The sequence below is a fragment of the Phyllobates terribilis genome, unplaced genomic scaffold, assembly GCF_046119375.1.
Source record: "Phyllobates terribilis strain yellow unplaced genomic scaffold, ASM4611937v1 Scaffold_7__3_contigs__length_470593459, whole genome shotgun sequence".
NCBI lineage: Eukaryota > Metazoa > Chordata > Amphibia > Anura > Dendrobatidae > Phyllobates > Phyllobates terribilis.
In genome coordinates this window covers 188,455,993-188,597,326 of record NW_027362767.1, presented here as the reverse complement: position 1 = coordinate 188,597,326, position 141,334 = coordinate 188,455,993, and the positions used below count along the sequence as shown (strand labels likewise).

Below are 141,334 nucleotides of genomic sequence, written 5' to 3'. Positions count from 1 at the left end.
ATGCTTACTGTCTGTCCCAGGGTGGACAGCTACCACACAGGGGTAGATACCTCCTTCTTCTCAGGTTGGTTGGGAGGGCTCAAGGGATTCCTCCAACAAGTTTGTCTAGTAATGGGAGGTCTACTAGTATTGGGCCTGGTGGTCCTGTGCTGCATAGTCCCCTTATACAGGAAAGCTATAACCAATGCTGTCCCAACCTCCGGGACCTTTCTGAATCAAGAGAAGATATGGAGAAATACACTCCTTTGAACAAGCCTGACCAGCCCCCCCATGACAAAGTCCAATTGAGAGATTTAGTTTAGGGACAGTTGGGAGAACTCCATGTGTCACCCAGGATAGGGCTCGATTGTCTGGGGGCGTCCCATAAGGGGGCAGCTTCTAAGATGATTGGGTGAAGAAATCCACCTCCCCTCTCCCCACACATGGACAGTCTCAAAGGCCCCGAAGCAAGGGAAAGCTTAGTGTTTAGGGGGGAATGTCGGGGTAAAAGAGAATATATATATTTTGTAACTTTTATACTTTTGTAACTTTTATACGCTTTTTTGCTAATGTACTAACCACCATTTTGTGTCTTATAACAATAAGCTTTCCTTGCTACGTATTACTTAAATCGAAACTTAAACTAAGACAGTTCCAGTGTTGCCAAGACTTATTTCAGAGAAACGAAACAAGATTATAAGCTGACGGCTGCAATATCTGCCCAGAGACTGAGATAAGGAGATGTGGACCAATCAGGAGTGGCCAGACACTGGACTTTCATGGCTTACCCCGCCCCGGACAACCCCTTTCCCCTCCCCATTATGTAGTGTATTTAGGTTTGTGTATGTAGGAATAAACACAGAACATTGCTGAGAACGTTGTCTGTAGTAATCTTTTGAGCGTGCTCTGAGTTTGAACCAGCTTGTTGTCTGACTCATTCTTTGAATGGTTGACCCATGCTCATAGCCTTAATTTGGAGTGACTGGAGGACGAGTGGAATGTCATCACGACCCTCACACTATCCCATGGTCCAAGTGGACATACGAACAGACTGCGGTTCCATGCCCCATGAAGTGAGCATTGTAAAGGACTTATTGCATGCGGTTATTTTAGGACAATATTTTCCATCACTCTGGGATTTGTAGGCTGAATCTGTAGCACCCGGTAGTCAGGTCTGTAACCAGGATTCAGCTAAGATAACCATGTCACGTAATGTAACTGGTGAATTTCCTTTCACTGTGCTGGCTGGTGATGAGGAAGCTTCTCCTGAAGCCATAATTCCTGACATTGAGGTGTCTAGGGAAAACTTTGGGACTGCCCAGCTCAGGGACTTAACACTAAAAGGTGCTCTGGAAAAAGTAACTGTGTTGAATGGTGTTCCCCAAGAGCTGGGGGGGGGGGGCGCAATAATCGGTTTCAATACTTTGCTATGAATAATGATTTTATAGAGTGACCAAAGTGAGGGGAGAGGTAATAGAGCAACCAACTACTTGTGCTTGGGCCCTACATTGTTTACATTTGGCTCATTTCCATGTGTTGGGTGGTCTTCTAGGAGCAGGCAAGACCCAGGAGCTGATCCTCTAGAAGTTTTACTGGCCCAAGTGTTATAGGGAAATACTGGATTATTTTCAGTCTTGTCCTGTATGCCAGTTGACCTCCTCACTTCCGCAGTTTGTTAGTCCCATTGTTAATTATTGAGGTCGCATTTGACCAGGTAGCCGTGGATCTGGTGGGTCCCCTGGTAAAGAGAGGACATCAGTAGATATTAATGGTGTTAGATTACATTACCCGGTACCCAGAGTTGGCACCTTTGAGAAACTCCTCTTCTAAATGTATTGCTCCAGAGTTATTTTATTTATTCTCTCGAACTGGCGTTCCCAATGAGATATTAACAGATAAGAGACACCATTCATGTTGAAAGTCATGAGGAAATTGTGTAAGACCTGTGATAAAGTCTCTCGCTCAGCTGCACTTGGAGGTAGATATAGGACACTGCCTCTTTAAATTACGTGGTTTATAATTAAATTCAGCATAATCCACGGCCAAGTGGAAACCATAAAACATTGCCTTCCTGGCATGATGGGGAAAAAAAGGAAGAAAAGAGGTACAAACAGTCCTTACTTCGGCAGAGGTCCGGCCACTCAGGGTTAGCAAACAGCATACGGTACAGCTTAGCACAAACAGAAGCTCCTCTTACTCAAAAGCTAGCTTCTACACACTACCCCCACTTGAGTGTAACGGCTGGCTATTTAAACCCCAGACCACTCCCTGGAGTGGAGATATGGTGGATGGCCTCCTGCCCTGCACTTAGCCATCCACCTATAAAACATGCCTTTGTAAACCTGGCTCCTTACCGTATCTGCACCTAATATGCAGGAGAAACTTCCATTTTTCACATCACTGAAGCTAATAGTCTCAGTGAAACGTATCTACCCTCCGACACTCTGCCAGTGACTGTCACATATCCCTTCCTCTTCTCAAAGCCGGGGGTTTTGGCACCTTCACTCCTTAGACAGGAAAGTCTGAACAGGGCATCTGCATTAGTATGTAGTTTCCCGGGCCTGTACTCCACCGAAAAACTGAAGTCCTGTGTGATGACCCGGGGTCTTCTGTGGGTGTAATGCTACTCAGACAACGCAGGGTGAGGGTAAAACAGCATGGCAGTACTTTATTGAATCACAAAGCGGACAATAGACACACAGAACAGTCCCAGCAAATACCCAAGATGGTACAACATTACACAGTCTCAACCTTCCGCTGACCCGCCTGGGATAGAACAGCTGTGACTTTGTAGACTTCCAGGGCCAACTACCTCAACCAGTGACCCCCCGCTTCTGGTGGGCCCCCACAGAGAGAAGGCAGCGGTTAGCTTAGGAAGCTAGCAGTCCATCAAGGTACAAGGCCAGGAGACCTGAGGGTCCTAACCTGGCCTCTCCGAGAGTTTCCATGGGGACAGGCGACCGGTGGGTCCCTCCTGGCAACTTCATATGTCTCCATGGGTTCTAGGCGACCGGTGGGTCCCTCCTAGCAACCCCAAAACAACATATCCATGGGGCCAGGTGACTTCTTCATCCTCTCCTGGACTCCCCAATATGTATACATGTATCTCTAATGCTTAATAGAGCAGATCCAAATCTTTCCAGTCAGGGCCGGTACCCTTAGGCTAGAATCATATAGAATTCAACATCTATGTCTCTTTGGTTAATGCCATGAAGGATGTTTCTCATTCTCCTGCTAAAGTCTTTCTGATTCTTAAGACTGAATCTTACAAAAAACACATGTTCCTTCTGCTTCTCTGTGCTCAGCCCCCTGAAAGGCAGAACTGCTATCACCCTCCTCCCTCCAAAGCTAAGTGTGCATATCACATGTCAGCGGTAAAGGTGCAGGGCTCACCTATCATTGTTCTAGCTAATCTATTTACATTGTTTGTATCACAGCGGCTCTTGTAAATATACATTGTTTCAGACTCAAAAAGCAGATAACAATCTGTGTTAATCAACTAAGGAAGAACAGAGATTAAAGAGTCAACATAAAAATAAAGGAATGCTGCTCTTGCCATCAGAAATTTCATCTGGCATAATTAAGATTTTACTCTGTATCATCACATCCTGGGGTTCCAGGAACCACCTGGTCACCCGGGCATTCATCCCCATCCATCTTAGGGGAGCATGGTCTGACACTAGCCTGAATTTGTAGCCTAATAAGTAGTATATAAGTGTGTCAACCGCCCAGTGGATGGCCAGGCACTTTTTCCACAATAGCATAGTTCTTTTCGCAGGCCGAGAGTTTTCTTCTCAGATACAGAATGGGATGTTCCTCCCCGTTCGCTTCTTGGGACAAGACGGCCCCTATGCCGACGTCTGAGGGGTCCGTCTGGACCACCACAAACTCTTTATAGAAGTCAGACGCTATCAAGACCGGCTGCTTACACAGGGCAAGCTTCAATTCTTGGAACTCCACCGCCATCGTCGTCTAAGTACCTCTAAGCAGATCAGTCAGGGGTGCCGCTATTGTGACGAACTTAAGGATAAATCGACGATAGTATCCCACGATTCCCAGAAATACCCGTACCTGTTTCTTGGAGGCTGGTTGTGGGCAATTCTGAATTGCTTCCACCTTGTTCACTTGCGGTTTTATTTCTCCCCTTCCAACAAAGTAGCCCAAGTACTTGGCCTATTCTCTTCCTATGGCGCATTACTTTGTGTTTATGGTAAACCCAGCATTTCTCAGCGCATTCAGTACTGTCTGGACCTTCTGTCGGTGACTTCCCCAATCTGGGCTGAAAATCACGATGTCTTCCAGGTAAGCGACAGCGTATTTCTTGTGGGAGGCTAGGATTCAGTCCATGGCCCGCTGAAAGGTAGCTGGGGCTCCCTGTAGACTGAACGGCATCCTGGTGTATTGAAAACAGCCGTCAGGTGTAGAGTAGACAGTCTTCTCCTTGGCATCCGGGGACAGGAGAATTTGCCAGTACCCCTTGGTTAGGTCCAGGGTAGTGATGTACCTGGCAGGCCCCATCCTTTCAATAAGTTCGACCCAGGGCACCAGATAGGCGTCAAATTTGGACACTTCATTTAGTTTCCTGTAATCGTTACAGAAATGCCATTCTCTGTCCGGCTTGGGCACAATAGGGCTGGACCAGGCGCTCTTAGACTCCTCGATGACACCCAGACTCAACAATCACCTCGCGGCATGCTGGTTCACCCATACACGGGGTTCCATCAAGATCTCATGCTCCACAACTTGCGTACATCTGGGCAACTCTGAGAACAGGTCTCGGTTTCTCTGCAACAGTTCTCGGCACTGTTGTTTTTGGGCCGGTGATAGTGTCTCTTTCACTGTGATGTTCTTGACCCTGGCTTCAGGATTGGCCTCCAGACACTCCCAGCCTCGTCCATCCTTCTCTACGACCTTCTTCAACATCGACTTCAAGGTCTTGTTGAATCTCTCTACCAGGCCGTCCCTCTGCGGATGGTATACAGACGTCCGGAGTTGTGTAATCTGGAGAGCCTTACACAACTCCCTCATCACCTTCGACATAAACAGAGTTCCCTGGTCCATCTGAATCTCCTTTGGCAGGCCCGTCTGGGAGAAAATATGCCCCAGCTCTCTGGCGATACTTCTGGCGGAGGAGTTTCTCAATGGTACCACCTCGGGATACCGAGTTGCATAGTCCAATACTACCAGGATGTATTGGTCCCCCCTGATGAACTTGACCATGGGCCTGACAAGGTCCATGGCAATCCGGTCAAATCGGACCTCTATAATAGGTAATGGTATTAGGGGGCTGCGGAAATGGGATATGGGAACCATCATCAATTCACAATTTCACAGCGACATTCAGGCCAGTAGAACCTCTGCAGGACCCGCTCCCGAGTTTCGTCTACCCTTATGAAAGTCACCAAACTCCGAGTCCAAGAGTCCTGCCACCAGTACCCCATTAATGGTTATGGGACATGACTGTGGCCCCTCACCAGGCTGATTGTCTACCCCGCCTGCAGTGTGGACTTTGTAGGAACAGCGGCATCCCAGGCTACAGTCCATAGGCTCAGAGGATAGGGGGCAGCAGGCAGCTACATGGCCAGGGCCATGACACCTCCAACAAATAATCTCTCCCGCAGGGACCTTGGGCATTACCTCCCCCGCCCCTTTGGACCTTGGATACCCCATCACCTTTTGGGCCTCCGCCCTGATTGGGAGCCTCAATAAGGAGTGGGCTGCTTTCCCAAGGAACCCTCGACCCCCTGATACCTCTCGACCAGTCCAACCAGTTTATCCGCATTCCGGGGATCAGTCTGTATCAGTCTTGGCAGGGAATGCACAAATCGATGAATCACCACTCGCTCTACCATCTGCGCCGGGGTAGAGGACTCCGGTTGCAGCCATTTTTGAACCAGGGCATGAAATTGACTCGCCCCTGGGCCATGGGGCACTCGGAACCGGGCTTCAGAGTGATTATGGGGGTAGTAGTGCCAACCCGATCCCGTGGCTCAGGGTGGTCAGACCAAATGCTGTGGCAGTCTATTTGTAGGGTTTTGAATGTCCGACTACGCCACCCGTGGATTGCGGTCAGGGATGACCGCTGCTGCAAGGCAGACTGCTGAGGCTGATGTTGGTTTGCAGCACAGGGATAGGATAACTCCCCACGGGAAGAATGTAGCCTAAGGGCAGTGTAATAGGATGCTGGGGGTGATGGTGCAGGCCGCAATAATGAGAGTTCAGAGTCTGCTTCAAACAGTCCAGGGTCTTTATTACAGGTAGTACTAATGACCCAACAGGAGTACAGGGTAGGAATGGGCCTGGGTATCTGAGAGCATTCGGGGAGCCCCACTAGTCAGGGTGAGTGTGTAGGCCTACCGTTCTCTCTATGCTCTTGCTGACTATCCCCCTTTTCGTGGTGTGATAGCCCACGTCCCTGAGCTGGCCATGTACTACGCCTGTATGGCTTGCGACTCGGGCCTTAGGTACCTGTTGCTTCTCCGTGCTGTACCGGTCCCTCTGTGTGGCGGAGCCTCCAGGCTTCTTAGGCCAAGGGACCTGAAATCCCTCGCGGGTTGGTTATCTGCTGCCGGGCTTGCAACCCTGACAGCCTCGGACCCCAGTGTCCGGTTGTGTAGTTCTCTCTCAGCCAGGACCGGCTCTCGTCGCATCTGTCCCTGGCTTGCTGTTCCTCCTCTGCCTCCCGGACTCCTCAGCTGCCGCTGACCTGTCCCTCTCTTCTGGGACCCTTCTGGATGCTTCAGAAGTGGGTCCTGCCCTCAGTTCCAGCTTTTATAGGGGCAGGCTGCTCCCCCTACTGGCCTGGGACAGGAGGTGCTGCATGCTAATGGTCCCTGACCAGGGAACCTCCCTCCTGCTCTCAGACACAGCCTTTAATTTTGTGGCACCCATGCCTGGGGTGACACAAAATCAGTTATGGCTAAGTGGTCTCCAGAGGCTGAGAGGGCATATCTGGATTTAAAACTGGTCCTCTGTAGGCAACCAGTGTTGGTAGCACTGATTTTTCCCAGAGCATTCATAGTCCAGGCAGATGTGTCGGATGTCAGGCTAGGGGGCTGTTATCTCCCTGGAGATCAACGGAGAGGAACAACCGAAAATCTAATTGAGTAAAAAGCTTTCCACATGCAAAACAAACTATTCAATTGTAGATAAAGAGTGCTTGGCCATCAAATGGGCATTGGATGCTTTGAGATATTACCTGTTGGGCTGAAAATTTAGCTGGTGTGAGATCATGCCCTGCTAAAGTGGATGCTGGAGAAAAAGCAAAACAATGCCTGGGTAACCTGCTGGTTTTTGGCTCTACATGATTTCAATTTTCATGTAGAGCATAGACCCGTTAAGGTACATGGAAATGTGGATGTGTGTCACCCTGGCCTGGATGCCACAAAGTGTAATAAAGCTGTGTCTGAGAGCAAGGGGGAGGTTCTCTAGTCAGGGGAACATTAGAATGCAGTACCTCCTGTCTCAGGCCAGTAGGGGGAGCTGGCTGCCCCTATAAAAGCTGGTACTGGGGGCAGGGTTAGAGAGAGCTGGACGACCTGTCTGAGGATTCAGGTCCCAGAGCAGAGAGGGACAGTTGTATTGCACCTAAGAGGAAGTGTGGCAGGAGGAGAGCCACAAGCCAGAGACAAGAGGCGAAGAGAGCCTGTCTTGGCAGAGAAAAGACTTAATTTACCAGACTTTGGTCTCTGAGGCTGGAAGGATTCCACATCCCCCAGCAGAGAACCAGTCCGCAGGGGACTGTACATTCCTTGGCCTAAGAAGCCTGAAGGCTCTGCCACAACAGAAGGGACCAGTAAAGCCGTACAAGGCTGAGAGCAGAAAGGAACCCACGTCGCAGGTCATACAGGCGAGAATACACGGAAAGCTCGGAAACGTGGGCTGTTACCCTATAACGAGGAGATAGCCAGAAGGAGCGCAGAAAGCACGGTAGGCCTACACCCTCACCCTGACCAGGGCCAATTTCCCCGTTGCTCTCAGACATCTAGGTCCCCTCCTAGCTGGGACTGTTTGTGGGTCAATTTACCTGTTCTAGTAAAGACCCTGGACTGCAACCTGTTGTCTGCGTGCTCCTTGCTCCTCCAGCACTATCAGCACTGGGACTCTCACTACCATCACTCCCAACATCCACTACACTGCCCTGGGGCTGCACTCTTCCCGTGGGGAGTCACACCATCCCAGCTGCATACATCATCAGCCCCAGCGGTCTGCCTTGCAGCGGCAGTTCCTAACGACCACAAATCCACGGGTGGCGTAGTCGGACATAATCATCAGCGCAAAACGGACTACCACTAGCCTGACCACCCTGAGCCACGGAACCGGGTTGCCACTACTACTCCCATCGTTCCCCTACTGCCCGGATCCGAGTGCCCCACGGCCCAGGGGGCGAGTCAGATGCTCTTTTGATGATACACTGTTTGTTGGCAGAATGTGCCCAGCTAACCTCCCTCCCGACTTTGGGTAGGGGGGTATGAAAGACAGCAGAAGGTAAGGTTGTGGATGACAGACATGTGGTAAAGAGAAGGTTTATTTGACTGGATTTCGGTCTGGGATGTAGCAGCAACTAAAAGAGTCTGGATGAAAAGGACTGGGCTTACAGGTCTAATAACAGTAGCTGGGTTAGCTCAGCAGAGTGGAGTTGTGCTGGAGCTGAACAGAGGTGTGTTTGGTGAACGCGTTTAATACTACTTGGACTAATTCTGCCTGGAATACCGAGGCAGCTACAATTATTTTGTTCATGGTACCTGAAGAAAAGACTATTTATGTTATGCATTTGTACTGAAGGAAGGCGGTTTTCATTTTAGAGCAATAAATGTTTGATGGACAATAAACCTTATGCTGTTTTGATACAAAAACCCTCTGACCGCTGTGACAAAGACACTGGCAAAGTGCTGGATGTTTAACTGAGGCTATTAGCTTCAGTTACTTGAAACCCAGAAGTTTAGCTCCAACACACTAAGTGTTGAGAGGGGTTAAGCAGCCATTTTAAGGGCTCGGTTTTTGAGAAGGACCATAGAGCTGGTGGGAGGTTGTTCTCCATATCTCCACCCCAGGGTGTGGTCTAGGGTTTAAATAGACGGCCTGCTGAGGCATTCAGTGTATCTGGAGAGGTTAGCTCCAGAGAGAGGAGCTTGTGGTAACCTGAACAATTGTGTGTTTTGCTAACCCTGTGCAGGCAGATCCCCACAGGCCTCTGGACTGTGCTAATTTTCTTTTGTTTACCCATTATGCCAAGAAAGGCCTGTTTGTTTTGATGGACTTTACAGTAGTTTATGCTGAGCTTTAATAAACCACTGAGAAATTTAAAGCAACAGCATTCCTGTGTCTACCTACAGTATAGACCAAAAGTTTGGACACACCTTCTCATTTAAAGATTTTTCTGTATTTTCATGACTTTGAAAATTGTACATTCACACTGAAGGCATCAAAACTATGAATTAACACATGTGGAATTATATACTTAACAAAAAAGTGTCAAACAACTGAAAATATGCCTTATATTATAGGTTTTTCAAAGTAGCCACCTTTTGCTTTGATGACTGCTTTGCACACTCTTGGCATTCTCTTGATGAGCTTTAAGAGGTAGTCACCGGAAATGGTCTTCCAACAATCTTGAAGGAGTTCCCAGAGATGCTTAGCACTTGTTGGCCCTTTTGCCTTCACTCTGCGGTCCAGCTCACCCCAAACCATCTATATTGGGTTCAGGTCTGGTGAATAGAAGCCAGGTCATCTGGCATAGCACCCCATCACTCCCCTTCTTGGTCAAATAGCCCTTACACAGCCTGGAGGTGTGTTTGGGGACATTGTCCTGTTGAAAAATAAATGATGGTCCAACTAAACGCAAACCGGATGGAATAGTATGCCGCTGCAAGATGCTGTGGTAGCCATGCTGGTTCAGTATGCCTTCAATTTTGAATAAATCCCCAACAGTGTCACCAGCAAAGCACCCCCACACCATCACACCTCCTCCTCCATGCTTCACGGTGGGAACCAGGCATGTAGAGTCCATCCGTTCACCTTTTCTGTGTCGCACAAAGACAAGGTGGTTGGAACCAAAGATCTCAAATTTGGACTTATCAGACCAAAGCACAGATTTCCACTGGTTTAATGTCCGTTCCTTGTGTTTTTTAGCCCAAACAAGTCTCTTCTGTTTGTTGCCTGTCCTTAGCAGTGGTTTCCAAGCAGCTATTTTACCATGAAGGCCTGCTGCACAAAGTCTCCTCTTAACAGTTGTTGTAAAGATGTGTCTGCTGCTAGAACTCTGTGTGGCATTGACCTGGTCTCTAATCTGAGCTGCTGTTAACCTGCGATTTCTGAGGCTGGTGACTCGGATAAACTTATCCTCAGAAGCAGAGGTGACTCTTGGTCTTCCTTTCCTGGGGCGGTCCTCATGTGAACCAGTTTCTTTGTAGCGCTTGATGATTTTTGCAACTTCACTTGGGGACACATTCAAAGTTTGCCCAATTTTTCGGACTGACTGACCTTCATTTCTTAAAGTAATGATGGCCACTCATTTTTCTTTACTTAGCTGCTTTTTTCTTGCCATAATACAAATTCTAACAGTCTATTCAGTAGGACTATCAGCTGTGTATCCACCTGACTTCTGCACAACACAACTGATGGTCCCAACCCCATTTATAAGGCAATAAATCCCACTTATTAAACCTGACAGGGCACACCTGTGAAGTGAAAACCATTTCCGGTGACTACCTCTTGAAGCTCATCAAGAGAATGCCAAGAGTGTTCAAAGCAGTCATCAAAGCAAAAGGTGGCTACTTTGAAGAACCTAGAATATAAGACATATTTTCAGCTGTTTCACACTTTTTTGTTAAGTATATAATTCCACATGTGTTAATTCATAGTTTTGATGCCTTCAGTGTGAATGTACAATTTTCAAAGTCATGAAAATACAGAAAAATCTTTAAATGAGAAGGCGTGTCCAAACTTTTGGTCTGTACTGTACGTGTGCAGCTGAGGGAGCTGATCTACCACATAACATATCCAAGCGGCTACCAGAGAGTTGAAACTCTACATCCCCCACCAACCAGGTGATGTACCGTTTTGTTGTGGCGCTTTCGTTATTTCCTCCCCTGCTTTCAGGAGCCACAATTCTTTTTTCCCATCCACATCGCTGTACGAGGTCTTGTTTTTTGCAGGACAAGTTGCAGTTTTGAATAACACCATTCATGTTACTATTCATTGTACTGGAAAAGAGGGGAAAACTTCCAAGTGCGGTGAATTTGTACCCAATAAATGCAATTCCCCAATTGTTTTTTTGGGGGGGGGTTTCGCCTTTACGGCGTTCATTGTCAAATGACCCAGCAACACGATTCTCCAGGTCAGGAGGATTACGATAGCGATACTAAACTTTTCTAGCTTTTTTTTTCTGATAATAAACTTGTTCTACTGTTTTTTTTTCCTCTTTTTCCGATTAAGCGATAGAAAAAAGAAATAGGAAAATCCTCAAAAGAAAAATTGTGTGTCGCCATTTTCCAAGACCTGCAATGTTTTCATTTCTGTGTCGGTGGAGTTATGTGAGGGGTTGTTTCTAGATGATGTTTTTATTGACCAGTTTTGGGGAGCCACAACACTCGGATCGCTTCTTATTGCATTGTTGCGACGACTGAACAAACGAAGCTCGAGAGTTTCGATTAATCTTTTCCCTTTGCAGCGTTTACCCATCGAGTATATTCATATTATATTTTGATAGGTCGGACACTTATGGAGGCAGCGATGCCATGTGTGTTTGTTGTTTTTAGTTTCTTGTGGTCCAGACTATGCAGCACAAATGACAGAAGTGGCTTTACCTTGTTGCGCTGCCTTGCTGTCACCCACGCCTGAGTGGTGGCCCCCGCTAGCTTAAGGATGCCAGGATCTCTCAGGATCATCAGTGTGGATGTTTTATAAAGGTCTATGTGAGATGTCACGTGTTGTACAGTTTGTACACATAATAAAAGTTCCATCTGATTTCCCCACAACCCCCATTTGAGTGCTGGATTCTTTCTATTCATATCACGGCAAACAAACAGCATTCTGCTATTGCATCGAGGCGTGGGGATGATCGGTGCGTGGCATGGTGCACGCTTCTCCCACGCACTTTGTTTAAAGGGTTAACAATGATGGACTTCAGCTCTGCTCGCTGCTGTTAGCTGATGTCTGCCAGGAATGATGATGGCTCAGCTCCTGCACCCGCACAACAAACACGACATCGAACGTAGCAGTATGCCCAATGTCAGAAAGGAGCTATAAAGCAGCGAGGTGTCACTTACTGGGATTATTGAGACGTTTGCCACAGGCCGCTCGCACTTCTTGCCCCTGAAACGAAGGAAAGCCACAAAACCACAAAGATGATCACAGCCTTGGTGACCAACTTAGAGACGGACATTACTGCGATGACGCAGCCATGTATGTTTATCAATCCATGGTAAAAAAAAGAAAAGGTCATAAATGATTTATTTTTACAAATCTTCCATTTGAAAGCTGGTAAGTAGCAGCCCATCATACGACTGAGCGAGACTTTCAGAACCACAAAGGTCTTACATCATCAATTGGAAAGTTATGATGTAGTAGAGTTCAATGGAGGATTCTTGCAGGATGTGCCAGAGATGAGGAAAGGTGACCTTAGGAAGGATTTCCTGGATATAAAAGCCCAGCGCACCAAGACACAGAGAGATTTGGCACCAGGCTGCAGAGTGGAGCGAATGCTTACCAAATACTGATAGTGGGGCCGGGGCCTTAGTGTGGTTCTTCTTTCTTTCTGTGATTCGGTCAGTATTTTTTCTCAGGAGTGGGAACCAAAACCAGGTGAGGAACAATCAGAGAAAAGGTATAATAGAAAGAAGTCACCAATTCTGCATTTATCACCCACTCCTGAGAAAAAATGCTGACCAAATACTGATCAAATACTGATAGTGGGGCCTTAGCAGCAAACACTCACACACACAGTTCCTAGCTTTTTCAGATTCTTTTCGAGCTCCTGTTGTGTCCTTGGTGCTGTGGTATCGGCGGGCACAGGAGAGCGGTTGTTTTATGTAAAGCCGGCCGTGACCCCGCTCCTGGGCTATGACCTCCCCGGGGCCGGCGGCCGTGACTCCGCTCCTGGGCTGTGACCTCCCCGGGGCCGGCGGCCGTGACCCCGCTCCTGGGCTGTGACCTCCCCGGGGCCAGCGGCCGTGACCCCGCTCCGGTACTCCACTCCTGGGCTGTGACCTCCCTGGGGCCGGCGGCCGTGACTCCGCTCCTGGGCTGTGACCTCCCCGGGGCCGGCGGCCGTGACCCCGCTCCGGTACTCCGCTCCTGGGCTGTGACCTCCCCGGGGTCGGCGGTCGTGATTCCGCTCCTGGGCTGTGACCTCCCCAGGGCCGGCGGCCGTGACCCCGCTCCGGTACTCCGCTCCTGGGCTGTGACCTCCCCGGGGTCGGCGGTCGTGACTCCGCTCCTGGGCTGTGACCTCCCCAGGGCCAGCGGCTGTCACGTCACCCCGTTATTATAGAGGAGCTGCAGGTGACTAGTGATGTGTCATTCGCGAACGGTTCGAGACAAAGAGCCGGCTCTTTGATGTGAAGGACGGGAGCCGGCTCACCATTGGGAGCTGAGCCACAGAGCCAGATTTTTTTTCCCTGCTTTAATTGCTTTTCAGCAGTTTAGCTTCTTCAGGCCTGACTGTGGACTGGGAGGAGTCGAGGAGGAGACTCAGAGCCCTGTTTACAAGCACATAATGCTTTGTGACTGGGCTCCACCCACATGAGCACAATTGAACACATCCATTTATTTTGATTGGCTGCTTACTGTAGTTACACTCTTGTTTGAAAAAACTTTTTTTTGATAACGCAAAATGGGGTCAAATATTCATGAGCGCCAACTAGAAAATAACCCTAAAAATAACGTTTGCTGCAATTAACTTAAAAATGTTAGTATATGCAAAATACTTTAACAAAGGGGACTATAAATTGGTTAATTGTAATATCAGGAACAATAACACACCAAAGCTGAAAGTCCTTAATAGGCCCTGTTCACCTAGGTTTCAGCTTTTGGGTATTGTTCCGGATACTGCAATTAACCCATTTATAGTCCCCCTTTTTTAAAGGACTTTGTATATGCTATCATACTTCTAAGTGACTTGCATTCATTTTTTTAGGTGTTTTCTAGTTGGGTCTAACTGCACCCAATATAAAACTTTTTGCTGCATATAGCAAAAAACTTTTAAAGCAGGCGAGAACTTCATTACAATATACTAGTAGGGCTGTCAAGAGAAATTGTTCCAGTTGGGGACCCTGAAGGTTCCTTTCACTGTGTGTGTATGTATCTGTATAGATTACTGAGTCAACTCCACATCATTTGCTGCCTTTAGATGGTTGTCCAAGACTTTTAACATTGGTCTAACCTTGGAATAGGTAATCAGTGGCTGGGATTGGGACACACAATACCCGTCCTGTCTCTGCTGCAGCCACAGCTGTTGGATTTTCCAGCACCGGCAGATGTCACAGCAGCGGCAGATGTCACAGCACAGGCAGATGTCACAGCAGCGGCAGATGTCACAGCACAGGCAGATGTCACAGCACAGGCAGATGTCACAGCACCGGCAGATGTAACAGCAGCGGCAGATGTCACAGCAGCGGCAGATGTTACAGCAGCGGCAGATGTCACAGCAGCGGCAGATGTCACAGCAACGGCAGATGTCACAGCAGCGGCAGATGTCACAGCACAGGCAGATGTCACAGCAGCGGCAGATGTCACAGCACCGGCAGATGTTACAGCAGCGGCAGATGTTACAGCAGCGGCAGATGTCACAGCAGCGGCAGATGTCACAGCACAGGCAGATGTCACAGCACCGGCAGATGTAACAGCAGCGGCAGATGTCACAGCACCGGCAGATGTCACAGCACCGGCATATGTCACAGCACAGGCAGATGTCACAGCACAGGCAGACGTCACAGCACCGGCAGATGTCACAGCACCGGCATATGTCACAGCACAGGCAGATGTCACAGCACAGGCAGACGTCACAGCACCGGCAGATGTCACAGCACAGGCAGACGTCACAGCAGCGGCAGATGTCACAGCTCCGGCAGATGTCACAGCACAGGCAGATGTAACAGCAGCGGCAGATGTCACAGAAGCGGCAGATGTCACAGCTCCGGCAGATGTCACAGCAGCGGCAGATGTCACAGCAACGGCAGATGTCACAGCAGCGGCAGATGTCACAGCTCCGGCAGATGTCACAGCAGAGGCAGATATCACAGCAGCTGCAGATGTCACAGCACCGGCAGATGTCACAGCAGCAGCAGATGTCACAGCAGCGGCAGATGTAACAGCAGCGGCAGATGTCACAGCAGCGGCAGATGTCACAGCACAGGCAGACGTCACAGCAGCGGCAGACGTCACAGCACAGGCAAGACGTCACAGCAGCGGCAGACGTCACAGCACCGGCAGATGTCACAGCAGCGGCAGATGTCACAGCACAGGCAGATGTCACAGCAGCGGCAGATGTCACAGCTCCGGCAGATGTCACAGCACAGGCAGATGTCACAGCAGCGGCAGATGTCACAGCACCGGCAGATGTAACAGCAGCGGCAGATGTCACAGCAGTGGAAGATGTCACAGCATTGGCAGATGTCACAGCAGCGGCAGATGTCACAGCTCCGGCAGATGTCACAGCAGCGGCAGATGTCACAGCAGCTGCAGATGTCACAGCACCGGCAGATGTCACAGCAGCGGCAGATGTCACAGCACCGGCAGATGTCATAGCAGCGGCAGATGTCACAGCACCGGCAGATGTAACAGCAGCGGCAGATGTCACAGCAGCGGCAGATGTCACAGCACCGGCAGATGTCACAGCATTGGCAGATGTCACAGCATTGGCAGATGTAACAGCAGCGGCAGATGTAACAGCAGCGGCAGATGTCACCGCAGCGGCAGATGTCACAGCACCGGCAGATGTCACAGCACCGGCAGATGTCGCAGCTCCGGCAGATGTCACAGCAGCTGCAGATGTCACAGCAGCGGCAGATGTCACAGCAGCGGCAGATGTCACAGCAACGGCAGATGTCACAGCAGCGGCAGATGTCACAGCAGCGGCAGATGTCACAGCACAGGCAGATGTCACAGCAGCGGCAGATGTCACAGCACCGGCAGATGTTACAGCAGCGGCAGATGTCACAGCAGCGGCAGATGTCACAGCACAGGCAGATGTCACAGCACCGGCAGATGTAACAGCAGCGGCAGATGTCACAGCACCGGCAGATGTCACAGCACCGGCATATGTCACAGCACAGGCAGATGTCACAGCACAGGCAGACGTCACAGCACCGGCAGATGTCACAGCACCGGCATATGTCACAGCACAGGCAGATGTCACAGCACAGGCAGACGTCACAGCACCGGCAGATGTCACAGCACAGGCAGACGTCACAGCAGCGGCAGATGTCACAGCTCCGGCAGATGTCACAGCACAGGCAGATGTAACAGCAGCGGCAGATGTCACAGAAGCGGCAGATGTCACAGCTCCGGCAGATGTCACAGCAGCGGCAGATGTCACAGCAACGGCAGATGTCACAGCAGCGGCAGATGTCACAGCTCCGGCAGATGTCACAGCAGAGGCAGATATCACAGCAGCTGCAGATGTCACAGCACCGGCAGATGTCACAGCAGCAGCAGATGTCACAGCAGCGGCAGATGTAACAGCAGCGGCAGATGTCACAGCAGCGGCAGATGTCACAGCACAGGCAGACGTCACAGCAGCGGCAGACGTCACAGCACAGGCAAGACGTCACAGCAGCGGCAGACGTCACAGCACCGGCAGATGTCACAGCAGCGGCAGATGTCACAGCAGCGGCAGATGTCACAGCACAGGCAGATGTCACAGCAGCGGCAGATGTCACAGCTCCGGCAGATGTCACAGCACAGGCAGATGTCACAGCAGCGGCAGATGTCACAGCACCGGCAGATGTAACAGCAGCGGCAGATGTCACAGCAGTGGAAGATGTCACAGCATTGGCAGATGTCACAGCAGCGGCAGATGTCACAGCTCCGGCAGATGTCACAGCAGCGGCAGATGTCACAGCAGCTGCAGATGTCACAGCACCGGCAGATGTCACAGCAGCGGCAGATGTCACAGCACCGGCAGATGTCATAGCAGCGGCAGATGTCACAGCACCGGCAGATGTAACAGCAGCGGCAGATGTCACAGCAGCGGCAGATGTCACAGCACCGGCAGATGTCACAGCATTGGCAGATGTCACAGCATTGGCAGATGTAACAGCAGCGGCAGATGTCACCGCAGCGGCAGATGTCACAGCACCGGCAGATGTCACAGCACCGGCAGATGTCGCAGCTCCGGCAGATGTCACAGCAGCTGCAGATGTCACAGCAGCGGCAGATGTCACAGCAGCTGCAGATGTCACAGCACCGGCAGATGTCACAGCACCGGCAGATGTCACAGCAGCGGTAGATGTCACAGCAGCGGCAGATGTCACAGCTCCCGCAGATGTTACAGCAGCGGCAGATGTCACAGCACCGGCAGATGTCACAGCAGCGGCCGATGTCACAGGTCCGGCAGATGTCACAGCAGCAGCAGATGTCACAGCACAGGCAGATGTCACAGCACCGGCAGATGTCACAGCAGCGGCCGATGTCACAGGTCCGGCAGATGTCACAGCAGCAGCAGATGTCACAGCACAGGCAGATGTCACAGCACCGGCAGAAGTCACAGTACCGGCAGATGTCACAGCACCGGCAGATGTCACAGCAGCGGCAGATGTCACAGCACAGGCAGATGTCACAGCAGCGGCAGATGTCACTGCAGCTGCAGATGTCACAGCACCGGCAGATGTCACAGTACCGGTAGATGTCACAGCAGCGGCAGATGTCACAGCAGCGGCAGATGTCACAGCTCCCGCAGATGTCACAGCAGCGGCAGATGTCACAGCACTGGCAGATGTCACAGCACCGGCAGATGTTACAGCACAGGCAGATGTCACAGCAGCGGCAGATGTCACAGCACCGGCAGATGTAACAGCAGCGGCAGATGTCACAGCTCCGGCAGATGTCACAGCAGCGGCAGATGTCACAGCAGTGGCAGATGTCACAGCACAGGCAGATGTCACAGCAGCGGCAGATGTCACAGCACCGGCAGATGTCACAGCAGCTGCAGATGTCACAGCACCGGCAGATGTCACAGCAGCGGCAGATGTCACAGCAGCTGCAGATGTCACAGCTCCGGCAGATGTCACAGCAGCGGCAGATGTCACTCCAGCGGCAGATGTAACAGAAGCGGCAGATGTCAATGCAGCGGCAGATGTCACAGCACCGGCAGATGTAACAGCAGCGGCAGATGTCACAGCTCCGGCAGATGTCACAGCAGCGGCAGATGTCACAGCAGTGGCAGATGTCACAGCACCGGCAGATGTCACAGCAGCGGCAGATGTCACAGCAGCTGCAGATGTCACAGCACCGGCAGATGTCACAGCAGCGGCAGATGTCACAGCACCGGCAGATGTCATAGCAGCGGCAGATGTCACAGCACCGGCAGATGTAACAGCAGCGGCAGATGTCACAGCAGCGGCAGATGTCACAGCATTGGCAGATGTCACAGCATTGGCAGATGTAACAGCAGCGGCAGATGTAACAGCAGCGGCAGATGTCACCGCAGCGGCAGATGTCACAGCACCGGCAGATGTCGCAGCACCGGCAGATGTCGCAGCTCCGGCAGATGTCACAGCAGCGGCAGATGTCACAGCAGCGGCAGATGTCACAGCAGCTGCAGATGTCACAGCACCGGCAGATGTCACAGCACCGGCAGATGTCACAGCAGCGGTAGATGTCACAGCAGCGGCAGATGTCACAGCTCCCGCAGATGTTACAGCAGCGGCAGATGTCACAGCACCGGCAGATGTCACAGCAGCGGCCGATGTCACAGGTCCGGCAGATGTCACAGCAGCAGCAGATGTCATAGCAGCTGCAGATGTCACAGCAGCGGCAGATGTCACAGCAGCTGCAGATGTCACAGCAGCGGCAGATATCACTGCAGCGGCAGATGTCACAGCAGCGGCAGATGTCACAGCAGCTGCAGATGTCACAGCAGCGGCAGATGTCACAGCAGCTGCAGATGTCACAGCAGCTGCAGATGTCACTGCAGCGGCAGATGTAACAGCAGCGGCAGATGTCACAGCAGCGGCAGATGTCACTGCAGCGGCAGATGTAACAGCAGCGGCAGATGTAACAGCAGCGGCAGATGTCACAGCACCGGCAGATGTCACTGCAGCGGCAGATGTCACAGCACCGGCAGATGTAACAGCAGCGGCAGATGTCACAGCTCCGGCAGATGTCACAGCAGCGGCAGATGTCACAGCACCGGCAGATGTCACTGCTGCTGTAGATGTCACAGCAGCGGCAGATGTCACAGCTCCCGCAGATGTCACAGCAGCGGCAGATGTCACAGCACCGGCAGATGTCACAGCACAGGCAGATGTCACAGCACCGGCAGAAGTCACAGTACCGGCAGATGTCACAGCACCGGCAGATGTCACAGCACAGGCAGATGTCACAGCACCGGCAGATGTCACAGCAGCGGCAGATGTCACAGCACAGGCAGATGTCACAGCAGCGGCAGATGTCACTGCAGCTGCAGATGTCACAGCACCGGCAGATGTCACAGTACCGGTAGATGTCACAGCAGCGGCAGATGTCACAGCAGCGGCAGATGTCACAGCTCCCGCAGATGTCACAGCAGCGGCAGATGTCACAGCACTGGCAGATGTCACAGCACCGGCAGATGTTACAGCACAGGCAGATGTCACAGCAGCGGCAGATGTCACAGCACCGGCAGATGTAACAGCAGCGGCAGATGTCACAGCTCCGGCAGATGTCACAGCAGCGGCAGATGTCACAGCAGTGGCAGATGTCACAGCACAGGCAGATGTCACAGCAGCGGCAGATGTCACAGCACCGGCAGATGTCACAGCAGCTGCAGATGTCACAGCACCGGCAGATGTCACAGCAGCGGCAGATGTCACAGCAGCTGCAGATGTCACAGCTCCGGCAGATGTCACAGCAGCGGCAGATGTCACTCCAGCGGCAGATGTAACAGCAGCGGCAGATGTCACTGCAGCGGCAGATGTCACAGCACCGGCAGATGTAACAGCAGCGGCAGATGTCACAGCTCCGGCAGATGTCACAGCAGCGGCAGATGTCACAGCAGTGGCAGATGTCACAGCACCGGCAGATGTCACTGCTGCTGTAGATGTCACAGCAGCGGCAGATGTCACAGCTCCCGCAGATGTCACAGCAGCGGCAGATGTCACAGCACAGGCAGATGTCACAGCAGCGGCAGATGTCACAGCACCGGCAGATGTCACAGCAGCGGCAGATGTCACAGCACCGGCAGATGTCACAGCACAGGCAGATGTCACAGCACCGGCAGATGTCACAGCAGCGGCAGATGTCACAGCTCCGGCAGATGTCACAGCTCCGGCAGATGTCACAGCACCGGCAGATGTCACAGCTCCGGCAGATGTCACAGCTCCGGCAGATGTCACAGCAGCGGCAGATGTCACAGCTCCGGCAGATGTCACAGCAGCGGCAGATGTCACAGCTCCGGCAGATGTCACTGCACAGGCAGATGTCACAGCACCGGCAGATGTCACAGCACCGGCAGATGTCACAGCACTGACGAATGTAGAAAAATCAGATACTAGAAAATAACACCAGTCAGCAATACCGACTAGGGGGGAGTTCCTGTTCACAGGAGCTTACAAGCTGAGAAAATGGCAATACTAAAAAGCTGTAATGCGTCACTAGACGCCTGTACAGGTGGAGAATAGGGCACAGGCTTCACAGTCACATGACTGGAGGGACAACCAACACTATCTGCAAGCAGAGCCGGACTGCCCATCACTACTGGTGACGTCACACCACTCCGCCTCACCAGCCGCACATCTGCTCCTCCCACAGGGGCGGGGCTTTGTCACGGAAGCAGCACGGTGATTGGCTGCGGCCGGCTCCGTGCAGTCTGCGCTGTGAGCGATGCTGCTGTGCCTGCTCCTCGGTGCGGCAGCTACGCTCTGTGCGCCCGCGGTGCTCGGCCTGGACAATGGGCTGGCCCGGACCCCACCGATGGGCTGGCTGCACTGGGAGCGGTTCCTGTGTGAGACGGACTGTGTGAACAATCCCACTGCCTGCATCAGGTGAGGGCGCGACCAGGAAGTCCGGTGTGTGCACGGTGCTGTAACTGTGACCGGTCACATGATCGCGGCACGCGCGACTACACAATCACATGAGAGAAGTCACAGCCTGCAACTGTCAGCGACTGACCTACTGGATAGCCACAAGGGGGCGCACACAATAACGGGGGCACAGCCACAAGGGGGCGCACACAATAATGGGGCACATCACACAGCCACAAGGGGGCGCACACAATAATGGGGGCACATCACACAGCCACAAGGGGGCGCACACAATAACGGGGGCACAGCCACAAGGGGGCGCACACAATAATGGGGCACATCACACAGCCACAAGGGGGTGCACACAATAATGGGGGCACATCACACAGCCACAAGGGGGCGCACACAATAACGGGGGCACATCACACAGCCACAAGGGGGCGCACACAATAATGGGGGCACATCACACAGCCACAAGGGGGCGCACACAATAATGGGGGCACATCACACAGCCACAAGGGGGCGCACACAATAATGGGGGCACATCACACAGCCACAAGGGGGCGCACACAATAACGGGGGCACATCACACAGCCACAAGGGAGCGCACACAATAACGGGGGCACATCACACAGCCACAAGGGGGCGCACACAATAATGGGGGGCACATCACACAGCCACAAGGGGGTGCACACAATAATGGGGGCACATCACACAGCCACAAGGGGGCGCACACAATAACGGGGGCACATCACACAGCCACAAGGGGGCGCACACAATAATGGGGGCACATCACACAGCCACAAGGGGGCGCACACAATAACGGGGGCACATCACACAGCCACAAGGGGGCGCACACAGTAATGGGGGCACATCACACAGCCACAAGGGGCGCACACAATAATGGGGGCACATCACACAGCCACAAGGGGGCGCGCACAATAATGGGGGCACATCACACCGCCACAAGGGGGCGCACACAATAATGGGGGCACATCACACCGCCACAAGGGGGCGCACACAATAACGGGGGCACATCACACAGCCACAAGGGGGCGCACACAATAATGGGGGCACATCACACAGCCACAAGGGGGCGCACACAATATTGGGGGCACATCACACAGCCACAAGGGGGCGCACACAATAATGGGGGCACAGCCACAAGGGGGCGCACACAATAACGGGGGCACATCACACAGCCACAAGGGGGCACACACAATAATGGGGGCACAGCCACAAGGGGGCGCACACAATAATGGGGGCACATCACACAGCCACAAGGGGGCGCACACAATAATGGGGGCACAGCCACAAGGGGGCGCACACAATAATGGGGGCACATCACACAGCCACAAGGGGGCGCACACAATAATGGGGGCACAGCCACAAGGGGGCGCACACAATAACGGGGGCACATCACACAGCCACAAGGGGGCACACACAATAATGGGGGCACAGCACACAGCCACAAGGGGGCGCACACAATAACGGGGGCACAGCACACAGCCACGGGGGGGCGCACACAATAATAGGGGCACATCACACAGCCACAAGGGGGCGCACACAATAATAGGGGCACATCACACAGCCACAAGGGGGCGCACACAATAATGGGGGCACAGCACACAGCCACAAGGGGGCGCACACAATAACGGGGGCACATCACACAGCCACAAGGGGGCGCACACAATAATGGGGGCACAGCCACAAGGGGGCACACACAATAATGGGGGCACATCACACAGCCACAAGGGTTTGCACACAATAATGGGGGCACATCACACAGGCACAAGGGGGCGCACACAATAATGGGGGCACATCACACAGGCACAAGGGGGCGCACACAATAATGGGGGCACAGCCACAAGGGGGCGCACACAATAATAGGGGCACATCACACAGCCACAAGGGGGCCCACACAATAATGGGCGCACATCACACAGCCACAAGGGGGCGCACTCAATAATGGGGGCACATCACACAGCCACAAGGGGGCGCACTCCATAATGGGGGCACAGCCACAAGGGGGCGCACACAATAATAGGGGCACATCACACAGCCACAAGGGGGGGCACATCACACAGCCACAAGGGGGCCCACACAATAATGGGGGCACATCACACAGGCACAGGGGGGCACGCACAAGAATGGGGGGCACATCACACAGCCACAAGGGGGCGCACACAGTAATGGGGGCACATCACACAGCCACAAGGGGGCGCACACAATAATGGGGGCACAGCCACAAGGAGGCGCACACAATAATAGGGGCACATCACACAGCCACAAGGGGGCGCACACAATAATGGGGGCACATCACAAAGCCACAAGGGGGCCCACACAATAATGGGGGCACATCACACAGGCACAGGGGGGCACGCACAATAATGGGGGGTATATCACACAGCCACAAGGGGGCGCACACAATAATGGGGGCACATCACACAGCCACAAGGGGGCGCACACAATAATGGGGGCACAGCCACAAGGGGGCGCACACAATAATGGGGGCACAGCCACAAGGGGGCGCACACAATAATGGGGGCACAGCCACAAGGGGGCGCACACAATAATAGGGGCACATCACACAGCCACAAGGGGGCGCACACAATAATGGGGGCACATCGCACATCACACAGCCACAAGGGGGCCCACACAATAATGGGGGCACATCACACAGCCACAGGGGGGCGCGCACAATAATGGGGGCACAGCCACAAGGGGGCGCACACAATAATAAGGGCACATCACACAGCCACGAGGGGGCGCACACAATAATGGGGGCACATCACACAGGCACAAGGGGGCGCACACAATAATGGGGGGCACATCACACAGCCACAAGGGGGCGCACACAATAATGGGGGCACATCACACAGCCACAAGGGGGCGCACACAATAATGGGGGCACAGCCACAAGGGGGCGCACACAATAATGGGGGCACATCACAAAGCCACAAGGGGGCGCACACAATAATGGGGGCACATCACACAGCCACAAGGGGGCCCACACAATAATGGGGGCACATCACACAGGCATAGGGGGGCACGCACAATAATGGGGGGCACATCACACAGCCACAAGGGGGCGCACACGATAATGGGGGCACAACACACAGCCACAAGGGGGCGCACACAATAGTGGGGGCACATCACACAGCCACAAGGGGGCGCACACAATAATGGGGGCACATCAAACTGCCACAGGGGGAGCACACAATAATGGGGGCACATCACACAGCCACAGGGGGGCGCAGACAATAATGGGGGCACATCACACAGCCACAAGGGGGCGCACACAATAATGGGGGTACATCACACAGCCACAGTGGGGCACGCACAATAATGGGGGGCACATCACACCGCCACAGGGGGGCGCACACAATAATAGGGGCACATCACACAGCCACAAGGGGGCGCACACAATAATGGGGGCACATCACACAGCCACAAGGGGGCGCACACAATAATGGGGGCACATCACACAGGCACAAGGGGGCGCACACAATAATGGGGGCACATCACACAGCCACAAGGGGGTGCACACAATAATGGGGGCACAGCCACAAGGGGGCGCACACAATAATAGGTGCACATCACACAGCCACAAGGGGGCGCACACAATAATGGGGGCACATCACACAGCCACAGGGGGGCGCACACAATAATGGGGGCACATCACACAGCCACAGGGGGGCGCACACAATAATGGGGGCACATCACACAGCCACAAGGGGGTGCACACAATAATGGGGGCACATCACACAGCCACAAGGGGGCGCACACAATAATGGGGGCACATCACACAGCCACAAGGGGCGCACACAATAATGGGGGCACATCACACAGCCACAAGGGGGCGCACACAATAATGGGGGTACAGCACACAGCCACAAGGGGGCGCACACAATAGTGGGGGCACAGCACACAGCCACAAGGGGGCACACACAATAACGGGGGCACAGCACACAGCCACAAGGGGGCACACACAATAACGAGGGCACATCACACAGCCACAAGGGGGCGCACACAATAACGGGAGCACATCACACAGCCACAAGGGGGCGCACACAATAACGGGGGCACATCACACAGCCACAAGGGGGCGCACACAATAATGGGGGCACATCACACAGCCACAAGGGGGCGCACACAATAATGGGGGCACAGCCACAAGGGGTCGCACACAATAATGGGGGCACATCACACAGCCACAAGGGGTCGCACACAATAATGGGGGCACATCACACAGCCACAAGGGGGCGCACACAATAATGGGGGCACATCACACAGCCACAAGGGGGCGCACACAATAATGGGGGCGCATCACACAGCAACAAGGGGGCGCACACAATAATGGGGGCACATCACACAGCCACAAGGGGTCGCACACAATAATGGGGGCACATCACACAGCCACAAGGGGTCGCACACAATAATGGGGGCACATCACACAGCCACAAGGGGGTGCACACAATAATGGGGGCACATCACACAGCCACAAGGGGGCGCACACAATAATGGGGGCACATCACACAGCAACAAGGGGGCGCGCACAATAATGAGGGCACATCACACAGGCACAGGGGGGCACGCACAATAATGGGGGGCACATGACACAGCCACAAGGGGCGCACACAATAATGGGGGCACATCACACAGCCCCAAGGGGGCGCACACAATAATGGGGGCACAGCCACAAGGGGTCGCACACAATAATGGGGGCACATCACACAGCCACAGGGGGGCGCACACAATAATGGGGGCGCATCACACAGCAACAAGGGGGCGCACACAATAATGGGGGCACATCACACAGCCACAAGGGGGCGCACACAATAATGGGGGCACATCACACAGGCACATGGGGGCACATCACACAGCCACAAGGGGGCGCACACAATAATGGGGGCACATCACACAGCCACAAGGGGGCGCACACAATAATGGGGGCACATCACACAGCCACAAGGGGGCGCACACAATAATGGTGGCACATCACACAGCCACAAGGGGGCGCACACAATAATGGGGGCACAGCCACAGTGGGGCACGCACAATAATGGGGGGCACATCACACCGCCACAGGGGGGCGCACACAATAATGGGGGCGCATCACACAGCAACAAGGGGGCGCACACAATAATGGGGGCACATCACACAGCCACAAGGGGGCGCACACAATAATGGGGGCACATCACACAGCCACAAGGGGGCGCACACAATAATGGGGGCACAGCCACAAGGGGTCGCACACATTAATGGGGGCACATCACACAGCCACAGGGGGGCGCACACAATAATGGGGGCGCATCACACAGCAACAAGGGGGCGCACACAATAATAGGGGCACATCACACAGCCACAAGGGGGCGCACACAATAATGGGGGCACATCACACAGCCACAAGGGGTCGCACACAATAATGGGGGCACATCACACAGCCACAAGGGGGCGCACACAATAATGGGGGCACATCACACAGCCACAAGGGGGTGCACACAATAATGGGGGCACATCACACAGCCACAAGGGGGCGCACACAGTAATGGGGGCACATCACACAGCAACAAGGGGGCGCACACAATAGTGGGGGCACATCACACAGGCACAGGGGGGCACGCACAATAATGGGGGGCACATGACACAGCCACAAGGGGGCGCACACAATAATGGGGGCACATCACACAGCCCCAAGGGGGCGCACACAATAATGGGGGCACAGCCACAAGGGGGCACACACAATAATGGGGGCACATCACACAGCCACAAGGGTTTGCACACAATAATGGGGGCAAATCACACAGGCACAAGGGGGCGCACACAATAATGGGGGCACATCACACAGGCACAAGGGGGCGCACACAATAATGGGGGCACAGCCACAAGGGGGCGCACACAATAATAGGGGCACATCACACAGCCACAAGGGGGCCCACACAATAATGGGCGCACATCACACAGCCACAAGGGGGCGCACTCAATAATGGGGGCACATCACACAGCCACAAGGGGGCGCACACCATAATGGGGGCACAGCCACAAGGGGGCGCACACAATAATAGGGGCATATCACACAGCCACAAGGGGGCCCACACAATAATGGGGGCACATCACACAGGCACAGGGGGGCACGCACAATAATGGGGGGCACATCACACAGCCACAAGGGGGCGCACACAGTAATGGGGGCACATCACACAGCCACAAGGGGGCGCACACAATAATGGGGGCACAGCCACAAGGAGGCGCACACAATAATAGGGGCCCATCACACAGCCACAAGGGGGCGCACACAATAATGGGGGCACATCACAAAGCCACAAGGGGGCCCTCACAATAATGGGGGCACATCACACAGGCACAGGGGGGCACGCACAATAATGGGGGGCACATCACACAGCCACAAGGGGGCGCACACAATAATGGGGGCACATCACACAGCCACAAGGGGGCGCACACAATAATGGGGGCACAGCCACAAGGGGGCGCACACAATAATAGGGGCACATCACACAGCCACAAGGGGGCGCACACAATAATGGGGGCACATCGCACATCACACAGCCACAAGGGGGCCCACACAATAATGGGGGCACATCACACAGCCACAGGGGGGCGCGCACAATAATGGAGGCACAGCCACAAGGGCTCGCACACAATAATAAGGGCACAATACACAGCCACAAGGGGGCGCACACAATAATGGGGGCACATCACACAGGCACAAGGGGGCGCACACAATAATGGGGGGCACATCACACAGCCACAAGAGGGCGCACACAATAATGGGGGCACATCACACAGCCACAAGGGGGCGCACACAATAATGGGGGCACAGCCACAAGGGGGCGCACACAATAATGGGGGCACATCACAAAGCCACAAGGGGGCGCACACAATAATGGGGGCACATCACACAGCCACAAGGGGGCCCACACAATAATGGGGGCACATCACACAGGCACAGGGGGGCACGCACAATAATGGGGGGCACATCACACAGGCACAGGGGGGCACGCACAATAATGGGGGGCACATCACACAGCCACAAGGGGGCGCACACGATAATGGGGGCACAACACACAGCCACAAGGGGGCGCACACAATAATGGGGGCGCATCACACAGCAACAAGGGGGCGCACACAATAATGGGGGCACATCACACAGCCACAAGGGGGCGCACACAATAATGGGGGCACATCACACAGGCACATGGGGGCACATCACACAGCCACAAGGGGGCGCACACAATAATGGGGGCACATCACACAGCCACAAGGGGGCGCACACAATAATGGGGGCACATCACACAGCCACAAGGGGGCGCACACCATAATGGTGGCACATCACACAGCCACAAGGGGGCGCACACAATAATGGGGGCACAGCCACAGTGGGGCACGCACAATAATGGGGGGCACATCACACCGCCACAGGGGGGCGCACACAATAATGGGGGCGCATCACACAGCAACAAGGGGGCGCACACAATAATGGGGGCACATCACACAGCCACAAGGGGGCGCACACAATAATGGGGGCACATCACACAGCCACAAGGGGGCGCACACAATAATGGGGGCACAGCCACAAGGGGTCGCACACATTAATGGGGGCACATCACACAGCCACAGGGGGCGCACACAATAATGGGGGCGCATCACACAGCAACAAGGGGGCGCACACAATAATAGGGGCACATCACACAGCCACAAGGGGGCGCACACAATAATGGGGGCACATCACACAGCCACAAGGGGTCGCACACAATAATGGGGGCACATCACACAGCCACAAGGGGGCGCACACAATAATGGGGGCACATCACACAGCCACAAGGGGGTGCACACAATAATGGGGGCACATCACACAGCCACAAGGGGGCGCACACAGTAATGGGGGCACATCACACAGCAACAAGGGGGCGCACACAATAGTGGGGGCACATCACACAGGCACAGGGGGGCACGCACAATAATGGGGGGCACATGACACAGCCACAAGGGGGCGCACACAATAATGGGGGCACATCACACAGCCCCAAGGGGGCGCACACAATAATGGGGGCACAGCCACAAGGGGGCACACACAATAATGGGGGCACATCACACAGCCACAAGGGTTTGCACACAATAATGGGGGCAAATCACACAGGCACAAGGGGGCGCACACAATAATGGGGGCACATCACACAGGCACAAGGGGGCGCACACAATAATGGGGGCACAGCCACAAGGGGGCGCACACAATAATAGGGGCACATCACACAGCCACAAGGGGGCCCACACAATAATGGGCGCACATCACACAGCCACAAGGGGGCGCACTCAATAATGGGGGCACATCACACAGCCACAAGGGGGCGCACACCATAATGGGGGCACAGCCACAAGGGGGCGCACACAATAATAGGGGCACATCACACAGCCACAAGGGGGCCCACACAATAATGGGGGCACATCACACAGGCACAGGGGGGCACGCACAATAATGGGGGGCACATCACACAGCCACAAGGGGGCGCACACAGTAATGGGGGCACATCACACAGCCACAAGGGGGCGCACACAATAATGGGGGCACAGCCACAAGGAGGCGCACACAATAATAGGGGCACATCACACAGCCACAAGGGGGCGCACACAATAATGGGGGCACATCACAAAGCCACAAGGGGGCCCTCACAATAATGGGGGCACATCACACAGGCACAGGGGGGCACGCACAATAATGGGGGGCACATCACACAGCCACAAGGGGGCGCACACAATAATGGGGGCACATCACACAGCCACAAGGGGGCGCACACAATAATGGGGGCACAGCCACAAGGGGGCGCACACAATAATAGGGGCACATCACACAGCCACAAGGGGGCGCACACAATAATGGGGGCACATCGCACATCACACAGCCACAAGGGGGCCCACACAATAATGGGGGCACATCACACAGCCACAGGGGGGCGCGCACAATAATGGAGGCACAGCCACAAGGGCTCGCACACAATAATAAGGGCACATCACACAGCCACAAGAGGGCGCACACAATAATGGGGGCACATCACACAGCCACAAGGGGGCGCACACAATAATGGGGGCACAGCCACAAGGGGGCGCACACAATAATGGGGGCACATCACAAAGCCACAAGGGGGCGCACACAATAATGGGGGCACATCACACAGCCACAAGGGGGCCCACACAATAATGGGGGCACATCACACAGGCACAGGGGGGCACGCACAATAATGGGGGGCACATCACACAGCCACAAGGGGGCGCACACGATAATGGGGGCACAACACACAGCCACAAGGGAGCGCACACAATAGTGGGGGCACATCACACAGCCACAAGGGGGCGCACACAATAATGGGGGCACATCACACAGCCACAGGGGGGCGCAGACAATAATGGGGGCACATCACACAGCCACAAGGGGGCGCACACAATAATGGGGGTACATCACACAGCCACAGTGGGGCACGCACAATAATGGGGGGCACATCACACCGCCACAGGGGGGCGCACACAATAATGGGGGCACATCACACAGCCACAAGGGGGTGCACACAATAATAGGGGCACATCACACAGCCACAAGGGGGCGCACACAATAATAGGGGCACATCACACAGCCACAAGGGGGCGCACACAATAATGGGGGCACATCACACAGCCACAAGGGGGCGCACACAATAATGGGGGCACATCACACAGGCACAAGGGGGCGCACACAATAATGGGGGCACATCACACAGCCACAAGGGGGTGCACATAATAATGGGGGCACAGCCACAAGGGGGCGCACACAATAATAGGGGCACATCACACAGCCACAAGGGGGCGCACACAATAATGGGGTCACAGCCACAAGGGGGGCGCACAGAATAATAGGGGCACATCACACAGCCACAAGGGGGCGCACACAATAATGTGGACACATCACACAGCCACAAGGGGGCGCACATAATAATTGGGGCACATCACACAGGCACAAGGGGGCCCACACAATAATGGGGGCACCTCACACAGCCACAAGGGGGCGCACACAATAATGGGGGCACATCATACAGGCACAAGGGGGCGCACACAATAATGGGGGCACATCATACAGGCACAGAGGGGCGCGCACAATAATGGGGGGGCACATCATACAGGCACAGGGGGGCGCGCACAATAATGGGGGGGCACATCACACAGCCACAAGGGGGCGCACACAATAATGGGGGCACATCACACAGCCACAAGGGGGCGCACACAATAATGGGGGCGCACACAATAATGGGGGCACATCACACAGCCACAAGGGAGCGCACAGAATAATGGGGGCACATCACACAGCCACAAGGGGGCCCACACAATAATGGGGGCACATCACACAGGCACAGGGGGCACGCACAATAATGGGGGGCACATCACACAGCCACAAGGAGGCGCACACAATAATGGGGGCACATCACACTGCCACAAGGGGGTGCACACAATAATAGGGGCATTTCACACAGCCACAAGGGGGCGCACACAATAATGGGGACAGATCACACATCCAAAAGGGGGCGCACACAATAATGGGGGCACAGCCCCAAAGGGGCGCACACAATAATAGGTGCACATCACACAGCCACAAGGGGGCGCACACAATAATGGAGGCACATCACACAGCCACAAGGGGGCCCACACAATAATGGGGGGCACATCACACAGCCACAAGGGGGCGCACACAATAATGGGGGCACATCACACAGCCACAAGGGGGCGCACACAATAATGGGGGCACAGCACACAGCCACAAGGGGGCGCACACAATAGTGGGGGCACAGCACACAGCCACAAGGGGGCGCACACAATAGTGGGGGCACATCACACAGCCACAAGGGGGCGCACACAATGGGGGTACATCACACAGCCACAGGGGGGCGCACACAATAATGGGGGCACATCACACAGCCACAGGGGGGCGCACACAATAATGGGGGCACATCACACAGCCACAAGGGGGTGCACACAATAATGGGGGCACATCACACAGCCACAAGGTTGCGCACACAATAATGGGGGCACATCACACAGCCACAAGGGGGCGCACACAATAATGGGGGCACATCATACAGGCACAAGGGGGCGCACACAATAATGGGGGCACATCATACAGGCACAAGGGGGCGCACACAATAATGGGGGCACATCATACAGGCACAGAGGGGCGCGCACAATAATGGGGGGGCACATCATACAGGCACAGGGGGGCGCGCACAATAATGGGGGGGCACATCACACAGCCACAAGGGGGCGCACACAATAATGGGGGCACATCACACAGCCACAAGGGGGCGCACACTAATGGGGGCACATCAAACAGCCACAAGGGGCGCACACAATAATTGGGGCACATCACACAGCCACAGGGGGGCGCACACAATAATGGGGGCACATCACACAGCCACAAGGGGACGCACACAATAATGGGGGTACATCACACAGCCACAGGGGGGCACGCACAATAATGGGGGGCACATCACACCGCCACAGTGGGGCGCACACAATAATAGGGGCACATCACACAGCCCCAAGGGGGCGCACACAATAATGGGGGCACATCACACAGCCACAAGGGAGCGCACAGAATAATGGGGGCACATCACACAGCCACAAGGGGGCCCACACAATAATGGGGGCACATCACACAGGCACAGGGGGCACGCACAATAATGGGGGGCACATCACACAGCCACAAGGAGGCGCACACAATAATGGGGGCACATCACACTGCCACAAGGGGGTGCACACAATAATAGGGGCATTTCACACAGCCACAAGGGGGCGCACACAATAATGGGGACAGATCACACATCCACAAGGGGGCGCACACAATAATGGGGGCACAGCCCCAAAGGGGCGCACACAATAATAGGTGCACATCACACAGCCACAAGGGGGCGCACACAATAATGGAGGCACATCACACAGCCACAAGGGGGCCCACACAATAATGGGGGGCACATCACACAGCCACAAGGGGGCGCACACAATAATGGGGGTACATCACACAGCCACAAGGGGGCGCACACAATAATGGGGGCACAGCACACAGCCACAAGGGGGCGCACACAATAGTGGGGGCACAGCACACAGCCACAAGGGGGCACACACAATAGTGGGGGCACATCACACAGGCACAAGGGGGCGCACACAATAATGGGGGGCACATCACACAGCCACAAGGGGGCGCACACAATAATGGGGGCACATCACACAGCCACAAGGGGGCGCACACAATAATGGGGGCACAGCCACAAGGGGGCGCACACAATAATGGGGGCACATCACAAAGCCACAAGGGGGCGCACACAATAATGGGGGCACATCACACAGCCACAAGGGGGCCCACACAATAATGGGGGCACATCACACAGGCACAGGGGGGCACGCACAATAATGGGGGGCACATCACACAGCCACAAGGGGGCGCACACGATAATGGGGGCACAACACACAGCCACAAGGGGGCGCACACAATAGTGGGGGCACATCACACAGCCACAAGGGGGCGCACACAATAATGGGGGCACATCAAACTGCCACAGGGGGAGCACACAATAATGGGGGCACATCACACAGCCACAGGGGGGCGCAGACAATAATGGGGGCACATCACACAGCCACAAGGGGGCGCACACAATAATGGGGGTACATCACACAGCCACAGTGGGGCACGCACAATAATGGGGGGCACATCACACCGCCACAGGGGGGCGCACACAATAATGGGGGCACATCACACAGCCACAAGGGGGTGCACACAATAATAGGGGCACATCACACAGCCACAAGGGGGCGCACACAATAATAGGGGCACATCACACAGCCACAAGGGGGCGCACACAATAATGGGGGCACATCACACAGCCACAAGGGGGCGCACACAATAATGGGGGCACATCACACAGGCACAAGGGGGCGCACACAATAATGGGGGCACATCACACAGCCACAAGGGGGTGCACACAATAATGGGGGCACAGCCACAAGGGGGCGCACACAATAATAGGGGCACATCACACAGCCACAAGGGGGCGCACACAATAATGGGGGCTCATCACACAGCCACAAGGGGGCGCACACAATAATGGGGTCACAGCCACAAGGGGGGCGCACAGAATAATAGGGGCACATCACACAGCCACAAGGGGGCGCACACAATAATGTGGACACATCACACAGCCACAAGGGGGCGCACATAATAATGGGGGCACATCACACAGGCACAAGGGGGCCCACACAATAATGGGGGCACCTCACACAGCCACAAGGGGGCGCACACAATAATGGGGGCACATCATACAGGCACAAGGGGGCGCACACAATAATGGGGGCACATCATACAGGCACAGAGGGGCGCGCACAATAATGGGGGGGCACATCATACAGGCACAGGGGGGCGCGCACAATAATGGGGGGGTACATCACACAGCCACAAGGGGGCGCACACAATAATGGGGGCACATCACACAGCCACAAGGGGGCGCACACAATAATGGGGGCGCACACAATAATGGGGGCACATCACACAGCCACAAGGGAGCGCACAGAATAATGGGGGCACATCACACAGCCACAAGGGGGCCCACACAATAATGGGGGCACATCACACAGGCACAGGGGGCACGCACAATAATGGGGGGCACATCACACAGCCACAAGGAGGCGCACACAATAATGGGGGCACATCACACTGCCACAAGGGGGTGCACACAATAATAGGGGCATTTCACACAGCCATAAGGGGGCGCACACAATAATGGGGACAGATCACACATCCAAAAGGGGGCGCACACAATAATGGGGGCACAGCCCCAAAGGGGCGCACACAATAATAGGTGCACATCACACAGCCACAAGGGGGCGCACACAATAATGGAGGCACATCACACAGCCACAAGGGGGCCCACACAATAATGGGGGGCACATCACACAGCCACAAGGGGGCGCACACAATAATGGGGGCACATCACACAGCCACAAGGGGGCGCACACAATAATGGGGGCACAGCACACAGCCACAAGGGGGCGCACACAATAGTGGGGGCACAGCACACAGCCACAAGGGGGCACACACAATAGTGGGGGCACATCACACAGCCACAAGGGGGCGCACACAATGGGGGTACATCACACAGCCACAGGGGGGCGCACACAATAATGGGGGCACATCACACAGCCACAGGGGGGCGCACACAATAATGGGGGCACATCACACAGCCACAAGGGGGTGCACACAATAATGGGGGCACATCACACAGCCACAAGGTTGCGCACACAATAATGGGGGCACATCACACAGCCACAAGGGGGCGCACACAATAATGGGGGCACATCATACAGGCACAAGGGGGCGCACACAATAATGGGGGCACATCATACAGGCACAAGGGGGCGCACACAATAATGGGGGCACATCATACAGGCACAGAGGGGCGCGCATAATAATGGGGGGGCACATCATACAGGCACAGGGGGGCGCGCACAATAATGGGGGGGCACATCACACAGCCACAAGGGGGCGCACACAATAATGGGGGCACATCACACAGCCACAAGGGGGCGCACACAATAATGGGGGCACATCAAACAGCCACAAGGGGCGCACACAATAATTGGGGCACATCACACAGCCACAGGGGGGCGCACACAATAATGGGGGCACATCACACAGCCACAAGGGGACGCACACAATAATGGGGGTACATCACACAGCCACAGGGGGGCACGCACAATAATGGGGGGCACATCACACCGCCACAGGGGGGCGCACACAATAATAGGGGCACATCACACAGCCCCAAGGGGGCGCACACAATAATGGGGGCACATCACACAGCCACAAGGGAGCGCACAGAATAATGGGGGCACATCACACAGCCACAAGGGGGCCCACACAATAATGGGGCCACATCACACAGGCACAGGGGGCACGCACAATAATGGGGGGCACATCACACAGCCACAAGGAGGCGCACACAATAATGGGGGCACATCACACTGCCACAAGGGGGTGCACACAATAATAGGGGCATTTCATACAGCCACAAGGGGGCGCACACAATAATGGGGACAGATCACACATCCACAAGGGGGCGCACACAATAATGGGGGCACAGCCCCAAAGGGGCGCACACAATAATAGGTGCACATCACACAGCCACAAGGGGGCGCACACAATAATGGAGGCACATCACACAGCCACAAGGGGGCCCACACAATAATGGGGGGCACATCACACAGCCACAAGGGGGCGCACACAATAATGGGGGTACATCACACAGCCACAAGGGGGCGCACACAATAATGGGGGCACAGCACACAGCCACAAGGGGGCGCACACAATAGTGGGGGCACAGCACACAGCCACAAGGGGGCACACACAATAGTGGGGGCACATCACACAGCCACAAGGGGGCGCACACAATGGGGGTACATCACACAGCCACAGGGGGGCGCACACAATAATGGGGGCACATCACACAGCCACAGGGGGGCGCACACAATAATGGGGACACATCACACAGCCACAAGGGGGTGCACACAATAATGGGGACACATCACACAGCCACAAGGTTGCGCACACAATAATGGGGGCACATCACACAGCCACAAGGGGGCGCACACAATAATGGGGGCACATCACACAGCCACAAGGGGGCGCACACAATAATGGGGGTACAGCACACAGCCACAAGGGGGCGCACACAATAGTGGGGGCACAGCAGACAGCCACAAGGGGGCACACACAATAGTGGGGGCACATCACACAGCCACAAGGGGGCGCACACAATGGGGGTACATCACACAGCCACAGGGGGGCGCATACAATAATGGGGGCACATCACACAGCCACAGGGGGGCACGCACAATAATGGGGGGCACATCACACAGCCACAAGGGGGCGCACACAATAATGGGGGCACATCACACAGCCACAAGGGGGGCGCACACAATGGGGGTACATCACACAGCCACAGGGGGGCGCACACAATAATGGGGGCACCTCACACAGCCACAAGGGGGCGCACACAATAATGGGGGGCACATAACACAGCCACAGGGGGGCGCACACAATAATAGTGGCACCTCACATAGCCACAAGGGGGCACACACAAAAATGGGGGCACATCACACAGCCACAGGGGGGCGCACACAATAATGGGGGCACATCACACAGGCACAAGGGGGCGCACACAATAATGGAGGCACCTCACACAGCCACAAGGGGGCGCACACGATAATGGGGGCACATCACATAGGCACAGGGGGGCGCACACGATAATGGGGGCACATCACATAGGCACAGGGGAGCACACACAATAATGGGGGGCACATCACACAGCCACAAGGGGGCGCACGCAATAATGGGGGCACATCACACAGCCACAAGGGGGCGCACACAATAATGGGTGGCACATCACACAGCCACAAGGGGGCGCACGCAATAATGGGGGCACATCACACAGGCACAGGGGGGCACGCACAATAATGGGGGCACATCACACAGCCACAAGGGGGCGCACACAATAATGGGGGGCACATCACACAGCCACAAGGGGGCGCACACAATAATGGGGGGCACATCACACAGCCACAAGGGGGCGCACACAATAATGGGGGGCACATCACACAGCCACAAGGGGGCGCACGCAATAATGGGGGCACATCACACAGGCACAGGGGGGCACGCACAATAATGGGGGCACATCACACAGCCACAAGGGGGCGCACACAATAATGAGGGGCACATCACACAGCCACAAGGGGGGCACGCACAATAATGGGGGCACAGGACACAGCCACAAGGGGGCGCACACAATAATGGGGGGCACATCCCACAGCCACAAGGGGGCGCACACAATAATGGGGGCACCTCACACAGCCACAAGGGGGCGCACACAATAATGGGGGCACATCACACAGCCACAAGGGGGTGCACACAATAATGATGGCACATCACACAGCCACAAGGGGGGCACGCACAATAATGGGGGCAAAACACACAGCCAAAGGGGGCGCACACAATAATGAGGGCACCTCACACAGGCACAGGGGGGCCCACACAATAATGAGGGCACCTCTCACAGCCACAAGGGGGCGCACACAATAATGGGGGCACATCACACAGCCACAAGGGGTCCCACACAATAATGGGGGCACATCACACAGCCACAAGGGGCGCACACAATAATGGGGGCACATCACACAGCTACAAGGGGGCGCACACAATAATGGGGCACATCACACAGCCACAAGGGGGCGCACACAATAATGGGGACACATCACACAGCCACAAGGGGGCGCACACAGTAATGGGGGCACATCACACAGGCACAGGGGGGCGCACACAATAATGGGGGCACATCACACAGCCACAAGGGGGCGCACACATTAATGGGGGCACATCACACAGCCACAAGGGGGCGCACACAATAATGGGGCACATCACACAGCCACAAGGGGGCGCACACAATAATGGGGGCACATCACACAGCCACAAGGGGTCCCACACAATAATGGGGGCACATCACACAGCCACAAGGGGCGCACACAATAATGGGGGCACATCACACAGCTACAAGGGGGCGCACACAATAATGGGGCACATCACACAGCCACAAGGGGGCGCACACAATAATGGGGACACATCACACAGCCACAAGGGGGCGCACACAATAATGGGGGCACATCACACAGGCACAGGGGGGCGCACACAATAATGGGGGCACATCACACAGCCACAAGGGGGCGCACACATTAATGGGGGCACATCACACAGCCACAAGGGGGCGCACACAATAATGGGGCACATCACACAGCCACAAGGGGGCGCACACAATAATGGGGGCACATCACACAGCCACAAGGGGGCGCACACAATAATGGGGGCACATCACACCGCCACAAGGGGGCGCACACAATAATGGGGGCACATCACACAGCCACAAGGGGGCGCACACAATAATGGGGGCACATCACACAGCCACAAGGGGGCGCACACAATAATGGGGGCACATCACACCGCCACAAGGGGGCACATCACACCGCCACAAGGGGGCGCACACAAAAATGGGGGCACATCACACAGCCACAAGGGGGCGCACACAATAATGGGGGCACATCACACAGCCACAAGGGGGCGCACACAATAATGCGGGCACATCACACAGCCACAAGGGGGCGCACACAATAATGGGGGCACATCACACAGCCACAAGGGGGCGCACACAATAATGGGGGCACATCACACAGGCACAAGGGGGCGCACACAATAATGGGGGCACATCACAGGCACAAGGGGGCGCACACAATAATGGGGGCACATCACTCAGCCACAAGGGGGCGCACACAATAATGGGGGCACATCACACAGCCACAAGTGGGCGCACACAATAATGGGGGCACATCACACAGCCACAAGGGGGCGCACACAATAATGGGGGCACATCACACAACCATAGGAGGCGCACACAATAATGGGGGCACATCACACAACCACAGGGGGCGCACACAATAATGGGGGCACATCACACAGCCACAAGGGGGCGCACACAATAATGGGGGCACATCACACAGCCACAAGGGGGCGCACACAATAATGGGGGCACATCACACAGGCACAGGGGGGCGCACACAATAATGGGGCACATCACACAGCCACAAGGGGGCGCACACAATAATGGGGGCACATCACACAGCCACAAGGGGTCCCACACAATAATGGGGGCACATCACACAGCCACAAGGGGCGCACACAATAATGGGGGCACATCACACAGCTACAAGGGGGCGCACACAATAATGGGGCACATCACACAGCCACAAGGGGGCGCACACAATAATGGGGACACATCACACAGCCACAAGGGGGCGCACACAATAATGGGGGCACATCACACAGGCACAGGGGGGCGCACACAATAATGGGGGCACATCACACAGCCACAAGGGGGCGCACACATTAATGGGGGCACATCACACAGCCACAAGGGGGCGCACACAATAATGGGGCACATCACACAGCCACATGGGGGCGCACACAATAATGGGGGCACATCACACAGCCACAAGGGGGCGCACACAATAATGGGGGCACATCACACCGCCACAAGGGGGCGCACACAATAATGGGGGCACATCACACAGCCACAAGGGGGCGCACACAATAATGGGGGCACATCACACAGCCACAAGGGGGCGCACACAATAATGGGTGCACATCACACCGCCACAAGGGGGCACATCACACCGCCACAAGGGGGCGCACACAAAAATGGGGGCACATCACACAGCCACAAGGGGGCGCACACAATAATGGGGGCACATCACACAGCCACAAGGGGGCGCACACAATAATGCGGGCACATCACACAGCCACAAGGGGGCGCACACAATAATGGGGGCACATCACACAGCCACAAGGGGGCGCACACAATAATGGGGGCACATCACACAGGCACAAGGGGGCGCACACAATAATGGGGGCACATCACAGGCACAAGGGGGCGCACACAATAATGGGGGCACATCACACAGCCACAAGGGGGCGCACACAATAATGGGGGCACATCACACAGCCACAAGGGGGCGCACACAATAATGGGGGCACATCACACAGCCACAAGGGGGCGCACACAATAATGGGGGCACATCACACAACCATAGGAGGCGCACACAATAATGGGGGCACATCACACAACCACAGGGGGCGCACACAATAATGGGGGCACATCACACAGCCACAAGGGGGCGCACACAATAATGGGGGCACATCACACAGGCACAGGGGGGCGCACACAATAATGGGGGCACATCACACAGGCACAGGGGGGCGCACACAATAATGGGGGCACATCACACAGCCACAAGGGGGCGCACACATTAATGGGGGCACATCACACAGCCACAAGGGGGCGCACACAATAATGGGGGCACATCACACAGCCACAAGGGGGTGCACACAATAATGAGGGCACATCACACAGCCACAATGGGGGCATGCACAATAATGGGGGCAAAACACACAGCCAAAGGGGGCGCACACAATAATGAGGGCACCTCACACAGGCACAGGGGGGCGCACACAATAATGAGGGCACCTCACACAGGCACAGGGGGGCGCACACAATAATAGGGGCACATCACACAGCCACAAGGGGCGCACACAATAATGGGGGCACATCACACAGCCACAAGGGGGCGCAGACAATCATGGGGGCCCCTCACAGCCACAAGGGGGCGCACACAATAATGGGGGCACATCACACAGCCACAAGGGATCCCACACAATAATGGGGGCACATCACACAGCCACAAGGGGCGCACACAATAATGGGGGCACATCACACAGCTACAAGGGGGAGCACACAATAATGGGGCACATCACACAGCCACAAGGGGGCGCACACAATAATGGGGGCACATCACACAGCCACAAGGTGGCGCACACAATAATGGGGGCACCTCACACAGCCACAAGGGGGCGCACACAATAATGGGGGCACATCACACAGCCACAAGGGGGTGCACACAATAATGAGGGCACATCACACAGCCACAAGGGGGGCACGCACAATAATGGGGGCAAAACACACAGCCACAGGGGGCGCACACAATAATGAGGGCACCTCACACAGGCACAGGGGGGCGCACACAATAATGAGGGCACCTCACACAGGCACAGGGGGGCACATCACACAGCCACAAGGGGCACACACAATAATGGGGGCACATCACACAGCCACAAGTGGGCGCACACAATCATGGGGGCCCCTCACAGCCACAAGGGGGCGCACACAATAATGGGGGCACATCACACAGCCACAAGGGGGTGCACACAATAATGAGGGCACATCACACAGCCACAAGGGGGGCACGCACAATAATGGGGGCAAAACACACAGCCAAAGGGGGCGCACACAATAATGAGGGCACCTCACACAGGCACAGGGGGGCCCACACAATAATGAGGGCACCTCTCACAGCCACAAGGGGGCGCACACAATAATGGGGGCACATCACACAGCCACAAGGGGTCCCACACAATAATGGGGGCACATCACACAGCCACAAGGGGCGCACACAATAATGGGGGCACATCACACAGCTACAAGGGGGCGCACACAATAATGGGGCACATCACACAGCCACAAGGGGGCGCACACAATAATGGGGACACATCACACAGCCACAAGGGGGCGCACACAGTAATGGGGGCACATCACACAGGCACAGGGGGGCGCACACAATAATGGGGGCACATCACACAGCCACAAGGGGGCGCACACATTAATGGGGGCACATCACACAGCTACAAGGGGGCGCACACAATAATGGGGCACATCACACAGCCACAAGGGGGCGCACACAATAATGGGGGCACATCACACAGCCACAAGGGGTCCCACACAATAATGGGGGCACATCACACAGCCACAAGGGGCGCACACAATAATGGGGGCACATCACACAGCTACAAGGGGGCGCACACAATAATGGGGCACATCACACAGCCACAAGGGGGCGCACACAATAATGGGGACACATCACACAGCCACAAGGGGGCGCACACAATAATGGGGGCACATCACACAGGCACAGGGGGGCGCACACAATAATGGGGGCACATCACACAGCCACAAGGGGGCGCACACATTAATGGGGGCACATCACACAGCCACAAGGGGGCGCACACAATAATGGGGCATATCACACAGCCACAAGGGGGCGCACACAATAATGGGGCACATCACACAGCCACAAGGGGGCGCACACAATAATGGGGGCACATCACACCGCCACAAGGGGGCGCACACAATAATGGGGGCACATCACACCGCCACAAGGGGGCGCACACAATAATGGGGGCACATCACACAGCCACAAGGGGGCGCACACAATAATGGGGGCATATCACACAGCCACAAGGGGGCGCACACAATAATGGGGGCACATCACACCGCCACAAGGGGGCGCACACAAAAATGGGGGCACATCACACAGCCACAAGGGGGCGCACACAATAATGGGGGCACATCACACAGCCACAAGGGGGCGCACACAATAATGCGGGCACATCACACAGCCACAAGGGGGCGCACACAATAATGGGGGCACATCACACAGCCACAAGGGGGCGCACACAATAATGGGGGCACATCACACAGCCACAAGGGGGCGCACACAATAATGGGGGCACATCACACAGGCACAAGGGGGCGCACACAATAATGGGGGCACATCACAGGCACAAGGGGGCGCACACAATAATGGGGGCACATCACACAGCCACAAGGGGGCGCACACAATAATGGGGGCACATCACACAGCCACAAGGGGGCGCACACAATAATGGGGGCACATCACACAGCCACAAGGGGGCGCACACAATAATGGGGGCACATCACACAACCATAGGAGGCGCACACAATAATGGGGGCACATCACACAACCACAGGGGGCGCACACAATAATGGGGGCACATCACACAGCCACAAGGGGGCGCACACAATAATGGGGGCACATCACACAGGCACAGGGGGGCGCACACAATAATGGGGGCACATCACACAGGCACAGGGGGGCGCACACAATAATGGGGGCACATCACACAGCCACAAGGGGGCGCACACATTAATGGGGGCACATCACACAGCCACAAGGGGGCGCACACAATAATGGGGGCACATCACACAGCCACAAGGGGGTGCACACAATAATGAGGGCACATCACACAGCCACAATGGGGGCACGCACAATAATGGGGGCAAAACACACAGCCAAAGGGGGCGCACACAATAATGAGGGCACCTCACACAGGCACAGGGGGGCGCACACAATAATGAGGGCACCTCACACAGGCACAGGGGGGCGCACACAATAATAGGGGCACATCACACAGCCACAAGGGGCGCACACAATAATGGGGGCACATCACACAGCCACAAGGGGGCGCAGACAATCATGGGGGCCCCTCACAGCCACAAGGGGGCGCACACAATAATGGGGGCACATCACACAGCCACAAGGGATCCCACACAATAATGGGGGCACATCACACAGCCACAAGGGGCGCACACAATAATGGGGGCACATCACACAGCTACAAGGGGGCGCACACAATAATGGGGCACATCACACAGCCACAAGGGGGCGCACACAATAATGGGGGCACATCACACAGCCACAAGGGGGCGCACACAATAATGGGGGCACATCACACCGCCACAAGGGGGCGCACACAATAATGGGGGCACATCACACAGCCACAAGGGGGCGCAGGCACATCACACAGCCACAAGGGGGCGCACACAATAATGGGGGCACATCACACCGCCACAAGGGGGCACATCACACCGCCACAAGGGGGCGCACACAATAATGGGGGCACATCACACAGCCACAAGGGGGCGCACACAATAATGGGGGCACATCACACAGCCACAAGGGGGCGCACACAATAATGGGGGCACATCACACAGCCACAAGGGGGCGCACACAATAATGGGGGCACATCACACAGCCACAAGGGGGCGCACACAATAATGGGGGCACATCACACAGGCACAAGGGGGCGCACACAATAATGGGGGCACATCACACAGGCACAAGGGGGCGCACACAATAATGGGGGCACATCACACAGCCACAAGGGGGCGCACACAATAATGGGGGCACATCACACAGCCACAAGGGGGCGCACACAATAATGGGGGCACATCACACAGCCACAAGGGGGCGCACACAATAATGGGGGCACATCACACAACCATAGGAGGCGCACACAATAATGGGGGCACATCACACAACCACAGGGGGCGCACACAATAATGGGGGCACATCACACAGCCACAAGGGGGCGCACACAATAATGGGGGCACATCACACAGGCACAGGGGGGCGCACACAATAATGGGGGCACATCACACAGGCACAGGGGGGCGCACACAATAATGGGGGCACATCACACAGCCACAAGGGGGCGCACACATTAATGGGGGCACATCACACAGCCACAAGGGGGCGCACACAATAATGGGGGCACATCACACAGCCACAAGGGGGCGCACACAATAATGGGGCACATCACACAGGCACAGGGGGGCGCACACAATAATGGGGGCACATCACACAGCCACAAGGGGGTGCACACAATAATGGGGGCACATCACACAACCACAAGGAGGCGCACACAATAATGGGGGCACATCACACAGCCACAAGGGGGCGCACACAATAATGGGGGCACATCACACAGCCACAAGGGGGCGCACACAATAATGGGGGCACATCACACAGGCACAAGGGAGCGCACACAATAATGGGGGCACATCACACAGCCACAAGGGGGCGCACACAATAATGGGGGCATATCACACAGCCACAAGGGGGCGCACACAATAATGGGGGCACATCACACAGGCACAGGGGGCGCACACAATAATGAGGGCACATCACACGGCCACAAGGGGGCGCACACAATAATGGGGGCACATCACACAGCCACAAGGGGGCGCACACAATAATGGGGGCACATCACACAGCCACAAGGGGGCGCACACAATAATGGGAGCACATCACACAACCATAGGGGGCGCACACAATAATGGGGGCACATCACACAGCCACAAGGGGGCGCACACAATAATGGGGGCACATCACACAGCCACAAGGGGCGCACACAATAATGGGAGCACATCACACAGCCACAAGGGGGCCCACACAATAATGGGGGCACATCACACAGCTACATGGGGGTGCACACAATAATGGGGGGCACATCACACAGCCACAGGGGGTGCACACAATAATGGGGGCACATCACACAGCAACAGGAGGTCGCACACAATAATGGGGGCGCATCACACAGGCACAGGTGGGCACATCACACAGCCATAGGGGGCCGAAACTCTTCAGACGTTCCTCTGTTGTGTGTCCTGGTTATAAGCTCTTCAGACCAGGGTTGTGGAGACGGTAAGCCAAACCTTCGTCTCCGATTCCTCAATTTTCACGACTCCGACTCCCTCATACACGGCTCATGTTTAAGTGATAAATTTACTGCTGCACAGATTCATCTCAGCTAAAAGTCCAGACCCTTAGATCAGGAATAGGACATTTCATAAACTGCATTGAACTACTGTACCCAATTTATAATATATTTTAGGAGTCGGAGTTGGTCCATTTTTAAACCGACTCCAACTCCATTAAAATTTGCTCCGACTCCACGACTCTGACTGCACAGCCCTGCTTCAGGCGTTCCTCTGTTGTATGTGTCGGGGTTATAAGCTCTTCAGGCGTTCCTCTGTTGTGTGTGTTTGGGTTATAAGCTCTTCAGGCGTTCCTCTGTTGTGTGTGTCGGGGTTATAAGCTCTTCAGGCGTTCCTCTGTTGTGTGTCGGGGTTATAAGCTCTTCAGGTGTTCCTCTGTTGTGTGTGTCGGGGTTATAAGCTCTTCAGGCGTTCCTCTGTTGTGTGTCGGGGTTATAAGCTCTTCAGGTGTTCCTCTGTTGTGTGTGTCGGGGTTATAAGCTCTTCAGGCGTACCTCTGTCGTGCGTGTCGGGGTTATAAGCTCTTCAGGCGTTCCTCTGTCGTGTGTGTCGGGGTTATAAGCTCTTCAGGCGTTCCTCTGTTGTGTGTGTCGGGGTTATAAGCTCTTCAGGCGTTCCTCTGTTGTGTGTGTTTGGGTTATAAACTCTTCAGACGTTCCTCTGTTGTGTGTGTCGGGGTTATAAGCTCTTCAGGCGTTCCTCTGTTGTGTGTGTCGGGGTTATAAGCTCTTTAGGCGTTCCTCTGTTGTGTGTGTTTGGGTTATAAGCTCTTCAGGCGTTCCTCTGTTGTGTGTGTCGGGGTTATAAGCTCATCAGGCGTTCCTCTGTTGTGTGTGTCGGGGTTATAAGCTCTTCAGGCGTTCCTCTGTTGTGTGTGTCGGGGTTATAAGCTCTTCAGGCGTTCCTCTGTCGTGTGTGTCGGGGTTATAAGCTCTTCAGGCGTTCCTCTGTTGTGTGTGTCGGGGTTATAAGCTCTTCAGGCGTTCCTCTGTTGTGTGTGTCGGGGTTATAAGCTCTTCAGGCGTTCCTCTGTCGTGTGTGTCGGGGTTATAAGCTCTTCAGGTGTTCCTCTGTTGTGTGTGTCGGGGTTATAAGCTCTTCAGGCGTTCCTCTGTTGTGTGTGTCGGGGTTATAAGCTCTTCAGGCGTTCCTCTGTCGTGTGTGTCCGGGTTATAAGCTCTTCAGGCGTTCCTCTGTCGTGTGTGTCCGGGTTATAAGCTCTTCAGGCGTTCCTCTGTTTTGTGTGTTTGGGTTATAAGCTCTTCAGGCGTTCCTCTGTTGTGTGTGTCGGGGTTATAAGCTCTTCAGGTGTTCCTCTGTTGTGTGTGTCGGGGTTATAAGCTCTTCAGGCGTTCCTCTGTTGTGTGTTTGGGTTATAAGCTCTTCAGGCGTTCCTCTGTTGTGTGTGTCGGGGTTATAAGCTCTTCAGGCGTTCCTCTGTCGTGTGTGTCCGGGTTATAAGCTCTTCAGGCGTTCCTCTGTCGTGTGTGTCCGGGTTATAAGCTCTTCAGGCGTTCCTCTGTTTTGTGTGTTTGGGTTATAAGCTCTTCAGGTGTTCCTCTGTTGTGTGTGTCGGTGTTATAAGCTCTTCAGGCGTTCCTCTGTTGTGTGTGTCGGGGTTATAAGCTCTTCAGGCGTTCCTCTGTTGTGTGTGTCGGGGTTATAAGCTCTTCAAGCGTTCCTCTGTTGTGTGTGTCGGGGTTATAAGCTCTTCAGGCGTTCCTCTGTTGTGTGTGTCGGGGTTATAAGCTCTTCAGGCGTTCCTCTGTTGTGTGTGTCGGGGTTATAAGCTCTTCAGGCGTTCCTCTGTTGTGTGTGTCGGGGTTATAAGCTCTTCAGGCGTTCCTCTGTCGTGTGTGTCCGGGTTATAAGCTCTTCAGGCGTTCCTCTGTCGTGTGTGTCCGGGTTATAAGCTCTTCAGGCGTTCCTCTGTTTTGTGTGTTTGGGTTATAAGCTCTTCAGGTGTTCCTCTGTTGTGTGTGTCGGGGTTATAAGCTCTTCAGACGTTCCTCTGTTGTGTGTGTCGGGGTTATAAGCTCTTCAGGCGTTCCTCTGTTGTGTGTGTCGGGGTTATAAGCTCTTCAGGCGTTCCTCTGTTGTGTGTGTCGGGGTTATAAGCTCTTCAGGCGTTCCTCTGTTGTGTGTGTCGGGGTTATAAGCTCTTCAGGCGTTCCTCTGTTGTGTGTGTCGGGGTTATAAGCTCTTCAGGCGTTCCTCTGTCGTGTGTGTCGGGGTTATAAGCTCTTCAGGCGTTCCTCTGTCGTGTGTGTCGGGGTTATAAGCTCTTCAGGCGTTCCTCTGTCGTGTGTGTCGGGGTTATAAGCTCTTCAGGCGTTCCTCTGTTGTGTGTGTCGGGGTTATAAGCTCTTCAGGTGTTCCTCTGTTGTGTGTGTCGGGGTTATAAGCTTTTCAGGCGTTCCTCTGTTGTGTGTGTCGGGGTTATAAGCTCTTCAGGTGTTCCTCTTTTGTGTGTGTCGGGGTTATAAGCTCTTCAGGCGTTCCTCTGTTGTGTGTTTGGGTTATAAGCTCTTCAGGCGTTCCTCTGTTGTGTGTGTCGGGGTTATAAGCTCTTCAGGCGTTCCTCTGTCGTGTGTGTCCGGGTTATAAGCTCTTCAGGCGTTCCTCTGTCGTGTGTGTCCGGGTTATAAGCTCTTCAGGCGTTCCTCTGTCTTGTCTGTCGGGGTTATAAGCTCTTCAGGCGTTCCTCTGTTGTGTGTGTCGGGGTTATAAGCTCTTCAGGCGTTCCTCTGTTGTGTGTGTGTCGGGGTTATAAGCTCTTCAGGCGTTCCTCTGTTGTGTGTGTCGGGGTTATAAGCTCTTCAGGCGTTCCTCTGTTGTGTGTGTCGGGGTTATAAGCTCTTCAGGCGTTCCTCTGTTGTGTGTGTCGGGGTTATAAGCTCTTCAGGCGTTCCTCTGTTGTGTGTGTCGGGGTTATAAGCTCTTCAGGCGTTCCTCTGTTGTGTGTGTCGGGGTTATAAGCTCTTCAGGCGTTCCTCTGTTGTGTGTGTCGGGGTTATAAGCTCTTCAGGCGTTCCTCTGTTGTGTGTGTCGGGGTTATAAGCTCTTCAGGCGTTCCTCTGTTGTGTGTGTCGGGGTTATAAGCTCTTCAGGCGTTCCTCTGTTGTGTGTGTCGGGGTTATAAGCTCTTCAGGCGTTCCTCTGTTGTGTGTGTCGGGGTTATAAGCTCTTCAGGCGTTCCTCTGTTGTGTGTGTCGGGGTTATAAGCTCTTCAGGCGTTCCTCTGTTGTGTGTGTCGGGGTTATAAGCTCTTCAGGCGTTCCTCTGTTGTGTGTGTCGGGGTTATAAGCTCTTCAGGCGTTCCTCTGTTGTGTGTGTCGGGGTTATAAGCTCTTCAGGCGTTCCTCTCTTGTGTGTTTGGGTTATAAGCTCTTCAGGTGTTCCTCTTTTGTGTGTGTCGGGGTTATAAGCTCTTCAGGCGTTCCTCTGTTGTGTGTTTGGGTTATAAGCTCTTCAGACGTTCCTCTGTTGTGTGTGTCGGGGTTATAAGCTCTTCAAGCGTTCCTCTGTTGTGTGTGTCGGGGTTATAAGCTCTTCAGGCGTTCCTCTGTTGTTTGTGTCGGGGTTATAAGCTCTTCAGGCGTTCCTCTGTTGTGTGTGTTTGGGTTATAAGCTCTTCAGGCGTTCCTCTGTTGTGTGTGTTTGGGTTATAAGCTCTTCAGGCGTTCCTCTGTTGTGTGTTTGGGTTATAAGCTCTTCAGGTGTTCCTCTTTTGTGTGTGTCGGGGTTATAAGCTCTTCAGGCGTTCCTCTGTTGTGTGTTTGGGTTATAAGCTCTTCAGACGTTCCTCTGTTGTGTGTGTCGGGGTTATAAGCTCTTCAAGCGTTCCTCTGTTGTGTGTGTCGGGGTTATAAGCTCTTCAGCCGTTCCTGTGTTGTGTGTTTGGGTTATAAGCTCTTCAGCCGTTCCTCTGTTGTGTGTCGGGGTTATAAGCTCTTCAGGCGTTCCTCTGTTGTGTGTCCGGGATATAAGCTCTTCAGGCTTTCCTGTGTTCTATGTGTCGGGGTTATAAGCACTTCAGGCGTTCCTCTGTTCTATGTGTCAGGGTTATAAGCTCTTCAGGCGTTCCTCTGTTGTATGTGTTGGGGTTATAAGCTCTTCAGGCGTTCCTCTGTTGTGTGTGTCGGGGTTATAAGCTCTTCAGGCGTTCCTCTGTTGTGTGTGTCGGGGTTATAAGCTCTTCAGGCGTTCCTCTGTTGTGTGTGTCGGGGTTATAAGCTCTTCAAGCGTTCCTCTGTTGTGTGTGTCGGGGTTATAAGCTCTTCAGGCGTTCCTCTGTTGTGTGTGTCGGGGTTATAAGCTCTTCAGGCGTTCCTCTGTTGTGTGTGTCGGGGTTATAAGCTCTTCAGGCGTTCCTCTGTTGTGTGTGTCGGGGTTATAAGCTCTTCAGGCGTTCCTCTGTCGTGTGTGTCCGGGTTATAAGCTCTTCAGGCGTTCCTCTGTCGTGTGTGTCCGGGTTATAAGCTCTTCAGGCGTTCCTCTGTTTTGTGTGTTTGGGTTATAAGCTCTTCAGGTGTTCCTCTGTTGTGTGTGTCGGGGTTATAAGCTCTTCAGACGTTCCTCTGTTGTGTGTGTCGGGGTTATAAGCTCTTCAGGCGTTCCTCTGTTGTGTGTGTCGGGGTTATAAGCTCTTCAGGCGTTCCTCTGTTGTGTGTGTCGGGGTTATAAGCTCTTCAGGCGTTCCTCTGTTGTGTGTGTCGGGGTTATAAGCTCTTCAGGCGTTCCTCTGTTGTGTGTGTCGGGGTTATAAGCTCTTCAGGCGTTCCTCTGTCGTGTGTGTCGGGGTTATAAGCTCTTCAGGCGTTCCTCTGTCGTGTGTGTCGGGGTTATAAGCTCTTCAGGCGTTCCTCTGTTGTGTGTGTCGGGGTTATAAGCTCTTCAGGCGTTCCTCTGTTGTGTGTGTCGGGGTTATAAGCTCTTCAGGCGTTCCTCTGTTGTGTGTGTCGGGGTTATAAGCTCTTCAGGTGTTCCTCTGTTGTGTGTGTCGGGGTTATAAGCTTTTCAGGCGTTCCTCTGTTGTGTGTGTCGGGGTTATAAGCTCTTCAGGTGTTCCTCTTTTGTGTGTGTCGGGGTTATAAGCTCTTCAGGCGTTCCTCTGTTGTGTGTTTGGGTTATAAGCTCTTCAGGCGTTCCTCTGTTGTGTGTGTCGGGGTTATAAGCTCTTCAGGCGTTCCTCTGTTGTGTGTGTCGGGGTTATAAGCTCTTCAGGCGTTCCTCTGTTGTGTGTGTCGGGGTTATAAGCTCTTCAGGCGTTCCTCTGTTGTGTGTGTCGGGGTTATAAGCTCTTCAGGCGTTCCTCTGTTGTGTGTGTCGGGGTTATAAGCTCTTCAGGCGTTCCTCTCTTGTGTGTTTGGGTTATAAGCTCTTCAGGTGTTCCTCTTTTGTGTGTGTCGGGGTTATAAGCTCTTCAGGCGTTCCTCTGTTGTGTGTTTGGGTTATAAGCTCTTCAGACGTTCCTCTGTTGTGTGTGTCCGGGTTATAAGCTCTTCAGGCGTTCCTCTGTCGTGTCTGTCGGGGTTATAAGCTCTTCAGGCGTTCCTCTGTTGTGTGTGTCGGGGTTATAAGCTCTTCAGGCGTTCCTCTGTTGTGTGTGTGTCGGGGTTATAAGCTCTTCAGGCGTTCCTCTGTTGTGTGTGTCGGGGTTATAAGCTCTTCAGGCGTTCCTCTGTTGTGTGTGTCGGGGTTATAAGCTCTTCAGGCGTTCCTCTGTTGTGTGTGTCGGGGTTATAAGCTCTTCAGGCGTTCCTCTGTTGTGTGTGTCGGGGTTATAAGCTCTTCAGGCGTTCCTCTGTTGTGTGTGTCGGGGTTATAAGCTCTTCAGGCGTTCCTCTGTTGTGTGTGTCGGGGTTATAAGCTCTTCAGGCGTTCCTCTGTTGTGTGTGTCGGGGTTATAAGCTCTTCAGGCGTTCCTCTGTTGTGTGTGTCGGGGTTATAAGCTCTTCAGGCGTTCCTCTGTTGTGTGTGTCGGGGTTATAAGCTCTTCAGGCGTTCCTCTGTTGTGTGTGTCGGGGTTATAAGCTCTTCAGGCGTTCCTCTGTTGTGTGTGTCGGGGTTATAAGCTCTTCAGGCGTTCCTCTGTTGTGTGTGTCGGGGTTATAAGCTCTTCAGGCGTTCCTCTGTTGTGTGTGTCGGGGTTATAAGCTCTTCAGGCGTTCCTCTGTTGTGTGTGTCGGGGTTATAAGCTCTTCAGGCGTTCCTCTCTTGTGTGTTTGGGTTATAAGCTCTTCAGGTGTTCCTCTTTTGTGTGTGTCGGGGTTATAAGCTCTTCAGGCGTTCCTCTGTTGTGTGTTTGGGTTATAAGCTCTTCAGACGTTCCTCTGTTGTGTGTGTCGGGGTTATAAGCTCTTCAAGCGTTCCTCTGTTGTGTGTGTCGGGGTTATAAGCTCTTCAGGCGTTCCTCTGTTGTTTGTGTCGGGGTTATAAGCTCTTCAGGCGTTCCTCTGTTGTGTGTGTTTGGGTTATAAGCTCTTCAGGCGTTCCTCTGTTGTGTGTGTTTGGGTTATAAGCTCTTCAGGCGTTCCTCTGTTGTGTGTTTGGGTTATAAGCTCTTCAGGTGTTCCTCTTTTGTGTGTGTCGGGGTTATAAGCTCTTCAGGCGTTCCTCTGTTGTGTGTTTGGGTTATAAGCTCTTCAGACGTTCCTCTGTTGTGTGTGTCGGGGTTATAAGCTCTTCAAGCGTTCCTCTGTTGTGTGTGTCGGGGTTATAAGCTCTTCAGCCGTTCCTGTGTTGTGTGTTTGGGTTATAAGCTCTTCAGCCGTTCCTCTGTTGTGTGTCGGGGTTATAAGCTCTTCAGGCGTTCCTCTGTTGTGTGTCCGGGATATAAGCTCTTCAGGCTTTCCTGTGTTCTATGTGTCGGGGTTATAAGCACTTCAGGCGTTCCTCTGTTCTATGTGTCAGGGTTATAAGCTCTTCAGGCGTTCCTCTGTTGTATGTGTTGGGGTTATAAGCTCTTCAGGCGTTCCTCTGTTGTTTGTGTTTGGGTTATAAGCTCTTCAGGCGTTCCTCTGTTGTGTGTGTTTGGGTTATAAGCTCTTCAGGCGTTCCTCTGTTGTGTGTGTCGGGGTTATAAGCTCTTCAGGCGTTCCTCTGTTGTGTGTGTCGGGGTTATAAGCTCTTCAGGCGTTCCTCTGTCGTGTGTGTCGGGGTTATAAGCTCTTCAGGCGTTCGTCAGTTGTGTGTGTCGGGGTTATAAGCTCTTCAGGCGTTCGTCAGTTGTGTGTGTCGGGGTTATAAGCTCTTCAGGCGTTCCTCTGTTGTGTGTGTCGGGCTTATAAGCTCTTCAGGCGTTCCTCTGTTGTGTGTGTCGGGGTTATAAGCTCTTCAGGCGTTCCAGTGTTGTGTGTGTCGGGGTTATAAGCTCTTCAGGCGTTCCTCTGTTGTGTGTGTCGGGGTTATAAGCTCTTCAGGCGTTCCTCTGTTGTGTGTGTCGGGGTTATAATCTCTTCAGGCGTTCCTCTGTTGTGTGTGTCGGGGTTATAAGCTCTTCAGGCGTTCCTCTGTTGTGTGTGTCGGGGTTATAAGCTCTTCAGGCTTTCCTCTGTTGTGTGTGTCGGGGTTATAAGCTCTTCAGGCGTTCCTCTGTTGTGTGTGTCGGGATTATAAGCTCTTCAGGCGTTCCTCTGTTGTGTGTGTCGGGGTTATAAGCTCTTCAGGCGTTCCTCTGTTGTGTGTGTCGGGGTTATAAGCTCTTCAGGCGTTCCTCTGTTTGTGCTGGGGTTATAAGCTGTTCAGGCGTTTCTCTGTTGTGTGTGTTTGGGTTATAAGCTCTTCAGGCGTTCCTCTGTTGTATGTGTCGGGGTTATAAGCTCTTCAGGCGTTCCTCTGTTGTGTGTGTCGGGGTTATTAGCTGTTCAGGCGTTTCTCTGTTGTGTGTGTCGGGGTTATAAGCTGTTCAGGCGTTTCTCTGTTGTGTGTGTTTGGGTTATAAGCTCTTCAGGCGTTCCTCTGTTGTATGTGTCGGGGTTATAAGCTCTTCAGGCGTTCCTCTGTTGTGTGTGTCGGGGTTATAAGCTCTTCAGACGTTCCTCTGTTGTGTGTGTTTGGGTTATAAGCTCTTCAGGCGTTCCTCTGTTGTGTGTGTCGGGGTTATAAGCTCTTCAGGCGTTCCTCTGTTGTGTGTGTCGGGGTTATAAGCTCTTCAGGCATTCCTCTGTTGTGTGTGTTTGGGTTATAAGCTCTTCAGGCGTTCCTCTGTTGTGTGTTTGGGTTATAAGCTCTTCAGGCGTTCCTCTGTTGTGTGTGTCGGGGTTATAAGCTCTTCAGGCGTTCCTCTGTTGTATGTGTCAGGGTTATAAGCTCTTCAGGCGTTCCTCTGTTGTGTGTGTTTGGGTTATAAGCTCTTCAGGCGTTCCTCTGTTGTGTGTTTGGGTTATAAGCTCTTCAGGTGTTCCTCTTTTGTGTGTGTCGGGGTTATAAGCTCTTCAGGCGTTCCTCTGTTGTGTGTTTTGGTTATAAGCTCTTCAGGCGTTCCTCTGTTGTGTGTGTCGGGGTTATAAGCTCTTCAGACGTTCCTCTGATGTGTGTGTCGGGGTTGTAAGCTCTTCAGGCGTTCCTCTGTTGTGTGTGTCGGGGTTATAAGCTCTTCAGGCGTTCCTCTGTTGTGTGTGTCGGGGTTATAAGCTCTTCAGGCGTTCCTCTGTTGTGTGTCCGGGATATAAGCTCTTCAGGCTTTCCTGTGTTGTGTGTTTGGGTTATAAGCTCTTCAGGCGTTCCTCTGTTGTGTGTGTCGGGGTTATAAGCTCTTCAGGCGTTCCTCTGCTGTGTGTGTCGGGGTTATAAGCTCTTCAGGCGTTCCTCTGTTGTGTGTCCGGGATATAAGCTCTTCAGGCTTTCCTGTGTTCTATGTGTCTGGGTTATAAGCACTTCAGGCGTTCCTCTGTTCTATGTGTCAGGGTTATAAGCTCTTCAGGCGTTCCTCTGTTGTATGTGTTGGGGTTATAAGCTCTTCAGGCGTTCCTCTGTTGTTTGTGTTTGGGTTATAAGCTCTTCAGGCGTTCCTCTGTTGTGTGTGTTTGGGTTATAAGCTCTTCAGGCGTTCCTCTGTTGTGTGTGTCGGGGTTATAAGCTCTTCAGGCGTTCCTGTGTTCTATGTGTCGGGGTTATAAGCTCTTCAGGCGTTCCTCTGTTGTGTGTGTCGGGGTTATAAGCTCTTCAGGCGTTCCTCTGTCGTGTGTGTCGGGGTTATAAGCTCTTCAGGCGTTCCTCTGTTGTGTGTGTCGGGGTTATAAGCTCTTCAGGCGTTCCTCTGTCGTGTGTGTCCGGGTTATAAGCTCTTCAGGCGTTCCTCTGTCGTGTGTGTCGGGGTTATAAGCTCTTCAGGCGTTCCTCTGTTGTGTGTGTCGGGGTTATAAGCTCTTCAGGCGTTCCTCTGTTGTGTGTGTCTGGGTTATAAGCTCTTCAGGTGTTCGTCTGTTGTGTGTGTCGGGGTTATAAGCTCTTCAGGCGTTCCTCTGTTGTGTGTGTCGGGGTTATAAGCTCTTCAGGCGTTCCTCTGTTGTGTGTGTCGGGGTTATAAGCTCTTCAGGCGTTCCTCTGTTGTGTGTTTGGGTTATAAGCTCTTCAGGCGTTCCTCTGTTGTGTGTGTCGGGGTTATAAGCTCTTCAGGCGTTCCTCTGTCGTGTGTGTCCGGGTTATAAGCTCTTCAGGCGTTCCTCTGTCGTGTGTGTCCGGGTTATAAGCTCTTCAGGCGTTCCTCTGTTTTGTGTGTTTGGGTTATAAGGTCTTCAGGTGTTCCTCTGTTGTGTGTGTCGGGGTTATAAGCTCTTCAGGCGTTCCTCTGTTGTGTGTGTCGGGGTTATAAGCTCTTCAGGCGTTCCTCTGTTGTGTGTGTCGGGGTTATAAGCTCTTCAGGCGTTCCTCTGTTGTGTGTGTCGGGGTTATAAGCTCTTCAGGCGTTCCTCTGTTGTGTGTGTCGGGGTTATAAGCTCTTCAGGCATAACTCTGTTGTGTGTGCTGGGGTTATAAGCTGTTCAGGCGTTTCTCTGTTGTGTGTGTTTGGGTTATAAGCTCTTCAGGCGTTCCTCTGTTGTATGTGTCGGGGTTATAAGCTCTAAAGGCGTTCCTCTGTTGTGTGTGTCGGGGTTATAAGCTCTTCAGACGTTCCTCTGTTGTGTGTGTTTGGGTTATAAGCTCTTCAGGCGTTCCTCTGTTGTGTGTGTCGGGGTTATAAGCTCTTCAGGCGTTCCTCTGTTGTGTGTGTCGGGGTTATAAGCTCTTCAGGCATTCCTCTGTTGTGTGTGTTTGGGTTATAAGCTCTTCAGGCGTTCCTCTGTTGTGTGTTTGGGTTATAAGCTCTTCAGGCGTTCCTCTGTTGTGTGTGTCGGGGTTATAAGCTCTTCAGGCGTTCCTCTGTTGTATGTGTCAGGGTTATAAGCTCTTCAGGCGTTCCTCTGTTGTGTGTGTTTGGGTTATAAGCTCTTCAGGCGTTCCTCTGTTGTGTGTTTGGGTTATAAGCTCTTCAGGTGTTCCTCTTTTGTGTGTGTCGGGGTTATAAGCTCTTCAGGCGTTCCTCTGTTGTGTGTTTTGGTTATAAGCTCTTCAGGCGTTCCTCTGTTGTGTGTGTCGGGGTTATAAGCTCTTCAGACGTTCCTCTGATGTGTGTGTCGGGGTTATAAGCTCTTCAGGCGTTCCTCTGTTGTGTGTGTCGGGGTTATAAGCTCTTCAGCCGTTCCTGTGTTGTGTGTTTGGGTTATAAGCTCTTCAGACGTTCCTCTGTTGTGTGTCGGGGTTATAAGCTCTTCAGGCGTTCCTCTGTTGTGTGTGTCGGGGTTATAAGCTCTTCAGGCGTTCCTCTGTTGTGTGTGTCGGGGTTATAAGCTCTTCAGGCGTTCCTCTGTTGTGTGTCCGGGATATAAGCTCTTCAGGCTTTCCTGTGTTGTGTGTTTGGGTTATAAGCTCTTCAGGCGTTCCTCTGTTGTGTGTGTCGGGGTTATAAGCTCTTCAGGCGTTCCTCTGCTGTGTGTGTCGGGGTTATAAGCTCTTCAGGCGTTCCTGTGTTCTATGTGTCGGGGTTATAAGCTCTTCAGGCGTTCCTCTGTTGTGTGTGTCGGGGTTATAAGCTCTTCAGGCGTTCCTCTGTCGTGTGTGTCGGGGTTATAAGCTCTTCAGGCGTTCCTCTGTTGTGTGTGTCGGGGTTATAAGCTCTTCAGGCGTTCCTCTGTCGTGTGTGTCGGGGTTATAAGCTCTTCAGGCGTTCCTCTGTTGTGTGTGTCGGGGTTATAAGCTCTTCAGGCGTTCCTCTGTTGTGTGTGTTTGGGTTATAAGCTCTTCAGGTGTTCGTCTGTTGTGTGTGTCGGGGTTCTAAGCTCTTCAGGCGTTCCTCTGTTGTGTGTGTCGGGGTTATAAGCTCTTCAGGCGTTCCTCTGTTGTGTGTGTCGGGGTTATAAGCTCTTCAGGCGTTCCTCTGTTGTGTGTTTGGGTTATAAGCTCTTCAGGCGTTCCTCTGTTGTGTGTGTCGGGGTTATAAGCTCTTCAGGCGTTCCTCTGTTGTGTGTGTCGGGGTTATAAGCTCTTCAGGCGTTCCTCTGTTGTGTGTGTCGGGGTTATAAGCTCTTCAGGCGTTCCTCTGTTGTGTGTGTCGGGGTTATAAGCTCTTCAGGCGTTCCTCTGTTGTGTGTGTCGGGGTTATAAGCTCTTCAGGCGTTCCTCTGTTGTGTGTGTCGGGGTTATAAGCTCTTCAGGCGTTCCTCTGTTGTATGTGTTTGGGTTATAAGCTCTTCAGGCGTTCCTCTGTTGTGTGTGTTTGGGTTATAAGCTCTTCAGGCGTTCCTCTGTTGTGTGTGTTTGGGTTATAAGCTCTTCAGGCGTTCCTCTGTTGTGTGTTTAGGTTATAAGCTCTTCAGGTGTTCCTCTTTTGTGTGTGTCGGGGTTATAAGCTCTTCAGGCGTTCCTCTGTTGTGTGTTTGGGTTATAAGCTCTTCAGACGTTCCTCTGTTGTGTGTGTCGGGGTTATAAGCTCTTCAGCCGTTCCTGTGTTGTGTGTTTGGGTTATAAGCTCTTCAGCCGTTCCTCTGTTGTGTGTCGGGGTTATAAGCTCTTCAGGCATTCCTCTGTTGTGTGTCCGGGATATAAGCTCTTCAGGCTTTCCTGTGTTCTATGTGTCGGGGTTATAAGCACTTCAGGCGTTCCTCTGTTCTATGTGTCAGGGTTATAAGCTCTTCAGGCGTTCCTCTGTTGTATGTGTTGGGGTTATAAGCTCTTCAGGCGTTCCTCTGTTGTTTGTGTTTGGGTTATAAGCTCTTCAGGCGTTCCTCTGTTGTGTGTGTTTGGGTTATAAGCTCTTCAGGCGTTCCTCTGTTGTGTGTGTCGGGGTTATAAGCTCTTCAGGCGTTCCTCTGTTGTATGTGTCGGGGTTATAAGCTCTTCAGGCGTTCCTCTGTTGTGTGTGTCGGGGTTATAAGCTCTTCAGGCGTTCCTCTGTTGTGTGTGTCGGGGTTATAAGCTCTTCAGGCGTTCCTCTGTTGTGTGTGTCGGGGTTATAAGCTCTTCAGGCGTTCCTCTGTCGTGTGTGTCGGGGTTATAAGCTCTTCAGGCGTTCGTCAGTTGTGTGTGTCGGGGTTATAAGCTCTTCAGGCGTTCGTCAGTTGTGTGTGTCGGGGTTATAAGCTCTTCAGGCGTTCCTCTGTTGTGTGTGTCGGGCTTATAAGCTCTTCAGGCGTTCCTCTGTTGTGTGTGTCTGGGTTATAAGCTCTTCAGGCGTTCCAGTGTTGTGTGTGTCGGGCTTATAAGCTCTTCAGGCGTTCCTCTGTTGTGTGTGTCGGGGTTATAAGCTCTTCAGGCGTTCCTCTGTTGTGTGTGTCGGGGTTATAAGCTCTTCAGGCGTTCCTCTGTTGTGTGTGTCGGGGTTATAAGCTCTTCAGGCTTTCCTCTGTTGTGTGTGTCGGGGTTATAAGCTCTTCAGGCGTTCCTCTGTTGTGTGTGTCGGGATTATAAGCTCTTCAGGCGTTCCTCTGTTGTGTGTGTCGGGGTTATAAGCTCTTCAGGCGTTCCTCTGTTGTGTGTGTCGGGGTTATAAGCTCTTCAGGCGTTCCTCTGTTGTGTGTGCTGGGGTTATAAGCTGTTCAGGCGTTTCTCTGTTGTGTGTGTTTGGGTTATAAGCTCTTCAGGCGTTCCTCTGTTGTATGTGTCGGGGTTATAAGCTCTTCAGGCGTTCCTCTGTTGTGTGTGTCGGGGTTATAAGCTCTTCAGGCGTTCCTCTGTTGTGTGTGTCGGGGTTATAAGCTCTTCAGGCGTTCCTCTGTTGTGTGTGTCGGGGTTATAAGCTGTTCAGGCGTTTCTCTGTTGTGTGTGTCGGGGTTATAAGCTGTTCAGGCGTTTCTCTGTTGTGTGTGTTTGGGTTATAAGCTCTTCAGGCGTTCCTCTGTTGTATGTGTCGGGGTTATAAGCTCTTCAGGCGTTCCTCTGTTGTGTGTGTCGGGGTTATAAGCTCTTCAGACGTTCCTCTGTTGTGTGTGTTTGGGTTATAAGCTCTTCAGGCGTTCCTCTGTTGTGTGTGTCGGGGTTATAAGCTCTTCAGGCGTTCCTCTGTTGTGTGTGTCGGGGTTATAAGCTCTTCAGGCATTCCTCTGTTGTGTGTGTTTGGGTTATAAGCTCTTCAGGCGTTCCTCTGTTGTGTGTGTCGGGGTTATAAGCTCTTCAGGCGTTCCTCTGTTGTATGTGTCAGGGTTATAAGCTCTTCAGGCGTTCCTCTGTTGTGTGTGTTTGGGTTATAAGCTCTTCAGGCGTTCCTCTGTTGTGTGTTTGGGTTATAAGCTCTTCAGGCGTTCCTCTTTTGTGTGTGTCGGGGTTATAAGCTCTTCAGGCGTTCCTCTGTTGTGTGTTTTGGTTATAAGCTCTTCAGGCGTTCCTCTGTTGTGTGTGTCGGGGTTATAAGCTCTTCAGACGTTCCTCTGATGTGTGTGTCGGGGTTATAAGCTCTTCAGGCGTTCCTCTGTTGTGTGTGTCGGGGTTATAAGCTCTTCAGCCGTTCCTGTGTTGTGTGTTTGGGTTATAAGCTCTTCAGACGTTCCTCTGTTGTGTGTCGGTTTTATAAGCTCTTCAGGCGTTCCTCTGTTGTGTGTGTCGGGGTTATAAGCTCTTCAGGCGTTCCTCTGTTGTGTGTGTCGGGGTTATAAGCTCTTCAGGCGTTCCTCTGTTGTGTGTCCGGGATATAAGCTCTTCAGGCTTTCCTGTGTTGTGTGTTTGGGTTATAAGCTCTTCAGGCGTTCCTCTGTTGTGTGTGTCGGGGTTATAAGCTCTTCAGGCGTTCCTCTGCTGTGTGTGTCGGGGTTATAAGCTCTTCAGGCGTTCCTCTGTTGTGTGTCCGGGATATAAGCTCTTCAGGCTTTCCTGTGTTCTATGTGTCTGGGTTATAAGCACTTCAGGCGTTCCTCTGTTCTATGTGTCAGGGTTATAAGCTCTTCAGGCGTTCCTCTGTTGTATGTGTTGGGGTTATAAGCTCTTCAGGCGTTCCTCTGTTGTTTGTGTTTGGGTTATAAGCTCTTCAGGCGTTCCTCTGTTGTGTGTGTTTGGGTTATAAGCTCTTCAGGCGTTCCTCTGTTGTGTGTGTCGGGGTTATAAGCTCTTCAGGCGTTCCTGTGTTCTATGTGTCGGGGTTATAAGCTCTTCAGGCGTTCCTCTGTTGTGTGTGTCGGGGTTATAAGCTCTTCAGGCGTTCCTCTGTCGTGTGTGTCGGGGTTATAAGCTCTTCAGGCGTTCCTCTGTTGTGTGTGTCGGGGTTATAAGCTCTTCAGGCGTTCCTCTGTTGTGTGTGTCGGGGTTATAAGCTCTTCAGGCGTTCCTCTGTCGTGTGTGTCGGGGTTATAAGCTCTTCAGGCGTTCCTCTGTTGTGTGTGTCGGGGTTATAAGCTCTTCAGGCGTTCCTCTGTTGTGTGTGTTTGGGTTATAAGCTCTTCAGGTGTTCGTCTGTTGTGTGTGTCGGGGTTATAAGCTCTTCAGGCGTTCCTCTGTTGTGTGTGTCGGGGTTATAAGCTCTTCAGGCGTTCCTCTGTTGTGTGTGTCGGGGTTATAAGCTCTTCAGGCGTTCCTCTGTTGTGTGTGTCGGGGTTATAAGCTCTTCAGGCGTTCCTCTGCTGTGTGTGTCGGGGTTATAAGCTCTTCAGGCGTTCCTCTGTCGTGTGTGTCCGGGTTATAAGCTCTTCAGGCGTTCCTCTGTCGTGTGTGTCCGGGTTATAAGCTCTTCAGGCGTTCCTCTGTTTTGTGTGTTTGGGTTATAAGCTCTTCACTTGTTCCTCTGTTGTGTGTGTCGGGGTTATAAGCTCTTCAGGCGTTCCTCTGTTGTGTGTGTCGGGGTTATAAGCTCTTCGGGCGTTCCTCTGTTGTGTGTGTCGGGGTTATAAGCTCTTCAGGCGTTCCTCTGTTGTGTGTGTCGGGGTTATAAGCTCTTCAGGCGTTCCTCTGTTGTGTGTGTCGGGGTTATAAGCTCTTCAGGCATAACTCTGTTGTGTGTGCTGGGGTTATAAGCTGTTCAGGCGTTTCTCTGTTGTGTGTGTTTGGGTTATAAGCTCTTCAGGCGTTCCTCTGTTGTATGTGTCGGGGTTATAAGCTCTTCAGGCGTTCCTCTGTTGTGTGTGTCGGGGTTATAAGCTGTTCAGGCGTTTCTCTTTTGTGTGTGTCGGGGTTATAAGCTGTTCAGGCGTTTCTCTGTTGTGTGTGTTTGGGTTATAAGCTCTTCAGGCGTTCCTCTGTTGTATGTGTCGGGGTTATAAGCTCTTCAGGCGTTCCTCTGTTGTGTGTGTCGGGGTTATAAGCTCTTCAGACGTTCCTCTGTTGTGTGTGTTTGGGTTATAAGCTCTTCAGGCGTTCCTCTGTTGTGTGTGTCGGGGTTATAAGCTCTTCAGGCGTTCCTCTGTTGTGTGTGTCGGGGTTATAAGCTCTTCAGGCATTCCTCTGTTGTGTGTGTTTGGGTTATAAGCTCTTCAGGCGTTCCTCTGTTGTGTGTTTGGGTTATAAGCTCTTCAGGCGTTCCTCTGTTGTGTGTGTCGGGGTTATAAGCTCTTCAGGCGTTCCTCTGTTGTATGTGTCAGGGTTATAAGCTCTTCAGGCGTTCCTCTGTTGTGTGTGTTTGGGTTATAAGCTCTTCAGGCGTTCCTCTGTTGTGTGTTTGGGTTATAAGCTCTTCAGGTGTTCCTCTTTTGTGTGTGTCGGGGTTATAAGCTCTTCAGGCGTTCCTCTGTTGTGTGTTTTGGTTATAAGCTCTTCAGGCGTTCCTCTGTTGTGTGTGTCGGGGTTATAAGCTCTTCAGACGTTCCTCTGATGTGTGTGTCGGAGTTATAAGCTCTTCAGGCGTTCCTCTGTTGTGTGTGTCGGGGTTATAAGCTCTTCAGCCGTTCCTGTGTTGTGTGTTTGGGTTATAAGCTCTTCAGGCGTTCCTCTGTTGTGTGTGTCGGGGTTATAAGCTCTTCAGGCGTTCCTCTGCTGTGTGTGTCGGGGTTATAAGCTCTTCAGGCGTTCCTGTGTTCTATGTGTCGGGGTTATAAGCTCTTCAGGCGTTCCTCTGTTGTGTGTGTCGGGGTTATAAGCTCTTCAGGCGTTCCTCTGTCGTGTGTGTCGGGGTTATAAGCTCTTCAGGCGTTCCTCTGTTGTGTGTGTCGGGGTTATAAGCTCTTCAGGCGTTCCTCTGTCGTGTGTGTCCGGGTTATAAGCTCTTCAGGCGTTCCTCTGTCGTGTGTGTCGGGGTTATAAGCTCTTCAGGCGTTCCTCTGTTGTGTGTGTCGGGGTTATAAGCTCTTCAGGCGTTCCTCTGTTGTGTGTGTTTGGGTTATAAGCTCTTCAGGTGTTCGTCTGTTGTGTGTGTCGGGGTTCTAAGCTCTTCAGGCGTTCCTCTGTTGTGTGTGTCGGGGTTATAAGCTCTTCAGGCGTTCCTCTGTTGTGTGTGTCGGGGTTATAAGCTCTTCAGGCGTTCCTCTGTTGTGTGTTTGGGTTATAAGCTCTTCAGGCGTTCCTCTGTTGTGTGTGTCGGGGTTATAAGCTCTTCAGGCGTTCCTCTGTCGTGTGTGTCCGGGTTATAAGCTCTTCAGGCGTTCCTCTGTCGTGTGTGTCCGGGTTATAAGCTCTTCAGGCGTTCCTCTGTTTTGTGTGTTTGGGTTATAAGCTCTTCAGGTGTTCCTCTGTTGTGTGTGTCGGGGTTATAAGCTCTTCAGGCGTTCCTCTGTTGTGTGTGTCGGGGTTATAAGCTCTTCAGGCGTTCCTCTGTTGTGTGTGTCGGGGTTATAAGCTCTTCAGGCGTTCCTCTGTTGTGTGTGTCGGGGTTATAAGCTCTTCAGGCGTTCCTCTGTTGTGTGTGTCGGGGTTATAAGCTCTTCAGGCGTTCCTCTGTTGTGTGTGTCGGGGTTATAAGCTCTTCAGGCGTTCCTCTGTCGTGTGTGTCGGGGTTATAAGCTCTTCAGGCGTTCCTCTGTTGTGTGTGTCGGGGTTATAAGCTCTTCAGGTGTTCCTCTTTTGTGTGTGTCGGGGTTATAAGCTCTTCAGGCTTTCCTCTGTTGTGTGTGTCGGGGTTATAAGCTCTTCAAGCGTTCCTCTGTTGTGTGTGTCGGGGTTATAAGCTCTTCAGCCGTTCCTGTGTTGTGTGTTTGGGTTATAAGCTCTTCAGCCGTTCCTCTGTTGTGTGTCGGGGTTATAAGCTCTTCAGGCGTTCCTCTGTTGTGTGTTTGGGTTATAAGCTCTTCAGGCGTTCCTCTGTCGTGTGTGTCCGGGTTATAAGCTCTTCAGGCGTTCCTCTGTCGTGTGTGTCCGGGTTATAAGCTCTTCAGGCGTTCCTCTGTCGTGTGTGTCCGGGATATAAGCTCTTCAGGCTTTCCTGTGTTCTATGTGTCGGGGTTATAAGCACTTCAGGCGTTCCTCTGTTCTATGTGTCAGGGTTATAAGCTCTTCAGGCGTTCCTCTGTTGTATGTGTTGGGGTTATAAGCTCTTCAGGCGTTCCTCTGTTGTTTGTGTTTGGGTTATAAGCTCTTCAGGCGTTCCTCTGTTGTGTGTGTTTGGGTTATAAGCTCTTCAGGCGTTCCTCTGTTGTGTGTGTCGGGGTTATAAGCTCTTCAGGCGTTCCTCTGTTGTATGTGTCGGGGTTATAAGCTCTTCAGGCGTTCCTCTGTTGTGTGTGTCGGGGTTATAAGCTCTTCAGGTGTTCCTCTGTTGTGTGTGTCGGGGTTATAAGCTCTTCAGGCGTTCCTCTGTTGTGTGTGTCGGGGTTATAAGCTCTTCAGGCGTTCCTCTGTCGTGTGTGTCGGGGTTATAAGCTCTTCAGGCGTTCGTCAGTTGTGTGTGTCGGGGTTATAAGCTCTTCAGGCGTTCGTCAGTTGTGTGTGTCGGGGTTATAAGCTCTTCAGGCGTTCCTCTGTTGTGTGTGTCGGGGTTATAAGCTCTTCAGGCGTTCCAGTGTTGTGTGTGTCGGGGTTATAAGCTCTTCAGGCGTTCCTCTGTTGTGTGTGTCGGGGTTATAATCTCTTCAGGCGTTCCTCTGTTGTGTGTGTCGGGGTTATAATCTCTTCAGGCGTTCCTCTGTTGTGTGTGTCGGGGTTATAAGCTCTTCAGGCGTTCCTCTGTTGTGTGTGTCGGGGTTATAAGCTCTTCAGGCTTTCCTCTGTTGTGTGTGTCGGGGTTATAAGCTCTTCAGGCGTTCCTCTGTTGTGTGTGTCGGGATTATAAGCTCTTCAGGCGTTCCTCTGTTGTGTGTGTCGGGGTTATAAGCTCTTCAGGCGTTCCTCTGTTGTGTGTGTCGGGGTTATAAGCTCTTCAGGCATTCCTCTGTTGTGTGTGCTGGGGTTATAAGCTGTTCAGGCGTTTCTCTGTTGTGTGTGTTTGGGTTATAAGCTCTTCAGGCGTTCCTCTGTTGTATGTGTCGGGGTTATAAGCTCTTCAGGCGTTCCTCTGTTGTGTGTGTCGGGGTTATAAGCTCTTCAGGCGTTCCTCTGTTGTGTGTGTCGGGGTTATAAGCTGTTCAGGCGTTTCTCTGTTGTGTGTGTTTGGGTTATAAGCTCTTCAGGCGTTCCTCTGTTGTATGTGTCGGGGTTATAAGCTCTTCAGGCGTTCCTCTGTTGTGTGTGTCGGGGTTATAAGCTCTTCAGACGTTCCTCTGTTGTGTGTGTTTGGGTTATAAGCTCTTCAGGCGTTCCTCTGTTGTGTGTGTCGGGGTTATAAGCTCTTCAGGCGTTCCTCTGTTGTGTGTGTCGGGGTTATAAGCTCTTCAGGCATTCCTCTGTTGTGTGTGTTTGGGTTATAAGCTCTTCAGGCGTTCCTCTGTTGTGTGTTTGGGTTATAAGCTCTTCAGGCGTTCCTCTGTTGTGTGTGTCGGGGTTATAAGCTCTTCAGGCGTTCCTCTGTTGTATGTGTCAGGGTTATAAGCTCTTCAGGCGTTCCTCTGTTGTGTGTGTTTGGGTTATAAGCTCTTCAGGCGTTCCTCTGTTGTGTGTTTGGGTTATAAGCTCTTCAGGTGTTCCTCTTTTGTGTGTGTCGGGGTTATAAGCTCTTCAGGCGTTCCTCTGTTGTGTGTTTTGGTTATAAGCTCTTCTGGCGTTCCTCTGTTGTGTGTGTCGGGGTTATAAGCTCTTCAGACGTTCCTCTGATGTGTGTGTCGGGGTTATAAGCTCTTCAGGCGTTCCTCTGTTGTGTGTGTCGGGGTTATAAGCTCTTCAGCCGTTCCTGTGTTGTGTGTTTGGGTTATAAGCTCTTCAGACGTTCCTCTGTTGTGTGTCGGGGTTATAAGCTCTTCAGGCGTTCCTCTGTTGTGTGTGTCGGGGTTATAACTCTTCAGGCGTTCCTCTGTTGTGTGTGTCGGGGTTATAAGCTCTTCAGGCGTTCCTCTGTTGTGTGTCCGGGATATAAGCTCTTCAGGCTTTCCTGTGTTGTGTGTTTGGGTTATAAGCTCTTCAGGCGTTCCTCTGTTGTGTGTGTCGGGGTTATAAGCTCTTCAGGCGTTCCTCTGCTGTGTGTGTCGGGGTTATAAGCTCTTCAGGCGTTCCTCTGTTGTGTGTCCGGGATATAAGCTCTTCAGGCTTTCCTGTGTTCTATGTGTCGGGGTTATAAGCACTTCAGGCGTTCCTCTGTTCTATGTGTCAGGGTTATAAGCTCTTCAGGCGTTCCTCTGTTGTATGTGTTGGGGTTATAAGCTCTTCAGGCGTTCCTCTGTTGTTTGTGTTTGGGTTATAAGCTCTTCAGGCGTTCCTCTGTTGTGTGTGTTTGGGTTATAAGCTCTTCAGGCGTTCCTCTGTTGTGTGTGTCGGGGTTATAAGCTCTTCAGGCGTTCCTGTGTTCTATGTGTCGGGGTTATAAGCTCTTCAGGCGTTCCTCTGTTGTGTGTGTCGGGGTTATAAGCTCTTCAGGCGTTCCTCTGTCGTGTGTGTCGGGGTTATAAGCTCTTCAGGCGTTCCTCTGTTGTGTGTGTCGGGGTTATAAGCTCTTCAGACGTTCCTCTGTCGTGTGTGTCCGGGTTATAAGCTCTTCAGGCGTTCCTCTGTCGTGTGTGTCGGGGTTATAAGCTCTTCAGGCGTTCCTCTGTTGTGTGTGTCGGGGTTATAAGCTCTTCAGGCGTTCCTCTGTTGTGTGTGTTTGGGTTATAAGCTCTTCAGGTGTTCGTCTGTTGTGTGTGTCGGGGTTATAAGCTCTTCAGGCGTTCCTCTGTTGTGTGTGTCGGGGTTATAAGCTCTTCAGGTGTTCCTCTGTTGTGTGTGTCGGGATTATAAGCTCTTAAGGCGTTCGTCAGTTGTGTGTGTCGGGGTTATAAGCTCTTCAGGCGTTCCTCTGTTGTGTGTGTCGGGGTTATAAGCTCTTCAGGCGTTCCAGTGTTGTGTGTGTCGGGGTTATAAGCTCTTCAGGCGTTCCTCTGTTGTGTTTGTCGGGGTTATAATCTCTTCAGGCGTTCCTCTGTTGTGTGTGTCGGGGTTATAATCTCTTCAGGCGTTCTTCTGTTGTGTGTGTCGGGGTTATAAGCTCTTCAGGCTTTCCTCTGTTGTGTGTGTCGGGGTTATAAGCTCTTCAGGCTTTCCTCTGTTGTGTGTGTCGGGATTATAAGCTCTTCAGGCGTTCCTCTGTTGTGTGTGTCGGGGTTATAAGCTCTTCAGGCGTTCCTCTTTTGTATGTGTCGGGGTTATAAGCTCTTCAGGCGTTTCTCTGTTGTGTGTGTTTGGGTTATAAGCTCTTCAGGCGTTCCTCTGTTGTATGTGTCGGGGTTATAAGCTCTTCAGGCGTTCCTCTGTTGTGTGTGTCGGGGTTATAAGCTCTTCAGACGTTCCTCTGTTGTGTGTGTTTGGGTTATAAGCTCTTCAGGCGTTCCTCTGTTGTGTGTGTCGGGGTTATAAGCTCTTCAGGCGTTCCTCTGTTGTGTGTGTCGGGGTTATAAGCTCTTCAGGCGTTCCTCTGTTGTGTGTGTTTGGGTTATAAGCTCTTCAGGCGTTCCTCTGTTGTGTGTGTCGGGATTATAAGCTCTTCAGGCGTTCCTCTGTTGTGTGTGTCGGGGCTATAAGCTCTTCAGGCGTTCCTCTGTTGTGTGTGTCGGGGTTATAAGCTCTTCAGGCGTTCCTCTGTCGTGTGTGTCGGGGTTATAAGCTCTTCAGGCGTTCCTCTGTTGTGTGTGTCGGGGTTATAAGCTCTTAAGGCGTTCCTCTGTTGTGTGTGTCGGGGTTATAAGCTCTTCAGGCGTTCCTCTGTTGTGTGTGTCGGGGTTATAAGCTCTTCAGGCGTTCCTGTGTTCTATGTGTCGGGGTTATAAGCTCTTCAGGCTTTCCTCTGTTGTGTGTGTCGGGGTTATAAGCTCTTCAGGCGTTCCTCTGTTGTGTGTGTCGTGGTTATAATCTCTTCAGGCGTTCCTCTGTTGTATGTGTCGGGGTTATAAGCTCTTCAGGCGTTTCTCTGTTGTGTGTGTTTGGGTTATAAGCTCTTCAGGCGTTCCTCTGTTGTATGTGTCGGGGTTATAAGCTCTTCAGGCGTTCCTCTGTTGTGTGTGTCGGGGTTATAAGCTCTTCAGACGTTCCTCTGTTGTGTGTGTTTGGGTTATAAGCTCTTCAGGCGTTCCTCTGTTGTGTGTGTCGGGGTTATAAGCTCTTCAGGCGTTCCTCTGTTGTGTGTGTCGGGGTTATAAGCTCTTCAGGCATTCCTCTGTTGTGTGTGTTTGGGTTATAAGCTCTTCAGGCGTTCCTCTGTTGTGTGTTTGGGTTATAAGCTCTTCAGGCGTTCCTCTGTTGTGTGTGTCGGGGTTATAAGCTCTTCAGGCGTTCCTCTGTTGTATGTGTCAGGGTTATAAGCTCTTCAGGCGTTCCTCTGTTGTGTGTGTTTGGGTTATAAGCTCTTCAGGCGTTCCTCTGTTGTGTGTTTGGGTTATAAGCTCTTCAGGTGTTCCTCTTTTGTGTGTGTCGGGGTTATAAGCTCTTCAGGCGTTCCTCTGTTGTGTGTTTTGGTTATAAGCTCTTCAGGCGTTCCTCTGTTGTGTGTGTCGGGGTTATAAGCTCTTCAGACGTTCCTCCGATGTGTGTGTCGGGGTTATAAGCTCTTCAGGCGTTCCTCTGTTGTGTGTGTCGGGGTTATAAGCTCTTCAGGCGTTCCTCTGTTGTGTGTGTTTGGGTTATAAGCTCTTCAGGCGTTCCTCTGTTGTGTGTTTGGGTTATAAGCTCTTCAGGTGTTCCTCTTTTGTGTGTGTCGGGGTTATAAGCTCTTCAGGCGTTCCTCTGTTGTGTGTTTTGTTTATAAGCTCTTCAGGCGTTCCTCTGTTGTGTGTGTCGGGGTTATAAGCTCTTCAGACGTTCCTCTGATGTGTGTGTCGGGGTTATAAGCTCTTCAGGCGTTCCTCTGTTGTGTGTGTCGGGGTTATAAGCTCTTCAGCCGTTCCTGTGTTGTGTGTTTGGGTTATAAGCTCTTCAGACGTTCCTCTGTTGTGTGTCGGGGTTATAAGCTCTTCAAGCGTTCCTCTGTTGTGTGTGTCGGGGTTATAAGCTCTTCAGGCGTTCCTCTGTTGTGTGTGTCGGGGTTATAAGCTCTTCAGGCGTTCCTCTGTTGTGTGTCCGGGATATAAGCTCTTCAGGCTTTCCTGTGTTGTGTGTTTGGGTTATAAGCTCTTCAGCCGTTCCTCTGTTGTGTGTCGGGGTTATAAGCTCTTCAGGCGTTCCTCTGTTGTGTGTGTCGGGGTTATAAGCTCTTCAGGCGTTCCTCTGCTGTGTGTGTCGGGGTTATAAGCTCTTCAGGCGTTCCTCTGTTGTGTGTCCGGGATATAAGCTCTTCAGGCTTTCCTGTGTTCTATGTGTCGGGGTTATAAGCACTTCAGGCGTTCCTCTGTTCTATGTGTCAGGGTTATAAGCTTTTCAGGCGTTCCTCTGTTGTATGTGTTGGGGTTATAAGCTCTTCAGGCGTTCCTCTGTTGTTTGTGTTTGGGTTATAAGCTCTTCAGGCGTTCCTCTGTTGTGTGTGTTTGGGTTATAAGCTCTTCAGGCGTTCCTCTGTTGTGTGTGTCGGGGTTATAAGCTCTTCAGGCGTTCCTGTGTTCTATGTGTCGGGGTTATAAGCTCTTCAGGCGTTCCTCTGTTGTGTGTGTCGGGGTTATAAGCTCTTCAGGCGTTCCTCTGTCGTGTGTGTCGGGGTTATAAGCTCTTCAGGCGTTCCTCTGTTGTGTGTGTCGGGGTTATAAGCTCTTCAGGCGTTCCTCTGTCGTGTGTGTCCGGGTTATAAGCTCTTCAGGCGTTCCTCTGTCGTGTGTGTCGGGGTTATAAGCTCTTCAGGCGTTCCTCTGTTGTGTGTGTCGGGGTTATAAGCTCTTCAGGCGTTCCTCTGTTGTGTGTGTTTGGGTTATAAGCTCTTCAGGTGTTCGTCTGTTGTGTGTGTCGGGGTTATAAGCTCTTCAGGCGTTCCTCTGTTGTGTGTGTCGGGGTTATAAGCTCTTCAGGTGTTCCTCTGTTGTGTGTGTCGGGATTATAAGCTCTTCAGGCGTTCGTCAGTTGTGTGTGTCGGGGTTATAAGCTCTTCAGGCGTTCCTCTGTTGTGTGTGTCGGGGTTATAAGCTCTTCAGGCGTTCCTCTGTTGTGTTTGTCGGGGTTATAATCTCTTCAGGCGTTCCTCTGTTGTGTGTGTCGGGGTTATAATCTCTTCAGGCGTTCTTCTGTTGTGTGTGTCGGGGTTATAAGCTCTTCAGGCTTTCCTCTGTTGTGTGTGTCGGGGTTATAAGCTCTTCAGGCGTTCCTCTGTTGTGTGTGTCGGGGTTATAAGCTCTTCAGGCGTTTCTCTGTTGTGTGTGTCGGGGTTATAAGCTCTTCAGGCGTTCCTCTGTTGTGTGTGTCGGGGTTATAAGCTCTTCAGGCGTTCCTCTGTTGTGTGTGTTTGGGTTATAAGCTCGTCAGGCGTTCCTCTGTTGTGTGTGTCGGGATTATAAGCTCTTCAGGCGTTCCTCTGTTGTGTGTGTCGGGGTTATAAGCTCTTCAGGCGTTCCTCTGTTGTGTGTGTCGGGGTTATAAGCTCTTCAGGCGTTCCTCTGTTGTGTGTGTCGGGGTTATAAGCTCTTCAGGCGTTCCTGTGTTCTATGTGTCGGGGTTATAAGCTCTTCAGGCGTTCCTCTGTTGTGTGTGTCGGGGTTATAAGCTCTTCAGGCGTTCCTCTGTTGTGTGTGTCGGGGTTATAAGCTCTTCAGGCATTCCTCTGTTGTGTGTGTTTGGGTTATATGCTCTTCAGGCGTTCCTCTGTTGTGTGTTTGGGTTATAAGCTCTTCAGGCGTTCCTCTGTTGTGTGTGTCGGGGTTATAAGCTCTTCAGGCGTTCCTCTGTTGTATGTGTCAGGGTTATAAGCTCTTCAGGCGTTCCTCTGTTGTGTGTGTTTGGGTTATAAGCTCTTCAGGCGTTCCTCTGTTGTGTGTTTGGGTTATAAGCTCTTCAGGTGTTCCTCTTTTGTGTGTGTCGGGGTTATAAGCTCTTCAGGCGTTCCTCTGTTGTGTGTTTTGGTTATAAGCTCTTCAGGCGTTCCTCTGTTGTGTGTGTCGGGGTTATAAGCTCTTCAGACGTTCCTCTGTTGTGTGTCGGGGTTATAAGCTCTTCAGGCGTTCCTCTGTTGTGTGTGTCGGGGTTATAAGCTCTTCAGGCGTTCCTCTGTTGTGTGTGTCGGGGTTATAAGCTCTTCAGGCGTTCCTCTGTTGTGTGTCCGGGATATAAGCTCTTCAGGCTTTCCTGTGTTGTGTGTTTGGGTTATAAGCTCTTCAGCCGTTCCTCTGTTGTGTGTCGGGGTTATAAGCTCTTCAGGCGTTCCTCTGTTGTGTGTGTCGGGGTTATAAGCTCTTCAGGCGTTCCTCTGCTGTGTGTGTCGGGGTTATAAGCTCTTCAGGCGTTCCTCTGTTGTGTGTCCGGGATATAAGCTCTTCAGGCTTTCCTGTGTTCTATGTGTCGGGGTTATAAGCACTTCAGGCGTTCCTCTGTTCTATGTGTCAGGGTTATAAGCTCTTCAGGCGTTCCTCTGTTGTATGTGTTGGGGTTATAAGCTCTTCAGGCGTTCCTCTGTTGTTTGTGTTTGGGTTATAAGCTCTTCAGGCGTTCCTCTGTTGTGTGTGTTTGGGTTATAAGCTCTTCAGGAGTTCCTCTGTTGTGTGTGTCGGGGTTATAAGCTCTTCAGGCGTTCCTGTGTTCTATGTGTCAGGGTTATAAGCTCTTCAGGCGTTCCTCTGTTGTGTGTGTCGGGGTTATAAGCTCTTCAGGCGTTCCTCTGTCGTGTGTGTCGGGGTTATAAGCTCTTCAGGCGTTCCTCTGTTGTGTGTGTCGGGGTTATAAGCTCTTCAGGCGTTCCTCTGTCGTGTGTGTCCGGGTTATAAGCTCTTCAGGCGTTCCTCTGTCGTGTGTGTCGGGGTTATAAGCTCTTCAGGCGTTCCTCTGTTGTGTGTGTCGGGGTTATAAGCTCTTCAGGCGTTCCTCTGTTGTGTGTGTTTGGGTTATAAGCTCTTCAGGTGTTCGTCTGTTGTGTGTGTCGGGGTTATAAGCTCTTCAGGCGTTCCTCTGTTGTGTGTGTCGGGGTTATAAGCTCTTCAGGTGTTCCTCTGTTGTGTGTGTCGGGGTTATAAGCTCTTCAGGTGTTCCTCTGTTGTGTGTGTCGGGATTATAAGCTCTTCAGACGTTCGTCAGTTGTGTGTGTCGGGGTTATAAGCTCTTCAGGCGTTCCTCTGTTGTGTTTGTCGGGGTTATAAGCTCTTCAGGCGTTCCTCTGTTGTGTGTGTCGGGGTTATAATCTCTTCAGGCGTTCTTCTGTTGTGTGTGTCGGGGTTATAAGCTCTTCAGGCTTTCCTCTGTTGTGTGTGTCGGGGTTATAAGCTCTTCAGGCGTTCCTCTGTTGTGTGTGTCGGGGTTATAAGCTCTTCAGGCGTTCCTCTGTTGTGTGTGTCGGGGTTATAAGCTCTTCAGGCGTTCTTCTTTTGTGTGTGTCGGGGTTATAAGCTCTTCAGGCGTTTCTCTGTTGTGTGTGTTTGGGTTATAAGCTCTTCAGGCGTTCCTCTGTTGTATGTGTCGGGGTTATAAGCTCTTCAGGCGTTCCTCTGTTGTGTGTGTCGGGGTTATAAGCTCTTCAGACGTTCCTCTGTTGTGTGTGTTTGGGTTATAAGCTCTTCAGGCGTTCCTCTGTTGTGTGTGTCGGGGTTATAAGCTCTTCAGGCGTTCCTCTGTTGTGTGTGTCGGGGTTATAAGCTCTTCAGGCGTTCCTCTGTTGTGTGTGTCGGGGTTATAAGCTCTTCAGGCGTTCCTCTGTTGTGTGTGTTTGGGTTATAAGCTCTTCAGGCGTTCCTCTGTTGTGTGTGTCGGGATTATAAGCTCTTCAGGCGTTCCTCTGTTTTGTGTTTGGGTTATAAGCTCTTCAGGCGTTCCTCTGTCATGTGTGTCGGGGTTATAAGCTCTTCAGTCGTTCCTCTGTTGTGTGTCGGGGTTATAAGCTCTTCAGGCGTTCCTCTGTTGTGTGTGTCGGGGTTATAAGCTCTTCAGGCGTTCCTCTGTTGTGTGTGTTTGGGTTATAAGCTCTTCAGGCGTTCCTCTGTTGTGTGTGTTTGGGTTATAAGCTCTTCAGGCGTTCCTCTGTTGTGTGTTTGGGTTATAAGCTCTTCAGGCGTTCCTCTGTTGTGTGTCCGGGTTATAAGCTCTTCAGGCATTCCTCTGTTGTGTGTGTCGGGGTTATAAGCTCTTCAGGCATTCCTCTGTTGTGTGTGTCGGGGTTATAAGCTCTTCAGGCGTTCCTCTGTTGTGTGTGTCGGGGTTATAAGCTCTTCAGGCGTTCCTCTGTTGTGTGTCCGGGTTATAAGCTCTTCAGGCGTTCCTCTGTTGTGTGTGTCGGGGTTATAAGCTCTTCAGGCGTTCCTCTGTTGTGTGTGTCGGGGTTATAAGCTCTTCAGGCGTTCCTCTGTTGTGTGTGTCGGGGTTATAAGCTCTTCAGGCGTTCCTCTGTTGTGTGTGTCGGGGTTATAAGCTCTTCAGGCGTTCCTCTGTTGTGTGTGTCGGGGTTATAAGCTCTTCAGGCGTTCCTCTGTTGTGTGTGTCGGGGTTATAAGCTCTTCAGGCGTTCCTCTGTTGTGTGTGTCGGGGTTATAAGCTCTTCAGGCGTTCCTCTGTTGTGTGTGTCGGGGTTATAAGCTCTTCAGGCGTTCCTCTGTTGTGTGTGTCGGGGTTATAAGCTCTTCAGGCGTTCCTCTGTTGTGTGTGTCGGGGTTATAAGCTCTTCAGGCGTTCCTCTGTTGTGTGTGTCGGGGTTATAAGCTCTTCAGGCGTTCCTCTGTTGTGTGTGTCGGGGTTATAAGCTCTTCAGGCGTTCCTCTGTTGTGTGTGTCGGGGTTATAAGCTCTTCAGGCGTTCCTCTGTTGTGTGTGTCGGGGTTATAAGCTCTTCAGGCGTTCCTCTGTTGTGTGTGTCGGGGTTATAAGCTCTTCAGGCGTTCCTCTGTTGTGTGTGTCGGGGTTATAAGCTCTTCAGGCGTTCCTCTGTTGTGTGTGTCGGGGTTATAAGCTCTTCAGGCGTTCCTCTGTTGTGTGTGTCGGGGTTATAAGCTCTTCAGGCTTTCCTCTGTTGTGTGTGTCGGGGTTATAAGCTCTTCAGGCGTTCCTCTGTTGTGTGTGTCGGGGTTATAAGCTCTTCAGGCGTTCCTCTGTTGTGTGTGTCGGGGTTATAAGCTCTTCAGGCGTTCCTCTGTTGTGTGTGTCGGGGTTATAAGCTCTTCAGACGTTCCTCTGTTGTGTGTGTCGGGGTTATAAGCTCTTCAGGCGTTCCTCTGTTGTGTGTGTCGGGGTTATAAGCTCTTCAGGCGTTCCTCTGTTGTGTGTGTCGGGGTTATAAGCTCTTCAGACGTTCGTCTGTTGTGTGTGTCGGGGTTATAAGCTCTTCAGGCGTTCCTCTGTTGTGTGTGTCGGGGTTATAAGCTCATCAGGCGTTCCTCTGTTGTGTGTCGGGGTTATAAGCTCTTCAGGCGTTCCTCTGTTGTGTGTCGGGGTTATAAGCTCTTCAGGCGTTCCTCTGTTGTGTGTCCGGGTTATAAGCTCTTCAGGCGTTCCTCTGTTGTGTGTGTCGGGGTTATAAGCTCTTCAGGCGTTCCTCTGTTGTGTGTGTCGGGGTTATAAGCTCTTCAGGCGTTCCTCTGTTGTGTGTGTCGGGGTTATAAGCTCTTCAGGCGTTCCTCTGTTGTGTGTGTCGGGGTTATAAGCTCTTCAGGCGTTCCTCTGTTGTGTGTGTCGGGGTTATAAGCTCTTCAGGCGTTCCTCTGTTGTATGTGTCGGGGTTATAAGCTCTTCAGGCGTTCCTCTGTTGTGTGTGTCGGGGTTATAAGCTCTTCAGGCGTTCCTCTGTTGTGTGTGTCGGGGTTATAAGCTCTTCAGGCGTTCCTCTGTTGTGTGTGTCGGGGTTATAAGCTCTTCAGGCGTTCCTCTGTTGTGTGTGTCGGGGTTATAAGCTCTTCAGGGGTTCCTCTGTTGTGTGTGTCGGGGTTATAAGCTCTTCAGGCGTTCCTCTGTTGTGTGTGTCGGGGTTATAAGCTCTTCAGGCGTTCCTCTGTTGTGTGTGTCGGGGTTATAAGCTCTTCAGGCGTTCCTCTGTTGTGTGTGTCGGGGTTATAAGCTCTTCAGGCGTTCCTCTGTTGTGTGTGTCGGGGTTATAAGCTCTTCAGGCGTTCCTCTGTTGTGTGTGTCGGGGTTATAAGCTCTTCAGGCTTTCCTCTGTTGTGTGTGTCGGGGTTATAAGCTCTTCAGGCGTTCCTCTGTTGTGTGTGTCGGGGTTATAAGCTCTTCAGGCGTTCCTCTGTTGTGTGTGTCGGGGTTATAAGCTCTTCAGGCGTTCCTCTGTTGTGTGTGTCGGGGTTATAAGCTCTTCAGGCGTTCCTCTGTTGTGTGTGTCGGGGTTATAAGCTCTTCAGACGTTCCTCTGTTGTGTGTGTCCGGGTTATAAGCTCTTCAGGTGTTCCTCTGTTGTGTGTCGGGGTTATAAGCTCTTCAGGTGTTCCTCTGTTGTGTGTTTGGGTTATAAGCTCTTCAGACGTTCCTCTGTTGTGTGTGTCCGGGTTATAAGCTCTTCAGACGTTCCTCTGTTGTGTGTGTCGGGGTTATAAGCTCTTCAGGCGTTCCTCTGTTGTGTGTGTCGGGGTTATAAGCTCTTCAGGCGTTCCTCTGTTGTGTGTGTCGGGGTTATAAGCTCTTCAGGCGTTCCTCTGTTGTGTGTGTCGGGGTTATAAGCTCTTCAGGCGTTCCTCTGTTGTGTGTGTCGGGGTTATAAGCTCTTCAGGCGTTCCTCTGTTGTGTGTCGGGTTATAAGCTCTTCAGGCGTTCCTCTGTTGTGTGTTTGGGTTATAAGCTCTTCAGGCGTTCCTCTGTTGTGTGTCGGGTTATAAGCTCTTCAGGCGTTCCTCTGTTGTGTGTGTCGGGGTTATTAGCTCTTCAGGCGTTCCTCTGTTGTATGTGTCGGGGTTATAAGCTCTTCAGGCGTTCCTCTGTTGTGTGTGTCGGGGTTATAAGCTCTTCAGGCGTTCCTCTGTTGTGTGTGTCGGGGTTATAAGCTCTTCAGGCGTTCCTCTGTTGTATGTGTCGGGGTTATAAGCTCTTCAGGTGTTCCTCTGTTGTGTGTTTGGGTTATAAGCTCTTCAGACGTTCCTCTGTTGTGTGTGTCCGGGTTATAAGCTCTTCAGGCGTTCCTCTGTTGTGTGTGTCGGGGTTATAAGCTCTTCAGGCGTTCCTCTGTTGTATGTGTCGGGGTTATAAGCTCTTCAGGCGTTCCTCTGTTGTGTGTGTCGGGGTTATAAGCTCTTCAGGCGTTCCTCTGTTGTGTGTGTCGGGGTTATAAGCTCTTCAGGCGTTCCTCTGTTGTGTGTGTCGGGGTTATAAGCTCTTCAGGTGTTCCTCTGTTGTGTGTTTGGGTTATAAGCTCTTCAGACGTTCCTCTGTTGTGTGTGTCCGGGTTATAAGCTCTTCAGACGTTCCTCTGTCATGTGTGTCGGGGTTATAAGCTCTTCAGGTGTTCCTCTGTTGTGTGTTTGGGTTATAAGCTCTTCAGGCGTTCCTCTGTTGTGTGTCGGGGTTATAAGTGTAATGGTATGTTTTCCAGTGAACAGCTCTTCATGCAGATGGCAGATATAATGGTGGCGGACGGATGGGTAAAAGCTGGATACAAATACCTGTGCATTGACGACTGCTGGCTGGCCACACAAAGGGACGGGTACCATCGGCTGCAGGCAGATCCCACCAGATTCCCTGGAGGCATCAAGAAACTGGCCGACTATGTGAGTTACATCTACTCATCTAATATCTGCAGATATGAGAGTTTTCGGGATCTGGGGCCGGGTGAGGGTTTATTTTTTCTGCCCTCAGCTGACGTTTTTACTGATACATTTTCGAGGTACATACAATGTTTTTATCGCCCATTATTGCATTTAATTGCAATAATGTAGCTGCCAAAAAGTCATAATTCTGGCTTTTTTATTTTCCCCTTTTGAAGGGGTAAAAGGTTGTCTCATCAAAAGAAAACACAAAGTTCACATTCGCCCCCCAGTGCGGGTAATGATCCACAAGGGGTGCGGTGCAGGAGCAGATCCCGTCTCCGGTTTCAGGTAAGTTGACATGAAGAGAAAAAAGGCAAATAGTCCAGCTACCGCAAAAAAATTTTTTTAGAAAAACAAGTGAAAAAATATTCTTAAAAACATCATTTATTGGAATGGTCTAAAACCAAAGCATTACACCTACGTGCCATGAAAAACTATTATTAAAAACATATCATATTAATAATAGTTTTTCACTTGTTTTTCTGTTTTTGCAGGACTTTTTGCCTTTTTCTCTTAAAAGGGTTATTCACTACTATTTAAAATATGCCAAAGCATAGACGTGACGTCAGCGGGGGGCATGTGCTGCCTGTGAGCGGCCAGTGATAGCGCCACTCACAGGCAGAAAAGGCCGAGGGAGGGAATTACAAAGAAGCAAGAGTTTGTCAGCCGCGTGTTCTTACACTTTCTACAGTAGAGAAGTACTTCTTACTAATTTTAGTTTGTAGAACATGGCACAAATTGTGTATTTCCTATAGTTATACAGTGGGGAAAATAAGGATTTGATACGCTGCCGGTTTTGCAGTTTTCCCATCTACAATGAATGGAGGGGTCTGTAATGTTTATCGTAGGTCACTTCACCTGTGAGAGACAGAATCTAACAATAAAAACCAGAAAATCAGTGTATGATTCTTACATAATTAATTTGCTTTTGCGTGAAATAAGTATTTGATATCCTACCAACCATCAAGAATTCTGTCTCTCACAAACCTGTTAGTTTTTTGTTAAGAAGCCCTCCTACCTTTATTAATTTATTACCTGTATTAATTACACCTGTGTGAACTCATTACCTGTATAAAAGACACCTATCCACACAATCACACTCCAACCTCTCCACCATGGCCAAGACCAAACAGCTGTCAAAGAGGGAGAAAATTGTAGACCTGCACAAGGCTGGGATGGGCTACAGGACAATAGGCAAGCAGCTTGGTGAGAAGGCAACAATTGTTGGCCCCAATTATTAGAAAATAGAAGAAACACAAGATGACTGTCAATCTTCCTTTGATTGTGAGAGAGGTCGGAATCAGCCCACAACTATTTGGATGATCCAGAGGAGGCATGGGAAAAGGTCATGTGGTCAGATGAGACCAAAATAGAACTTTTTGGTCTCAACTCCACTCACCATATTTGGAAGAAGAATGATGAGTACAACCCTAAGAACACCGTCCCAACCGTGAAGCATGGTGGGGGAAACATCATACTTTGGGGTGCTTTTCTGCAAAGGGGAGAGGACGACTGCACCGTACGGAAGGGAGGATGGATGGGGTCATGTATTGTGAGATTTTGGCCAACAACCTTCTTCCCTCAGTAAGAGCATTGAAGATGAGTCATGTCTCGGTCTTCCAGCATGACAATGACCCGAAACACACAGCCAGGGCAACTAAGGAGTGGCTCTGTAAGAAGGTCCTGGAGTGGCCTAGCCAGTCTCCAGACCTGAACCCAATAGAAAATCCTTCGAGGGAGCTGAAACTGAATCTTGCCCAGTGACCGCTCCGAAACCTGAAAGATCTGGAGAAGATCTGTATGGAGGAGGGGGCCAAAATCCCTGCTGCAGTGTCTGCAAACCTGGTCAAGAACTACAGGAAACGTCTGACCTCTGGAATTGTAACAAAGGTTTCTGGACCAAACAGTAAGTCCTGTTTTTCTGTTGTATCAAATACTTATTTCATGCAGTAAAATGAAAATTAATTATGTAATAATCATACAATGTGATTTTCTGGATTTTTTTCTTAGATTGTCTCTCACAGGTGAAGTGACCTATGATAAAAATTACAGAATCCCCCCTCCCCCCATTTACTCTGATGATGGCTTTACGCCCCGTCATTCTCTCAAGCACCTTCATCGGGTCGTCACCTGGAATGACGTCTAATGAACCGGTTGTCTTGTCAATAATTCAGTTGTGAATTAGAACGTGTCTGAAACCACCAGGTGTTTTGCAGGTGCTGCCCTGGCCCGGCTCCATGCGGCGCTGAGCCGCAACCACAACTGTTCTAAGCCAGAAGATGGGAAGAACCACCCAACTAAGGAAAGAGAAATGACCATCCACCAGCACTTTAAGACATTAAGGTCACTCAATCTGGAAAACTGCTAGAAGGTTTTTAGATATGGAGGTGTGATGGTGTGCTAATGCTTTTCTGGTGACACTGTTGGTGATGTATTTCAGAAGGCACTGCATGTCTCCCCCAGTGTTCAGTAACCACACACCATCCCATCTGCTTTATACTTAGTTGAGACCATTAATTGTGTTACAACAATACAGTGACCTATAAATCACCTTATCAAATGACATGGCCTTCTTAATCATCCAACCTCCACCTGATTGAGATGGTTTGGGGTGAGCTGGACGACAGAGTGAAGGCAAAGCAGCCAACAAGTGCTCCGGGAACTCCTTCAAGACTGTTGGAAGCCATTCCAGCTGACAACCTGAAGAAGATGCCAGGGGGTGTAAAGCTATCATCAGAGTAGCAGTGGTACTGTGAGAAAGGTAGAACATATACTGCTGTGTTTTATATATGCTTTTTACTTCTTTCCATATCTGCTGCTTCATAGTTTGTGCCTTCAGTCTGAATTTGCAATGTCTACAACCCAATAATATCACACTGAAGGCATCAAAACTATGAATTAACACATGTGGAATTATATACTTAACAACAAAGTGTGAAACAACTGAAAATATGTCTTATATTCTAGGTTCTTCACAGTAGCCACCTTTTGCTTTGACTGCTTTGCACACTCTTGGCATTCTCTTGATGAGCTTCAAGAGGTAGTCACCGGAAATGGTCTTCACTTCACAGGTGTGCCCTGTCAGGTTTAATAAGTGGGATTTCTTGCCTTATAAATGGGGTTGGGACCATCAGTTGTGTTGTGCAGAAGTCTGGTGGATACACAGCTGATAGTCCTACTGAATAGACTGTTAGCTGCTTTTTTCTTGCCATAATACAAATTCTAAGTAAAGAAAAACAAGTGGCCATCGTTACTTTAAGATGGCCACTTGAGCGCCATCTTAAAGTAATGATTGCTATAACCATCAAGCACTACATCAAGCCCTACAAAGAAACTGGCTCACATGAGGACCGCCCCAGGAAAGGAAGACCAAGAGTCACCTTTGCTTCTGAGGATAAGCTTATCCGAGTCACCAGCCTCAGAAATCGCAGGTTAACAGCAGCTCAGATTAGAGACCAGGTCAATGCCACACAGAGTTCTAGCAGCAGACACATCTCTTCACCAACTGTTAGAGGAGACTTTGTGCAGCAGGCCTTCATGGTAAAATAGCTGCTAGGAAACCACTGCTAAGGACAGGCAACAAGCAGAAGAGACTTGTTTGGGCTAAAGAACACAAGGAATGGACATTAGACCAGTGGGAATCTGTGCTTTGGTCTGATAAGTCCAAATTTGAGATCTTTGGTTCCAACCACCGTGTCTTTGTGCGACGCAGAAAAGGTGAACGGATGGACTCTACATGCCTGGTTCCCACCGTGAAGCATGGAGGAGGAGGTGTGATGGTGTGGGGGTGCTTTGCTGATGACACTGTTGGGGATTTATTCAAAATTGAAGGCATACTGAACCAGCATGGCTACCACAGCATCTTGCAGCGGCATGCTATTCCATCCGGTTTGCTTTTAGTTGGACCAACATTTATTTTTCAACAGGACAATGACCCCAAACACACCTCCAGGCTGTGTAAGGGCTATTTGACCAAGAAGGGGAGTGATGGGGTGCTACGCCAGATGACCTGGCCTCCACAGTCACCAGACCTGAACCCAATCGAGATGGTTTGGGGTGAGCTGGACCGCAGAGCGAAGGCAAAAGGGCCAACAAGTGCTAAGCATCTCTGGGAACTCCTTCAAGATTGTTGGAAGACCATTTCCGGTGACTACCTCTTGAAGCTCATCAAGAGAATGCCAAGAGTGTGCAAAGCAGTCATCAAAGCAAAAGGTGGCTACTTTGAAGAACCTAGAATATAAGACATATTTTCAGTAGTTTCACACTTTTTTGTTAAGTATATAATTCCACATGTGTTAATTCATAGTTTTGATGCCTTCAGTGTGAATGTACAATTTTCATAGTCATGAAAATACAGAAAAACCTTTAAATGAGGTGTGTCCAAACTTTTGGTCTGTACTGTGTATGCAGAACATATATATATATATGTAAGTATGTATATTTGTCTAGCGAAAAAAATAAAACATAACTTTTTTTTAATTATATTGCAAGAGCCAAAGTTCCCAAGATGTTGAGAGACCACTCTGTGCTTGTCGTCGCCCCCCAGGTCCATGCTCGTGGATTACTGCTGGGAATATACCAGGATGTGGGGAAGCAGACGTGCGCTGGGTATCCGGGGAGCCAGGGCTTCTATGAGGTGGACGCACAAACCTTCGCTGACTGGGGAGTCGATCTGCTGAAATTTGATGGTTGTAATTATGGGAGTCTGGAGCAGCTAGAAGATGGTGAGAGACTGAAAATCTTGTATCATTCTAATGTTCTAGAAGAGGAGTTCTTCAGGAGGTCCGTCTGTAAAAGCATCCAGAGGGGCTGTAAAGGGGACCCTGCACTGGAATAGTAAATGTCAACTGCGCGCCCCCTGCAATCGCCGCTGGTCTACTGATTGGGGTAGAGTTTTTCTTTTATTTCCCTCCATTGTAAAGTTCTGCCCCAGGTAATAAAGAACTTCTGCCATAGACCACGGCCCCACTATCAGTATTCGGTCAGTATTCTTTCTCAGGAGTGGGAATTGATGACTTCTTTCTATTATGCCTTTTCTCCCACTGCTGAGAAAAAATACTGACCAAATACTGATCGTGGGGCCGTGGCCAAAGAGGAGAAAAAGCAAACACCCACAGAGAAGCTCGAAGGGAGAATCTGCTTCTTACTACCTGAGGACACAACTTTGGAACTGAGGGGCACAGAAGGAAAACTGTTGCAGAATCAGCAGAGCAGCGGCAATTGGAGGAGCATTTAATCAGTTTAAATGAAAAATAATTCCAGTGATGGGTCCAGAACCAGTAACCTCATGGTCTCATCCCCTGACACGTCCGATGGAGGGTTTCTGCACATGTTCAGTATTTGTAACTGATTCCTCTGCACTAAAAACGCATCTCTGTAGGAAAAATGCAGCATATAATACATATATTTTAACTTGCATTATTTGTTACCTTCTTGCTTTTTTATGCTTTCATTTAATTTGAATGGGTAAAGACTGCAAAAACGCTAAAAGAATTGACTCGAACAAAATGCATGGATGCTTAAAATGCGCAAGGAAAAAACAATGTGCATGAGATTTCAGAAATCTCATTAGTTTTGTTGTTTCTGTAAAACGCAGCTTTTTTACGTACAAAAAACACATTGAAAAAAAATGCTGCAAGTACTGAATGTGTGCACTAGCCCTAACCGTCCTCATCATTCGTGTTTCATAAATCAACAGTGCACATATACGTAACTATGTAATATCTTACCATAGAAATCTGCTTCTTTCTCCTCCAGTATGGATCGTTCCTCCTCAATTCATAGCTAAAACCTGTATACAGTGTGAGAGACATTTACATTACTGAGATAGGAGATGACAGTTGGTGCTTATAACATTTTATGGTAAGGGGAGGAGGAGCTAGAGGCAGACAGACATTCTGCTGCAAGTTCTCCTGAGGTGGGAGGAGCTGGAGGGAGACACAGACATTCTGCAGCAAGTTCTCCTGAGGTGGGAGGAGCTAGAGGCAGACAGACATTCTGCAGCAAGTTCTCCTGAGGTGGGAGGAGCTGGAGGCAGACACAGACATTCTGCAGCAAGTTCTCCTGAGGTGGGAGGAGCTGGAGGCAGACACAGACATTCTGCAGCAAGTTCTCCTGAGGTGGGAGGAGCTGGAGAGAGACAAAGACATTCTTCTGCAGCAAGTTCTCCTAAGGTGGGAGGAGCTGGAGGGAGAGACAGACATTCTGCAGCAAGTTCTCCTGAGGTGGGAGGAGCTGGAGGCAGACACAGACATTCTGCTGCAAGTTCTCCTGAGGTGGGAGGAGCTAGAGGCAGACAGACATTCTGCAGCAAGTTCTCCTGAGGTGGGAGGAGCTGGAGGCAGACACAGACATTCTGCAGCAAGTTCTCCTGAGGTGGGAGGAGCTGGAGAGAGACAAAGACATTCTTCTGCAGCAAGTTCTCCTAAGGTGGGAGGAGCTGGAGGGAGACACAGACATTCTGCTGTAAGTTCTCCTGAGGTGGGAGGAGCTAGAGGGAGACACAGATATTCTGCTACAAGTTTTCCTGAGGTGGGAGGAGCTGGAGGCAGACACAGACATTCTGCTGTAAGTTCTCCTGAGGTGGGAGGAGCTAGAGGGAGACACAGACATTCTTCTGTAAGTTCTCTTGAGGTGGGAGGAGCTGGAGGGAGACACAGGCATTCTGCTGCAAGTTCTCCTGAGGTGGGAGGAGCTGGAGGGAGACACAGACATTCTGCTGTAAGTTCTCCTGAGGTGGGAGGAGCTGGAGGGAGACACAGATATTCTGCTACAAGTTTTTCTGAGGTGGGAGGAGCTGGAGGCAGACACAGACATTCTGCTGTAAGTTCTCCTGAGGTGGGAGGAGCTAGAGGGAGACACAGACATTCTTCTGTAAGTTCTCCTGAGGTGGGAGGAGCTGGAGGGAGACACAGGCATTCTGCTGCAAGTTCTCCTGAGGTGGGAGGAGCTGGAGGGAGACACAGACATTCTGCTGTAAGTTCTCCTGAGGTGGGAGGAGCTAGAGGGAGACACAGATATTCTGCTACAAGTTTTCCTGAGGTGGGAGGAGCTGGAGGCAGACACAGACATTCTGCTGTAAGTTCTCCTGAGGTGGGAGGAGCTAGAGGGAGACACAGACATTCTTCTGTAAGTTCTCCTGAGGTGGGAGGAGCTGGAGGGAGACACAGGCATTCTGCTGCAAGTTCTCCTGAGGTGGGAGGAGCTGGAGGGAGACACAGACATTCTGCTGTAAGTTCTCCTGAGGTGGGAGGAGCTGGAGGGAGACACAGATATTCTGCTACAAGTTTTCCTGAAGTGGGAGGAGCTGGAGGCAGACACAGACATTCTGCTGTAAGTTCTCCTGAGGTGGGAGGAGCTAGAGGGAGACACAGGCATTCTGCTGCAAGTTCTCCTGAGGTGGGAGGAGCTGGAGGGAGACACAGGCATTCTGCTGCAAGTTCTCCTGAGGTGGGAGGAGCTGGAGGGAGACACAGGCATTCTGCAGCAAGTTCTCCAGAGGTGGGAGGAGCTGGAGGCAGACACAGACATTCTGCTGTAAGTTCTCCTGAGGTGGGAGGAGCTAGAGGGAGACACAGACATTCTTCTGTAAGTTCTCCTGAGGTGGGAGGAGCTGGAGGGAGACACAGGCATTCTGCTGCAAGTTCTCCTGAGGTGGGAGGAGCTGGAGGGAGACACAGACATTCTGCTGTAAGTTCTTCTGAGGTGGGAGGAGCTGGAGGGAGACACAGATATTCTGCTACAAGTTTTCCTGAAGTGGGAGGAGCTGGAGGCAGACACAGACATTCTGCTGTAAGTTCTCCTGAGGTGGGAGGAGCTAGAGGGAGACACAGGCATTCTGCTGCAAGTTCTCCTGAGGTGGGAGGAGCTGGAGGGAGACACAGGCATTCTGCTGCAAGTTCTCCTGAGGTGGGAGGAACTGGAGGGAGACACAGACATTCTGCAGCAAGTTCTCCTGAGGTGGGAGGAGCTGGAGGCAGACACAGACATTGTGCTGTTAGTTCTCCTGAGGTGGGAGGAGCTGGAGGCAGACACAGACATTCTGCTGCAAGTTCTCCTGAGGTGGGAGGAACTGGAGGCAGACACAGACATTGTGCTGCAAGTTCTCCTGAGGTGGGAGGAGCAGAAGGTCTTTATTATGTAGTTACCGATGCTGGAACAGGAATATGTCGCCAGGTCAGAGCCTAGGACATCGGTACTCACTGAACATTTGGACTCTTTCTCCAGCTTTCTTACCTGTCACATGAAGCCTGTGCTGTGCAGTTATAACCTACCGGTGCCTTTTTCTTGTATTTCTGCAGGTTACCGCCGCATGTCTATAGCATTGAACCGTACAGGAAGAAATATATTGTATTCTTGTGAGTGGCCATTTTATGCTCGGCGTTTAACAAAGGTATGTGAAAAAGGTATGTTACATTTTAAAAATTACTAAAAGGGAAATGGGCCTATGCAAAAATATGGACACCCTGCATGGTTAGTACCTATCACAGCTTGTGACACCCTGCATGGTTAGTACCTATCACAGCTTGTGACACCCTGCATGGTTAGTACCTATCACAGCTTGTGACACCCTGCATGGTTAGTACCTATCACAGCTTGTGACACCGTGCATGGTTAGTACCTATCACAGCTTGTGACACCCTGCATGGTTAGTACCTATCACAGCTTGTGACACCCTGCATGGTTAGTACCTATCACAGCTTGTGACACCCTGCATGGTTAGTACCTATCACAGCTTGTGACACCCTGCATGGTTAGTACCTATCACAGCTTGTGACACCCTGCATGGTTAGTACCTATCACAGCTTGTGACACCGTGCATGGTTAGTACCTATCACAGCTTGTGACACCGTGCATGGTTAGTACCTATCACAGCTTGTGACACCCTGCATGGTTAGTACCTATCACAGCTTGTGACACCGTGCATGGTTAGTACCTATCACAGCTTGTGACACCCTGCATGGTTAGTACCTATAACAGCTTGTGACACCCTGCATGGTTAGTACCTATAACAGCTTGTGACACCCTGCATGGTTAGTACCTATCACAGCTTGTGACACCCTGCATGGTTAGTACCTATAACAGCTTGTGACACCCTGCATGGTTAGTACCTATCACAGCTTGTGACACCCTGCATGGTTAGTACCTATCACAGCTTGTGACACCCTGCATGGTTAGTACCTATCACAGCTTGTGACACCCTGCATGGTTAGTACCTATCACAGCTTGTGGCACCCTGCATGGTTCGTCCCTATCGCAGCTTGTGACACCCTGCATGGTTAGTACCTATCACAGCTTGTAAATGCTTTTTGTAGCCAGACGAGAGTCTTTGAACTGTTATTTGAGGGATTTTCATCCGTTCTTCCTAGGAGAATTCCTCCAGTTCTGTGAGATTCCTGGGGAGTCTTGCCTCCTCTGCTATTTTGAGGGCTAGCCACAGATTTTCAATGATGTTCAGATCAGGGGACTGTGAGGGCCATTGTAAAACCTTCAGCTTGTGTCTTTTGATGTCATCGATTGTGGATTTTGATGTGTGTTTAGAATCATTCAGAAAAGCATCAAAGGTTCACACAGCTCACAAAAAAAACTGTGCTCAGAAGGAAAATAATCCAATAATAACCTCCGGCACTAATAAGTGAAAAAACAGCTGTATATCATTCAGAAATTAGGTTTATTCCAAAAGAGTGACCATACTGAGATAATAACCAACGGAACGTTTCCTTTCAGCTAATCGCCTTCATCAAGGTTATCTGTATCAATAGAGAATATAAAAACTATATTAAATAAGGTCACAGAAATAATAGACCCATAGATATTACATACATACATCAAGCTCATATGTAAAGTTGCCCAGTAGGGGGTCACTTTTTTTCAAGCATAAGTGGTCCTATTCAAATGCCGATTGTGCCTGTAAGATAAGAATAACCAATAAGAACTTAACAAAGTAATAATATCAGAAGGGAACTGGCAGATGTAGAAGCCAAAAGACATCCATTCCATAAAGAGAGAGGGTATAGATCTGGCAGACGTAGAAGCCAAAAGGCATCCATTCCATAAAGAGAGAGGGTATAGATCACATGGAGGTGTGACAAAGGAACAGCCAATGACAAAAAAGAAATGCTAGAAATGCCAAAGATACAATGAATAACAAGTGGGGACATTAAGCAATGGTAACTTTGAAAAGCAAAGTTATTGAGGTCCTGGAATCCCACAAGGGCGCGTCAATGCAGTGTGGCAGAAGGACAATGCTCCGGTGTGTGGGAAACATGTCTCACTACATATGCGTCAGGAGAGGCAGGGGGGGATACATAGTGGGACATGTTTCTCACATACACACACCTGTTCCTTCGGCACTTTTCAGAGATGCTAAGTGTCCGAACAGCAGAATTACCCCCCCCCCCCCCCCGATTCTGGGAATTCATCTATGGGTTTAGTGACCATTTTAACTCCATGGATGATTTTTAGATTCTAGAGAATCGCTCCCTCACACCCCTGGAGATTGTTCAGCGAGCTCCACTCGACTGTGTCAGTCACTAAATAAATGACAACATGGGATGAATTCATACAGTTTAAATACGTGGTTCTGCGTGAGGCATTTGGCTGGTAACGATGGGCATTGTGGGCAATATCACGCCTCGTGCCTCTCTTGGTACATACATGACTTCTTCTCCGGTTTCCTTCTTGTTTCTGTTGCTGGATGAGTGCTATAAAGTGTCGCTCAGTGAGTCTTTCCACATCCTTGGATTCTAATGGATGAGCGGGGCCAACATTTTCAAAAACAAGATTTTCAATTATATTTTCCTGATAATCAAGGAAAGTGTCTGAATTTCCTGCTTTTTTGGAAAGCAAAAATTGTCACCTGCAACAAAAGAATGACTACCTTCTTTATACCAGGTCTAGGACTTTTAGAAAATAGCAAAAGGCAATGGTACTCACCAGCCAAGGTTTCAAGAAAAAATGCACACCAGGACACGGCCGGCCCCCTTTTGTTAGAAGGAGGTAACACAGGTGCAGAATGCTAATGAACAATCGCCCTCACTCACTCTCACTGGAGGGGCGACTACCCAGCATTAAAACTGCACACAGATGAAACTTGCAGTAGGGTGCAATTCACACACAGGTCTAGGACTTCCTTGATACCTGTTATGGCTGTAGAACCTGGTCCTCAAGGTCCACACCCCCCATGTGTTGTAGTCAATGACTGACAGGTTTGTGCTTTGGAGTGGTGGATCCTAGGTCTACAGTGGCCCTTGTGGCATCTGTGTGGATCGAGCTGAGGACAAAAATATCCTTCTTATCCCTATACTTGATGGCAAGCAGCTCTCCATTGCGTAGAGCCCCCTGGAACTTTTCATTGACCAATGATTGTGGAAACCCCTGACTGTTTTTACGAATGGTCCCACAAGCCCCTGTATTGAGTTCAACCAGACTTTTAAATAGGGGTATGCTGGTGTAGTAATTGTCCACATATAGATTATAGCATTTTTGTAATAAATGGACTCATTAGCTCCCAAATAATTTCCCCAGATGTCCCCAGATAAGTAGGACATCCGGGTGGGTTTAGCTGGCTAGCTTTCTCCTCAGAAATGTGAAAAGCGGATGTGTATCCGGTTGAACTCTCGCACATTTTATAGAGTTTTATTCCGAGCCTTGCCCTCTTAGATGGGATAAATTGCTTGAGGTGTCGCCTTCCTTTGAGTTTTATGAGGGACTCCTCTATAGAAATGTCTTGTGTTGGGGTGGAGAGCCTTAAGAACTTTTCAGTCAAGTCTTCGATGATGGGTCTGATGTTATGTAGTCTGTCATGTTATGGGGCATTTCTGGGCAGACATGGACTATTGTCGTTAAAATGCCAAAATCTCATGATCATTTAATAGCGGGTCCTAGGAAGAATGGCAGAAAACATTAGGGGTGTCTTGTGGACCAGCTCGTTTTTTTAACAAGCCCCATGGCAAATGTAAGTCCTAAAAAATTTTTAATTTCAGGGACATTAGTTGGTGTCCATAAATTTTCCCTAACATAATAGGATCGGGATTCTGGCTGATAAATTGGGAGCATTATGAATTTGTGTCCAGGACAATATGATCTAGCTGTCTGTCCTAAACAAATAAAAATAATAAGTGGTCTAAAATCTTCCACCTCCACACTTATACCAGGAATGACATCTAAATCAGGGATGAATGGAGCATCCGAATCCGAAGCCTCCATCTGGGAAATGCTACATCCAGTGGTAAAGCCCATTGTACATTGTCCTGCGCCAGTTCACTAGCACCAGGGACAGCGCTTGTACTGGGCATCGTTCCCTGATCTGGAGACCTTTCTCCAGTGGTTATTTGCCCCTCTTGTACTGGTCCTTGTGTTGGATGGACCAGAATCACTGCTCATTTCTGAGCTATCACTGTCGCTGCAACTAAAGCCCTCGAAATCCACATCTCCATCTGACATTGCTCTTTCATCACTGTCAGAACATAACAGGGCAGACGCCGCCTCTGCAGGATACGACTGACCCACATTTTATTTGTTTTCACATTTTTTGACGAGACTGACTGATGAGGCTACTATCAAATTATTGGTAAAACAATTCTGATCAAGCCTAACCGTAGTCTAACTCTAACCGTAGTCTAACTCTAACCGTAGTCTAACTCTAACCGTAGTCTAACTCTAACCGTAGTCTAACTCTAACCGTAGTCTAACTCTAACCGTAGTCTAACTCTAACCGTAGTCTAACTCTAACCGTAGTCTAACTCTAACCGTAGTCTAACTCTAACCGTAGTCTAACTCTAACCGTAGTCTAACTCTAACCGTAGTCTAACTCTAACCGTAGTCTAACTCTAACCGTAGTCTAACTCTAACCGTAGTCTAACTCTAACCGTAGTCTAACTCTAACCGTAGTCTAACTCTAACCGTAGTCTAACTCTAACCGTAGTCTAACTCTAACCGTAGTCTAACTCTAACCGTAGTCTAACTCTAACCGTAGTCTAACTCTAACCGTAGTCTAACTCTAACCGTAGTCTAACTCTAACCGTAGTCTAACTCTAACCGTAGTCTAACTCTAACCGTAGTCTAACTCTAACCGTAGTCTAACTCTAACCGTAGTCTAACTCTAACCGTAGTCTAACTCTAACCGTAGTCTAACTCTAACCGTAGTCTAACTCTAACCGTAGTCTAACTCTAACCGTAGTCTAACTCTAACCGTAGTCTAACTCTAACCGTAGTCTAACTCTAACCGTAGTCTAACTCTAACCGTAGTCTAACCCTAACCGTAGTCTAACCCTAACCCTGGGCTAACTCTAACCCTAACCCTGGGCCGACGGTAGCTCTAACTTTCTTTGTTTTTTTTTCACAGTACCAAACTATGTCAGCAGCACTTGTGACACTGTTTCTCCTCTGATCTCTCACTGACAGGAGATCTGAAGAGAAGCACTGTATTTAAGAGGTCGATCGCCCAGGAATGTTAGCTGCTACAACAAACTTTCCCATTGGCTGGCATGATGCTGACATCATCGAGACCTGAACCAATCAGGTCTTGATGAGGTCAGGGGTCACAGCCAGCGTTCTGCAGCGGGATTCCCGCGTTATGAGTGTGTCGATCACAGAAAAACTGTCTTTCTCTATCTTTTATCGCGACATCTAGAAGATAGGAACGGGTTAACATCATGGGGACCTGATCCAATCAGGATCCGATGATGTCACCTGTCAGAGCTGTCGCTCTGCATCGGAATCACAGCCCTTGCATGGGGGTCCTGAGCGCTGAGAGCCCGCCAACCATTCATAAACGTCGGCACTGCAGAGCCCAGCAAGCACCGACGTTTATGTACAGTGGGCTGACGGGAACTGGTTAAAAATCATTTCATCTTCCACTTGCTTAACTGTTCATAATAACAGTAATTTTTACCAGGGGTGCACAAACTTTTACATGCCACTGCTTTCCGCAGCACTTTACATTTTAGCGGGGACTTGTACAAACAATAGTCATTGCAGAATAACACACAAATTGACAGATGCCAAAAGCAGTGAGGGCCGAGCTCGCCTGCTGACGATCTGTGATATTGACTGTTATCAGCATAATGCTGATATATTTATACCTGTTTGCAAGAAGTAAATAGCAAAAATATACATGTAATCTGCTCGGTGCACTTTAGTTCATCTTCGCTACGTAATTATAATTATTTCAGCACATTGCTCTTTGTAGACGCCTATTTGCACCCATTAGCAATGTTCACATGGCATTTTAGCAGTGGCTATGTTAAGGCTTATGTCCAAAGCCCCGCAAAATGTGAAATGATGCAGACGTCATCACAGTGAGACTGTCTGACATAATTTTCGGCCATATACCCCTAGTTGAGGCAGGCAGCATTGTCGCTGAAGCAACCGACGTTGAGAAGGGCATCATTGGTTAGACGGGTAGCGTTGGTGAGGCGGGCAGCATTGTCGGTGAGGCGACCGACGTTGAGGTGGTTGGCTTTGTCTTTGAGATGGGCAGCATTGGTTAGACGGGTAGCGTTGGTGAGGCGGGCAGCATTGTCGGTGAGGCGGGCAGCATTGTTGGTGAGACAGGCAGCATTGTCGTTGAAGCTACCGACGTTGAGGTGATTGGCTTTGTCTTTGAGATGGGCATCATTGGTTAGACGGGTAGCGTTGGTGAGGCGGGCAGCATTGTCGGTGAGGCGGGCAGCATTGTCGGTGAGGCGACCGACGTTGAGGTGGTTGGCTTTGTCTTTGAGATGGGCAGCATTGGTTAGACGGGTAGCGTTGGTGAGGCGGGCAGCATTGTCGGTGAGACAGGCAGCATTGTCAGTGAGGCGGGCAGCATTGTTGGTGAGACAGGCAGCATTGTCGTTGAAGCTACCGACGTTGAGGTGATTGGCTTTGTCTTTGAGATGGGCAGCATTGATTAGACGGGTAGCGTTGGTGAGGCGGGCAGCATTGTTGGTGAGGCAGGCAGCATTGTCGTTGAAGCGACTGACTTTGAGGTGGTTGGCTTTGTTGTTGAGACGGGCAGCATTGGTGAGACCGGCAGCTTTGTTGTTGATGACGTGCGTAGCGTTGTTGAGGCGGATGGCGTCGGTGAGGCGGGCAGCATTGTCGGTGAGGAAGGCAGCATTGTCGTTGAAGCGACTGACGTTGAGGTGGTTGGCTTTGTCGTTAAGATGGGCGGCATTGGTGAGACGGGCAGCGTTGTTGACGTGGGTAGCGTTGGTGAGGTAGGTGGCGTTGGTGAGACGGGAAGCATTGGTGAGATGGGTAGCGTTGGTGAGGCGGGTGGCGCCGGTGAGGTGGGTAGTGTTGGTGAGGCCGGTAGCGTTGTCCATTATGTTGTGTTGTGATTTGCATATACACAATAACAATTATTTTATTCCATGATTCCTCCATCCTTGCGCCTTGGATTCCTCTGCTGCATATATCAGTGTCCGGGTACGAGGTGCTAGGACTTTCTTTGGGGCAGGAGGAGCGGCCATTCCCTCCTCGGCCTGAGTGATTATCACGCGCACCCCTCGCTGTCATTAGCAGAATTTGTGCTTATTCTTACACTTTTCCGCCCTGTAGGTGAATTACACTGAAGTCGCCGAGTACTGTAACTCCTGGAGAAATTTTGACGATATTCAAGACTCTTGGACAAGTCTGAAGTTTGTGATAGACTTCACTGCAGCTTTACAAGATGAGCTGGTTCCTGCCGCCGGGCCGGGAGCCTGGAACGACCCAGACATGGTCAGCAAATAGCTGATTAAGTAATTCACTCTCTTCAGATCTCCCAGAATCTATTTCTTTTTACATCATTAAAGGGAACCTGTCAGCAGGATGTCCGATATGCACATGTAGCTCTTCCAAAGACAAGTCCGGCAGCATGTTTACATGGCCAGTCGGTCCATTACTGAGAAGCAATATGAAAATGGGGCTGAAGTGCTTTCAGCTCGTGGAAGCACTTCCCAAGTCTATTGTACTTTGGCTGTAATTTACGCTCAGCGCCGCCTCCTACTGTTTGAAGTCACACAACCAATGATCATGGGAAGTAGAGCTGGAGTGACAAAGGCTTGCGACGTGCTTCCACGTCAAAAGCACATCAGCTTTATTTGCACATTGATTCAAATACAGATTTCTCAGTAATGGAGTAACAGACCAGCATGTAAAGGTATTTTTGGACTTGCAAGAGCTACGTGCACATATAGTTTGGGAGGTAAAATGCTGCTGACAGATTCCCATTAAACTATATTCAAGTTACTAATATAATATAATACTTGTACTCCTTTGTTCTCCTTTACATCATGTTGTTGTTCTCATCGTTTTTCCTGTTTCTTTTTTGGTTATTTAACAGCTTGTGATCGGTAACTTTGGCTTAAGTTGGGATCAAGAAGTCACACAAATGGCTCTCTGGTCCATCATGGCTGCTCCATTACTAATGTCTAATGATTTGCGAGACATCAATCCGAGATCCAAAGCCCTTTTGCAAAACCAGGAGGTGATTGCAATTAACCAAGACTCTCTTGGTGCTCAGGGATACAGATTGCTGAAGGTAATGTAGGACGGAGCACGCTGTGAGATCAATATCATCATGTATTATAGAAACCAGATTAATAGGACTACATTGTTTACTACATTTCGAGGCTTTAAACAAAATATCAGCCAGCCCCTTCCATCCAATGAGGAGTTGAATAGAGCGCTGCTGGTTGCCCAAGCGTCCTGCTGCTCCGGTCACAATGTAGGGCTGTGATGAAGACTGACGAGCGATGCGTCAGGGCAGTTGCATGTCTAGTGCTCTTTTAAGCTCCCCCTGGTTGTGGCTGTGGATGAATTGGTTGCAAAGGGTGCACCTTTAGAAGATCGGTGGGGAGCCGAGTGGCTGGACCGACACGCTGCCAACACTTTTTGTATGGGGTGTAACAATGCTACTCATTTGGCTGCGGAATGAGGCATCACAGGAACCGCTTCTTTTTAAAAGTCTGGCTGGTTTATTTCACTCCACATAAACCGCATCACAGAAAAACTTAAATACAGTGGCATGTAAAAGTTTGGGAACCCCTGGTGAAAATTGCTGTATTTGTAAACAGTTAAGCAAGTTGAACGTGAAATAATCTATAAAAGGGCTAAAGTTAAAGATGACGCATTTCCTTTGTACTCATGGAAGAGTCATCAGAAGAAAACCTCTCCTGCATCCTCACCGTAATGTTCAGCGTCAGAAGTATGGAAAAGAACATCTAAACAAGCTGATGCACTTTGGAAACAAGTCCTGTGGACCGATGAGGTTAAAATAGAACTGTTTGGACACAATGATCAAAGGTATGTGTGGATCAATTACGCTTTGGGGTTGTGTTGCAACCAGTGGCACGGGGAACATTTCACAGGTAGAGGGAAGAATGGATTCAATGAAATTTCAACAAATTCTTGATGCAAACATAACACCATCTGTAAAAAAAAAAGCTGAAGATGAAAAGCGGCTGATTCTACAGATGGATAATGGTCCTAAACGTCCAAATTCACAATAGATAAATAAAATGAAGAATATTGCCACACTTTGAGTGGATGAAGACAAGCGAAAAGAGGCCCCAAAAAAATAACCAAGTAAAGCAAAAAAAAAATGGGACTGGCAGGATGACTATTTTCTTTGCTTTTGTGACTGGGCTTTTGCAGTAAAAGGGGACTGTGAGGGCCATTGTAAAACCTTCAGCTGGCGCCTTTTTAAGTATCAAAAGGCGCTAGCTGAAGGTTTTACAATGGCCCTCACAGTCCCCTGATCTGAACATCATTGAAAATCTGTGGCTAGACCTCAATATAGCAGAGGATGCAAGACGCCCCAGGAATCTTACAGAACTGGAGGAATTTTCCAAGGAAGAATGGATGAAAATCCCTCAAAAAAGAATTGAAAGACTCTTCTCCGGCTACAAAAAGAGTTTACAAGCCACTATGTGTCCAGCAGCCACCAACAGATTGTCGGAGGAGATGTAGATCGGACATGTCCAATTTCAAAATGCCAGTCGCTTTGCTCTCCCGGATATAAGCTGCCAGCAGAGATGTCTACCGTCCGCTTTCTTTTAGAGAAGACAGGTGTTGGCGAGACGGCCGAGATGACTGTTGGTACATCGTCCTGTTAATGTATCATACGGCCGACAGTTCTCTGTGTATGGGGCCTTAACGTTATCAGCATCCAGTGGATGAGTGATAATTTGTATAAAGCGGAACACCCATCTATGATAATTAGCTCCTAGCTTTATAAAAGATTTTCTCCACCTGATGTCTACAAAACTTTTTTCTACAAGAGAAAAAAGAACAAAAAGTTTGGTATGGAACCTGCTCTATAAATCGGAAGGTTTTCCGGTGAGCATGCACCACCAAATAAACTGAGCCACTTACATTCCAGGAATCCCAGTAATGGCCGAGGGCGAGCGATCCTCGATCCACCCGCTTTTATCATAGTAGATAAGAGGAAGAGCTGCTGCACTCCAGAGTCACATGCATCATCTCAGATGTTGTGTGAACGGAGTCTTAATGCTTTTGTCATTTGTTAGAAATATTGCATTTTTTTTTTCAATAATGGAACTTAATATAAATGTGTTCTTCCAGGTGGACAACTTTGAATTGTGGGAAAAGCCCCTTACTGGAGGATCTCTGGCAGTGTCTGTGACGAATCGCCAAGAGATAGGCGGTACTCGGCGGTTCACCTTGTCAAGCGGCGTGCTCTGGAAAGGACTAGCTTGTAAAGACAAGTGTTACCTGACCCAGCTGCTCCCTACACGGCACGAGTACGGGGGCTTCAATGCAACTTTCGTCTTACAACTATCAGTGAACCCTTCAAGCACCGTATTGTTGAAGGTGGATTAAGCTCCAACTGTGTAAAGAGTACCTGGCACTTGCTCAAAAAGTATATTAAAAGGAACCTGTCCTGAAACGCGATTGGGGTTAATCTTCTGGTTAATAGCTTTACAATGCTTTACGACCACCTTACTGAAAACGCGGCTGCCAGGAGAAAATGAACTTTGTTCCTCCCATGAGCTGCCCGGCTTTTAGTCATAGTGGCGGGCACAGGGCAGCTACAGTCACTGCTTAGTACTCAATGCATATGTGCATAGCAAGCTGTCAGAGTGCCGCCTCGCTCTTACAGCTGCCGGTAATAGTGCTGTGAGCAAAGACTGCAGCTGTTCTGACACATCTCTATTACTGAAAGTAAGGATGAAGAAAGTTAATTTTCAGTACTGCAACTGGACAGCATTGTATCGCTATTAACCTGCAAACTACCGCATATCTGCAGGTTAAAAGCGTTTGGGGAAATCACAAGTTCCTTTTAAATGGCTTGTAAAAATCTCAGAGCTCCCCTGATTCTGCTGCTCTTTTCCGTTTTGCAATGCGTCGCTCCATTGCAGAAATAATCAGATTTGTCCCTTTTGGTGCGCAATATGTGAAATCTCTGTTTGAAGTGCAACTGGGCGTTTCTTCACAGTGTTCTCTGGGGCATGCGCCTTCACCCCTCCCTCCTAGACACTGCAAATCACAGCACGGGAGAGGTGAAAGCGCACGCCCCCAGAGAGGACTGAAGAAACGCCCAGGTGAAAAGTAATCAGAGATGTCACATACTGAGCACCAAAAGCAACAAATGTAAATATCTCTGCAATCTAGCGACACAGAAGAGAACGGCAGAATCAGGGGAGCCCAGGGACTTTTACAAGGTATTCTCTCAATTTCTTTATCAAGTTTATTATTCATTTGCTACACACTTAAGCAATTTACAGATATTCTCCACTAAAAGTCCTTAAGCTGAATGATTTTTCAAATATGTTCTAAATCTGTCAGATCTCCTCTTCTGTCCGAGGTGGGGCTTCTGCAGTCAGGCGTATGTTCTGCCTTGTATGCTGCCAAATAAATTGTGTACAGACTGAAGCAAGCGAATGCAAAGAATTGTAACCTGCGCGACTATCCTCCATTATTAGGGTCGGACCTGCACATTTCACACAGTGTGCTCATAAAAAGAAAACGGACCCCATTTTCATGACATCCGTTCCTACTAACATAGGACATTTGTATTTTTCTTTGCATCATTTTTTAATTGTTGCTTTATAAAAATGGATGTCGTATCAATAGCCATTTTCTTCTTTATTCTGGATTAAAAACAAGATGATTTTCCCTTCACCCATGACAGCACCACATGAGAGAGGGATCCGCCCACCAAGGACCGGAAACCTTCTGAAATAAAAGGGCGGTACCTCTCCATCGCTTCAGTTGGCTTCCTATCCTTGATGGGGACCTGGTATGGAATATGGCGGTTAACATCGGGGATGCAGTGGTCTACACTAGTGAACAATATAATGACGACCGATGCAAGCAACTCTGGCTGGGGGGGCTCATCTAGGGGACCATACAATCCAGGGATCTTGGAAGGGCCCCGAGAAAGGAAAGTCGTCAAACTTAAAAGAATTATGGACAGTGGGGAATGCTCTAGAAGGCTTTCTATATCTCAGTAGGGGTCACCAAGTCCGAATTATGTCAGACAACCAAGCAACAGTAGCATACATAAATCACAAAGGGGGGGACAAGGTCTCACTCCCTAATGATAGTGGCAGACAGGCTTTTTCAGATGGCAGAATATCTTCTGTCCCTAACTGGATTACACATAAGGGGGGTAGAAATCACAAAGGCAGACTTTCTAAGCCGCAATAAGTTGAAACAGGGGATAATGGGTCCTGAACCCCGGGGTATTACAGCAGATAGTCCAGCTATGGGGATTGTCATAGATAGATCTGTTCACCAACAAATCCAACAGAAAGGTAGAAAAAACATACGCAGTGGATGCCCTCCAGGTGCCCTGGAATTTCAAAATAGGCTATGCCTTTCCTCCAATAGTGATAATTCCAGTAGTAGGGAGGAATCAGGCGAGAATAATTCTAGTTGTCCCCTTTTGGCCGAAAAGACCTTGATTTTCCCTACTAAGACTAATGTCCCTATCAGAAACTTGGATCCTGCTGGAGAGGCCGGACCTTCTTATACAATGGCCAGTATTCCACTCACAAGTCAAAGGTTTCCATCTTGCAGCTTGGAATTTGAGAGGGTACTATTGAGCTCCAGGCGTAGTTTCCACCCTGCTGAACAGTAGGAAGCCCATAACAACTAAAATTTATGGCAGGAAATGGAAGAAATTCCTGGAATTTTTAGGAGCCCCATTAAGTGGAAAGCCTCCGATAGTCCCCATCTTCTTAGAGTTCCTACAAAAAGGGTACCACCTGGATTTGGCCACTTAACACTTAAAGTGCAGGTGCACTGGGAGCATTGTATAGTTGTAACCTGGCTGGTAAGTTCGTTTCAAGGTTCATGAATGCCTGCAACAGATCCATGCCACTTCAGGTTCCCAGAATTACCCTGTGGGATCTGAATTTGGTGCTGAATGCACTAACTAAAGACCCATTTGAATCTATACAGGAGCTATCAGCAAAATTGCTTACTCTCAAGACCATTATATTGGTAGCGTTAACATCAGCTCGTAGGGTGAGTGACTTGCAGGCCCTTTCAGTGAACCCTCCATATACGCAAATATATGAGGATAGAATTATACTGGCGTCCAGTACAGATTTCATCGTACTCAAGAAATTCTTACCTTCATTTTGCAGCATTCCTAAAAACTTAGGAGAAACAATATATCATATTCTAGATGTCAGGCGGGCACTATTACAATATATGTCCATGACTAGTCAGTGGAGGAATGATCAATGCCTGTTCAGTAGAAAAGGTTACAGGGTGACAAAATGTACCATCGCAAGGTGGCTTAGGGCAGCCATTAGTGTAGCCTACTCGTCTATTGGTGCTCTGATCCCGGATGCTATCAAGGCTCACTCCACCAGAGCTGTGGCGACCTCATGGGCAGAAAGAACAGAGGTATCAATAGACCAGATATGTAAGGCTGCAACTTGGTCCACACCATCCACCTTCTTTAAGCACTATAGGCTGGATCTGTCCTACTTGACTGACTTAACCTTTGGTAGAAGGTTGCTTCAGGTGGTGGGCCCTCCCTAAGGTTTTTCAGATTCTCCAAAAGTCTCTCAGGTGTGCTGTCATGGGTGACGGGAAAACAGTAAGGTTACTTACCTGCAGCCAGTTTTTCCAGAACCCATGACAGCACCTGTATATCCCCCCCCCTTTTTTTCTCACTATATGGGTGTGCACTATAGTTTGGGTGCTTGTGTGATGTATTGTTGGTTATGTATATAATATTTTTTCAGAGGTCCAACTGATGCGGGGGAGAAGTACCGCCCTTTTATTTCAGAAGGTTTCATGTCCTTGGTGGGGCGGATCCCTCTCTTAGGTGTGCTGTCATGGGTTCTGGAAAAAAACAGCTACCGGTAGGTAACCTTAGTGTTTTTCATGCAGCCGTCCAGTTCTGGCCTTACACATAGCAGCAGGGAGCAGGAGGGTTGTGCACAGTTCTCCATAGCATGGTCCGTGAGGAAAATATCTCAAGTAAGGCAAAGAATCCTATATAAAAATCAGGCTGCAAACTGCAGATCAGGTCTGAAAATGAGTGAAGGAATGAAGATCTCAGCCTGAACGTGCTACAGTTTATTAAATTAATGTGATCACTGATATATGCACATTTTATTCAATCTCAAAGGTGTCCATAGCCTTTAGCGCTTGTTCACACAAGTGTATTTTCAGTCTCAGTGCTGACTGTGTAAAAACAGACCACACTCTGACCAATGTTATTCAATGGGGCAGTGCAGATAAGTGATTTTTTTTTTTTTTTACTAACCGAATCTGCATATGAAAAAAATCACAGCATTTACTAGTTTCTGCTGAGTGTCGGATGAGGCTCGCTCATTCAAGTCTATGGGTGCGCAAAAAATTGGATGCCACACGGAGTCGCAGTCCAACATCCGATATTTCCAGGGACATTGTAATTCTGTAACAGGAAACTGTAAATGGTTAATAACTGCTGTAAAAAAAAAAGATTGTATACGGATGACAAGTGAGAAAAAAAGTCATTGAGTTTTCTGGATGAAAGTATGAACTATTTTTTATACGCTCATGTGAACTTAACCTTAAGGTGAGTGCAACTTCATGAAGAAGCACGGCATCATCATTGACGTTTGTGACTAGACTCAGGACTACTCGTATGCCTCTTGGCCTATGGCTCCTCACTGAGCGCACTGATAGGATCGCTCCAGGCTGCTCCGGACATGGTCATCTATGGCTCCTCACTGAGCGCACTGATAGGATCGCTCCAGGCTGCTCCGGACATGGTCATCTATGGCTCCTCACGGAGCACACTGATAGGATCGCTCCAGGCTGCTCCGGACATGGTCATCTATGGCTCCTCACGGAGCGCACTGATAGGATCGCTCCAGGCTGCTCCTGACATGGTCATCTCTACTCAGCATCTACAGTGTCTCACCTAAAATAAGACCTACCCCAACAAGAAGCCCTAGCATGATTTTGCGGGATTTTTGCAGTATGCTTGAAATCTAAATCTTACTACAAAAATAAGCCGTAGTTAGTCAGGAAGGGGGGAAACTGGTCAGTTGCCCAAGGCTCCTACTCTATTAGGACCCCAGCATTTCTACTCTGACGTTCAAACTGCTTAAGGACCTTTGGAGACATCACGGTTCATGCAACACCACCTCTGAGGAGCATATATGGTATGTATCGTGTGTGTGTGTATGTGCAGAGTGTATATAGAGGTGTATGTGCAGTGTGTGTGTGTATATAGAGGTGTATGTGCAGTGTGTGTGTATATAGAGGTGTATGTGCAGTGTGTGTGTATATAGAGTTGCATGTGCAGTGTGCGTGTATACAGAGGTGTAGGTGCAGTGTGTGTGTATATAGAGTTGCATGTGCAGTGTGCGTGTATACAGAGGTGTAGGTGCAGTGTGTGTGTATATAGAGGTGTATGTGCAGTGTGTGTATATATAGAGGTGTATGTGCAGTGTGTGTGTGTATATACAGTCATGGCCAAAAGTATTGAGAATGACACCAAAATTATATTTTCACATGATCTGCTGGCCTCTGGTTTTTATTAGTGTTTGTCTGATGTTTATATCACATACAGAAATATAATTGCAATCATATTATGAGGACCAATAGGTTATATTGACAGTTAGAATGAGTTAATGCAGCAAGTCAATATTTGCAGTGTTGCCCCTTCTTCTTCCAGACCTCTGTAATTCTCCCTGGCATGCTCTCAATCAACTTTTGGACCAAATCCTGACTGATAGCAGTCCATTCTTGCATAATCAATGCTTGCATTTTGCCAGAACTTGTTGGTTTTTGTTTGTCCGCCCGTCTCTTGATGATTGACCACAAGTTCTCAATGGGATTAAGATCTGGGGAGTTTCCAGGCCATGGACCCAAAATCTCTATGTTATGTTCCATGAGCCATTTAGTTATCACCTTTGCTTTATGGCAAGGTGCTCCATCATGCTGGAAAAGGCATTGTTGGGCGCCAAACTGCTCTTGGACGGTTGGGAGAAGTTGCTCTTGGAGGACATTCTGGTACCATTCTTTATTCATGGCTGTGTTTTTAGGCAAGACTGTGAGTGAGCCGATTCCCTTGGCTGAGAAGCAACCCCACACATGAATGGTTTCAGGATGCTTTACAGTTGGCATGAGACAAGACTGGTGGTAGCGCTCACCTCTTCTTCTCCGAATAAGCTGTTTTCCAGATGTCCCAAACAATCGAAAAGGGGATTCATCAGAGAAAATGACTTTGCCCCAGTCCTCAGCAGTCCACTCCCTGTACCTTTTGCAGAATATCAGTCGGTCCTTGATGTTTTTTCTGGAGAGAAGTGGCTTCTTTGCTGCCCTCCTTGAAACCAGCCCTTGCTCAAAGAGTCTCCGCCTCACAGTGCGTGCAGAAGCACTCACACCAGCCTGCTGCCATTCCTGAGCAAGCTCGGAACTGCTGGTAGTCCGATCCCGCAGCTGAAACAGTTTTAAGATACTGTCCTGGCGCTTGCTGGTCTTTCTTGGGCGCCCTGGAGCCTTTTTGACAACAATGGAAGCTCTCTCCTTGAAGTTCTTGATGATGCGATAGATTGTTGACTGAGGTGCAATCTTTGTAGCTGCGATACTCTTCCTTGTTAGGCCATTTTTCTGCAGTGCAATGATGGCTGCACGTGTTTCTTTAGAGATAACCATGGTTAACTGAAGAGAAACAATGATACCAAGAACCAGCCTCCTTTTTAAAGTGTCCAGTGATTTCATTCTTACTTAATCATGACTGTTTGATCGCCAGCCCTGTCCTCATCAACACCAACACCTGTGTTAATGGATCAATCACTAAAACGATGTTAGCTGCTCCTTTTAAGGCAGGACTGCAATGATATTGAAATGTGTTTTGGGGGTTAAAGTTCATTTTTTTGGCAAATATTGACTTTGCAAGTACAGTAATTGCTGTTAAGCTGATCACTCTTTGACATTCAGGAGTATATGCAAATTGCCATTACAAAAAATGAAGCAGTAAACTTTGGAAAAATTACTATTTGTCTCATTCTCAATACTTTTGGCCATGACTGTAGAGGTGTATGTGCAGTGTGTGTGTGTGTGTATATAGAGGTGTATGTGCAGTGTGTGTGTGTATAGAGGTGTATGTGCAGTGTCTGTGTATATAGAGGTGTATGTGCAGTGTCTGTGTATATAGAGGTGTATGTGCAGTGTGTGTGTGTATATAGAGGTGTATGTGCAGTGTGTGTATATAGAGGTGTATGTGCAGTGTGTGTGTATATAGAGGTGTATGTGCAGTGTGTGTGTATATAGAGGTGTATGTGCAGTGTGTGTGTGTATATAGAGGTGTATGTCCAGTGTGTGTGTGTGTGTATATAGAGGTGTATGCGCAGTGTGTGTGTATATAGAGGTGTATGTGCAGTGTGTGTGTATATAGAGGTGTATGTGCAGTGTGTGTATATAGAGGTGTGTGTGTGTATATAGAGGTGTATGTGCAGTGTGTGTATATAGAGGTGTATGCGCAGTGTGTGTGTGTGTATATAGAGGTGTATGTGCAGTGTGTGTATATAGAGGTGTATGTGCAGTGTGTGTGTGTATATAGAGGTGTATGTGCAGTGTGTGTATATAGAGGTGTATGTGCAGTGTGTGTATATAGAGGTGTATGTGCAGTGTGTGTGTGTATATAGAGGTGTATGTGCAGTGTGTGTATATAGAGGTGTATGTGCAGTGTGTGTGTATATAGAGGTGTGTGTATAGAGGTGTATGTGCAGTGTGTGTATATAGAGGTGTATGCAGTGTGTGTGTATAGAGGTGTGTGTATATATAGAGGTGTATGTGCAGTGTGTGTGTATATAGAGGTGTATGTGCAGTGTGTGTGTATATAGAGGTGTATGTGCATTGTGTGCGTATATAGAGGTGTATGTGCAGTGTGTGTATATAGAGGTGTATGTGCAGTGTGTATATAGAGGTGTATGTGCAGTGTGTATATAGAGGTGTATGTGCAATGTGTGTATATAGAGGTGTATGTGCAGTGTGTGTGTATATAGAGGTGTATGTGCAGTGTGTGTATATATAGAGGTGTATGTGCAGTGTGTGTATATAGAGGTGTATGTGCAGTGTGTGTGTATAGAGGTGTATGTGCAGTGTGTGTGTATAGGTGTATGTGGTGTGTATATATATATATATAGGTGTGTGCAGTGTGTATATATAGAGGTGTGTGCAGTGTGTATATATAGAGGTGTATGTGCAGTGTGTGTGTATATAGAGGTGTATGTGCAGTGTGTGTGTGTATATAGAGGTGTATGTGCAGTGTGTGTGTATATAGAGGTGTATGTGCAGTGCGTGTGTGTATATAGAGGTGTATGTGCAGTGCGTGTGTGTATATAGAGGTGTATGTGCAGTGCGTGTGTGTACATAGAGGTGTATGTGCAGTGCGTGTGTGTACATAGAGGTGTATGTGCAGTGCGTGTGTGTACATAGAGGTGTATGTGCAGTGCGTGTGTGTACATAGAGGTGTATGTGCAGTGCGTGTGTGTACATAGAGGTGTATGTGCAGTGCGTGTGTGTATATAGAGGTGTATGTGCAGTGCGTATATAGAGGTGTATGTGCAGTGCGTGTGTATAGAGGTGTGTGTGTATATATAGAGGTGTATGTGCAGTGTGTGTGTATATAGAGGTGCATGTGCAGTGTGTGTGTATATAGAGGTGCATGTGCAGTGTGTGTATATAGAGGTGCATGTACAGTGTGTGTGTGTATATAGAGGTGCATGTGCAGTGTGTGTGTATATAGAGGTGCAGTGTGTGTGTATATAGAGGTGCATGTGCAGTGTGTGTGTATATAGAGGTGCATGTGCAGTGTGTGTGTATATAGAGGTGCATGTGCAGTGTGTGTGTATATAGAGGTGCATGTGCAGTGTGTGTGTATATAGAGGTGCATGTGCAGTGTGTGTATATAGAGGTGCATGTGCAGTGTGTGTGTATATAGAGGTGTATGTGCAGTGTGTGTATATAGAGGTGTATGCGCAGTGTGTGTGTGTATATAGAGGTGTATGTGCAGTGTGTGTATATAGAGGTGTATGTGCAGTGTGTGTGTGTATATAGAGGTGTATGTGCAGTGTGTGTATATAGAGGTGTATGTGCAGTGTGTGTATATAGAGGTGTATGTGCAGTGTGTGTATATAGAGGTGTATGTGCAGTGTGTGTGTGTGTGTATATAGAGGTGTATGTGCAGTGTGTGTATATAGAGGTGTATGTGCAGTGTGTGTGTGTATATAGAGGTGTATGTGCAGTGTGTGTGTATATAGAGGTGTCTGTATAGAGGTGTATGTGCAGTGTGTGTATATAGAGGTGTATGCAGTGTGTGTATATAGAGGTGTATGTGCAGTGTGTGTGTATATAGAGGTGTATGTGCAGTGTGTGTGTATATAGAGGTGTATGTGCAGTGTGTGTGTATATAGAGGTGTATGTGCAGTGTGTATATAGAGGTGTGTGTATATATAGAGGTGTATGTGCAGTGTGTGTATATAGAGGTGTATGTGCAGTGTGTGTGTGTATATAGAGGTGTATGTGCAGTGTGTGTGTATATAGAGGTGTATGTGCAGTGTGTGTGTATATAGAGGTGTATGTGCAGTGTGTGTGTATATAGAGGTGTATGTGCAGTGTGTGTGTATATAGAGGTGTATGTGCAGTGTGTGTGTATATAGAGGTGTATGCAGTGTGTGTATATAGAGGTGTATGTGCAGTGTGTGTGTATATAGAGGTGTATGTGCAGTGTGTGTATATAGAGGTGTATGTGCATTGTGTGCGTATATAGAGGTGTATGTGCATTGTGTGCGTATATAGAGGTGTATGTGCAGTGTGTGCGTATATAGAGGTGTATGTGCAGTGTGTGTGTATATAGAGGTGTGTGTATAGAGGTGTATGTGCAGTGTGTGTATATAGAGGTGTATGTGCAGTGTGTGTATATAGAGGTGTATGTGCAGTGTGTGTATATAGAGGTGTATGTGCATTGTGTGCGTATATAGAGGTGTATGTGCATTGTGTGCGTATATAGAGGTGTATGTGCAGTGTGTGTGTGTATATAGAGGTGTATGTGCAGTGTGTGTGTGTATATAGAGGTGTATGTGCAGTGTGTGTGTGTATATAGAGGTGTATGTGCAGTGTGTGTGTGTATATAGAGGTGTATGTGCAGTGTGTGTGTGTATATAGAGGTGTATGTGCAGTGTGTGTGTGTATATAGAGGTGTATGTGCAGTGTGTGTGTGTATATAGAGGTGTATGTGCAGTGTGTGTATATAGAGGTGTATGTGCAGTGTGTGTATATAGAGGTGTATGTGCAGTGTGTGTATATAGAGGTGTATGTGCAGTGTGTGTGTGTATAGAGGTGTATGTGCAGTGTGTGTATAGGTGTATGTGGTGTGTGTATATAGGTGTGTGCAGTGTGTATATATATATATAGGTGTGTGCAGTGTGTATATATATATATATAGGTGTGTGCAGTGTGTATATATAGAGGTGTATGTGCAGTGTGTGTGTACATAGAGGTGTATGTGCAGTGTGTGTGTATATAGAGGTGTATGTGCAGTGCGTGTGTGTATATAGAGGTGTATGTGCAGTGCGTGTGTATATAGAGGTGTATGTGCAGTGCGTGTGTATATAGAGGTGTATGTGCGTGTGTATATAGAGGTGTATGTGCAGTGCGTGTGTATATAGAGGTGTATGTGCAGTGCGTGTGTATATAGAGGTGTATGTGCAGTGCGTGTGTATAGAGGTGTGTGTGTATACATAGAGGTGTATGTGCAGTGTGTGTGTATATAGAGGTGCATGTGCAGTGTGTGTGTATATAGAGGTGCATGTGCAGTGTGTGTGTATATAGAGGTGCATGTGCAGTGTGTGTGTATATAGAGGTGCATGTGCAGTGTGTGTGTATATAGAGGTGCATGTGCAGTGTGTGTATATAGAGGTGCATGTGCAGTGTGTGTGTATATAGAGGTGCATGTGCAGTGTGTGTGTATATAGAGGTGCATGTGCAGTGTGTGTGTATATAGAGGTGCATGTGCAGTGTGTGTGTATATAGAGGTGCATGTGCAGTGTGTGTATATAGAGGTGCATGTGCAGTGTGTGTATATAGAGGTGTATGTGCAGTGTGTGTGTGTGTATAGAGGTGTATGTGGTGTGTGTATATAGGTGTGTGCAGTGTGTATATATATATAGGTATGTGCAGTGTGTGTATATATAGAGGTGTATGTGGTGTGTGTATATAGGTGTGTGCAGTGTGTGTATATATATATATATATAGGTGTGTGCAGTGTGTATATATAGAGGTGTATGTGCAGTGTGTGTGTGTATATAGAGGTGTATGTGCAGTGTGTGTGTGTATATAGAGGTGTATGTGCAGTGCGTGTGTGTATATAGAGGTGTATGTGCAGTGCGTGTGTGTATATAGAGGTGTATGTGCAGTGCGTGTGTGTATATAGAGGTGTATGTGCAGTGCGCGTGTGTATATAGAGGTGTATGTGCAGTGCGTATATAGAGGTGTATGTGCAGTGCGTGTGTATAGAGGTGTGTGTGTATATATAGAGGTGCATGTGCAGTGTGTGTGTATATAAAGGTGTATGTGCAGTGTGTGTATATAGAGGTGTATGCGCAGTGTGTGTGTGTGTATATAGAGGTGTATGTGCAGTGTGTGTATATAGAGGTGTATGTGCAGTGTGTGTATATAGAGGTGTATGTGCAGTGTGTGTGTGTATATAGAGGTGTATGTGCAGTGTGTGTATATAGAGGTGTATATGCAGTGTGTGTATATAGAGGTGTATGTGCAGTGTGTGTATATAGAGGTGTATGTGCAGTGTGTGTATATAGAGGTGTATGTGCAGTGTGTGTGTATGTGTGTGTATATAGAGGTGTATGTGCAGTGTGTGTATATAGAGGTGTATGCAGTGTGTGTATATAGAGGTGTATGTGCAGTGTGTGTGTATATAGAGGTGTATGTGCAGTGTGTGTGTATATAGAGGTGTATGTGCAGTGTGTGTGTATATAGAGGTGTATGTGCAGTGTGTGTGTATATAGAGGTGTATGTGCAGTGTGTGTATATAGAGGTGTACGTGCAGTGTGTGTATATAGAGGTGTACGTGCAGTGTGTGTGTGTATATAGAGGTGAATGTGCAGTGTGTGTATATAGAGGTGTATATGCAGTGTGTGTATATAGAGGTGTACGTGCAGTGTGTGTGTGTATATAGAGGTGTATGTGCAGTGTGTGTGTGTATATAGAGGTGTATGTGCAGTGTGTGTATATAGAGGTGTATATGCAGTGTGTGTATATAGAGGTGTATGTGCAGTGTGTGTATATAGAGGTGTATGTGCAGTGTGTGTGTATATAGAGGTGTATGTGCAGTGTGTGTGTATATAGAGGTGCATGTGCAGTGTGTGTGTATATAGAGGTGCATGTGCAGTGTGTGTGTATATAGAGGTGCATGTGCAGTGTGTGTGTATATAGAGGTGCATGTGCAGTGTGTGTGTATATAGAGGTGCATGTGCAGTGTGTGTGTATATAGAGGTGCATGTGCAGTGTGTGTGTATATAGAGGTGCATGTGCAGTGTGTGTGTATATAGAGGTGCATGTGCAGTGTGTGTGTATATAGAGGTGCATGTGCAGTGTGTGTGTATATAGAGGTGCAGTGTGTGTGTATATAGAGGTGCATGTGCAGTGTGTGTGTATATAGAGGTGCATGTGCAGTGTTTGTGTATATAGAGGTGCATGTGCAGTGTGTGTGTATATAGAGGTGCATGTGCAGTGTGTGTGTATATAGAGGTGCATGTGCAGTGTGTGTGTATATAGAGGTGCATGTGCAGTGTGTGTGTATATAAAGGTGTATGTGCAGTGTGTGTATATAGAGGTGTATGCGCAGTGTGTGTGTGTATATAGAGGTGTATGTGCAGTGTGTGTATATAGAGGTGTATGTGCAGTGTGTGTATATAGAGGTGTATGTGCAGTGTGTGTGTGTATATAGAGGTGTATGTGCAGTGTGTGTGTGTATATAGAGGTGTATATGCAGTGTGTGTATATAGAGGTGTATGTGCAGTGTGTGTATATAGAGGTGTATGTGCAGTGTGTGTATATAGAGGTGTATGTGCAGTGTGTGTGTATGTGTGTGTATATAGAGGTGTATGTGCAGTGTGTGTATATAGAGGTGTATGCAGTGTGTGTATATAGAGGTGTATGTGCAGTGTGTGTGTATATAGAGGTGTATGTGCAGTGTGTGTGTATATAGAGGTGTATGTGCAGTGTGTGTGTATATAGAGGTGTATGTGCAGTGTGTGTGTATATAGAGGTGTATGTGCAGTGTGTGTGTATATAGAGGTGTATGTGCAGTGTGTGTATATAGAGGTGTACGTGCAGTGTGTGTATATAGAGGTGTACGTGCAGTGTGTGTGTGTATATAGAGGTGTATGTGCAGTGTGTGTGTATATAGAGGTGTATGTGCAGTGTGTGCGTATATAGAGGTGTATGTGCAGTGTGTGCGTATATAGAGGTGTATGTGCATTGTGTGCGTATATAGAGGTGTATGTGCAGTGTGTGCGTATATAGAGGTGTATGTGCAGTGTGTGTATATAGAGGTGTATGTGCAGTGTGTGTGTGTATATAGAGGTGTATGTGCAGTGTGTGTATATATAGAGGTGTATGCAGTGCGTGTATATATAGAGGTGTATGTGCAGTGTGTGTATATAGAGGTGTATGTGCAGTGTGTGTGTGTATAGAGGTGTATGTGCAGTGTGTATAGGTGTATGTGGTGTGTGTATATAGGTGTGTGCAGTGTGTATATATATATATATAGGTGTGTGCAGTGTGTATATATAGAGGTGTATGTGCAGTGCGTGTGTGTATATAGAGGTGTATGTGCAGTGCGTGTGTGTATATAGAGGTGTATGTGCAGTGCGTGTGTGTATATAGAGGTATATGTGCAGTGCGTGTGTGTATATAGAGGTGTATGTGCAGTGCGTGTGTATATAGAGGTGTATGTGCAGTGCGTGTGTATATAGAGGTGTATGTGCAGTGCGTGTGTATATAGAGGTGTATGTGCAGTGTGTATATAGAGGTGTATGTGCAGTGTGTGTGTATATAGAGGTGTATGTGCAGTGCGTGTGTATAGAGGTGTGTGTGTATACATAGAGGTGCATGTGCAGTGTGTGTGTATACATAGAGGTGCATGTGCAGTGTGTGTGTATATAGAGGTGCATGTGCAGTGTGTGTGTATATAGAGGTGCATGTGCAGTGTGTGTGTATATAGAGGTGCATGTGCAGTGTGTGTTTATATAGAGGTGCATGTGCAGTGTGTGTGTATATAGAGGTGCATGTGCAGTGTGTGTGTATATAGAGGTGCATGTGCAGTGTGTGTGTATATAGAGGTGCATGTGCAGTGTGTGTGTATATAGAGGTGCATGTGCAGTGTGTGTGTGTGTGTATAGAGGTTTATGTGGTGTGTGTATATAGGTGTATGCAGTGTGTATATATATATATATAGGTATGTGCAGTGTGTGTATATATAGAGGTGTATGTGCAGTGTGTATATATAGAGGTGTATGTGCAGTGTGTGTATAGAGGTGTTTGTGGTGTGTGTATATAGGTGTGTGTGTATATAGGTGTGTGCAGTCTGTGTATATATATATATATATATATATAGGTGTGTGCAGAGTGTATATATAGAGGTGTATGTGCAGTGTGTGTGTATATAGAGGTGTATGTGCAGTGTGTGTGTATATAGAGGTGTATGTGCAGTGTGTGTGTATATAGAGGTGTATGTGCAGTGTGTGTGTATATAGAGGTGTATGTGCAGTGTGTGTGTATATAGAGGTGTATGTGCAGTGTGTATGTGCAATGTGTGTGTATATAGAGGTGTGTGTATATAGAGGTGTGTGTGTGTATATAGAGGTGTATGTGCAGTGTGTGTGTGTATATAGAGGTGCATGTGCAGTGTGTGTGTGTATATAGAGGTGCATGTGCAGTGTGTATATATAGAGGTGTATGTGCAGTGTGTGTGTGTATGTGGTGTGTGTATATAGGTGTGTGCAGTGTGTATATATAGAGGTGTATATGCAGTGTGTGTATATATAGAGGTGGATGTGCAGTGTGTGTGTATGTAGAGGTGTATGTGCAGTGCGTGTGTATGTAGAGGTGTATGTGCAGTGCGTGTGTATATAGAGGTGTATGTGCAGTGCGTGTGTATATAGAGGTGTATGTGCAGTGCTTGTGTATATAGAGGTGTATGTGCAGTGCGTGTGTATATAGAGGTGTATGTGCAGTGTGTGTATGTGGTGTGTGTATATAGGTGTGTGTGCAGTGTGTGTATATAGAGGTGTGTGTGCAGTGTGTGTGTATATAGAGGTGTATGTGCAGTGTGTGTGTGTATATAGAGGTGTATGTGCAGTGTGTGTGTATATAGAGGTGTATATAGAGGTGTGTGTGTATATAGAGGTGTATGTGCAGTGTGTGTGTGTGTATAGAGGTGTATGTGCAGTGTGTGTGTGTGTGTATAGAGGTGCATGTGCAGTGTGTGTGTGTGTATAGAGGTGCATGTGCAGTGTGTGTGTGTATAGAGGTGCATGTGCAGTGTGTGTGTGTATAGAGGTGCATGTGCAGTGTGTGTGTGTGTATAGAGGTGCATGTGCAGTGTGTGTGTGTGTGTAGAGGTGCATGTGCAGTGTGTGTGTGTGTATAGAGGTGCATGTGCAGTGTGTGTGTGTGTGTATAGAGGTGCATGTGCAGTGTGTGTGTGTGTATAGAGGTGCATGTGCAGTGTGTGTGTGTGTATAGAGGTGCATGTGCAGTGTGTGTGTGTGTATAGAGGTGCATGTGCAGTGTGTGTGTGTATAGAGGTGCATGTGCAGTGTGTGTGTGTATAGAGGTGCATGTGCAGTGTGTGTGTGTGTATAGAGGTGTATGCGCAGTGTGTGTGTATATAGAGGTGTATGTGCAGTGTGTGTATATAGAGATGTATGTGCAGTGTGTGTGGGTATAGAGGTGCATGTGCAGTGTGTGTGTGTGGGTATAGAGGTGCATGTGCAGTGTGTGTGGGTATAGAGGTGCATGTGCAGTGTGTATATAGAGGTGCATGTGCAGTGTGTGTGTATATAGAGGTGTATGTGCAGTGTGTGTGTATATAGAGGTGTATGTGCAGTGTGTGTGTGTATAGAGGTGCATGTGCAGTGTGTGTGTGTATAGAGGTGCATGTGCAGTGTGTGTGTGTGGGTATAGAGGTGCATGTGCAGTGTGTGTGTGGGGGTATAGAGGTGCATGTGCAGTGTGTGTGTGGGGGTATAGAGGTGCATGTGCAGTGTGTGTGTATATAGAGGTGTATGTGCAGTGTGTGTGTATATAGAGGTGTATGTGCAGTGTGTGTGTATATAGAGGTGTATGTGCAGTGTGTGTGTATATAGAGGTGTATGTGCAGTGTGTGTGTATATAGAGGTGTATGTGCAGTGTGTGTGTGTATATAGAGGTGTATGCAGTGTGTGTGTATAGAGTGTGTATGTGCAGTATGTGTGTATATAGAGGTGTGTGTGTATATAGAGGTGTATATAGAGGTGTATATAGAGGTGTGTGTGCAGTGTGTGTGTATATAGAGGTGTATGTGCAGTGTGTGTGTATATAGAGGTGTATGTGCAGTGTGTGTGTGTATATAGAGGTGTATGTGCAGTGTGTGTATATAGAGGTGTGTGTGTATATAGAGGTGTGTGTGTGTATAGAGGTGTATATAGAGGTGTGTGTGTATATAGAGGTGTATGTGCAGTGTGTGTGTGTGTATATAGAGGTGTATGTGCAGTGTGTGTGTGTATAGAGGTGTATGTGCAGTGTGTGTGTGTGTGTATAGAGGTGCATGTGCAGTGTGTGTGTATAGAGGTGCATGTGCAGTGTGTTTGTGTGTATAGAGGTGCATGTGCAGTGTGTGTGTGTGTGTGTGTGTATAGAGGTGCATGTGCAGTGTGTGTGTATAGAGGTGCATGTGCAGTGTGTGTGTGTATAGAGGTGCAGTGTGCGTGTGTGTGTGTATAGAGGTGCATGTGCAGTGTGTGTGTGTGTATAGAGGTGTATGTGCAGTGTGTGTGTGTGTGTATATAGAGGTGTATGTGCAGTGTGTGTGTATAGAGGTGCATGTGCAGTGTGTGTGTGTGTATAGAGGTGCATGTGCAGTGTGTGTGTGTGTATAGAGGTGCATGTGCAGTGTGTGTGTGTGTGTATAGAGGTGCATGTGCAGTGTGTGTGTGTATAGAGGTGCATGTGCAGTGTGTGTGTGTGTGTGTGTGTGTGTATAGAGGTGCATGTGCAGTGTGTGTGTGTGTATACAGGTGCATGTGCAGTGTGTGTGTGTGTGTGTATAGAGGTGCATGTGCAGTGTGTGTGTGTGGGGGTATAGAGGTGCATGTGCAGTGTGTGGGTATAGAGGTGCATGTGCAGTGTGTGTGTGGGTATAGAGGTGCATGTGCAGTGTGTGTGTGTGGGTATAGAGGTGCATGTGCAGTGTGTGTGTATATAGAGGTGTATGTGCAGTGTGTGTGTGTGTATATAGAGGTGTATGTGCAGTGTGTGTGTGTATATAGAGGTGTATGTGCAGTGTGTGTGTATATAGAGGTGTATGTGCAGTGTGTGTGTATATAGAGGTGTGTGTATAGAGGTGTATGTGCAGTGTGTGTATATAGAGGTGTATGTGCAGTGTGTGTGTATAGAGGTGTGTGTATATATAGAGGTGTATGTGCAGTGTGTGTGTATATAGAGGTGTATGTGCAGTGTGTGTGTATATAGAGGTGTATGTGCAGTGTGTGTGTATATAGAGGTGTATGTGCATTGTGTGCGTATATAGAGGTGTATGTGCAGTGTGTGTATATAGAGGTGTATATAGAGGTGTATGTGCAGTGTGTGTGTATATAGAGGTGTATGTGCAGTGTGTGTATATATAGAGGTGTATGTGCAGTGTGTGTGTATATAGAGGTGTATGTGCAGTGTGTGTATATAGAGGTGTATGTGCAGTGTGTGTGTGTGTATAGAGGTGTATGTGCAGTGTGTGTGTATAGGTGTATGTGGTGTGTGTATATAGGTGTGTGCAGTGTGTATATATATATAGGTGTGTGCAGTGTGTATATATAGAGGTGTATGTGCAGTGTGTGTGTATATAGAGGTGTATGTGCAGTGTGTGTGTGTATATAGAGGTGTATGTGCAGTATGTGTGTATATAGAGGTGTATGTGCAGTGCGTGTGTGTATATAGAGGTGTATGTGCAGTGAGTGTGTGTATATAGAGTTGTATGTGCAGTGCGTGTGTGTATATAGAGGTGTATGTGAAGTGCGTGTGTGTATATAGAGGTGTATGTGCAGTGGGTGTGTGTATATAGAGGTGTATGTGCAGTGCGTGTGTATATAGAGGTGTATGTGCAGTGCGTGTGTATATAGAGGTGTATGTGCAGTGCGTATATAGAGGTGTATGTGCAGTGCGTGTGTATAGAGGTGTGTGTGTATATATAGAGGTGTATGTGCAGTGTGTGTGTATATAGAGGTGTATGTGCAGTGTGTGTGTATATAGAGGTGCATGTGCAGTGTGTGTGTATATAGAGGTGCATGTGCAGTGTGTGTGTATATAGAGGTGCATGTGCAGTGTGTGTGTATATAGAGGTGTATGTGCAGTGTGTGTGTATATAGAGGTGCATGTGCAGTGTGTGTGTATATAGAGGTGCATGTGCAGTGTGTGTGTATATAGAGGTGCATGTGCAGTGTGTGTGTATATAGAGGTGCATGTGCAGTGTGTGTGTATATAGAGGTGCATGTGCAGTGTGTGTGTATATAGAGGTGCATGTGCAGTGTGTGTGTATATAGAGGTGCATGTGCAGTGTGTGTGTGTATATAGAGGTGTATGTGCAGTGTGTGCGTATATAGAGGTGTATGTGCAGTGTGTGCGTATATAGAGGTGTATGTGCAGTGTGTGTGTGTATATAGAGGTGTATGTGCAGTGTGTGTATATATAGAGGTGTATGCAGTGCGTGTATATATAGAGGTGTATGTGCAGTGTGTGTATATAGAGGTGTATGTGCAGTGTGTGTGTGTATAGAGGTGTATGTGCAGTGTGTATAGGTGTATGTGGTGTGTGTATATAGGTGTGTGCAGTGTGTATATATATAGGTGTGTGCAGTGTGTATATATATATATATAGGTGTGTGCAGTGTGTATATATAGAGGTGTATGTGCAGTGCGTGTGTGTATATAGAGGTGTATGTGCAGTGCGTGTGTGTATATAGAGGTGTATGTGCAGTGCGTGTGTGTATATAGAGGTGTATGTGCAGTGCGTGTGTATATAGAGGTGTATGTGCAGTGCGTGTGTATATAGAGGTGTATGTGCAGTGCGTGTGTATATAGAGGTGTATGTGCGTGTGTATATAGAGGTGTATGTGCAGTGCGTGTGTATATAGAGGTGTATGTGCAGTGTGTATATAGAGGTGTATGTGCAGTGTGTGTGTATATAGAGGTGTATGTGCAGTGCGTGTGTATAGAGGTGTGTGTGTATACATAGAGGTGCATGTGCAGTGTGTGTGTATATAGAGGTGCATGTGCAGTGTGTGTGTATATAGAGGTGCATGTGCAGTGTGTGTGTATATAGAGGTGCATGTGCAGTGTGTGTTTATATAGAGGTGCATGTGCAGTGTGTGTGTATATAGAGGTGCATGTGCAGTGTGTGTGTATATAGAGGTGCATGTGCAGTGTGTGTGTATATAGAGGTGCATGTGCAGTGTGTGTGTATATAGAGGTGCATGTGCAGTGTGTGTATATAGAGGTGCATGTGCAGTGTGTGTATATATAGAGGTGCATGTGCAGTGTGTGTGTGTGTATAGAGGTGTATGTGGTGTGTGTATATAGGTGTATGCAGTGTGTATATATATATATATAGGTATGTGCAGTGTGTGTATATATAGAGGTGTATGTGCAGTGTGTATATATAGAGGTGTATGTGCAGTGTGTGTATAGAGGTGTTTGTGGTGTGTGTATATAGGTGTGTGTGTATATAGGTGTGTGCAGTCTGTGTATATATATATATATATATATAGGTGTGTGCAGAGTGTATATATAGAGGTGTATGTGCAGTGTGTGTGTATATAGAGGTGTATGTGCAGTGTGTGTGTATATAGAGGTGTATGTGCAGTGTGTGTGTATATAGAGGTGTATGTGCAGTGTGTGTGTATATAGAGGTGTATGTGCAGTGTGTGTGTATATAGAGGTGTATGTGCAGTGTGTATGTGCAATGTGTGTGTATATAGAGGTGTGTGTATATAGAGGTGTGTGTGTGTATATAGAGGTGTATGTGCAGTGTGTGTGTGTATATAGAGGTGCATGTGCAGTGTGTGTGTGTATATAGAGGTGCATGTGCAGTGTGTATATATAGAGGTGTATGTGCAGTGTGTGTGTGTATGTGGTGTGTGTATATAGGTGTGTGCAGTGTGTATATATAGAGGTGTATATGCAGTGTGTGTATATATAGAGGTGGATGTGCAGTGTGTGTGTATGTAGAGGTGTATGTGCAGTGCGTGTGTATGTAGAGGTGTATGTGCAGTGCGTGTGTATATAGAGGTGTATGTGCAGTGCGTGTGTATATAGAGGTGTATGTGCAGTGCTTGTGTATATAGAGGTGTATGTGCAGTGCGTGTGTATATAGAGGTGTATGTGCAGTGTGTGTATGTGGTGTGTGTGTGCAGTGTGTGTATATAGAGGTGTGTGTGCAGTGTGTGTGTATATAGAGGTGTATGTGCAGTGTGTGTGTGTATATAGAGGTGTATGTGCAGTGTGTGTGTATATAGAGGTGTATATAGAGGTGTGTGTGTATATAGAGGTGTATGTGCAGTGTGTGTGTGTGTATAGAGGTGTATGTGCAGTGTGTGTGTGTGTGTATAGAGGTGCATGTGCAGTGTGTGTGTGTGTATAGAGGTGCATGTGCAGTGTGTGTGTGTGTGTGTATAGAGGTGCATGTGCAGTGTGTGTGTGTGTATAGAGGTGCATGTGCAGTGTGTGTGTGTGTATAGAGGTGCATGTGCAGTGTGTGTGTGTGTAGAGGTGCATGTGCAGTGTGTGTGTGTGTATAGAGGTGCATGTGCAGTGTGTGTGTGTGTATAGAGGTGCATGTGCAGTGTGTGTGTGTGTATAGAGGTGCATGTGCAGTGTGTGTGTGTGTATAGAGGTGCATGTGCAGTGTGTGTGTATAGAGGTGCATGCGCAGTGTGTGTGTGTGTATAGAGGTGTATGCGCAGTGTGTGTGTATATAGAGGTGTATGTGCAGTGTGTGTATATAGAGATGTATGTGCAGTGTGTGTGGGTATAGAGGTGCATGTGCAGTGTGTGTGTGTGGGTATAGAGGTGCATGTGCAGTGTGTGTGGGTATAGAGGTGCATGTGCAGTGTGTGTGTATAGAGGTGCATGTGCAGTGTGTGTGTATATAGAGGTGCATGTGCAGTGTGTGTGTATATAGAGGTGTATGTGCAGTGTGTGTGTATATAGAGGTGTATGTGCAGTGTGTGTGTGTATAGAGGTGCATGTGCAGTGTGTGTGTGTGGGTATAGAGGTGCATGTGCAGTGTGTGTGTGGGGGTATAGAGGTGCATGTGCAGTGTGTGTGTATATAGAGGTGTATGTGCAGTGTGTGTGTATATAGAGGTGTATGTGCAGTGTGTGTGTATATAGAGGTGTATGTGCAGTGTGTGTGTATATAGAGGTGTATGTGCAGTGTGTGTGTATATAGAGGTGTATGTGCAGTGTGTGTATATAGAGGTGTATGTGCAGTGTGTGTGTATATAGAGGTGTATGTGCAGTGTGTGTGTGTATATAGAGGTGTATGCAGTGTGTGTGTATAGAGTGTGTATGTGCAGTATGTGTGTATATAGAGGTGTGTGTGTATATAGAGGTGTATATAGAGGTGTGTGTGCAGTGTGTGTGTATATAGAGGTGTATGTGCAGTGTGTGTGTATATAGAGGTGTATGTGCAGTGTGTATGTATATAGAGGTGTATGTGCAGTGTGTGTGTGTATATAGAGGTGTATGTGCAGTGTGTGTATATAGAGGTGTGTGTGTATATAGAGGTGTATATAGAGGTGTGTGTGTGTATAGAGGTGTATATAGAGGTGTGTGTGTATATAGAGGTGTATGTGCAGTGTGTGTGTGTGTATATAGAGGTGTATGTGCAGTGTGTGTGTGTATAGAGGTGTATGTGCAGTGTGTGTGTGTGTGTATAGAGGTGCATGTGCAGTGTGTGTGTATAGAGGTGCATGTGCAGTGTGTTTGTGTGTATAGAGGTGCATGTGCAGTGTGTGTGTGTGTGTGTGTGTATAGAGGTGCATGTGCAGTGTGTGTGTATAGAGGTGCATGTGCAGTGTGTGTGTGTATAGAGGTGCAGTGTGCGTGTGTGTGTGTATAGAGGTGCATGTGCAGTGTGTGTGTGTGTATAGAGGTGTATGTGCAGTGTGTGTGTGTGTGTGTGTATATAGAGGTGTATGTGCAGTGTGTGTGTATAGAGGTGCATGTGCAGTGTGTGTGTGTGTATAGAGGTGCATGTGCAGTGTGTGTGTGTGTGTATAGAGGTGCATGTGCAGTGTGTGTGTGTGTGTATAGAGGTGCATGTGCAGTGTGTGTGTGTATAGAGGTGCATGTGCAGTGTGTGTGTGTGTGTGTATAGAGGTGCATGTGCAGTGTGTGTGTGTGTATACAGGTGCATGTGCAGTGTGTGTGTGTGTGTATAGAGGTGCATGTGCAGTGTGTGTGTGTGGGGGTATAGAGGTGCATGTGCAGTGTGTGGGTATAGAGGTGCATGTGCAGTGTGTGTGTGTGTGTGTATAGAGGTGCATGTGCAGTGTGTGTGTGGGTATAGAGGTGCATGTGCAGTGTGTGTGTGTGGGTATAGAGGTGCATGTGCAGTGTGTGTGTATATAGAGGTGTATGTGCAGTGTGTGTGTGTGTATATAGAGGTGTATGTGCAGTGTGTGTGTGTATATAGAGGTGTATGTGCAGTGTGTGTGTATATAGAGGTGTATGTGCAGTGTGTGTGTATATAGAGGTGTGTGTATAGAGGTGTATGTGCAGTGTGTGTATATAGAGGTGTATGTGCAGTGTGTGTGTATAGAGGTGTGTGTATATATAGAGGTGTATGTGCAGTGTGTGTGTATATAGAGGTGTATGTGCAGTGTGTGTGTATATAGAGGTGTATGTGCAGTGTGTGTGTATATAGAGGTGTATGTGCATTGTGTGCGTATATAGAGGTGTATGTGCAGTGTGTGTATATAGAGGTGTATATAGAGGTGTATGTGCAGTGTGTGTGTATATAGAGGTGTATGTGCAGTGTGTGTATATATAGAGGTGTATGTGCAGTGTGTGTGTATATAGAGGTGTATGTGCAGTGTGTGTATATAGAGGTGTATGTGCAGTGTGTGTGTGTGTATAGAGGTGTATGTGCAGTGTGTGTGTATAGGTGTATGTGGTGTGTGTATATAGGTGTGTGCAGTGTGTATATATATATAGGTGTGTGCAGTGTGTATATATAGAGGTGTATGTGCAGTGTGTGTGTATATAGAGGTGTATGTGCAGTGTGTGTGTGTATATAGAGGTGTATGTGCAGTATGTGTGTATATAGAGGTGTATGTGCAGTATGTGTGTATATAGAGGTGTATGTGCAGTGCGTGTGTGTATATAGAGGTGTATGTGCAGTGAGTGTGTGTATATAGAGTTGTATGTGCAGTGCGTGTGTGTATATAGAGGTGTATGTGAAGTGCGTGTGTGTATATAGAGGTGTATGTGCAGTGGGTGTGTGTATATAGAGGTGTATGTGCAGTGCGTGTGTATATAGAGGTGTATGTGCAGTGCGTGTGTATATAGAGGTGTATGTGCAGTGCGTATATAGAGGTGTATGTGCAGTGCGTGTGTATAGAGGTGTGTGTGTATATATAGAGGTGTATGTGCAGTGTGTGTGTATATAGAGGTGTATGTGCAGTGTGTGTGTATATAGAGGTGCATGTGCAGTGTGTGTGTATATAGAGGTGCATGTGCAGTGTGTGTGTATATAGAGGTGCATGTGCAGTGTGTGTGTATATAGAGGTGCATGTGCAGTGTGTGTGTATATAGAGGTGCATGTGCAGTGTGTGTGTATATAGAGGTGCATGTGCAGTGTGTGTGTATATAGAGGTGCATGTGCAGTGTGTGTGTATATAGAGGTGCATGTGCAGTGTGTGTGTATATAGAGGTGCATGTGCAGTGTGTGTGTATATAGAGGTGCATGTGCAGTGTGTGTGTGTATATAGAGGTGTATGTGCAGTGTGTGTGTGTGTATATAGAGGTGTATGCGCAGTGTGTGTGTGTATATAGAGGTGTATGTGCAGTGTGTGTGTATATAGAGGTGTATGTGCAGTGTGTGTATATAGAGGTGTATGTGCAGTGTGTGTATATAGAGGTGTATGTGCAGTGTGTGTGTGTATATAGAGGTGTATGTGCAGTGTGTGTATATAGAGGTGTATGTGCAGTGTGTGTGTGTATATAGAGGTGTATGTGCAGTGTGTGTATATAGAGGTGTATGCGCAGTGTGTGTGTGTGTGTATATAGAGGTGTATGTGCAGTGTGTGTATATAGAGGTGTATGTGCAGTGTGTGTATATAGAGGTGTATGTGCAGTGTGTGTGTGTATATAGAGGTGTATGTGCAGTGTGTGTATATAGAGGTGTATGTGCAGTGTGTGTATATAGAGGTGTATGTGCAGTGTGTGTGTATATAGAGGTGTATGTGCAGTGTGTGTATATAGAGGTGTATGTGCAGTGTGTGTATATAGAGGTGTATGTGCAGTGTGTGTGTGTATATAGAGGTGTATGTGCAGTGTGTGTATATAGAGGTGTATGCAGTGTGTGTATATAGAGGTGTATGTGCAGTGTGTGTGTATATAGAGGTGTATGTGCAGTGTGTGTGTATAGAGGTGTGTGTATATATAGAGGAGTATGTGCAGTGTGTGTATATAGAGGTGTATGTGCAGTGTGTGTATATAGAGATGTATGTGCAGTGTGTGTGTATATAGAGGTGTATGTGCAGTATGTGTGTGTATATAGAGGTGTATGTGCAGTGTGTGTGTATATAGAGGTGTATGTGCAGTGTGTGTGTGTATATAGAGGTGTATGTGCAGTGTGTGTGTATATAGAGGTGTAGTGTGTATATAGAGGTGTATGTGCAGTGTGTGTGTATATAGAGGTGTATGTGCAGTGTGTGTGTATAGAGGTGTATGTGCAGTGTGTGTATATAGAGGTGTATGTGCAGTGTGTGTGTATAGAGGTGTGTGTATATATAGAGGTGTATGTGCAGTGTGTGCGTATATAGAGGTGTATGTGCAGTGTGTGCGTATATAGAGGTGTATGTGCAGTGTGTGCGTATATAGAGGTGTATGTGCAGTGTGTGCGTATATAGAGGTGTATGTGCAGTGTGTGCGTATATAGAGGTGTATGTGCAGTGTGTGCGTATATAGAGGTGTATGTGCAGTGTGTGCGTATATAGAGGTGTATGTGCATTGTGTGCGTATATAGAGGTGTATGTGCAGTGTGTGCGTATATAGAGGTGTATGTGCAGTGTGTGCGTATATAGAGGTGTATGTGCAGTGTGTGCGTATATAGAGGTGTATGTGCAGTGTGTGTATATAGAGGTGTATGTGCAGTGTGTGTGTGTATATAGAGGTGTATGTGCAGTGTATGTATATATAGAGGTGTATGTGCAGTGTGTGTATATAGAGGTGTATGTGCAGTGTGTGTGTATAGAGGTGTATGTGCAGTGTGTGTATAGGTGTATGTGATGTGTGTATATAAGTGTGTGCAGTGTGTATATATATAGGTGTGTGCAGTGTGTATATATAGAGGTGTATGTGCAGTGTGTGTGTACATAGAGGTGTATGTGCAGTGTGTGTGTATATAGAGGTGTATGTGCAGTGCGTGTGTGTATATAGAGGTGTATGTGCAGTGCGTGTGTGTATATAGAGGTGTATGTGCAGTGCGTGTGTATATAGAGGTGTATGTGCGTGTGTATATAGAGGTGTATGTGCAGTGCGTGTGTATATAGAGGTGTATGTGCAGTGTGTATATAGAGGTGTATGTGCAGTGCGTGTGTATAGAGGTGTGTGTGTATATATAGAGGTGTATGTGCAGTGTGTGTGTATATAGAGGTGCATGTGCAGTGTGTGTGTATATAGAGGTGCATGTGCAGTGTGTGTGTATATAGAGGTGCATGTGCAGTGTGTGTGTATATAGAGGTGCATGTGCAGTGTGTGTGTATATAGAGGTGCATGTGCAGTGTGTGTGTATATAGAGGTACATGTGCAGTGTGTGTGTATATAGAGGTGCATGTGCAGTGTGTGTGTATATAGAGGTGCATGTGCAGTGTGTGTGTATATAGAGGTGCATGTGCAGTGTGTGTATATAGAGGTGCATGTGCAGTGTGTGTATATATAGAGGTGTATGTGCAGTGTGTGTGTGTGTGTATAGAGGTGTATGTGGTGTGTGTATATAGGTGTGTGTATATATATATATAGGTATGTGCAGTGTGTGTATATAGAGAGGTGTATGTGCAGTGTGTATATATAGAGGTGTATGTGCAGTGTGTGTATAGAGGTGTATGTGGTGTGTGTATATAGGTGTGTGCAGTGTGTATATATATAGAGGTGTATGTGCAGTGTGTGTGTATATAGAGGTGTATGTGCAGTGTGTGTATATATAGAGGTGTATGTGCAGTGTGTATATATAGAGGTGTATGTGCAGTGTGTGTATAGAGGTGTATGTGGTGTGTGTATATAGGTGTGTGCAGTGTGTATATATAGAGGTGTATGTGCAGTGTGTGTGTATATAGAGGTGTATGTGCAGTGTGTGTGTATATAGAGGTGTATGTGCAGTGTGTGTGTATTGAGGTGTATGTGCAGTATGTGTGTATATAGAGGTGTATGTGCAGTGTGTGTGTATAGAGGTGTGTGTATATATAGAGGTGTATGTGCAGTGTGTGTGTATTGAGGTGTATGTGCAGTGTGTGTATATAGAGGTGTATGTGCAGTGTGTGTGTATAGAGGTGTGTGTATATATAGAGGTGTATGTGCAGTGTGTGTGTATATAGAGGTGTATGTGCAGTGTGTGTGTATATAGAGGTGTATGTGCAGTGTGTGTGTGTATATAGAGGTGTATGTGCAGTGTCTGTGTGTGTATAGAGGTGCATGTGCAGTGTGTGTGTGTGTATAGAGGTGCATGTGCAGTGTGTGTGTGTGTATAGAGGTGCATGTGCAGTGTGTGTGTGTATAGAGGTGCATGTGCAGTGTGTGTGTGTGTGTGTATAGAGGTGCATGTGCAGTGTGTGTGTGTGTATAGAGGTGCATGTGCAGTGTGTGTGTGTGTGTATAGAGGTGCATGTGCAGTGTGTGTCTGTGTATAGAGGTGCATGTGCAGTGTGTGTGTGTGTATAGAGGTGCATGTGCAGTGTGTGTGTGTGTATAGAGGTGCATGTGCAGTGTGTGTGTGTGTATAGAGGTGCATGTGCAGTGTGTGTGTATATAGAGGTGTATGTGCAGTGTGTGTGTATTGAGGTGTATGTGCAGTGTGTGTGTATATAGAGGTGTATGTGCAGTGTGTGTGTATATAGAGGTGTATGTGCAGTGTGTATGTGCAATGTGTGTGTATATAGAGGTGTATGTGCAGTGTGTGTGTATATAGAGGTGTATGTGCAGTGTGTGTGTATATAGAGGTGTATGTGCAGTGTGTATGTGCAATGTGTGTGTATATAGAGGTGTGTGTATATAGAGGTGTGTGTGTGTATATAGAGGTGTATGTGCAGTGTGTGTGTGTATATAGAGGTGCATGTGCAGTGTGTATATATAGAGGTGTATGTGCAGTGTATGTGGTGTGTGTATATAGGTGTGTGCAGTGTGTATATATAGAGGTGTATGTGCAGTGCGTGTGTATATAGAGGTGCGTGTGTATATAGAGGTGTGTGTGTATGTAGAGGTGTATGTGCAGTGTGTGTGTATATAGAGGTGGATGTGCAGTGCGTGTGTATGTAGAGGTGTATGTGCAGTGCGTGTGTATATAGAGGTGTATTTGCAGTGCGTGTGTATATAGAGGTGTATGTGCAGTGCGTGTGTATATAGAGGTGTATGTGCAGTGCGTGTGTATATAGAGGTGTATGTGCAGTGTGTGTGTGTATATAGAGGTGCATGTGCAGTGTGTATATATAGAGGTGTATGTGCAGTGTATGTGGTGTGTGTATATAGGTGTGTGCAGTGTGTATATATAGAGGTGTATGTGCAGTGCGTGTGTATATAGAGGTGCGTGTGTATATAGAGGTGTGTGTGTATGTAGAGGTGTATGTGCAGTGTGTGTGTATATAGAGGTGGATGTGCAGTGCGTGTGTATGTAGAGGTGTATGTGCAGTGCGTGTGTATATAGAGGTGTATTTGCAGTGCGTGTGTATATAGAGGTGTATGTGCAGTGCGTGTGTATATAGAGGTGTATGTGCAGTGTGTGTATATAGAGGTGTATGTGCAGTGCGTGTGTATATAGAGGTGTATGTGCAGTGTGTGTATGTGGTGTGTGTGTATATAGGTGTGTGTGTGTATATAGAGGTGTGTGTGCAGTGTGTGTGTATATAGAGGTGTATGTGCAGTGTGTGTGTGTATATAGAGGTGTATGTGCAGTGTGTGTGTATATATAGGTGTGTGTACATAGAGGTGTATATAGAGGTGTGTGTGTATATAGAGGTGTATATAGAGGTGTGTGTGTATATAGAGGTGTATGTGCAGTGTGTGTGTGTATATAGAGGTGTATGTGCAGTGTGTGTGTGTGTATAGAGGTGCATGTGCAGTGTGTGTGTGTGTATAGAGGTGCATGTGCAGTGTGTGTGTGTGTATAGAGGTGCATGTGCAGTGTGTGTGTGTATAGAGGTGCATGTGCAGTGTGTGTGTGTGTGTATAGAGGTGCATGTGCAGTGTGTGTGTGTGTGTATAGAGGTGCATGTGCAGTGTGTGTGTGTGTATAGAGGTGCATGTGCAGTGTGTGTGTGTGTATAGAGGTGCATGTGCAGTGTGTGTGTGTGTATAGAGGTGCATGTGCAGTGTGTGTGTGTGTGTATAGAGGTGCATGTGCAGTGTGTGTGTGTGTATAGAGGTGCATGTGCAGTGTGTGTGTGTGTATAGAGGTGCATGTGCAGTGTGTGTGTGTGTATAGAGGTGCATGTGCAGTGTGTGTGTGTATAGAGGTGCATGTGCAGTGTGTGTGTGTATAGAGGTGCATGTGCAGTGTGTGTGTATATAGGTGCATGCGCAGTGTGTGTGTGTGTGTGTATAGAGGTGTATGCGCAGTGTGTGTATATAGAGGTGTATGTGCAGTGTGTGTATATAGAGATGTATGTGCAGTGTGTGTGTATAGAGGTGTATGTGCAGTGTGTGTGTGTGGGTATAGAGGTGCATGTGCAGTGTGTGTGTGTGGGTATAGAGGTGCATGTGCAGTGTGTGTGTGTGGGTATAGAGGTGCATGTGCAGTGTGTGTGTGTGGGTATAGAGGTGCATGTGCAGTGTGTGTGTATAGAGGTGTATGTGCAGTGTGTGTGTATATAGAGGTGTATGTGCAGTGTGTGTGTGTATATAGAGGTGTATGTGCAGTGTGTGTGTGTATAGAGGTGCATGTGCAGTGTGTGTGTGTGGGTATAGAGGTGCATGTGCAGTGTGTGTGTATAGAGGTGCATGTGCAGTGTGTGTGTATATAGAGGTGTATGTGCAGTGTGTGTGTATATAGAGGTGTATGTGCAGTGTGTGTGTATATAGAGGTGTATGTGCAGTGTGTGTGTATATAGAGGTGTATGTGCAGTGTGTGTGTATATAGAGGTGTATGTGCAGTGTGTGTGTATATAGAGGTGTATGCAGTGTGTGTGTATAGAGTGTGTATGTGCAGTATGTGTGTATATAGAGGTGTGTGTGTATATAGAGGTGTATATAGAGGTGTGTGTGTATATAGAGGTGTATGTGCAGTGTGTGTGTGTGTATATAGAGGTGTATGTGCAGTGTGTGTATATAGAGGTGTGTGTGTATATAGAGGTGTATATAGAGGTGTGTGTGTATAGAGGTGTATATAGAGGTGTGTGTGTATATAGAGGTGTATGTGCAGTGTGTGTGTGTATATAGAGGTGTATGTGCAGTGTGTGTATATAGAGGTGTATGTGCATTGTGTGTGTGTGTGTATAGAGGTGTATGTGCAGTGTGTGTGTGTATAGAGGTGTATGTGCAGTGTGTGTGTGTGTGTATAGAGGTGCATGTGCAGTGTGTGTGTATAGAGGTGCATATGCAGTGTGTGTGTGTGTGTATAGAGGTGCATGTGCAGTGTGTGTGTGTGTGTATAGAGGTGCATGTGCAGTGTGTGTGTGTATAGAGGTGCATGTGCAGTGTGTGTGTGTATAGAGGTGCATGTGCAGTGTGTGTGTGTGTATAGAGGTGCATGTGCAGTGTGTGTGTGTGTGTATAGAGGTGCATGTGCAGTGTGTGTGTGTGTATATAGAGGTGCATGTGCAGTGTGTGTGTATAGAGGTGCATGTGCAGTGTGTGTGTGTGTGTATAGAGGTGCATGTGCAGTGTGTGTGTGTGTATAGAGGTGCATGTGCAGTGTGTGTGTGTGTATAGAGGTGCATGTGCAGTGTGTGTGTGTGTGTGTGTATAGAGGTGCATGTGCAGTGTGTGTGTGTATAGAGGTGCATGTGCAGTGTGTGTGTGTGTATAGAGGTGCATGTGCAGTGTGTGTGTGTGTGTATAGAGGTGCATGTGCAGTGTGTGTGTGTGTGTGTGTATAGAGGTGCATGTGCAGTGTGTGTGTGTGGGTATAGAGGTGCATGTGCAGTGTGTGTGTGTGTATAGAGGTGCATGTGCAGTGTGTGTGTGGGTATAGAGGTGCATGTGCAGTGTGTGTGTGTGGGTATAGAGGTGCATGTGCAGTGTGTGTGTATAGAGGTGTATGTGCAGTGTGTGTGTATATATAGAGGTGTATGTGCAGTGTGTGTGTATATAGAGGTGTATGTGCAGTGTGTGTGTATATAGAGGTGTATGTGCAGTGTGTGTATATAGAGGTGTATGTGCAGTGTGTGTGTGTGTATATAGAGGTGTATGCAGTGTGTGTGTATAGAGTGTGTATGTGCAGTATGTGTGTATATAGAGGTGTGTGTGTATATAGAGGTGTATGTGCAGTGTGTGTATATAGAGGTGTATGTGCAGTGTGTGTGTATATAGAGGTGTATGTGCAGTGTGTGTATATAGAGGTGTATGTGCAGTGTGTGTATATAGAGGTGTATGTGCAGTGTGTGTGTGTATATAGAGGTGTATGTGCAGTGTGTGTGTGTATATAGAGGTGTATGTGCAGTGTGTGTGTGTATATAGAGGTGTATGTGCAGTGTGTGTGTGTGTATAGAGGTGTATGTGCATTGTGTGTGTATAGAGGTGTATGTGCAGTGTTTGTGTGTGTATAGAGGTGTATGTGCAGTGTGTGTGTGTGTATAGAGGTGCATGTGCAGTGTGTGTGTGTGTATAGAGGTGCATGTGCAGTGTGTGTGTGTATAGAGGTGCATGTGCAGTGTGTGTGTATAGAGGTGCATGTGCAGTGTGTGTGTGTGTGTATAGAGGTGCATGTGCAGTGTGTGTGTGTGTATAGAGGTGCATGTGCAGTGTGTGTGTGTATAGAGGTGCATGTGCAGTGTGTGTGTGTGTGTATAGATGTGCAGTGTGTGTGTCTGTGTATAGAGGTGCATGTGCAGTGTGTGTGTGTATAGAGGTGCATGTGCAGTGTGTGTGTGTATAGAGGTGCATGTGCAGTGTGTGTGTGTGTATAGAGGTGCATGTGCAGTGTGTGTGTGTGTGTATAGAGGTGCATGTGCAGTGTGTGTGTGTGTATAGAGGTGCATGTGCAGTGTGTGTGTGTGTATAGAGGTGCATGTGCAGTGTGTGTGTGTATAGAGGTGCATGTGCAGTGTGTGTGTGTGTGTATATAGAGTTGCATGTGCAGTGTGTGTGTGTGTGTGTGTGTGTATAGAGGTGCATGTGCAGTGTGTGTGTGTGTATATAGAGTTGCATTTGCAGTGTGTGTGTGTGTGTATAGAGGTGCATGTGCAGTGTGTGTATAGAGGTGCATGTGCAGTGTGTGTGTGTGTGTGTGTATAGAGGTGAATGTGCAGTGTGTGTGTGTGTGTGTATAGAGGTGCATGTGCAGTGTGTGTGTGTGTGGGTATAGAGGTGCATGTGCAGTGTGTGTGTGTGTGTGTATGTGTGTGTGTATAGAGGTGCATGTGTAGTGTGTGTGTGGGTATAGAGGTGCATGTGCAGTGTGTGTGTGTGGGTATAGAGGTGCGTGTGCAGTGTGTGTGTATAGAGGTGCATGTGCAGTGTGTGTGTGTATAGAGGTGCATGTGCAGTGTGTGTGTGTGTGTGTGTGTGTGTATAGAGGTGCATGTGCAGTGTGTGTGTGTGTGTATAGAGGTGCATGTGCAGTGTGTGTGTGTGTGTATAGAGGTGCATGTGCAGTGCGTGTGTGTATAGAGGTGCATGTGCAGTGCGTGTGTGTATATAGGTGTATGTGCAGTGCGTGTGTATGTCAGGCAAAATGTATTTTTGTCCTAGTTTTAAAAATGAGATATCTTAAATCTCCACCCCCTGCTCATTTAGAAGGGTCCTACATAGAACTCACTCTTCTCCCCCCCCCCCAACAAGGAATTTTTATAACCGCCATAAAACGTCAGCAAGCATACTGGTATTGCCTGGATTTTCCCTCCAATCCCATTGTTTAACTGCACAAACTTTTAATGTCAATTTTAATAATGCACATGACTGTCACAAACACAGGGACCACATTTTTGAGATGTTCACCTTTCATATTGTGATGGTGTGGTTATCGTGGCTGGGAGACCACCAGGAGCCTGGGAAATGGGTTCTGAGCTTCTGAGCGTCATAGAGATATCATATTTGATATCTATCTTCATGAATAGTGGTGACGGCAAACATGATGTCTCCATCTTGGATGTGGGATCCCCCCATACCAAGATATGAAATCTGAAGGATTTTTATGTCTTATGCAGCTGGGTGGGTTCACAAAACCGAGCCCCCGTGTGAGGTAAACAACATGGGTGTCTCCTAATGTTTTGGCCCCTTACTAAAAACCAGAACGGCCATTTTAAGTCATTCTTACCCGGCACGTCAGACGCATGCACTCCTCGCTGCGTGGAAGAATCACATTTAATTTCCGGGGAGCCGTCCCCCCACAGAATCTGAGATCATCACCTCGTGGCGCAGGTTTTGCTATTACTTATCCCTTTTATTTTAATAACTGGTTTATGCATATATGTAAATTGTCTCCTTTATAATATCTTGCATATCTTTTGTAAACACTGCCCACTTTCGGGAGTAAATCATTATTATTTACCAGCTTCGTTCTTCTTGTCCTATGTCGAGCAAACACGTTCCTCACCCGCTAATTCACGTTACCTAACGGGTACCCGATCCACCTGTTAAGCGATCGGTGGTGGCAGTATACCAGTATTTATGTGATATTGTGGTTTGAGGGTGGCTGGACGGAGGTATATATACGTTCCTGGAAGGAACTGGTGGTATATATACGTCCTGTCACATCACGTGCCACAATAGTCAACATAAATTAGAGCAGCTGCACCCGTGCTTGTCCTCAGTCAATACCGTGTTTGACCAGCAGGATAAGGGGGCGCCAGAGGGCTGCAAGGTCTGACAAAGTGTCGTTTTTGTGACAGTGTATATAGAGATGTATATGCATTTTGTGTGTTTATAGAGGTGTATGTGCAGTGTGTGTATATAGAGGTGTATGTGCAGTGTGTGTGTATATAGAGGTGTATGTGCAGTGTGTGTGTATATAGAGGTGTATGTGCAGTGTGTGTGTATATAGAGGTGTATGTGCAGTGTGTGTGTATATAGAGGTGTATGTGCAGTGTGTGTGTATGTAGAGGTGTATGTGCAGTGTGTGTATATAGCGGTGTATGTGCAGTGTGTGTGTCTGTGCAGTGTGTATATATAGAGGTGTATGTGCAGTGTGTGTATATACGTGTGCGTGTCTATGTGCAGTGTGTATGTAGAGGTGTATGTACGTGTGTGTGTCTATGTGCAGTGTGTGTATATATAGAGGTGTATGTGCAATGTGTGTGTGTATATAAAGGTGTATGTGCAGTGTGTGTATGTAGAGGTGTATGTGCAGTGTGTGTATGTAGAGGTGTATGTACGTGTGTGTGTCTATGTGCAGTGTGTGCGTGTATATAGAGGTGTATGTGCAGTGTGTGTATATATAGAGGTGTGTGTGTGTATATAGAGGTGTATGTGCAATGTGTGTGTGTATATAGAGGTGTATGTGCAATGTGTGTGTGTATGTAGAGGTGTATGTGCAGTGTGTGTATGTAGAGGTGTATGTGCAGTGTGTGTATATAGAGGTGTATGTGCAGTGTGTGTGTGTATATAGAGGTGTATGTGCAGTGTGTGTGTGTGTATATAGAGGTGTATGTGCAGTGTGTGTGTGTATATAGAGGTGTATGTGCAGTGGGTGTGTGTATGTAGAGGTGTATGTGCAGTGTGTGTGTATGTAGAGGTGTATGTGCAGTGTGTGTGTATGTAGAGGTGTATGTGCAGTATGTGCAGTGTGTGTGTATGTAGAGGTGTATGTAGAGGTGTATGTGCAATGTGTGTGTATATAGAGGTGTATGTGCAATGTGTGTGTGTATATAGAGGTGTATGTGCAATGTGTGTGTGTATGTAGAGGTGTATGTGCAATGTGTGTGTGTATGTAGAGGTGTATGTGCAGTGTGTGTGTGTATGTAGAGGTGTATGTGCAGTGTGTGTGTGTATGTAGAGGTGTATGTGCAGTGTGTGTGTGTATGTAGAGGTGTATGTGCAGTGTGTGTGTGTATGTAGAGGTGTATGTGCAGTGTGTGTGTATGTAGAGGTGTATGTGCAGTGTGTGTGTATGTAGAGGTGTATGTGCAGTGTGTGTGTATGTAGAGGTGTATGTGCAGTATGTGCAGTGTGTGTGTATGTAGAGGTGTATGTGTATGTAGAGGTGTATGTGCAATGTGTGTGTATATAGAGGTGTATGTGCAATGTGTGTGTGTATATAGAGGTGTATGTGCAATGTGTGTGTGTATGTAGAGGTGTATGTGCAGTGTGTGTGTGTATGTAGAGGTGTATGTGCAGTGTGTGTGTGTATGTAGAGGTGTATGTGCAGTGTGTGTGTGTATGTAGAGGTGTATGTGCAGTGTGTGTGTATGTAGAGGTGTATGTGCAGTGTGTGTGTATGTAGAGGTGTATGTGCAGTGTGTGTGTGTATGTAGAGGTGTATGTGCAGTGTGTGTGTGTATGTAGAGGTGTATGTGCAGTGTGTATGTAGAGGTGTATGTGCAGTGTGTATGTAGAGGTGTATGTGCAGTGTGTGTATGTAGAGGTGTATGTGCAGTGTGTGCAGTGTGTGTGTATGTAGAGGTGTATGTGCAGTGTGTGTGTATGTAGAGGTGTATGTGTATGTAGAGGTGTATGTGCAATGTGTGTGTGTATATAGAGGTGTATGTGCAATGTGTGTGTGTATGTAGAGGTGTATGTGCAGTGTGTGTGTGTATGTAGAGGTGTATGTGCAGTGTGTGTGTGTATGTAGAGGTGTATGTGCAGTGTGTGTGTGTATGTAGAGGTGTATGTGCAGTGTGTGTGTATGTAGAGGTGTATGCGCAGTGTGTGTTTGATAATATTTGAATAAATGTGGATTGTTTATGGGGAAAAAATAAGACCTTCTCTGAATATAAGCTCTAACTCCTCTATCAGAGCAAAAAATAATATAAGACGCAGTCTTATTATTGGAGAAACACTGTATGACGACCAATGATAACGTCACTGACCATACCAGCTGACCCAAGGCATCAGTTTGCACTATTATATGTGACACACTGTGCGATATACATTGTTTTCTTATTTAAATGTGATTTATAATTGATGTATTCAGTATATGTTCTCTTACTCCAGATTCCTTCCATTGCCGTCCCAGGGATCAGCTGATGCTGACTGTCAGATATGCATATATGTGTGTGTATATATATATATATATATATATATGTATATGTATATGTGTATATATATGTGTGTGTGTGTGTGTGTGTGTGTATATATATATATATATATATATATATATATATATATATATATATATATATATATATATATATATATATATATATATATATATATATATATATAATCTTTACACTGTTTGCACTGCTGTTTTTATATCAGATGAAGGGGATGTTCCCATTAGGAAATATTTTACTTGTGACTTTAGCGCGGACCCTTTTTGCATTTGTATACTCCCAATTTTTATACTAGATTATTACAAAGTCAAGTGTGAATTAATATTGAGAAGATCCCAATTTACAACAGTCCCTCATGAGCCGGGCGTATCTTCTTCATCACACTCATGGCTGAGCTTCCAGAAGGTTTCGGTTATCTCATTTTCCATATGAACACAAGTGTTGGCCACACGGTCGCTGTCAGTGCAGCCAGGAGCGAGTGTTCGGGGAACCGGGGCATGTGGGCTCCATGTTCTGGTGATCGGTGGGGTGCCAGCAGCCGGACCCACATTGACCTGTTCTCACTTGTCAGACGGTGATCTCTTTATACCAGAATATTCCTTTTAGTCCATCCGAATCCGTCGGCTAATTGTGTAGATCTATAGCCTGTCTCCAGTGATATCCCGAGTGGCCTCGGACTAGTAAAGTGCTGGTGACCACTTGTGGCCAAGCTGTTATTCTTCTCTCGTCTCAGTGATTACAATGGAAATGTTCAGTTACTGCCCTGGTGGGACAATTACGCTGCTCTTTGCTCATTTCTTCTTTTCGAGAAGCCTAAATAACACAATTTATAAATAAGTGATTTCTGTATTCTGTCATTGATATTGATTGTCGTACATAATGTTAAAAAAAAACTTTTATATTGAGAATTGTCTTCAATTTTGCATTTTTTTAACAAATATATTTATCTTTTTTTTTTTATCAATACAAAAAAACAAAAGTTTGGACACACCTTCTCATTTAAAGATTTTTCGGTATTTTCATGACTATGAAAACTGTACATTCACACTGAAGGCATCAAAACTATGAATTAACACATGTAGAATTATATACTTAACAAAAAAGTGTGAAACAACTGAAAATATGTCTTATATTCTTGGTTCTTCACAGTAGCCACCTTTTGCTTTGATGACTGCTTTGCACACTCTTGGCATTCTCTTGATGAGCTTCAAGAGGTAGTCACCGGAAATGGTTTTCACTTCACAGGTGTGCCCTGTCAGGTTTAATAAGTGGGATTTCTTGCCTTATAAATGGGGTTGGGACCATCAGTTGTGTTGTGCAGAAGTCTGGTGGATACACAGCTGATAGTCCTACTGAATAGACTGTTAGAATTTGTATTATGGCAAGAAAAAGGAGCTAAGTAAAGAAAAACGAGTGGCCATCATTACTTTAAGAAATGAAGGTCAGTCAGTCCGAAAAATTGGGAAAACTTTGAAAGTGAAGACATACTGAACCAGCATGACTACCACAGCATCTTGCAGCGACATGCTATTCCATCCGGTTTGTGACTCGGATAAACTTATCCTCAGAAGCAGAGGTGACTCTTGGTCTTCCTTTCCTGGGGCGGTCCTCATGTGAGCCAGTTTCTTTGTAGCGCTTGATGGTTTTTGCAACGGCACTTGGGGACACATTCAAAGTTTTCCCAATTTTTCAGACTGACTGACCTTCATTTCTTAAAGTAATGATGGCCACTGTTTTATCTTTACTTAGCTGCTTTTTTCTTGCCATAATACAAATTCTAACAGTCTATTCAATAGGACTATCAGCTGTGTATCCACCTGACTTCTGCACGACACAACTGATGGTCCCAACCCCATTTATAAGGCAAGAAATCCCACTTATTAAACCTGACAGGGCACACCTGTGAAGTGAAGACCATTTCCGGTGACTACCTCTTGAAGCTCATCAAGAGAATGCCAAGAGTGTACAAAGCAGTCATCAAAGCAAAAGGTGGCTACTTTGAAGAACCTAGAATATAAGACATATTTTCAGTTGTTTCACACTTTTTTGTTAAGTATATAATTCCACATGTGGTAATTCATAGTTTTGATGCCTTCAGTGTGAATGTACAATTTTCATAGTCTGTATGACCTTCCTGCAACGCTTGGGCATGCTCCTGATGAGGCTGAGTATTGTGTGCGGCCTCCACGTGCCTGTATGACCTCCCTACAATGCCTGGGCATGCTCCTGATGAGGCTGAGTATTGTGTGCGGCCTCCACGTGCCTGTATGACCTCCCTACAATGCCTGGGCATGCTCCTGATGAGGCTGAGTATTGTGTGCGGCCTCCACGTGCCTGTATGACCTCCCTACAATGCCTGGGCATGCTCCTGATGAGGCTGAGTATTGTGTGCGGCCTCCACGTGCCTGTATGACCTCCCTACAACGCCTGGGCATGCTCCTGATGAGGCTGAGTATTGTGTGCGGCCTCCACGTGCCTGTATGACCTCCCTACAACGCCTGGGCATGCTCCTGATGAGGCTGAGTATTGTGTGCGGCCTCCACGTGCCTGTATGACCTCCCTACAACGCCTGGGCATGCTCCTGATGAGGCTGAGTATTGTGTGCGGCCTCCACGTGCCTGTATGACCTCCCTACAACGCCTGGGCATGCTCCCGATGAGGCTGAGTATTGTGTGCGGCCTCCACGTGCCTGTATGACCTCCCTACAACACCTGGGCATGCTCCCGATGAGGCTGAGTATTGTGTGTGGCCTCTACGTGCCTGTATGACCTCCCTACAACGCCTGGGCATGCTCCCGATGAGGCTGAGTATTGTGTATGGCCTCCACGTGCCTGTATGACCTCCATACAACGCCTGGGCATGCTCCTGATGAGGCTGAGAATTGTGTGTGGCCTCCACGTGCCTGTATGACCTCCCTACAACGCCTGGGCAAGCTCCTGATGAGGCTGAGTATTGTGTGTGGCCTCCACGTGCCTGTATGACCTCCCTACAACGCCTGGGCATGCTCCTGATGAGGCTGAGTATTGTGTATGGCCTCCCTACAAAGCCTGGGCATGCTCCTGATGAGGCTGAGTATTGTGTGTGGCCTCCACGTGCCTGTATGACCTCCCTAAAACGCCTGGGCATGCTCCTGATGAGGCTCAGTATTGTGTGTGGCCTCCACGTGCCTGTATGACCTCCCTACAACGCCTGGGCATGCTCCTGATGAGGCTGAGTATTGTGTGTGGCCTCCACGTGCCTGTATGACCTCCCTACAACGCCTGGGCATGCTCCTGATGAGGCTGAGTATTGTGTGTGGCCTCCACGTGCCTGTATGACCTCCCTACAACGCCTGGGCATGCTCCTGATGAGGCTGAGTATTGTGTGTGGCCTCCACGTGCCTGTATGACCTCCCTACAACGCCTGGGCATGCTCCTGATGAGGCTGAGTATTGTGTGCGGCCTCCACATGCCTGTATGACCTCCCTACAACGCCTGGGCATGCTCCTGATGAGGCTGAGAATTGTGTGTGGCCTCCACGTGCCTGTATGACCTCCCTACAACGCCTGGGCAAGCTCCTGATGAGGCTGAGTATTGTGTGTGGCCTCCACGTGCCTGTATGACCTCCCTACAACGCCTGGGCATGCTCCTGATGAGGCTGAGTATTGTGTATGGCCTCCCTGCAAAGCCTGGGCATGCTCCTGATGAGGCTGAGTATTGTGTGTGGCCTCCACGTGCCTGTATGACCTCCCTACAACGCCTGGGCATGCTCCTGATGAGGCTCAGTATTGTGTGTGGCCTCCACGTGCCTGTATGACCTCCCTACAACGCCTGGGCATGCTCCTGATGAGGCTGAGTATTGTGTGTGGCCTCCACGTGCCTGTATGACCTCCCTACAACGCCTGGGCATGCTCCTGATGAGGCTGAGTATTGTGTGTGGCCTCCACGTGCCTGTATGACCTCCCTACAACGCCTGGGCATGCTCCTGATGAGGCTGAGTATTGTGTGTGGCCTCCACGTGCCTGTATGGCCTCCCTACAACGCCTGGGCATGCTCCTGATGAGGCTGAGTATTGTGTGTGGCCTCCACGTGCCTGTATGACCTCCCTACAACGCCTGGGCATGCTCCTGATGAGGCTCAGTATTGTGTGTGGCCTCCACGTGACTGTATGACCTCCCTACAACGCCTGGGCATGCTCCTGATGAGGCTGAGTATTGTGTGTGGCCTCCACGTGCCTGTATGACCTCCCTACAACGCCTGGGCATGCTCCTGATGAGGCTGAGTATTGTGTGGCCTCCACGTGCCTGTATGACTTCCCTACAATGCCTGGGCATGCTCCTGATGAGTCTCAGTATTGTGTGTGGCCTCCACGTGCCTGTATGACCTCCCTACAATGCCTGGGCATGCTCCTGATGAGGCTGAGTATTGTGAGTGGCCTCCATGTGCCTGTATGACCTCCCTACAACGCCTGGGCATGCTCCTGATGAGGCTGAGTATTGTGTATGGCCTCCCTACAACGCCTGGGCATGCTCCTGATGAGGCTGAGTATTGTGTGTGGCCTCCACGTGCCTGTATGACCTCCCTACAATGCCTGGGCATGCTCCTGATGAGGCTCAGTATTGTGTGTGGCCTCCACGTGCCTGTATGACCTCCCTACAATGCCTGGGCATGCTCCTGATGAGGCTGAATATTGTGTGCGGCCTCCACGTGCCTGTATGACCTCCCTACAACGCCTGGGCATGCTCCTGATGAGGCTGAGTATTGTGTGTGGCTTCCACGTGCCTGTATGACCTCCCTACAATGCCTGGGCATGCTCCTGATGAGGCTCAGTATTGTGTGTGGCCTCCACGTGCCTGTATGACCTCCCTACAACACCTGGGCATGCTCCTGATGAGGCTGAGTATTGTGTGTGGCTTCCACGTGCCTGTATGACCTCCCTACAACGCCTGGGCAAGCTCCTGATGAGGCTGAGTATTGTGTGTGGCCTCCACGTGCCTGTATGACCTCCCTACAATGCCTGGGCATGCTCCTGATGAGGCTCAGTATTGTGTGTGGCCTCCACGTGCCTGTATGACCTCCCTACAATGCCTGGGCATGCTCCTGATGAGGCTGAATATTGTGTGCGGCCTCCCCGTGCCTGTATGACCTCCCTACAACGCCTGGGCATGCTCCTGATGAGGCTGAGTATTGTGTGTGGCCTCCACGTGCCTGTATGACCTCCCTACAACGCCTGGGCAAGCTCCTGATGAGGCTGAGTATTGTGTGTGGCCTCCACGTGCCTGTATGACCTCCCTACAACGCCTTGGCATACTCCTGATGAGGCTGAGTATTGTGTGTGGCCTCCACGTGCCTGTATGACCTCCCTACAACGCCTGGGCATGCTCCTGATGAGGCTGAGTATTGTGTATGGCCTCCCTACAACGCCTGGGCATGCTCCTGATGAGGCTGAGTATTGTGTGTGGCCTCCACGTGCCTGTATGACCTCCCTACAACGCCTGGGCATGCTCCTGATGAGACTGAGTATTGTGTGTGGCCTCCACGTGCCTGTATGACCTCCCTACAACGCCTGGGCATGCTCCTGATGAGGCTGAGTATTGTGTGTGGCCTCCACGTGCATGTATGACCTCCCTACAACGCCTGGGCATGCTCCTGATGAGGCTGAGTATTGTGTGTGGCCTCCACGTGCCTGTATTACCTCCCTACAACGCCTGGGCATGCTCCTGATGAGGCTGAGTATTGTGTGTGGCCTCCACGTGCCTGTATGGCCTCCCTACAACGCCTGGGCATGCTCCTGATGAGGCTGAGTATTGTGTGTGGCCTCCACCTGCCTGTATGACCTCCCTACAATGCCTGGGCATGCTCCTGATGAGGCTGAGTATTGTGTGTGGCCTCCACGTGCCTGTATGACCTCCCTACAACGCCTGGGTATGCTCCTGATGAGGCTGAGTATTGTGTGTGGCCTCCACGTGCCTGTATGGCCTCCCTACAACGCCTGGGCATGCTCCTGATGAGGCTGAGTATTGTGTGTGGCCTCCACGTGCCTGTATGACCTCCCTACAATGCCTGGGCATGCTCCTGATGAGGCTGAGTATTGTGTGTGGCCTCCACGTGCCTGTATGACCTCCCTACAACGCCTGGGTATGCTCCTGATGAGGCTGAGTATTGTGTGTGGCCTCCACGTGCCTGTATGACTTCCCTACAATGCCTGGGCATGCTCCTGATGAGTCTCAGTATTGTGTGTGGCCTCCACGTGCCTGTATGACTTCCCTACAATGCCTGGGCATGCTCCTGATGAGTCTCAGTATTGTGTGTGGCCTCCACGTGCCTGTATGACCTCCCTACAACGCCTGGGCATGCTCCTGATGAGGCTGAGTATTGTGTGTGGCCTCCACGTGCCTGTATGACTTCCCTACAATGCCTGGGCATGCTCCTGATGAGTCTCAGTATTGTGTGTGGCCTCCACGTGCCTGTATGACCTCCCTACAATGCCTGGGCATGCTCCTGATGAGGCTGAGTATTGTGTGTGGCCTCCACGTGCCTGTATGACCTCCCTACAACGCCTGGGCATGCTCCTGATGAGGCTGAGTATTGTGTATGGCCTCCCTACAACGCCTGGGCATGCTCCTGATGAGGCTGAGTATTGTGTATGGCCTCCCTACAACGCCTGGGCATGCTCCTGATGAGGCTGAGTATTGTGTGTGGCCTCCACGTGCCTGTATGACCTCCCTACAATGCCTGGGCATGCTCCGGATGAGGCTCAGTATTGTGTGTGGCCTCCACGTGCCTGTATGACCTCCCTACAATGCCTGGGCATGCTCCTGATGAGGCTGAGTATTGTGTGCGGCCTCCACGTGCCTGTATGACCTCCCTACAACGCCTGGGCATGCTCCTGATGAGGCTGAGTATTGTGTGCGGCCTCCACATGCCTGTATGACCTCCCTACAACGCCTGGGCATGCTCCTGATGAGGCTGAGTATTGTGTGCGGCCTCCACGTGCCTGTATGACCTCCCTACAACGCCTGGGCATGCTCCTGATGAGGCTGAGTATTGTGTGCGGCCTCCATGTGCCTGTATGACCTCCCTACAACGCCTGGGCATGCTCCTGATGAGGCTGAGTATTGTGTGTGGCCTCCACGTGCCTGTATGACCTCCCTACAACGCCTGGGCATGCTCCCGATGAGGCTGAGTATTGTGTGTGGCCTCTACGTGCCTGTATGACCTCCCTACAACGCCTGGGCATGCTCCCGATGAGGCTGAGTATTGTGTATGGCCTCCACGTGCCTGTATGACCTCCCTACAACGCCTGGGCATGCTCCTGATGAGGCTGAGAATTGTGTGTGGCCTCCACGTGCCTGTATGACCTCCCTACAACGCCTGGGCAAGCTCCTGATGAGGCTGAGTATTGTGTGTGGCCTCCACGTGCCTGTATGACCTCCCTACAATGCCTGGGCATGCTCCTGATGAGGCTGAGTATTGTGTATGGCCTCCCTACAAAGCCTGGGCATGCTCCTGATGAGGCTGAGTATTGTGTGTGGCCTCCACGTGCCTGTATGACCTCCCTACAACGCCTGGGCATGCTCCTGATGAGGCTCAGTATTGTGTGTGGCCTCCACGTGCCTGTATGACCTCCCTACAACGCCTGGGCATGCTCCTGATGAGGCTGAGTATTGTGTGTGGCCTCCACGTGCCTGTATGACCTCCCTACAACGCCTGGGCATGCTCCTGATGAGGCTGAGTATTGTGTGTGGCCTCCACGTGCCTGTATGACCTCCCTACAACGCCTGGGCATGCTCCTGATGAGGCTGAGTATTGTGTGTGGCCTCCACGTGCCTGTATGGCCTCCCTACAACGCCTGGGCATGCTCCTGATGAGGCTGAGTATTGTGTGTGGCCTCCACGTGCCTGTATGACCTCCCTACAACGCCTGGGCATGCTCCTGATGAGGCTGAGTATTGTGTGTGGCCTCCACGTGACTGTATGACCTCCCTACAACGCCTGGGCATGCTCCTGATGAGGCTGAGTATTGTGTGTGGCCTCCACGTGCCTGTATGACCTCCCTACAACGCCTGGGCATGCTCCTGATGAGGCTGAGTATTGTGTGGCCTCCACGTGCCTGTATGACTTCCCTACAATGCCTGGGCATGCTCCTGATGAGTCTCAGTATTGTGTGTGGCCTCCACGTGCCTGTATGACCTCCCTACAATGCCTGGGCATGCTCCTGATGAGGCTGAGTATTGTGAGTGGCCTCCACGTGCCTGTATGACCTCCCTACAACGCCTGGGCATGCTCCTGATGAGGCTGAGTATTGTGTATGGCCTCCCTACAACGCCTGGGCATGCTCCTGATGAGGCTGAGTATTGTGTGTGGCCTCCACGTGCCTGTATGACCTCCCTACAATGCCTGGGCATGCTCCTGATGAGGCTCAGTATTGTGTGTGGCCTCCACGTGCCTGTATGACCTCCCTACAATGCCTGGGCATGCTCCTGATGAGGCTGAATATTGTGTGCGGCCTCCACGTGCCTGTATGACCTCCCTACAACGCCTGGGCATGCTCCTGATGAGGCTGAGTATTGTGTGTGGCCTCCACGTGCCTGTATGACTTCCCTACAATGCCTGGGCATGCTCCTGATGAGTCTCAGTATTGTGTGTGGCCTCCACGTGCCTGTATGACCTCCCTACAATGCCTGGGCATGCTCCTGATGAGGCTGAGTATTGTGTGTGGCCTCCACGTGCCTGTATGACCTCCCTACAACGCCTGGGCATGCTCCTGATGAGGCTGAGTATTGTGTATGGCCTCCCTACAACGCCTGGGCATGCTCCTGATGAGGCTGAGTATTGTGTATGGCCTCCCTACAACGCCTGGGCATGCTCCTGATGAGGCTGAGTATTGTGTGTGGCCTCCACGTGCCTGTATGACCTCCCTACAATGCCTGGGCATGCTCCGGATGAGGCTCAGTATTGTGTGTGGCCTCCACGTGCCTGTATGACCTCCCTACAATGCCTGGGCATGCTCCTGATGAGGCTGAGTATTGTGTGTGGCCTCCACGTGCCTGTATGACCTCCCTACAACGCCTGGGCATGCTCCTGATGAGGCTGAGTATTGTGTGTGGCCTCCACGTGCCTGTATGACCTCCCTACAACGCCTGGGCATGCTCCTGATGAGGCTGAGTATTGTGTGCGGCCTCCACATGCCTGTATGACCTCCCTACAACGCCTGGGCATGCTCCTGATGAGGCTGAGTATTGTGTGCGGCCTCCACGTGCCTGTATGACCTCCCTACAACGCCTGGGCATGCTCCTGATGAGGCTGAGTATTGTGTGCGGCCTCCACGTGCCTGTATGACCTCCCTACAACGCCTGGGCATGCTCCTGATGAGGCTGAGTATTGTGTGCGGCCTCCATGTGCCTGTATGACCTCCCTACAACGCCTGGGCATGCTCCCGATGAGGCTGAGTATTGTGTGCGGCCTCCACGTGCCTGTATGACCTCCCTACAACACCTGGGCATGCTCCCGATGAGGCTGAGTATTGTGTGTGGCCTCTACGTGCCTGTATGACCTCCCTACAACGCCTGGGCATGCTCCCGATGAGGCTGAGTATTGTGTATGGCCTCCACGTGCCTGTATGACCTCCCTACAACGCCTGGGCATGCTCCTGATGAGGCTGAGAATTGTGTGTGGCCTCCACGTGCCTGTATGACCTCCCTACAACGCCTGGGCAAGCTCCTGATGAGGCTGAGTATTGTGTGTGGCCTCCACGTGCCTGTATGACCTCCCTACAACGCCTGGGCATGCTCCTGATGAGGCTGAGTATTGTGTATGGCCTCCCTACAAAGCCTGGGCATGCTCCTGATGA

The 141,334-nt window shown here is 49.5% G+C and overlaps 1 protein-coding gene across 1 annotated transcript; it reads left to right on the top strand.

Moving 5' to 3' along the window:
- The first annotated feature begins 20,919 nt into the window (after nucleotides 1-20,919).
- GLA (galactosidase alpha) lies at nucleotides 20,920-97,039 on the top strand. The gene is made up of 7 exons (XM_073639608.1): nucleotides 20,920-21,161; nucleotides 76,760-76,934; nucleotides 81,520-81,697; nucleotides 85,274-85,365; nucleotides 92,520-92,681; nucleotides 93,286-93,483; nucleotides 95,529-97,039. The coding sequence occupies exons 1-7, from the start codon at nucleotides 21,001-21,003 to the stop codon at nucleotides 95,784-95,786; spliced, it is 1,224 nt and encodes a 407-aa protein (XP_073495709.1). The 5' UTR covers nucleotides 20,920-21,000; the 3' UTR covers nucleotides 95,787-97,039.
- Nucleotides 97,040-141,334: the final 44,295 nt, after the last annotated feature.

Bases quoted from the DNA above. Each gene is read 5' to 3' on its own strand.
- GLA (XM_073639608.1), top strand. From the start codon at position 21,001: ATGCTGCTGTGCCTGCTCCTCGGTGCGGCAGCTACGCTCTGTGCGCCC. The intron at 76,935-81,519 runs GTGAGTTACATC...GTCGCCCCCCAG, and splicing joins TCAAGAAACTGGCCGACTAT to GTCCATGCTCGTGGATTACT. The intron at 85,366-92,519 runs GTATGTGAAAAA...TCCGCCCTGTAG, and splicing joins ATGCTCGGCGTTTAACAAAG to GTGAATTACACTGAAGTCGC.